Raw genomic sequence first — 144,179 nt, 5'->3', positions numbered from 1 at the left:
CGACAAACAACTAAAGGAAGTTCATGTTGTAGGCCAAGCCAAGCCAACTAGAGAGGACCAATTGATGCATACGTATGGGGGACTGATTAAACATGCAAGAAAGATTAGTGTGTGGGCTCATATGTTCACACCTAGGGTGCTCTTTGGGGTTGGTATATAAAGGTTGAGTGGTTATTTATACTCATGCCATTTTCTTCTTTGGAACGCTTGGTTGCTATTTTTGGGATCATCTTCTCCAAATGTACATGTTTAATGGAGTGCTTTGCATTGTTGGCATCCTTCCTCACATGTATCAAAACGTGGGATGGACGCACGATTATCCCATAAAGGCTATGGAAAAGGAATTCATAACCCCATATTACGCTAGTGTCTTGATATATCTCCTCGAGCCTGACATTTGTTTTTAGGGGAGGGAGGGGCAGTTGGAGTGCTTTGCATTGTTGGCATCCTTCCTCACATGTATCAAAACATGGGAGGGACGCGCGATTATCCCATAAAGGCTGTGGAAAAGGAATTCATACCCCATATTACGCTAGTGTCTTGATATCTCCTCGAGCCCGACATTTGTTTTTAGGGGAGGGAGGGGCAGTTGGAGATGGGAGCCAAACTGTGTTATGCCTAGTGCTTGTTGACATACGTGTGTGGTCATCATCCTCTTTTGCACATAACATCTTGCTCCAAAATTTTCTAAGTCGTCCCAAACCCAAATTCACCCTCATTCCATGATGTAAACCATAAAGCAAACTATGATTTACTAAGTAAACTATGCCCACTTAGTAAACTAGGAAGTAAACTATGATCGCTTAGTAAACTAGGAAGTAAACTATGATCGCTTAGTAAACTAGGAAGTAAACTATAATTGCTTTTAGTAACCTAGTTTATTCGGCCTAGTTAACTCAACCTAGTTTACTTTATTCGACGACCCAAAAAAGGCATCACGATTTTGATTAATGCCACTTGACAAGGGTCTTTAAGACCCCGTGGCACTTAGTCCTACGGCAAGCTCATGGGCCCATGCACAAACTCTGTTGTGCATGGTTTTGGTCCTAACACTCTCTTACCCTTAGATTGAAGGAGCGTATATTGGATGTTTCAATCCTTGTGTTAATGAGGGGAGGTGTGTGGCATCTCGAGTGCTTCTATAATCCCATAAAAGGAGGGGTGAATGGTGTCTGCACTCTATGAGGATTAGGATTGCACTCGGTTCCAGTTGAGTACGGTGTCTACAAAATCTTCTATGTTCCATAGCTATGGAGTCTCCTGCACATAGTATAACAGGGATGCTGACTGGCCACCATTAAGATCACTCTGGGTGAACTCTTGGATCACCTCCTCCTTTAGTCAATATTCATCTCCCATCATCTCATCCCATCACATGGGTCTTGCCTATTTTCATCTCACCATCCTTCCACGGTGATCTCCTCTCTCTATATCTCCATGTCTTGACTTTCATGGCCCCTTGACTGGCCACCATTAAGATCACTCTCGGTGAACTCTTGGATCACCTCCTCCTTTAGTCAATATTCGTCTCCCATCATCTCATCCCATCACATGGGTCTTGCCTATTTTCATCTCACCATCCTTCCACGGTGATCTCCTCTCTCTATATCTCCATGTCTTGACTTTCATGGCCCCTTGACGCTTCCTTGCATTCAAACGTGTGGACTCCAAACCTCCATGTCTTGACTTTCATGGCCCCTTGACGCTTCCTTGCATTCAAACGTGTGGACTCCAAACCTCCACAATCAAGCACAACAAGATCATTCTCTTCCGCCGAACCCAAGTTTCAGAGCAGTAGACTCTCTACTGATACGGGATTCCTCACATGATCCAGCCAAGAGGCGAGTTACCATTATCTGCAAGCTGCTGCGGATTTAGGTGATTTGTGATGGTTGTTTGAGAGCTCTGTCAACTTTATTCTTCTATGATCTAGTCCGCATTCCTACCCCTCTCCTCTTTAGAGTATTATTTGGCATCTTTTGGGTATCGTGGATTGATTGTATTGTTTAGATTTTTAGACAAAGACACTCACTAGGTCTTTCATTTTACCATTTGATGGAACCTAACCATCCTCTCCTTCATAACATGTGACACTTAGGCAACAAATGCATGACCTTACAAAGCTATATTAATGATTTAGTCTACGATTGAGATACCAAACATTACTAAAATAAGAACTAGTCAATCCCAAAGTCTTAATTTAGAAGCCCATGTTCATGTCCAATGAAAGATCTGAAACTACCATAGTAAGAAACCACCATGGTAACACTTGTAGAAGGTAGAGACCAACTTGTAGACCAACTTGTAGAAGGTAGAGACCAACTTGTAGACAACCCAAATGTCAAAATGGGCATTGATTAGAGATAAAAACCATGACGTTCAGACTTTTGTTAATGAATTTAATCCATTGGACTACTTTGGCTACCAATTTCTTCCATTGGACTACCAAGTTCTACATCCACTATTGGGTACTGATGGCGTTAGTGGGGATGTGATAGTATCTAGTCCATACTATGCATGATGGAGTAGATGCTTTATTGTCTTATGGATGACTACCATGAGGTTATAAATTGCACTTTCTTATAAGGTGAATTTGGGCATGTTCTTGGATTCATCTAGGTATATATATATATATTAATATAACTTTGACTCATGAGTTCACCACCTAGATTTATGATCATCGATAATCGTCACTCTTTAGATTCAAATAGATTTAACAACCATTTCAGTAATCAGCTCATTAGAGAACTTGTTACACACAAATATGGTTGGAGAAATGCATGAAACCCAACCCAATTGTTTCTAAAAGTTAATGATATCTCAACAATATCAAGAGAGTATCGTGTCAGACTTCAACAATAAAAATTATCTATCTCAAAAATTGGTGAAAGAAATTTTAGAGAGACAAAGAAATTGTACCAAGTCAAATTATGACTCACAAGTTGAGTTGACTCTTAAATATCTCTTCATTAAGCTTATGGATTCTTTAAAATATGACCATTAAGCTAGTGGATTATTTGTATAGATATGAGAAAAGTTAAGAGTCTCTCTATCTTAACACATCGTAATAGTTGTATGAGAGAGATGGAGAGAAATTTAAAAATATATGAGAAAAGTTAAGAATCTCTTTGTCTTAAGACCTTGTAATAGTTGTATGAAAGAGACATAGATTGATTTTTTTTAAAAATAACATTACTACATTTGGTCAATGACTCACACAATGGTGAGATTTTTAAGGACTAGATTATTGTGCACTAGAAGATTTTGTTGATCAACCACTATGTTAATGGAATCATGAATCAAAGTTCTAATTGAACATGAGAGCGTGTTTCACACCGTATATCAAATCTTCAAGCATGTGTGTCATGCACATTTGTGTAAATTTTAAAAATCAAGAACTCTCAGCATTGAGTGACACTTTGTGTTAAATTGTTTTCAAGCAATTACTTAAGGGTTTAGACCTAGCATTGAGAGAGTGGGATTGCTAAATGACTTAATTTATGGCCCAATACAAAGCAAGAAACTAAGTTTTAGCTAGGATTGAGACTAAGATTCACAATCATTACTCGTTTGTAGTCTTGTGTGGACATCTAGATTTGAACATTCTTATATGGTAAGCAAGCAGTGGATTAAGAATGGCTACACGCAAGTGGCTCTTGGGTTCAATAATCCCAACCTTTGTGAAAAGGGGTGGAGAATGCAATTAATTGCAACCACACAAATTACTGAACTATTTTAAATTTAAAATGTGTACCAAGGATCCAGAGGATACAATTAAGTTTGTTGTTTATGGAGCAAGTGGCTTAATCAATCGGAAAGGTATTTGAAAGTCTCTAAGTGAGAGGTTGCAAAGAGAATATTATTGCCCATGCATTATATAGGATAGTATATCAAATGAGCTCATTATCTAGGATATTATATCAAATGCGCTCATTAATATTATAGAAAGTCAAGTGTTGTAATGTTGGATGTGGAGCTTAGAGAACGGATGACCCTATCCAAACATGCCCTCCTCTTCTTTTTTTAGCTCGGCATAGGTGGTGTCATGGCCATGACATTTGGGTCTCCACTCCAACTTAGGTTTAGCATTTTATGGAGACTTGGGCTTAGGGGTTGAAGTGGTGGAGAGGGTGCCTTTTATTTGGAAACCTAGATTAGTAGGTTTGGCTATAAAAAGCTTCTTAGGAATCCACCAATGAGGCTCCTATTTGTAGTAGGACTTGGGTTGTGTGGGCTTGTACTGAGCTCACTTGGGCTTTGGTTGTTTGATGATAAGGCTCCTTGGTGGTTCGTGTGGCTGCCAGACGTTTGCCTTCGCATCATACTTTCCTTGGCTTGGCACCAACTTTTTAGCAGTAGGACTTGGGTTGTGTGGGCTTGTACTGAGCTCGCTTGGGGCTTTGGTTGTTAATAAGGCTCCTTGGTGGTTCTTGGCTGCTGTGAGACTTTTGCCTTGGCATCATACTTTCCTTGGCTTGGCACCCACTTTTCAGTGGTGGCCTCCTTGAGGAGTTGTTGAGGTTATTTCTTGGGCCTTTGTCTTTATTGATGAGGTTTATGGAGGGATTGATGAGTCAAGGGGTTTGTTTAGATTCATGGGTTACTTGATGTTTAGTGGTAATGTGTACCTTGCCAAATCATGTATCGTGGGAACTTCATTTATGAGCCACATAAGAAGCTTCTCGATGTGGGTGCACTAGCTCATCGCTTGAATGCCCACTCTATTGTCATGAGATTGTCACACTCTTGTTGTCCCACTGTCCATGTTAAAAGGGTGTGAAGCAAGAGCTAATTCCAACTTGATGGAGGCAAAGAGTTTCAAACACTCAATACACCCAACTTGATGGAGGCAAAGAGTTTCAAACACTCAATACACCCAAGCAAGCAAGAGGCGGGAAAGAAGGAAACTCATGCTGAGAGAGAACCAAAATCACTCTCATCTATACAAGTTTCCATTGAGCAAGCTATGGATGTAATAGAGTAGAGGGTGAGAGAGATAAGAGCTCACATTTTCAAGAAGAATGACTTGTTCTATTGCTTAATGCCAAAATGGCTTATATACAAGCGCCTACTTAGTTGGCCCCATGACTAAAAATAGTACATGGCAACTATTCTAGCCTATATACATGAAGTCATTGCCTATAGCCTAGATAGACTTTGGATAGAGGATGTATTAATCACAAGGGTACTTGAACACAATGAACTTGATGATGAATAAAGACTATCAAACTAGTCTATGTATAGTACCATGGACATAGGTTTGCTACATCGACCAACAGATGACTTGGACCAAAATGACCAACTAACTATATCATCCAAATGGGACCATATTAGACTACAACACTATCTTGTAGACTAGGATCATATTGTTGAGATATCGAGCTTATCTAGTGAGGTGGTGGACACTGATGATCCACTTGGGGGATAGGCCCCACACTTCACCCCACTGGCATGGTTGGTGAGATCATGAGTGATATGCGGCTAGTGGGATGACAGGCTGCGTGACAGCCATTCTAGAGACTGGCATAGTTATAGCGCCAGCTCATTTAGTTAGGTTCACACTATAGAGAACCCTAGTATGTATTTGGTTGAGTACCTTTTCATATTGTGTGTACTTTTATCTTTGTATATGGTGTGTTGAGTGTTGTGTGAAGAAGAAGATTTTCAGTGTCTCACCTTGTGTGTTCTCTTTTAGGGTTTTATGTGTGTGTGTGTGTGTGTGCTTGCAAGAGCTCAAGCTCTCTTCTCCCCTGTATCTTTTCATGGTATCAGAGCTTGGTTCATGCTAAGGGATGAGCTGCAAGAAAGAGAAGCACAGGAAGCGGTACGAGGGTAAGAGCTTCATCAACTCTTCCCTATTTGTGTTGGCGACTACACCCTTGTCGGGAGCTCTATGGGAGGCATCGGCAAACGATCTCTAATTGAGGAGCTTTCTTCGCAGGAGTAAAGCTATAGGGAAACTATATTGTCCTATCAAACCGGACAGAATTTTTCGTGCTGAAAACACGTTTTGGGCATGTTAGAACCTCCGTTTTTCAGAAAGCAGGTGATTTCGAGCACTGCAGGTAAGTTATCGATTCTATGCAAAACTCTGTTTTAAGAACTGCAGGAAGACAGATTGGTTGTGTAGACATTGTGGGTGCTGCAAGGAGGTCAACAGTTGCCATTGGTATGCACATTGAGGTCACTGGTTGTGACATTTGAGTGTAGTACAGTACCGCTGTAGAAAATACTGCAGTTTTTCTGTAGGACAAACCACTAGAGTGCTGTTTCTGGTAAATTTGTGTGTTTGGCAAGATGTCAAATGATGGCATAAACCAGATTGTTGCTGAGAAGCTTGACAAGAATAACTTCCACGCTTGGAGGTTCAGGTTGACAAATTTCCTAATGGGAAAGGGTTACTGGGACTACATAGAAGGTGAGCATGAAGAGGCACTAGAGATACTGGAGATCAATCTGACTGCTCTGCAGATGTGAAAGAGTTCAAGGATTGGAACCAAGGAGCCAGAAAAGTTATGTATTGGCTCTCTATCAGTATATAAGACACCATTATTGGGCACATACAAGATGCCAAGTCCCCCAAGGAGGCGTGGGACACCTTGGTAAAACTCTATGAAACGAATACCAAGGCACAAAAGATACAGTTGAAGAATGAACTTCATACTGTGGAGAAAAAGAGTATGTCTGTGAATGACTATGCATTGAAGATCAAGGGTATTGTGGAATCCCTTGCATCTATTGGCATTTCAGTAGATGATGATGATAAGGTGGAAGTCTGTCTACGTGGTCTCGGGCCACAATACAAGGCGTTCAAGACGTCTATTCAGACTCGGGAAAACATTCCCAATTTCATAGATTTGGTGTCTATGTTGATTATAGAAGAGAAGAGCTTGGGTGAAGACCACCGTGGACGCGACCAAGGAGGTGGTCGAACAGGTAATTAGAATTATGGCCAGCGCAGCAACAACAACAATAGTCCCAGAATTCATAACAACAACAACACGCAAGTGGAAGAGGCCAATTCAGAGGTAGGGGGAGTCAAAGAGGTAGTGGAAATTGGCAAAGGCAGTATAATGATACATGTGGATGCTTTTATTGTGGTAAGCCTGGACATGTGTAGGCAGATTGTTATAAGAAGCAAGCTGACATGCAAAATGGAAAATTGCAGCAAAACAACTATGCATCCTCAAGCAAAAACAATGAGGATAATGAAAGGTTGTTTGTTATGCAGCATGTTGTTAATGCCATGTCTGAAAATGTTGAAGCAGCACCTAAAGATGATGTATGGTACGTTGATTCAGTTGCTTCGAACCACATGACAAATCATGGGGAGTGGTTCAAGGAGATGAAAAAACCTTGAAAGACTAGGTTTTGTGGAAATAGGGGATGACACTGCTTATCCAATTGCCCATGTTGGAGATGTGCCATTGTCTATGCAGGATGGCAAAGTGAAGTACCTTACAGATGTACTTCATGTTTCGAACATAACAAAGAATGTGGTTTCAGTTGGCCAGATGATTGAGCAGGGTTTGCAGGTTCGGTTTAACCCTGATGGTTGTTATGTTGAAGACTTTAAAGACAAGTGCAGGTTGGTTGCAAAAGGCAACAGAGTGGGCAGAATGTTTACATTGAATGTAAACATGCCTGAAGTGAGTGCTGCGATGTTTGTAAATGGTTCAGGAATTGTTGCAGACACAGACATTTGGCATAAAAGAATTGGACATGTGAATGTGCAGAGAATGAAGTCTATGCAGACTAAAGGAATTGTGATAGGGCTGCCAAAGTTTAAAGTTGAAGGTATGCAAAAAATATGTGAAGCATACCAATTTGAAAAGCAAACAAAGCATGTATTTTCACGTGACAGAAATGTGAGCAGATGGTGTGCATTCAGATGTATGGGATCCTATGAAGACCATGTCTATGGGAGGCTACAGGTATTATGTGACATTTATTGATGATACACAAGGAAAGTGTGGGTATACTTCATGAAGGAGAAGGGTGAGGTGTTCACTCATTTTCAGAATTTCAGAGTTATGGTTGAAAAGCAAACAGGGAAATATGTAAAGTGCCTAAGGTCAGATGGAGGGGGGAGAGTACTTCTCTAATGAGTTCTCTGAATTTTTGAAGAAGAATGGTATTCGGAGACAGTTTACATGCAGATACACTCTTTAGAGGGAGGGGGAGAGTACTTCTCCAATGAGTTCTCTGAATTTTTAAAGAAGAATGGTATTTGGAGACAATTCACATGCAGATACACTCCGTAGCAAAATGGAGTTGCTAAAGTTGTCATTTTCTGTGACAACATTAGCAGTATACAGTTGGCTAGAAACCCAGTTTTTCATGCTCACACGAAGCATATAGAGGTCCACTACCATTTTGTCAGAGAGAAGGTTTTGGCAGGAGACGTTGACCTTGTTTATGTCAGTACACAGGATCAGGTCGCTGACATCTTCACTAAAGCATTGGGTGTACAGAGAAGCTCCGCAGATTCAGGGCTTCGCTTGGTGTACATGAGATGGAGTTGAGATCGAGGGGGAGTGTTGAGATATCGAGCTCATCTAGTGAGGCGGTGGACACTGATGACCCGCCTGGGGGATAGGCCCCACACTTCACCACTGGCGTGGTTAGTGAGATCATGGGTGATATGTGGCCAGTGGGATGACAGGCTGTGTGATAGCCATTCTAGAGACGGTGGACACTAATGACCCGCCTGGGGGATAGGCCCCACACTTCACCACTGTGAGATCATGGGTGATATGCAGCCAATGGGATGACAGGCTGTGTGACAGCCATTCTAGAGACTGGCATAGTTATAGCGCTAGCTCATTTAGTTGGGTTCACACTATAGAGAACCCTAGTATGTATTTGGTTGAGTACCTTTTCATATTGTGTGTACGCTTATCTTTGGATATGGTGTGTTGAGTGTTGTGTGAAGAAGAAGAAGATTTTCAGCTCTCACCTTGTGTGTTCTCTTTTAGGGTTTTGTGAGTGTGTGTGTGCTTGCAAGAGCTCAAGCTCTCTTCTCCCCTCCATCTTTTCACATATCACACAACAAGGTTTTGTTAGGGACATTGTAGCTCCCACAGCCATCTGAGACCATTTGGACCCTAAAAAATGGGCCATGTAGCCCGAGAATAGTGTGTCCTTCACTATTGCTGTCACATAGCCCAAACAATCATGAGAGTGCCAAGTAGCATAAATCCCACTTGGGAGAGCACCAAGTCTAGTCACCTCCTAGCCATTTGGCCACTATCTAGCCAGTGTCTAAACTGGGAACTCTCGAGTACTTGGACGCTCAACATAACGACTACTCCTTTTATAGAGTGGCTTACAAAATAGAGCACATCCATCACTAATAGTTGTCTTGACTTGTGTTGAGATGAGAGTTCTACGGAGTCAGTGAAGTATCTCTTGTTTAATGGGGTAGCCATCCTCCTTGACCAATCTCTCCATCTCGGTAAAAATTAGGAGGAGGTCCCCCACTTTCTCCGTCAGGTCTTAGCACGAACACCTCCTTCATCTTTGGTACTTATCATTACTTGTGTATTGATTAAACCCCTTAGATTGTTTAAGTGTACAAGTTATGTGGTGCAATGCAGAGAAGAAGACTAATACAAGAAATAATAAGACTCTATCAAAAGATATTGGCTAGAATTAGAGAAATTGGGTTAGAGGAGAAAGGAAACTTGATTAAAGACACTGTGAGACTGGAAGAAAGGAAACTTGATTAAAGACAGTGTGAGACTGGAAGAACCAACCAAGATGTGTAAAAATCACAATATGGAGAAGAGATACAATCAATGTTTAAACTTGTGTCAAGGCTTGACACAATTGTGAGACTAGAAGAACAAACCAAGCTATGTAGAAATCATAATCTGGAGAGGACATAAAAATCAATGTTTGAACTTGTTTCAAGGCTTGACTTGAAATGTAAGAACCTCCCCTTCTAATCTTATAATTATTCCCCTCTCTGAAATAAAAGAAAGATCCTGTTTTACCCTATATGGCCTAGAGAGAGAAAATGTTCTAGAGAGAGATTATTCAATTTTTAGATATTTTTGGATGAAAAAATATCTCTTCTTATTAAAATAAATTCCCCTGAAACAGAAGTTCAAAAAGATTTTCAGAAGGTGCATTAGAAATCAATTATAATATGTTCAAAAGGCCTTATCCTAAGGGTCCAGATTCTTGAAAAAATTTAGATTAAGGTTCTCAGGGGCCAATTAGATTTATCCAAATGTAGGGAGAAGATAAATTGAAGAAATAAAGAAAATCCCCCAAAAATGAGTAAATACTCACATAAGATAAAGAGTTGACTAAGGACAAGGATATTAGTTAAAAAAGAAGAGATATTTAGAGAAATGATGCATTTTTGACACCTGAGTGTGGGGGAATTCCCCTCATGAAGGAGGCGCCTATTTCACATGTGTGGTTGAGTTTTAAACTCACAAATAATGAGATATTTTCATCTCTCCTCTCTCCTGCTTCAACTAGATCCAAAAAGTAAGTTAAACTGACCTAAAATGGTCAAGAATTTACCAAACTGATCTGGAAAATTCTAGAACCAGTTTGCTAAAAACTGTGAATTTTCTAATAATTCATTAGTTTTTGACCTTTCCCTCTTCTAAAGAACTGGTGGCCACTCTTGTTGCAAACAAGAGTAGATCACTCAAACCATCAAGCCAAAGGAAAGCTCCCAAAATTTCATGTAAGTTAGAAATCCTACTTTTTCTTCTTCTTTTAATGGTTTTCTAAATTTTTTTTGTTATCTTTAAAATGATAATCTGATGCTAGGCCTTGCTGGAAATGCTTTCCCCCTCTCTCTTTCTTAAATTTGCCCCTTATTTATCCTAGTTAAGTAATCAAATTCTTTGAATTAAACTTTTCATATTGTTTCTCTTCTAAAAGTGAAATTGGATTAGTTTAGAATGCTTTAAATAAATTGGGGATAATTTTTAAGTAAATTAAGAATAGGAAAAATTGAAAAATGGTCAGCCATACAAAGGAGGTTATGGCAAAATTTTCTTAAATTTTGTGAAGTAAGTATTGCCTTTTATTATTCAAAAAGAGTAATCCCCATCGTTTGTGTATTCTAAAAGTTTTATTTTCATTCTAGGCATAGAAAAATGCATAGTAAAAATATTTTTATTATAAAAGTGTTATTTCCATTAAAATTAAATTCTATGCATAGAAAGATGCATATTGATTATTATTTTTTATTATAAAAGAGTGATTTTCATTAGATTTAAATTCTAAACATAGAAAGATGTATATTGGATAGTTTTTATCATTATAAAAGTGTTACTTTCAACAATTTTGATTTTTATGCATAAAATGATGCATAAGAGAATTTTTTTATTATAAAAGTGTTACTTTCATCAATATTGATTTTTATCCATAAAATGATGCATAAAGAATTTATTTTTATTTCAAAGAGGTATTCTCATCAATTTTGATTTTATGCATAGAAAGATGCATAAAAAATTTATTTTTATTTCAAAAGAGTTATTCTCACATCAATTTTGATTTTATGCATAGAAAGATGCATAAAGAATTTATTTTTATTTCAAAAGAGTTATTCTCATCAATTTTAATTTAATGCATAGAAAGATGCATAAAAGATTTATTTTTATTTCAAAGTGTTATTCTCCTAAAAATTAAATTTATGCATAATTAGATGCCTAAACGGATTTTTATAAAAGTGTTATTTTCCACTGAAGTTGTTCTTATGCATAAATAGATGTGTAAAGAATCTTTATATCAAAAATAAGAATTCTCTTACATTCTATAAATGGATGTATGTGAACAATAGAAGTGGATGTATGTGATAGAATGGATGTGGATGTGTTTATGTGAAAGGATGGATGTGGATGTATGTGAAGAATAGAAGTGGATGTATGTGATAGAATGGATGTGGATGTGTGTATGTGAAAGGATGGATGTGGATGGATGTGGATGTATGTGAGAAGAATAGATGTGGATGTATGTGAAGAATAGATGTGGATGTATGTGAAGAATAGAAGTGGATGTATGTGTAGAATGGATGTGGATGTGTGTATGTGAAAGGATGGATGTGGATGTATGTGAAGAATAGAAGTGGATGTATATGATAGAATGGATGTGGATGTGTGTATGTGAAAGGATGGATGTGAATGTATGTGAAGAATAGAAGTGGATGTATGTGAAGAATAGAAGTGGATGTATGTAAAAGAATAGATGTGGATGTATGTGAAGAATAGAAGTGGATGTATGTGAAAGAATGGATGTGGATGTATGTGAAGAATAGAAGTGGATGTATGTGAAAGAATGGATGTGGATGTATGTGAAAGGATAGATGTGGATGTGTATGTGATAAGTATGGATGTGGATGTATGTGAAAGGATAGATGTGGATGTGTATGTGATAAGTATAGATGTGGATGTATGTGAAAGGATAGATGTGGATGTGTATGTGATAAGTATGGATGTGGATGTATGTGAAAGGTAGATGTGGATGTAAATGTGATAGATATGAACGAGAATTGAGGTAATGAGATATGATATAAATTGGATAGATATGAATGATAAGGGATGTGAATGAATGATAAGGGATGTGAATGAATGTGATAGCATGTGAATCAGGATATAAACATGTGAATCGGGATGTGAATGAATGATTTAGGATGTGAATGAATGTGTTAGCATGTGAACCGGGATGTGAATGAATGATATAGGGTGTGAATGAATGTGATAGCATGTGAATTGGGATGTGAATGAACGATAAGGGACATAAATGAATGTGTTAGCTTGTGAATCGGGATGTGAATGAATGAGATGTTATGTGAAATGAATGTGATAAGATGCGATGTAAACTGGATAGATGTTAATGTATGTGAAGTGATGAGATATATGGGTAGATGCAAGTGGATGAGATCTGATGAGGATAAATGAGATGTGATGTGAAATGAATGTGATAAGATGCGATGTAAACTGGATAGATGTTAATGTATGTGAAGTGATGAGATATATGGGTTGATGCAAGTGGATGAGATCTGATGAGGATAAATGAGGAAGTAAGTGATGAGGAAGTAAGTGATGAGAAAGAAAAAGATGTGATTATATGAGAATGGGAATACTTATGAAATGAATGTGGATTGATGTGGATGATGTGAATGGACGTATGGATAATGTGGATTGATGTGTGGGTAATGTGGATTGATGTGGATGGATGTATGGATGATGTGGATTGATGTGGATGATGTGAATGGATGTGTGGATAATGTGGATTGATGTGGATGGATGTATGGATAATGTGGATTGATGTGGAGATGGATGTATGGAAGATATGGATGGATGTGTGGATAATGTGGATTGATGTGGATGGATGTATGGATGTGTGGATTGATGTATGGATGATGCGATTGGATGTGATTTGATGTGGGAATGATGTGATGTGATAGGGATCGATGAAGAAAATAAAATTGTGGTAAGATGAGAAAAGATCGGGACTAATGTAAAAGGATGTGGAGTAATGAGAAAAGACGAAAATATTGTTGGAACTGTATTTGTATGTGAAATTTGTTTTTAAATGACTATTTTATGTCAAGAATGCTAGGAAAGCATTTTGACCGTCTTGTGATTGAGATCGTGGAGACCTATCTGTTAAAGTTGCAACTGTTGAAACGGAGAGTCAATGGAGGACGTCTCGCGTAGCAAGGTCGGCTGAGGTCTTGACCAGCCTCGGTTTGATTTAAATGGTGAGCTTCCGGCATAGTGGATGAGGGACCAAGGAAGCGGCCTATGAGTGAAGCGCTAGGTGACCTACAAAGGATCCTAGAGGGTGCTGACCATACGGTGCTCGGGCTCTAGTACGTCGGGGAAGATATTGAAACAAGGAATAAGAGTTGTTTTCTAACCTCGGGCATGGATCTGGTTGATTGACCTTGCTGGTCCTCAACAACGGATGAGTCCATGGCTCTTTTATATGGATCTGGTGGTTGATCTTGCTGATCTTCAACATAGATTCCATCTAGATATTTTTATGTGATTATATTGTCGGGTACTATGAGCTAGAAACTATTGAAAAGGCCCCTGAGTGAATAGGTGGTGAGCGTTCTAGTTGCCAATGATGCCGTAGGTACACCGATGAAGGAATGAATTGGAAATTAGGATTCAACTGGATAATTAGAGGATTATGATCAGTAAAACTATGGTTTCATTAAATGATTGTTTTAAAGATTGTTGAATATGTGAAAAAGGTAAGTTCATATTGGGTGTGTAAGTGGTGTGACTAGTTTTATGTTTGCATGAATATCCAGCTAGGGGGCCTGGGAACTCTTTTCCCTGGTACCCAGGACAAAACCTAACCGAATTCCTAATTGGATTCCATCACTACAGTGGTTGGGCGGTTGGCTAACCCATGGGACTAGATGGGGTTAGGCTGGACTGATGGATCCGTTAAACGAGACACTCAATTTCTGTATAGTACGATAGATGAGGTAAATCCTGGATAAAAATTGTTCTATGGAAAAGAATCAGCGGCTGTGCCTCTCAATGATGAAGAAAAAAGTGTTGGTCTCTATGATCCAAGTACAATCTTTTCCCTGATCTGACCATGGGACTTACGGGTTCAGTCAGATCAGTTCAGTTAGTTCAGGCTTTTGACTACGTTAGAGAAAAGTTATCCTCGAGGAATCGCTCGTGCTTTCCGGTCAAGGGAAGTTTTTCTAGATTCGGATTTGGAAGAACATATGGATTAGTCTCTTGTCCGGATAGCCATGGGTGAGGCCCTGAGTGTGGGACCCTTCTCCATGTAAGAAGTGCTACTTCTGCTGCTAGCACCCCTGAATTCGTTGCGCGGTGGGGATAGGGATCTTACAGCAACAACTGGTATCAGAGCAAATTGGCTAATGAGGATCAACCGAGAAGCCAAAAATGTCAAAAATTTATGAAGAAGCAGTAAAGGGTTGTAATTGTGTGATAAAATTCATAAAAATTGATATTCAAACTGAAGTTCGTAAATTAGTAATTGGGTCTCTAGATGGAAGTACCGCAATTGTATGGAATCCCTAACTTGCTTGAGGCCTAGACATGATGGTATTTACCTTATAGTTCCAAGGACCGTGACTACTCGTATATACCGAGGGTATAACTGCAGCTCTTTACTGGCAGTATATACGAGTAAATCTAAGATCTTGAAATTATAAGCTAAAATGCTGTCCAGATGATGAATTCGAATGTGGTTGATATGATTTTAAAATTTTGGTTGAGAACTAATGAGTTGAATTGGATTCTGATTGGAAAATAATGATTCCTGAATTTTGATTGAAATGTATTAAACTGAGAAAAACCACAATGAGGATGAATGGGACGAGTCCCTATGATGATATTCGTATCTGGAATGATGTTAATGACTTTAGCAAATCACTATGAGATTAGTGGATTGTGCTCAGATTGCTGCCATTATCACTTGACCTAGTGGATCAAGTTAAGGGGTGTCAAATTAAAAATCTGTAAAATTGAAAATTTCCATGAAGGACTGTTCAGATAGAAATTTCCATGAAGGACTGTTCAGGTAGAAATTTCCATGAAGGACTGTTCAGATAGAAATTTTGGTCTAATGGACCATTATTGTGATAAGGGTTTGAATGTTATGATCTGAGTGAATTGTTATCTAATGATGAGTTTTATATAAGGGATCTTTATCCCAGGATTCTGTTGGGATCTCTAGACTATAAGGAACCCCAGAATCAGTTGGAAATGAATTATCCTCTAATGTTGCGAGATGAGGACATCTCACATTTTTTAAGTGATGTAGGATGTAAGATTCCTCCCTCCGGCTTTTGAGGTGTGCAGGTGTAAGAACCTCCCCTTCTGATCTTATAATTATTCCCCTGAAATAAAAGAAAGATCCTGTTTTATCTTATTTTGGCCTAGAGAGAGAAAATATTCTAGAGAGAGATTATTCAAATTTTAAATATTTTTGGATGGAAAAATATCTCTTCTTATTGAAATAAATTCCCCTGAAACAGAAGTTCAAAAAGATTTTCAGAAGGTGCATTAGAAATTAGTTATAATCTGTTCAAAAGGCCTTATTCTAAGGGTCCAGATTCTTGAAAAATTTTAGATCAAGGTTCTAAGGGGCCAATTAGATTAATCCAAATGTAGGGAGGAGATAAATTGAAGAAATAAAGAAAATCCTCCAAAAATGAGAAAATACTCACATAAGATGAAGAGTTTGACTAAGGACAAGGATATTAGTTAAAAAAGAAGAGATATTTAGAGAAACGGGGGGGATTCCCCTCATGAAGGAGGTGCCTATTTCACATGTGTGGTTGAGTTTTAAACTCACAAATAATGAGATATTTTAATCTCTCCTCTCTCCTGCTTCAACTAGATCCAAAAAGTAAGCTAAACTGACCTAAAAATGGTCAAGAATTCACCAAACTGATCTAGAAAATTCTAGAATCAGTTTGCTTGGTTAGAGGCTCACTTTTTCCTATAAATGAAGCCTCCCCCTTTGTAAATGGTTAATAGTGTTTTATGCACTGCTACTCTACTCCTCCCCACAGCCAAAAACTGTGAATTTCTTAATAATTCATTAGTTTTTGACCTTTCCCTCTTCTAGCTGGTGGCCACTCTTGTTGCAAACAAGAGTAGATCCCTCAAACCATCAAGCCAAAGGAAAGCTCCCAGAATTTCATGTAAGTTAGAAATCCTACTTTTTCTTATTCTTTTAATGGTTTTCTAAATTTTTTTTGTTATCTTTAAAATGATAATCTGATGCTAGGCCTTGCTGGAAAGGCTTTCCCCCTCTCTCATTCTTAAATTCAGCCCTTCTTTATCCTAGTTAAGTAATCAAATTGTTTCAATTAAACTTTTCATATTGTTTCTCTTTTAAAAGTGAAATTTGATTAGTTTAGAATGCTTTAAATAAATTGGGGATAATTTTTAAGTAAATTAAGAATAGGAAAAATTGAAAAATGGTCAGCCATACAAAGGAGGTTATGGCAAAATTTTCTTAAATTTTGTGAAGTAAGTATTACCTTTTATTATTCAAAAAGAGTAATCCCCATCGTTTGTGTATTCTAAAAGTGTTATTTTCATTCTAGGCATAGAAAAATGCATAGTAAAAATATTTTTATTATAAAAGTGTTATTTCCATTAAAATTAAATTCTATGCATAGAAAGATGCATATTGATTATTATTTTTTATTATAAAAGAGTGATTTTCATTAGATTTAAATTCTATACATAGAAAGATGTATATTGGATAATTTTTATCATTATAAAAGTGTTACTTTCAATAATATTGATTTTTATGCATAAAATGATGCATAAAAGAATTTTTTTAAATTATAAAAGTGTTACTTTCATCAGTATTGATTTTTATGCATAAAATGATGCATGAAGAATTTATTTTTATTTCAAAGAGGCATTCTCATCAATTTTGATTTTATGCATAGAAAGATGCATAAAGAGTTTATTTTTATTTCAAAAGAGTTATTCTCACATCAATTTTGATTTTATGCATAGAAAGATGAATAAAGAATTTATTTTTATTTCAAAAGAGTTATTCTCATCAATATTGATTTTATGCATAAGAAGATGCATAAAGAATTTATTTTTATTTCAAAGTGTTATTCTCCTAAAAATTGAATTTATGCATAATTAGATGCCTAAACGGATTTTTATAAAAGTGTTATTTCCCACTGAAGTTGTTCTTATGCATAAATAGATGTGTAAAAATCTTTATATCAAAAATAAGAATTCTCTTACATTCTATAAATGCATGTATGTGAAGAATAGAAGTGGATGTATGTGATAGAATGGATGTGGATGTGTTTATGTGAAAGGTTGCATGTGGATGTATGTGAAGAATAGAAGTGGATGTATGTGATACAATGGATGTGGATGGGTGTATGTGAAAGGATGGATGTGGATGTATGTGAGAAGAATAGAAGTGGATGTATGTGAAGAATAGAAGTGGATGTATGTGATAGAATGGATGTGGATGTGTGTATGTGAAAGGATGGATGTGGATGTATGTGAAGAATAGAAGTGGATGTATATGAAGAATAGAAGTGGATGTATGTGATAGAATGGATGTGGATGTGTGTATGTGAAAGGATGGATGTGGATGTATGTGAAGAATAGAAGTGGATGTATGTGAAGAATAGATGTGGATGTATGTGAAGAATAGAAGTGGATGTATGGAATAGATGTGGATGTATGTGAAGAATAGAAGTGGATGTATGGAAGAATAGATGTGGATGTATGTGAAGAATAGAAGTGGATGTATGTAAAAGAATGGATGTGGATGTATGTGAAGAATAGAAGTGGATGTATGTGAAAGAATGGATGTGGATGTATGTGAAAGGATAGATGTGGATGTGTATGTAATATGGATGTATGTGAAAGGATAGATGTGGATGTGTATGTGATAAGTATGGATGTGGATGTATGTGAAAGGATAGATGTGGATGTGTATGTGATAAGTATGGATGTGGATGTATGTGGGAGAATACATGTGGATGTAAATGTGATAGATATGAACGAGAATTGAGGTAGTGAGATGTGATGTAAATTGGATAGATATGAATGATAAGGGATGTGAATGAATGATAAGGGATGTGAACGAATATGATAGCATGTGAATCAGGATGTAAACATGTGAATTGAGATGTGAATGAATGATTTAGGATGCGAATGAATGTGTTAGCATGTGAATCGGGATGTGAATGAATGATATAGGATGTGAATGAATGTGATAGCATGTGAATCGGGATGTGACTGAACGATAAGGGACGTAAATGAATGTGTTAGCTTGTGAATCGGGATGTGAATGAATGAGATGTGATATGAAATGAATGTGATAAGATGTGATGTAAACTGGATAGATGTTAATGTATGTGAAGTGATGAGATATATGGGTAGATGCAAGTGGATGAGATTTGATGAGGATAAATGAGGAAGTAAGTGATGAGATAGAAAAAGATGTGATTAGATGAGAATGGAAATACTTATGAAATAAATGTGGATTGATGTGGATGATGTGAATGGATGTATGGATAATGTGGATTGATGTGTGGGTAATGTGGATTGATGTGGATGGATGTATGGATGACGTGGATTGATGTGGATGATGTGAATGGATCTGTGGATAATGTGGATTGATGTGGATGGATATATGGATAATGTGGATTGACGTGTGGATTGATGTGGAGATGGATGTATGAAAGATATGGATGGATGTGTGGATAATGTGGATTGATGTGGATGGATGTATGGATGATGTGGATTGATGTGGATAGATGTATGGATGATGTGGATTGATGTGGTTGATGTGGATGGATGTATGGATGATGTGGATTGATGTATGGATGATGGGATTGGATGTGATTTGATGTGGGAATGATGTGATGTGATAGGGATCAATGAAGAAAATAAAATTGTGGTAAGATGAGAAAAGATGGGGACTAATGTGAAAGGATGCGGAGTAATGAGAAAAGATGGAAATATTGTTGGAACTGTATTTGTATGTGAAATCTGTTTTTAAATGACTATTTTATGTCAAGAATGCTGGGAAAGCATTTTGACTGTCTTGTGATTGAGGTCGTGGTGGAGACCTATCTGTTAAAGTTACAATTGCTACGGAGAGTCAACGGAGGACGTCTTGCGTAGCAAGGTCAGTCGAGGTCTTGATTTAATTGGTGAGCTTCCAGTGGAAAGCATTTTGACTGTCTTGTGATTGAGGTCGTGGAGACCTATCTGTTAAAGTTACAATTGCTACGGAGAGTCAACGGAGGACGTCTTGTATAGCAAGATTGGTCGAGGTCTTGATTTAATTGGTGAGCTTCCGGTACAGTGGATGAGGGACCAAGGAAGCGGCCGATGAGTGAAGCGCTAGGTGACCTGCGATACCTAGATTCATTAGCTTTAGCCCTTGTGACTGCCAGGATATCTTGAACCTATGTTAGCATGTCGTCTGGCTATATCATGTTCCCGTTTGGCAGATTTTCTTTGAGTTACATTAATTCCGCTTGTCTTTTCTCATTATGTTTTTTCTTCATGGCACATTCTGCCTTGATGTGCCCAGGCTATTGGCAATAGTAGCATGTGAAGGTGGTAAATCCACTAGCATGTCCTTGGCTTCTCCTTCTTGAGTAATTTTTGTGGCCTCTGCTCCCATACCTTCCCATTCCCAGGGGTCTTCTTTCCGCTTCTTCCATGTTGTTCACCATGGGGGCTCTATTTTTTATGTTATACCTGCAATTCCATGTACTATGATTGTATATGTTACAAATGGTACATGTCGGTGGCACCGTGCATTCCTCCTTGAGGTGGCCTTTCTATTTTAATTGAGAGCAAAACACATTTTTGTAGAATTCTGAGCTTTTGCTCTTTCTCATTTCTTGCATCAGCAGCTTCACCTGCAGTACAAGTTCTCCGGGGCTCATTTTTGCCTTTGCAGATTTCTTCTTTTTGTCCTTTCTTTTCTTCACTGCTGCCATTGGGGTGTCTTGTCAGGTGTTGCTGCTCGAATCCTCCTTCTCAGTTTTGTGTCACTTTTCCTGGGCTTCCTCTTTTTCCTTCTATCTTGGCTTCTTTTTTCTACCATTTTTAGCTAGCTCAACCATTTCCTCAAACTCCTCTTTGGTTTCGGCCTGCTTTGTGCTGTGATTGCTGCGTGAATGTTTGGCTTAAGCCCTTGGATAAACTTATCTGCAACAATTTTTATCGAGGGTTGATTTTTTTCCGCCACTCTCTGTCTTAAGCTTAGCAGTTTTGTTGCACTGGCTTCCACATCCATGTCTTCTTAACGGAGTTCTCTTGTTTGATCAGAGAGTTGAGTTGTAAACTTTATCTTGCAGAATCTCCCTATAAAAGCAGTCATGACCTCTTCATAAGTCTAGAAATGGTTGTCTTAGTATCTTGATATCCACTTCATGGCTTTGTCTTTGAAGGTGTTCATGAAAGCATCTCTGTGGATTTCACTAAGCTTTGGCTCTTCCCATCCCAAATTCTGGCTACTTTCCAGTGTTGCTTAAACCTCCTTACATGCAAGTTTGCATCTTCCCCTTTTTCTCCTGAGAACACTGAGAAATTTTTGGCCAATGATGCTATGGCTCCCTTCAACCTTTTTCGGGGGTTTTGTTGTTGTGGTTGTTCTTCCAGATTTTGTTGCTCCACCCTTCTTGGGCTTCCTGGACCCAGATTGTGCCTAGCTTCTAGCTCTTGGCACTCCTTTTCTTGGTCCAAATTATTCTTGAACCCTAAGACTCCCTCTTGCTCGTGTGGTGTTATGGAAGTTTTTGCACTATCTTCCCGGTGCAAGGCACTCCCAGTTGCAAGCTTCCTAGAGGGCTTCTTGGAAGGCATCACTTTTCTCCATTATTAGGTTCACCATCATGCTGAAGGCATGCTTAACTTGTAGCCACCCGCCAGAGCTTTTGGATTCGAACACCAACTCTAGTGTGGTGGTCATGGGGACACACAGAACACTACTCAGTTTGGAACTTTTCACACTCATACTCTGTTCTCACACCACCACATAACTCTCTCTCTCTCTCGCTCGCTCTCTCTCTCTCTCTCTCTCTCTCTCTCTCTCTCTCTCTCTCTCTCTTGTACACAACATGTTTCTTAGGACAGAGTTACAACATTCCTATTTAACACATTGTAGCAATTACACAAAGATGAAGAGAGAAGCAACATTGTCCTTGTATTACTTCCAAAAATTGTACAGACTCACAACTGAGCAACTGCTTGACATAAAAGACTAAAGACATACTCTTCTACAATTTTTCGCTAGCGCATGCTCCTCTCCCTCTCGTGCTACTTGCCTTGCGCCGCCATCCTTTTCAGCTCGATCTTCTTAATCTTGGCAATGGTTACAGCCAACCATCTTCACACATGCAGTATTGAGGTGGTACTCATGACATGGAAGGTGGTTAGACGTAGCCACTTAGCTATTGGGTGCAACAACCGACCACTTACGTGGTTCTAGACCACCTAGTTGGCTCCGGAGGAGCAGCACGACAAACTAATGTAGTTATGTGCCCTGCAACAATGAGCCAATGCTAGGACATTGAGCTACCTATCTACCTAAGCACGGGGAGATTGATCATGCGACTAGTACAAAGCAGGTTAGTGCCTAAGTCTGTCCTAAATCTAGACAGTGATCCACATCTAGACAGGACTACACTCAACATAAGATTGAATGTTAAATAGACGGAGATATGTAGATTGACCAGAAGTAAGACAAAGACCAACCCATGTGTCATTCTTGCGCAATAACAATATAGTACAATGCCTTAGCAAGAGCTCTACTCATGAACTGCTCACTCAAATATCCTATCTTCCTATTCAGTATTGTTCCTCTCATTTGGGCCCAAGTAGACCTAACATGATTCTTGGACTATCCAAATGAAAATGCACTCCTTCCCTACAATCTTAGTCGGATAAACCAAGTCTTCCCTAAAAGTCAATATTAGATAAAGTGGAAAAAATCCCATTCCCATGAAAAAAGTGGGGGTATGGTAAACTCATCCAAAAGTCTGTCAAAACATATTCATGTGACATATCATTGGAAAGAGCTTGAAAAGTACAATCTAGATCTACTTTGTCCGACAAATTTGGAGTTTGCATGTTCAAGTTATGGCCAAAACAAATTTTTTAAATACATTCCCATTTTGAGGGATTTTTCCCATTTTATCTAATATTGACTTCTAACCCCTATATCCCCTTATCTGACTAATTTTCCTTTTTCCTTTGCAACTACATGAGTAACTACCCATTCCTCAAGAAGCTATTACAAGTTTGTTACAAATTAAGAAGGCTCGGTTTGTTGCACAATGGTCAGTTCGGGCGATGATCTAAGTGGCAGGGCCAAACGGGATGATTGGCCGCCCCCACAGTTGCCGTTATCAAAAAATTGTGTATTCGGATTGCCTTTGAGTCCAGATCCTCGAGTCCGGATGCCTTATGGCATGTTCTAGCCACCTTTGTGTGGTAATTTCTCTATTGTTGCTATGCCCCATGAGATGAACTTGATGGGGTGATCCTGGGCATATCTTGGCTCATAAGCTGTCTTCCTCTACTGCTTACCCAAGCATGCCCTATGTCCATCCTCTTGTTGGCTCATCGGAATTTCATATCAACGGGCCACGCCTCTTAATACCTTGCCCTTGCCCTCTTGATTGTGTCCACAACCATGCTTGCTTTTCTGTGAAGGCATGGGGCTCTGTTTGCTCTGGGGGGTGATTCCTTTGGCCTTCTTTTCCTGCCCCGACTCCATTTCCACCCATAAGGTGGTATGCCTTTAGGTTCTATCTTCAACACTCCCCTTCCCTTTTTTGCTTGGTGATTCTTTTGGCAAGGGGCATAAGCAGAGTTGCTCTTTGAATGAGCTGTTGCCTCGTGACCTAGATCCGTGAGTCATAAGATCCCACTACTTCTACGCACTGATCTGGATCCGGGGGAGGGGCTTCTTCCTTGTCCTGATGTTCTTGTATGAGAGCTTCTTTGGCCCTATCTCTCTATCTTAGGTGCTTCCAACTGGTTCATGAATTTTGTAATTTTGTCCTAGTTGGAAGGCCTTAGGGCACCTGCCTACTGAGCTGTCTGGATTACATTTTGCATATATAAATTTAAGAGTAGTCACTTTCCACACACCCATGCTCCTTCGGCCCATTTCTCCTTGGATTCTTTTTTGCCAGTCTTCTTTTGCTCCATTTTCCCTTTTTGCCCAGCCTTGGAAGTCTTATAGCATTTTGTCCTTTGCTCACACTTCCTCTGCATATACCCTTCTCATGGCATCTGTATGATCTTGTCTTTTCCTAAGGTCAGCGTGGGCTGCCGCACTTCCTCTGTGTGTATCCTTCTCATAGCATCCATCTGATCTTGTCTTTTCCTAAGGTCAATGTGGGTTATTGTCAAGGTGACATTCAACTCATTCACTATCACTTTTCCCCCTCTTCCTCTCACTCTTGTAGACGTAGCTACCTCTACCTCCTTTTTTAGGGCCTTTATTGTCTGTCCATCATGTTTCTATTATTCTTTGAATTTCTTCAAACGAGCACCTCCAACTCTTCAATCTAGACTTTTAGCGTGGCCTCATCGTTTTGCTTCTCCTTTAGTCGCTTTGTAGCTGCTGCCCATGTGTGTTCTTTCAGCTCTTCAATCAGGACTTTTAGCATGGCCTCATCGTTTTGCTTCTCCTTTAGTCTCTTTGTAGCTGCCCACATGTGTTCTTTCAGCTCTTCAATCAGGACTTTTAGCGTGGCCTCATCGTTTTGCTTCTCCTTTAGTCTCTTTGTAGTTGCCCACGTGTGTTCTTTCAGCTCTTCCTTGGGGATTAGGTCCATTGATGAACCTTTCCATAAAACAATTTCCTTGCCTTTTCCTTTTGACTGCGCGACTAGCTTCTTTCCGCCTCCCTTTAGGAGTGTGAACCTCCTTTTCCAAACCTCTAATTCATGCTGTAATTGCTCTCATTTTTCGTTTGTAGCTCTTTTTCTTTTGCTGGCGCCTTCCCCACTGTGGGCTGGCCTCCTTGCCCACTTGGCTTGGTGTAGCTTCCATGACTTTTGTTGGTTCTGGGCCTGTTAGCTGGCCTCCCTTCGGATTTTCGGATTCTCTCTCTAGATTTCCATCCTGTGAATGGTGGTGGGCACCATTTGTTTGCAGGAAGGTGTGGGGGCTTGCATTACCACTATCAATTTGGCTAGATATTCTCCCCACACCTCCTTTAGGTCCTCAATTGTGCACCCCTCCCATTGCTCCATCTTTTATGCCTGAAGCTCATAGACCTTTGAAAATTCTTCTGCATCGAGGATTGCCAACCTAGCTTCTACCATGACTAGCTTTATCTTGTCTTTTTTGGCCCTAGCTTGCACTTCCATTATAACCTTGAGGTGCTCCTCTCTGATCAAGGCAACTTGGCCCTCTATTATTGCTTGGCTTTCCGTGGCCCTATCCAAGTCAATTTGCAGTTACACATTCATTTGTTCTTTCTGGGCCATCTCCTCCTTCATCTTCTCCATTTCCATTTGAATCTCTCCCTTTTGGCCAGATCCTAGATTTGCCTTTTTGTCTAGGCAGCCCGCTTCCATGCTCCTCCTGTGTAGCTCTTCTTGTAAGGGTTCCTACACTGGCTCCTCACCATCTAGATGGTAGCATCCTTTTCCTTGATTACTGCTTGCAGCTTGGTCATTTCTTTCAACCCATCTATATGCATCATGTGGAGGTAGTTGAGAGCTCCCTACACCAAGTTTGTGTCAATGGAATCTAGAAAATTTACAGAATTGGTCACAAAGAGATTAGATTATACTTGTTTAAGTTGCAAGCTTGTGGTGGTTTTGTAGCCTCCTGCTGCTCTTTTGTGATAGGAATAACTTGCTAATGTCAGCCAAGTCCTCCTTAAGCTGCATGGTGCTGCCCTTTGCTTTTGTTGCCCCACTGGTACTTTCCTTGACTATCCTCCCCTTCTTGCGGTCTTCTTCTCTTTGAATTCAAAGGCTCTTTTCTTCCCTTACATCAACTTGGTCTTTTCTTTGTCCAGAGCTTGCCTATTCTTGGGGCCTTTCAGTTGTATCTTCTTGGGGCTTGCATCCTCCCAGTGAGTGACTTGCATCCTCCTTTTTTCCTTCATCTTCTTTGTGGCCTTCCTTCTTATCTTTTTCAGCTCCTGCTTGTGCCTTAAATAAGGCTGTCAGATAAGGGACATTTTTTGTTTTTGTGTTTGGGTGGTTGATTTTCCCTACCTGGTCCTTTAGATTGTGATACAGTACCTCTGCCCATGCCACCTTTGCTCTAGCTTCCATGGCCTTCACCATCTTGTAGGCCTTCCTTGACATGCAATATGGTTTATGGGTGAGATTAATCATCTCCACCACAAAACACATTTGCTTTTGTTGGTCTTCATATGCTGTGTCCGTGATCTTAAACTCCTTGGCCTTGCCTTCTAGCAAGCCAAACTCCTTAATCAGGTCTTTGTCTCATCGGTTGTCTTGATCTCGGCCTCCCCCTCAGCCATCAATTTTTGAATACTTCGGCAAGGTACAGAGGGTTGAACACTCTCTTCTCCCCTGCTGATGAGAGCGTGATGATATTCAACCTCTGTAAGTTGCTCCAAGTACTTTGCAGCCTTGAAGGTGTGTTGGAGCTCCTCCTAGGGTAGCTCCACAAATTCTTTAATCCCATCTTTTTCTAGCCCAGTAGGCATGCTTATCCGTATATAAGGTGGATGAGAGGTACTCGAATTCCACCATCCTTTTGGCTTGAAGGTGTGTTGGAGCTCCTCCTAGGGTAGCTCCACAAATTCTTTAATCCCATCTTTTTCTAGCCCAGTAGGCATGCCTATCCGTATATAAGGTGGATGAGAGGTACTCGAATTCCACCATCCTTTTGGCTTCAAGTGTGCTGGGGTTGAGGGACGGAAGGCGGGGGTGAAAGTAGAGTTTAGTAGTAGCAGAAGAGTTGAGAGCACATCATAGCAAGGATTTTTTGCACAAAAGTGACTTGCAAATTAGACCTTCGATGGAGAGGTATTTAGCTGTTGTCGTTATGCACACCCACCCTAGGTACAACCATAACTGCTCGACACCCCTGATTTTCCCAAATCCCTTTGAAAATCAGACCATGAGTGCCTGTTGCACTAGCGAGGTCATTTATGGCTAGACTGAGAATAGGCGATGGTGATACGACATGTTTCTCTTTCCATCCATGCACCCTTTTTTGGGGCGTCAACCTCAATTTTGGGGCGTCAACCTCAATTTTCCTGCCAACTCCACGCTACTGCTAGCTGGCTCTTTGTCCTTTGTGCACATTGTAATCATATTTACATATGTCATGCCTAATTTTGGATTTTATTCTTTTCTATTTTTATTTTCTCCTCGAGAATCCTATGCGGATTTTTGATCCTAAGTGGACTTGGCTTCTCCTTGTTGGACATTCACCTCGCTCCACTAGGCTTGAATTGTGCTTGTTGGACATTCTACGGATCTGGATCTAGACATACTTTTCCTTCTTGTTCTGGCATTCTTCCATAATAAGGCTTCAGCCTATACCCATTCACTAGTTTTCTTAGCCTTTCACCATCCAGACTTGCCAAGTCGAAGGTTCCTGTCTTCATTTTTTTTGGCAATTTTGAATAGGCTCGTCCATTTCATTTTCAATTTTCATGGGTGGGGTCTCATTCTTGATGAGAAAATCTAGATTGCATTTTCTTCTTCAAAGATCTTGCATTTCATATTCCTGTCCACTTGCAAATTTCTTATCTTCTGTACAATTTTGGCTGTCCATGCACTTTGTAGTCTCCTTTCATCCAACTTAAGGAGTTGCTCAATCATGTGCACCTCTAATTCTTTTAGAGAGAGTCTTTCTGCTATTGCTATCCTTAGGCTGTGTGTGAGGAACTCCACGGGCACTACTGCTTCCAATCTATACACCATGCTAAAAGGCGTAAGTCCTGTAGCCTTCTTGTAAGTTGTTTGAAATGTCCATAATGTTGAGTGCAGCTTTGTGTCCCAGTCGGTCCTGTTCTCATTCACTGTTTTGACTAGAATTCCTTTAGGATTTTATTGGTGGATCCTGCTTGCCCATTTACCCACAGGTAGTAGACTATTGACTTCTTATGTATTATCATATGTTGTTATGTCAGGTTCTTGATCAGTTCATTGAGGAAGTGGCTCCCTTGGTCGTCGCGCTCACGTTGACTATCTCAATTGGGAAAGGAAAAGAAGGAAGATAAAGTTGATAATACCATCAACTTGTGGACTGACAAACAATTACAATTGGATGAAAATATGCAGGTAATGCTTTTGTATTGATATTATCATTGGAATGTTATTTTCTTGTGAATCTGTATTTTCATAACCTTTTTTTTTGTTTTAGTTACTTATTGAAAAGGATGACTTCTTGCTTAGAGCATTTAGAAAAAGAGAAAGAGGACATGGAAGAGATGCAACTTTATTTCAATAAATTAACGAATTTTCAACTATAAAGCTTTTGGTCTATCACAAGTTGCTCAGCAATGATGGGGAAGCTACTATTCCTTTATTTAAAAGCTTATCTTGTTTCCTTGGAAGGAAGTGTAATCGTTTCCTTGGAAGGAAGTGTAATTCATACTAACTATGATAAAGTAATCCAGATAATAAGTGCTATGAATATTTTTGGCTATGATCTAGGTAAGCAATGCTTAATGGCAATATACTATCTCACTATTCTACCGATGCACTTGCATAAGAAATCCTTTAGAGCTTGATGATTTTAGCAAGAAATATGTGATAAGGTTTAGGGATGTAGCTTTGAAGCAAGAGACTTCGCAAATTGAAGGCAAAGAATCAAAGAAAATTCAAGAAGAGCCCATTGTTGAAAGTCCTAAAGAACATGTTCCGTTGAAGAAAAAGTGAACACCAACAAAAACAACAAGGCCGGCCCCTGCTCCATAGATTATGGAAAAAGATCTAGAAAAATACCATAATTGCATACTATGGCTGTAGAGACATCACCAAAAATGTTTTAGTTTTTTGTTTAAATACAAAACATGTCTTTGTAGACTCAAAAGGGTACTTTATATTAGGATCTATTGTACTTTCTACTCTTTATCTACCCAACAATGGTTTACAAACACTTTAGTTTGTCTCCACTTTACATGCTTTTGTACACCTATAGAAAAGTTCAATGTTTCTCTTCTCCACTGTTTTTAGAAATTATTAATGTTAATAATACTTATGAGCTTGCAACAATTCGTTTTTTGTTAAGTCGATGTAGGATGCTGTTGTAAAACCATTGAAAACTTCTTTTATATTGCCTTCTTTATTCCTCTGAAATGTTGTGTGTGCCAAAAGAATGCAGTGCGTACTGTATAATGGGACTTTTCCATGCCTTGCATTGTGACCAAATTGTAGGACATCCATACCTCTTTACAAATTAGGGTAGATAATTGTGAATTATATGCTTTAATAAAACAAAGGTTAAAACATTCATAATGTAATTGATATAATTTGGCTACGTTGATATTTTTACCATGTAATGTGTTATGCTCCAATTTGTCCAAGCCTCCTTCATGCTCTTTCCAAAAATATTCAGTTGTTCTTCAAATGCCTTATGATCAGTTTTGTTCCAAGATTGGTTTTTCATCATATAATATAAATAGATGATTAAGAGATTGCCATACTTTAGACTTTATATTCCTTGCAAGGCCATCAGCTTCATGATCTTTCACAGTATTATGCACTACCTTCCACAAGTCGTACTTGATTGTAGAGATATAATGTGTTCGTTTTTTAAGCTTTCTCTTAACCTGTGGCCTTGACAAAAACTAGCTTTTGCCTTAACACTGCCAATGGATGGTTTGATTGGAATTTCCTTACCATATGTTGACCTTTTCAAGTCTTTAGTAATTTTAACATCTCCACCATGAAGTCCAATATATGAAAGTACTTTCTCCAATGCCTTGATTGCCTGCTTTCTTTGCTTTTCTGGATGAAGTTTCTAAGAAAATCTAATGTACACGAATACAAGTGTTTTAATGATTTGATATAAAGCGTGCAATGTGCATATGTGTACATTAGATAAAGGGATGTCAAGCATAGGCTTGTACTTTGGTTTAACCTTATTTCTGTTGGGGGCTTTCTTCCACCACTTTTGGCTTAACTTTGATGCTAGCTTGTTATACAATATATGCATGGAGACTTTGAGTTACCTCCTTTGCTAATGTTGTATATACACTTTAGTGTTTTGAGGTCCTCGGCAAGATGCCATTCAACTTGAGAATTACATCTTCCTTCTACATGAAGCAGTTAACCTTGAACTTACTTTTTATGATACATGGTATTTTAGTTTGATGAAACACTCAATTTAGTGTCTCATAATCCTCTATCTTGACATGTAAACATATAAATGACATAAGTAGATCTTCAATAGTGGTTCTAATACAAATGACATAAGTAGATATATGTCTAAAAAATTTACTTACCTCAAATGATCCTAACCACCATATGTTTTTCTTCGATTGCACACTGAAATACTTTGGGTTATTTGCTGTCATGGATGGATCAAGTGCCCTATTCACCAATGTGATTGTCATACATTCCACCTTCTTTTCCTTTACTATCTCACATTTATCCAATTTTATCACAAACTTCAGAAGACCTCTACATTCTTCAAACATGATACCGTAAAATTTTACCATTCTTTTTTGAAGTTATAAGTCAAGGAAAATATCATTCCATGCATTGTACATTATACTATCTTTTTTATCTTTACAAGAACCTTCTTTTCCTTTACTATCTCACATTTATCCAATTTTATCACAAACTTAAGAAGACCTCTACATTCTTCAAACATGATACCGTAAAATTTTACCATTCTTTTTTGAAGTTATAAGTCAAGGAAAATATCATTCCATGCATTGTACATTATACTATCTTTTTTATCTTTACAAGAACCTTTGATATGGAAACGTTGTCTAATATACTCATCCACCTGTTAATTTAAGAGGATTCTTAGTCTTCATACTTCTGCAGGTGGTGTTGGTAGAAGCACACGTTTGATTCTTTGGTCTTGTAATTTTTTGGATACAGTTTTGAAAATAGAAGTATACCCTTTTCTTCTAGCACCGCTCTCATCTAATGGTTCCTGAATTGCATAAACATCAACTTTGTTGCTATCAACAAATTGCTACACAACATCCTTTTCACCTTTTTATACTTTTTCTCTTTAGTCATGTCTTTTGCAATAGTAGAAGTTACCAATCCTTTCATCTATTTGATTGGAAGGTTATTAGGATTCATGTTTTCTTTGTTTGGTTCCAATATGTTCTTGAAGAATAAATTGTGTTCTCAATATCTAAAAAAATAGTATCTTACTAATATATTACCCATTAAAAATTACATTTAATAATAATATTTTTTTAAAAATAATAATTCTTACCTTGCCTATCACACTCTATGCTTGCATCCATCACTGCCTACTTTCCATTCTACAAGATTGTGAACTTTCTTCTATCTTTGTCTTTTGCCTAATAGAGTTTATTTGCTTCTTTCTTTTTTAAGTTTCTCTTTTGTCTTTTGCAATTCCTCAGACGCACTTGCAAGTAGTTTCTCCAACTTTGAACACTTAACAATCTTTTTTGGTTTGTTTATTGCTTCTTGTTATTGATTTAAGTGTTTATACAAATGTGCAAAACTGTCAAGTGACTTGATATGTATCAAAGTAGACCTTTGTAACCATCTCCTACAAATCTTAAGAGTGATGTTGGATTGAAAAAAAATGGAGTGGAGTTTGTGATTGAGCATTCGGGGATAAATTGAGCCATCACACACCATAGATTAATATGGTGTAATCCTAATGTCGTCATGTTCTCTCTCTCCATAGCACCAATGCATGGATCTTTTCTCCTTTTCTAAATTGGAGAATAATCATCTTCAAGATCTATATGAATATGATAAAGCCTATTCCAATTTGAATGTTCACCTCCTTTCATTTTTTTGGTTGTTTGTTGATACAAACAAGACCTTTATCATACCAAATTCGGACTAATGGCATAAAACTTGTTTGTTACCCTCCAAAATTCAAAAATTTGATGAATTTAATGTTTGATATTAAATATAAAATACCTTTAGTATGGTGTGTATAATAGTTAGTGTTTGTTAATATGATGTGTAGTGTAGTTAGTGTCATATATTCCATCTTAAATGCACGAGGATCTAAATAGATTCAGCATTTCAATATGTGGGGATATTATAATGTTTCTTTTGGATCTTGTTCTTCACTTTTACATATTTTTGAGATTAAATAAATAGGAAAATGAAGAATTTCTTAAAGGAACCCAAAATGATCTCTGATTTTCCCTAATGCGTGGCATAATGTAGTCATGAAATAGAGAAATAAGTACCACACCACACATATGGGTAGAACAAGAAAGAAAAGTATTTTAAAAGAAAGAAGAATACCTAAAATGCGATAGTAAAAGACCAGAAAGTTTTTAAAAAAGTAGAAAATCCAAATCCCTTGAGCCATTTTGTTACCTCTCTTATACATCCAAGGATTCTTGTAAGATTCCTCCCCAACCCTGAATAATGTATAAGCTTTTACCTCAATCCCCTATAATCATCCCCTATTTCAGAATGCAAGAAAATATTATTTTTCCTTGTTTTGGCTTAGAGAGAGGAAATATTCTAGAGAGAGATAGTTCAAAATTGAGATATTTTTGGATATAAAATTTCTCCTAATATCTAAGATGAATTTCCCTACAACAGAAATTCAATATAAATTTTCCAATGTGCATTAGGAATTAATTGAATATGTGTATTAAAGGCCTTAGCCTAAGGGTCCACATTTTCAAAAAAATTTAGATTAAGATCATATCCCAAAAATGAGTAAATGCTCACATAAGATGAAGAGTTGACTGAGTACAAGGTTTATTAGTTAAAAATTAAGGTTTATTAGTAAAACAATGAGATATGTTTTGATAAAATGATGAATTTTTGACACCTTAGTAAGGAGGGAAAGCCACTTGAGGTAGGTGCCTTTCTTATCATCATTGTTTGGCTTTTTTAATTCAAAAAAAATCAAGATATTTCATCTCTCCTCTCTCCTGGTGCAAACTGGATCAAAAAGGGAGCCAAACTGATCCAAATCTTGTCCAGATTGGGTCAAACTGAAGCTGGAAGGCTCTAGAACCCAGTCGGACTTGGTTAGTGGCCTCCCTCACCTATAAATAGACCCTCATTCCTTTGTATTTTTATCTTTGAGCAATACCATGCAAGTATTATCTCTAAATTAGTATATTTCTATTATCCTCTAATTTACCTCTTCTCTTGGGAGCTTTGGAGCTTCTCTAATCTCCATCCTCTCTTGGAGATTACCCTCCCCCTCTTGGTGGCCAAGGACTTGCTTGGGGGCTTTACTTCTATAGCCAAAGAATCAAGCCATATTCAAAGGTAAACCTAATTTAATGGTTTTTTTTTCAATTCTCTCAATGATTTTCTTCTTCTCAAGCTCGAGAAGCTTTCAAATCAATGGTTTTTTCTTCAAATCAAGCTTTCCAGTGATTCAAAATGTTTAATTAGATTAAGGTTAATCTCTATGCTTAATTATAATATTTTTTTAAAAGAAAATCTCTCTTTTGGAAAGATTAGTCATACTTATGGCTAGATCCTTGGTAGAAGGATAATTCTTAATGATAATCTCTTTATCTTAATCCAAACTCTAGGCTTGACAAGCTAGAGAAAGAGATTCGTTATTTTTATGATTTTTAATCTAGAAAAAAGGATGATTAATTCTTTTAAACTTGTTTACGATATAGAAAAATCATATTAACTCATTCTAAATTGAAAGAGGGTTATGCTAACATTTTTAGAAATGAGGAATGGTTATTTTAGTTTAACTAGGAGAATTAATCATAATTATGCTTATAATTATATTATATTCGTATAATTTAAGTTTAGTCTAAAAGAGGAGTTTCTATCATATTTTCATTACAAGTATTCGTTTTAAAATAGAAAATTGAATATTCTCAGTAATTGCAGTAGTGAAGCTATGACAAATTTTCCTTAAAAAAATTATAAATCTTATTTTTATGCATAATTTTAATAAAGCAAAAAGAGGAATTCCTATCATATTCTAGGTTTAGATATTTTATGCAAAAAATGATTTTTATCATATTTATGGAAAATACATTTTTTTTGTATTTATGCATAATTATTTAATTAAGAGAAAAGAGAAATTTTTGATATATTTATTTTCATCCATAAAAACTTAGATGTAAAAAGAGGAATTTCCATGATATTCTAGATGCAAACATTTAAATGCCAAAAGGGAAATTTTTGGCATATTTCAAATTATGGATATTTTTATTTATTTAAAAGAGAAATTTTTATTTTATTTTAAGTAGAAAAATGCATAAATTAATTTAGATGTAAAAGAGAAGTTTTCACCATGATTTCATGTAGGAAATTATGGAATATTAATGTTGAAGATCAATTTGATGAAAAGAATATTTTAAGATATTTTTATACGAATAAATCAATGTATGCAGATTCACAAATGGAGTATTGAAAAAAGACTTATTTTTATAAAATCCCATTATTTTCGAATAGAACTATTTTTAAATCTATTGTGGTCAAGAATGAATTTTTATAAAATTGGATCTTCTCTTACAGTTGGAAGTCACCGTTAATCTATCTATTAATTAGAAGAAAAATCCTTAGGAATCAAAGTTAGAAGTAAACTGAATAATTTTTGGTTAGACCATGACAATGAGAATGGTGGGCCAGTAAAAAATAAATTGCCCATCTCTTGAATCTGAATCAAGCAAAACCTCGTGACCAATTCCAAATCTTCGTTTATGAAGAATAGACTACTGGCCGAATTAGAGAAGTTTTCGTAGACTCGATATCATCGAGAAATGAATTGGAAATTCATTGAAATTGATGGGTGGATTATGCTGACATGAGATTCGTGATTTTCATTAAGAAAGTCGGGTTTTCGAGAAAAAGGGTTTTGTGGAATCAAACTCAAAATGGGAAAATTCCTCCTTGCATAGAAACTCTATTTTTAAAAAGGATTGTTTTACGCGAGAATGTTGGAGGAAGCGTTTGGCTTATGTTTAACTAAGGAGAGATTCGTTAGATTGCGAGAGTCATCGAAGGATATCGCTCTGTCGAAGCCTACCGAGGTCTTAACTAGCCTCGGCATGGTTAAAATGGTGCGCTTTCGGTACGATGGTCGAGGACCGATGAAGCGGTCCTTGAGTAAAGTACTAGGACACCTAAGTAGGATGGTGCGCTTTCGGTACGATGGTCGAGGACCGACGAAGCGGTCCTTGAGTGAAGTGCTAGGACACCTAAGTAGGATCCTAGGGGGTTCTGACCAGGTGATGCACGGGCTCGCGGTTGCTAGGACACCCATGAATATGTCGAGGAAGATATGGACGGACTGGAAAGGAATTATTTATGTGAACTCGAATTTGATATTGGATCTCGTTTGTTGACTAGCTGGTCTTCAACAAAGAGTCTGGATGATATTTTTGCAAAACAATGGACTGGATATTTTGGAGGATTATGATTAGTAATACTATGGTTTCATTAAAAGATTGCTTTAAAGACAGCCGAATCTGTGAAAAAGGCAATTTCATATTGGGTGTGTAAGTGGTGTGATTACCTTGAATTTTGCTTGAACCGTCGGTAGGGGGCCTGGGAACTCTTTTCCTTGGCACTCGGGACAAAACATAACCAAATTTTTATATAAAGGGATACCACCAATACAGTGGTTGGAAACCCATGGGCAGGATTGATGGATTCTTGCGATACAGTCAGATACGCCAAGTTACGCTAGTTAGAATAAGTCCCTAGAAGATTCTTGTTATGTGGGAAAGAATCGGTGTGGCCGTGCCTCGCTTAAGGGGAAAAAAAGCAATGATTTCTATGAACCAAGTGCAAGTCTTTTCCTTGGTTTGACCATGTGACCTACTACAGGTTAGGTCGGATCAGATTGGATAGTTAAGGCCTTGACCCGTTAGATAAATCTCCCGCTAGATGATTTTCCTACTACGGGTTAGGTCGGATCAGATTGGATAGTTAAGGCCTTGATCCGTTAGATAAATCTCCCGCTAGATGATTTTCCTAGTGGAATTGCCTGTGCCTTCCGGGCAAGGAAAGTTTTTTTCGAGTTCGGTTTCGAAGGAATTGTCGGGCTAGTCTTTTGTGTGGATATTCATGGGCGAGGCCCTGAGTGGGAATCCCTGCCCTACGTGCGAGAGGCTACTGCTTCTGGTACCAGCGCCCCAGAGGAGGCCGCGCATGGGGGCGGGGGTCTCATAGTTGGTATTTGTAAGATCCCTGACCCCACCGCACAACGAATTCACGGATGCTAGCAGCGAAAGTAGCACTTCTTGTGTGGGGTAGGGTCCCACACTTGGGGCCTTGCCCAGGGATATCCGGACAAGAGACTTATCCATCGGTTCTTCCAAAATCGAACCCGGAAAAACTTCCCTTGCCCGGAAAGCACGAGCGATTCCTCTAGGATAAATTTTTCTCTAACATAGTCAAAAGCCTTAACTAATTGAACTGATCTTACCGAACCTGTGGTATCAAAATCAGATCAAGGAAAAGATTGCACTTGGATCATAGAGACCAATGCTTTTTTCCTCATTGAGAGAGGCACAGCTGTTGATTCTTTTCCATAGAATAATTTTTATCCGGGATTTACTTCATCTGTCATACCATAATAGAATTGAGTCTCATTTTAGGGATCCATCAGTCCCGCCTAACCCCATCCAGTCCCGTGGGTTAGCCAACCGCCCAACCACTGTAGTGATGGGATCCAATTAAGAATTTGGTTAGGTTTTGTCCCGGGTACTAGGGAAAAGAGTTCCCAGGCCCCGTAAGCCGGATATTCATGCAAACTTAAAACTAGTCACACCACTTACACACCCAATATGAAATTGCCTTTTTCACAGAATCAGCATCCTTCTAAAAACAATCTTTTAATGAAACCATTGTGTCACTGATCATAATCCTCAAAATCTCCGGTTGAATCCTTATTTCCAATTATTCCTTCATCGGTGTACCTATGGCATCATTGGCAACCAGAACGCTCACCTTCTAACAATTTGATTACACATCTAGGATAAAGAAAGGCTAAATTCAAGAATGAAGAGAGGGGAAAAGCCTTTCCAGCAGGCATAGTACCATTTTTCATTTTAAAGAAAACAAAAATTAGAAAACCATTAAATGGAATAAAGAAAAAGTAGGATTTCTAGCTTACATGAATTTTTGTGAGCTTTCCTTTGGCTTGATGGTTTGAGGGATCTACTCTTGTTTGCAACAAGAGTGGCCACCAATTCTTTTGAAGAGGAAATGGTCAAAACTAATGAATTATCAATAAATTCACTGTTTTTGGCTCTGGGGAGGAGTAGAGTAACAGTGCATAAAACACTATTAACCACTTACAAAGGGGGAGGCTTCATATATAGGAAAAAGTGAGCCTCTAACCAAGCAAACTGATTCTAGAATTTTTCAAATCAGTTTGGTCAATTTTTGACCATTTTTAGGTCAGTTTAGTTTACTTTTTTGGATCTAGTTGAAGTAGGAGAGAGGAGAGATGAAAATATCTCATTATTTGTGAGTTTAAAACTCAACCACACATGTGAAATGGGCGCCTCCTTCATGAGGGTATTCCCCCACACTAAGGTGTCAAAAATGCATCATTTCTTCTAAATATCTCTGCTTTTTTTTAAAACTAATAACCTTGTTCTTAGTCAACTCTTCATCTTATGTGAGTATTTACTCATTTTTGGGAGGATTTCCTTTTATTCTTCAATTTATCTCTTCCCTACATTTGGATTAATCTAATTGGTCCATAGGAACCTAAATTCAAAAATTTTAGAAAATCTGGACCCTTAGGCTAAGGTCCTTTTTACCTGATTTCAATTTATTCCAATTGCACATTGGAAATTTCTTTTTGAATATTTGTTTTAGGGGAAACCATTTTAGACACTAGGAGGATTTTTATATCAAAAAATATCTCAATTTTGAATAACCTCCCTCTAGACATTTTCTCTTTCTAGGCCAAAATAGGGGAAAACAGGATCTTTCTTTTATTTCAGAGAGGGGAATAATTATAAGATCAGAAGGGGAGGTTTTTACACCTGCACACCTCAAAAGCCGGAGGGAGGAATCTTACATCTTACCCCACTTAAAAAACGCGAGATGTCCTCATCTCGCAAAAATTAGAGGAGAGCTTTTTTCCTTAAGATCCAACTCATTCTGGGTTTCCTTATAGTCTAGTGAACCCAACAGAATCCTGGGATAAAGATCCCTTATATAAAACTCATCATCATCAGATAATAATTCACTTAGATCGTATCATTCAAATCCTTATCACAATAATGGTCCATTAGACCAAATTTTCTATCTGAACAGTCCTTCATGGAAATTTTTAATTATACAGATTTTTAATTTGACATCCCTTAACTTGATCCACTGGGTCAAGTGTAAACAGCAGCAATCTGCCAGCACAATCCACTAATTTCATATTGATTTGCTGAAGTCATTAATGTCATTCGAGCTACGAACATCATCACAGGGACTCGTCCCATTCATCCTCATTGTGGTTTTGCTTAGTTTAATACATTTCAACCAAAACCACCTTATCCACACATCAACCCACATTATCCATACATCCATCCACATCATCCACATCAATCCACATCATCCATACATCCATCCACATCAATCCACATTATCCACACATCCATCCACATCATCCATACATCTACTCACGTCAATCCACAATGTCAATCCACATTACCCACACATCAATCCACATTATCCATACATCTACTCACGTCAATCCACATTACCCTAACATGAATCCACATAATCCATACATCTATGCACATCATCCATATCAATCCACATTATCCACTCATCCATCCATATCAATCCACATTCATTTCATAAGTATTCCCATTCTCATCTAATCACATCTTTTTCTATCTCATCACTTATTTCCTCATTTATCCTCATCAGATCACATTTACTTGCATCTACCCACATACATCTCATCACTTATCTAATCACATTTACTTGCATCTACCCACATACATCTCATCACTTATCTAATCACATCTTTTTCTATCTCATCACTTATTTCCTCATTTATCCTCATCAGATCACATTTACTTGCATCTACCCATACATCTCATCACTTCACATACATTAACATCTATCCAGTTTACATCGCATCTTATCACATCACATCTCATTCATTCACATCCCGATTCACATGCTAACACATTCAGTCACGTCCACTCATCCATCCATATCAATCCATATTCATTTCATAAGTATTCCCATTCGCATCTAATCACATCTTTTTCTATCTCATCACTTATTTCCTCATTTATTCTCAATCAGATCACATTTACTTGCATCTACCCATACATCTCATCACTTCACATACATTAACATCTATCCAGTTTACATCGCATATTATCACATCACATCTCATTCATTCACATCCTGATTAACATGCTAACACATTCATTCACATCCCTTATCGTTTATTCACATCTCGATTCACATGTTATCACATTCATTCACATCCTATATCATTCATTTATATCCTGATTCACATGACATCACATCTCATCTATCACATTTATCTGATTCGCATCACATATCATCACATCTATTTACCTTTCATTCTTATCACTTCTATTCTCATCTCATCCATCCATCCATTCATTCCCATCTATCTAATTTGCATCACATATCATCACATCTATTTACCTCTCATTCTCATCACTTCTATTCTCATCACATCCATCCATCCATTCTTTCCCATCTATCTGATTCGCATCACATATCATCACATCTATTTACCTTTCATTCTCATCACTTCTATTCTCATCACATCCATCCATCCATTCATTCCCATCTATCTGATTTGCATCACCTATCACCACATCTATTTACCTCTCATTCTCATTCTCATCACATCCATCCATCCATTCATTCCCATCTATCTGATTTGCATCACATATTATCACATCTATTTACCTTTCATTCTCATCACTTCTATTCTCATCACATCCATCCATCCATTCATTCCTATCTATCTAATTTGCATCACATATCATCACATCTATTTACCTCTCATTCTCATCACTTCTATTCTCATCACATCCATCCATCCATCCATTCCCATCTATCTGATTTGCATCACATATCATCACATCTATTTACCTCTCATTCTCATCACTTCTATTCTCATCACATCCATCCATCCATTCTTTCCCATTTATCTGATTCGCGTCACATATCATCACATCTATTTACCTCTCATTCTCATCACTTCTATTCTCATCACATCATCCATCCATCCATTCATTCCCATCTATCTGATTCGCATCACATATCATCACATCTATTTACCTCTCATTCTTATCACTTCTATTCTCATCACATCCATCCATCCATTCTTTCCCATCTATTAAATTCGCGTCACATATCATCACATCTATTTACCTCTCATTCTCATCACTTCTATTCTCATCACATCTATTTACCTCTCATTCTCATCACTTCTATTCTCATCACATCCATCCACCCATTCATTGAGATTCATATCACATCTTATCACATCTATTTATAGAATGTAAGAGAATTCTTATTTTGATATAAAGATTCTTTACGCATCTATTTATGCATAAGAATAACTTCAGTGGGAAATAACACTTTTATAAAAATCCGTTTATGCATCTATTTATGCATAAATTTAATTTTTAAGGAGAATAACACTTTCAAAATAAAAATAAATCTTTTATGCATCTTTCTATGCATAAATTCAATTTTAATGAGAATAACTCTTTTGAAATAAAAATAAATTTCTTTATGCATCTTTCTATGCATAAAATCAAAATTGATGAGAATAACTCTTTTGAAATAAAAATAAATTTCTTTATGCATCTTTCTATGCATAAAATCAAAATTGATGAGAATAACTCTTTTGAAATAAAAATAAATTTCTTTATGCATCTTTCTAGCATAAAATCAAAATTTGATGAAAGTAATGCTTTTATAATAAAAAAATTCTTTTATGCATCTATTTATGCATAAATTCAATTTTAATGAAAGTAACACTTTTATAATAAAAAAATTCTTTTATAGATCTATTTATGCATAAAAAATAATTTTGATGAAAGTAACACTTTTATAATCAAAATATTCCCAATATGCATCCTTCTATGCATAGAAATTAATTCTACTGAAAATAACACTTTTATTATAAAAATATTTTCAATATGCATTTTTCTATGCATAGAATAAAAATAACACTTTTAGAATACACAAGCGGTGGGGATTACTCTTTTTGAATAATAAAAGATAAAACTTATTTCACAAAATTTAAGAAACTTTTACCATAACCTCCTTTGTATGGCTGACCATTTTTCAATTTTTTTTTTCATTCTCAAGTTACTTAGAAATTATCCCAAATGGTTTAAAGCATTCTAAACTAATCAAATTCCACTTTTTAAAGAGAAACAATATGAAAAGTTTAATTCTAACAATTTGATTTCACATCTAGGATAAAGAAAGGCTAAATTCAAGAATGAAGAGAGGGGGAAAGCCTTTCTAGCAACAAGGCATAGCACCATTTTTCATTTTAAAGAAAATAAAAATTAGAAAACCATTAAATGGAATAAAGAAAAAGTAGGATTTCTAGCTTACATGAATTTTTGTGAGCTTTCCTTTGGCTTGATGGTTTGAGGGATCTACTCTTGTTTGCAACAAGAGTGGCCACCAATTCTTTGGAAGAGGAAATGGTCAAAAACTAATGATTTATCAAATAAATTCACTGTTTTTGGCTCTGGGGAGGAGTAGAGTAACAGTGCATAAAACACTATTAACCATTTACAAAGGGGGAGGCTTCATATATAGGAAAAAGTGAGCCTCTAATGAAGCAAACTGGATCTAGAATTTTCCAGATCAGTTTGGTCAATTTTTGACCATTTTTATAGGTCAGTTTAGCTTACTTTTTTGAATCTAGTTGAAGTAAGAGAGAGGAGAGATGAAAATATCTTATTATTTGTGAGTTTAAAACTCAACCATACATGTGAAATAGGCGCCTCTTTCATGAGGGGGATTCCCCCACATTGAGGTGTCAAAAATGTATCATTTCTTCTAAATATCTCTTCTTTTTTTAACTAATAACCTTGTCCTTAGTCAACTCTTCATCTTATGTGAGTATTTACTCATTTTTGGGGGGATTTCCTTTTATTCTGTAATTTATCTTCTCCCTACATTTGGATTAATCTAATTGGTCCATAGAAACCTTAATTCAAAAATTTTACAAAATCTAGACCCTTATGCTAAGGTCCCTTTTACCTGATTTCAATTTATTCCAATTGCACATTGGAAATTTCTTTTTGAATATCTGTTTTAGGGGAAACCATTTTAGACACTAGGAGGATTTTTATATCCAAAAATATCTCAATTTTGAATTACCTCTCTCTAGATATTTTCTCTCTCTAGGCCAAAATAGGGAAAAACATGATCTTTCTTTTATTTCAGAGAGGGGATTAATTATAAGATCAGAAGGGGAGGTTTTTACACCTGCACACCTCAAAAGCCGGAGGGAGGAACCTTACATCATACCCCACTTAAAAAACGCGAGATGTCCTCATCTCACAAAATTAGAGGAGAACTTTTTTCCTTAAGATCCAATTGATTCTGGGGTTCCTTATAGTCTAGTGAACCCAACGGAATCCTGGGATAAAGATCCCTTATATAAAACTCATCATCAAATAATAATTCACTTAGATCGTATCATTCAAATCCTTATCACAATAATGGTCCATTAGATCGAATTTTCTATCTGAACAGTCCTTCATGGAAATTTTTAATTATATAGATTTTTAATTTGACATCCCTTAACTTGATCCACTGGGTCAAGTGTTAATAGCAGCAGCAATCTGCCAGCACAATCCACTAATCTTATATTGATTTGCTGAAGTCATTAACGTCATTCGAGCTACGAACATCATCACAGGGACTCGTCCCATTCATCCTCATTGTGGTTTTGCTTAGTTTAATACATTTCAACCAAAATTCATGAATCTTCATTTTTCAATCAGAATCCAAATCAACTCATCAGTTCTCAACCAGAATTTAAAATCATATCAACCACATTTGAATTCATCATCTGGATAGTAGTAATGCTTATAATTTCAAGTCTTAGATTTACTCGTATATACTGCCAGTAAAGAGCTGGAGTTATACTCTCGGTATATACAGATAGTCACGGTCCTTGGAACTATAAGGTAAATAATATCATGTCTAGGCCTCAAGCAAGTCAGGGATTCCATACAATTGCGGTACTTCCATCTGAAGACCTAATTACCAATTTATAAATTTCGGTTTGAATATCAATTCGTATGAAATTTTTCACACAATTATAACCTTTTATTGCTTCTTCATAAATTTTTTGAACATCATCACAGGGACTCGTCCCATTCATCCTCATTGTGGTTTTGCTTAGTTTAATACATTTCAACCAAAATTCATGAATCTTCATTTTTCAATTAGAATCCAAATCAACTCATCAGTTCTCAACCAGAATTTAAAATCATATCAACCACATTTGAATTCATCATCTGGATAGTATTAATGCTTATAATTTCAAGTCTTAGATTTACTCGTATATACTGCCAGTAAAGAGCTGCAGTTATACTCTCGGTATATACAGATAGTCACGGTCCTTGGAACTATAAGGTAAATAATATCATGTCTAGGCCTCAAGCAAGTCAGGGATTCCATACAATTGCGGTACTTCCATCTGAAGACCTAATTACCAATTTATAAATTTCGGTTTGAATATCAATTCGTATGAAATTTTTCACACAATTATAACCTTTTATTGCTTCTTCATAAATTTTTGATATTTTTGGCTTCTTGGTTGATCCTCACATTAGCCAATTTGCTCTGATACTAGCTGTAAGATCCCTGACTCCACCGCGCATCGAATTCAGGGGTGCTAGCAACGGAAGTAGCACTTCTTGTGTGGAGTAGGGTCCCACACTCGGGGCCTCGCCCATGGATATCTGGACAAGAGAGAAATCCATCAGTTCTTCCAAAACTGAACCGAAAAAACTTCCCTTGCTCGAAAAGCACGAGCGATTTCTCCTGGATAAATTTTTCTCTAACGTAGTCAAAAGCCGTAACTAATTGAACTGATCTTACCGAATCCGTAGTATCAAGGGAAAGATTACACTTAGATCATAGAGACCAATGCTTTTTTCCTCATTAAGAGACACAGCCATTGATTCTTTTCCATAGAATAATTTTTATCCGGGATTTACTTCATCTATCATACCATAACAGAATTGAGTCTCATTTTAGGGATCCATCAGTCTAGCCTAACCCCATCCAGTCCTATTGGTTAGCCAACCATCCAACCACTGTAGTGATGGGATCCACTTAAGAATTTGGTTAGGTTTTGTCCTGGGTACCAGGGAGGAAAAGAGTTCCCAGGCCCCCGTAGTAGCCGGATATTCATGCAAACTTAAAACTAGTCACACCACTTACACACCCAATATGAAATTGCCTTTTTCATAGAATCAGCATCTTCTAAAAACAATCTTTTAATGAAACCATTGTCTCACTGATCATAATCCTCACAAAATCTGCAATTGAATCCTTATTTCTGATTATTTCTTCATCGGTGTACCTATGCATCATTGGCAACCAGAACGCTCACCACTTGTCCACTCAGGGGCTTTTCGATAGTTCCAAGCTCATAGTAACCGGCAATATATTCACATATCAAAAATGGAATCTCCGTTGAAGATCAGCAAGATCAACTAATGGATCCATATAAAAGAGCCATGGACTCATCTGTTTGAGGACCAACAAGGTCAATCAACCAGATCCATTCCCGAATTCAGAAAACAACTCTTACTCCTTGTTCCAATATCTTCCCCGACGTACTTGTGGGTATCTTCGGTGACCCAGAGCCCAAGCACCGTATGGTCAACACCCTCTAGGATTCTTCGGAGGTCACCTAGCGCTTCACTCATAGGCCGCTTCCTTGGTCCCTCATCCACTGTACCGGAAGCTCACCATTTAAATCAAATCGAGGCTGGTCAAGACCTCGGCTGAACCTTGCTACGCGAGACGTCCTCCGTTGACTCTCTGCCGTCAGCAGTTGTTGCAACTTTAACAGATAGGTATCCACGACCTCATTCACAAGTTGGTCAAAATGCTTCCCCAGCATTCTTGACATAAAACAGTCATTTAAAAACAGATTTCACATACAAATACAGTTCCAACAATATTTTCATTTTTTCTCATCACTCCACGTCCTTTCACATTAGTCCCCAACTTTTCTCATTTTTTCACAAAATTTCTTTTTTCATCGATCCCTATCACATCACATCATTCCCACATCAAATCACATTCAATCGCATCATCCACACATCAATCCACATCATCCATACAATTTTTTTTTCATCGATCCCTACTACCACATCACATCATTCCCACATCAAATCACATCCAATCGCATCATCCACACATCAATCCACATCATCCATACATCCATCCACATCAATCCACATCAATCCACATTATTCACACATCTATCCACATCATCCATACATCCATTCACGTCAAACCACATTATCCACACATCAACCCACATCATCCATACATCCATCCACATCATCCACATCAATCCACATCATCCATACATCCATCCACGTCAATCCACATTATCCATACATCCATCCACATCAATCCACATTATCCACATCTATCCACATCATCCATACATCTACTCACGTCAATCCAGATTACCCACAATCAATTTTGATGAAAGTAACACTTTTATAATCAAAATATTCCCAATATGCATCCTTCTATGCATAGAAATTAACTCTAATTAAAAGAACACTTTTATTATAAAAATATTTCTAATATGCATTTTTCTATGCATAGAATAAAAATAACACTTTTAGAATACACAAGCGATGGGGATTACTGTTTTTGAATAATAAAAGATAAAACTTATTTCACAAAATTTAAGAAAATTTTACCATAACCTCCTTTGTATGGCTGACCATTTTTTATTTATTTTTTCATTCTCAAGTTACTTAGAAATTATCCCAAATGGTTTAAAGCATTCTAAACTAATCAAATTCCACTTTTTAAAGAGAAACAATATGAAAAGTTTAATTCTAACAATTTGATTACACATCTAGGATAAAGAAAGGCTGAATTCAAGAATGAAGAGAGGGGGAAAGCCTTTTCAACAAGGCATAGTAGCATTTTTCATTTTAAAGAAAACAAAAATTAGAAAAACATTAAATGGAATAAAGAAAAAGTAGGATTTCTAGCTTACATGAATTTTTGTGAGCTTTCCTTTGGCTTGATGGTTTGAGGGATCTACTCTTGTTTACAACAAGAGTGGCCACCAATTCTTTTGAAGAGGAAATGGTGAAAAACTAATGAATTATCAATAAATTCATTATTTTTGGCTCTGGGGAGGAGTAGTAACAATGCCTAAAACACTGTTAACTATTTACAAAGGGGAGGCTTCATATATAGGAAAAATGAGCCTCGAACCAAGCAAATTGATTCTAGAATTTTCCAGATCAGTTTGGTCAATTTTTGACCATTTTTAGGTCAGTTTAGCTTACTTTTTGGATCTAGTTGAAGCAGGAGGGAGGAGAGATGAAAATATCTCATTATTTGTGAGTTTAACTTAACCACAAATGTGAAATAGGCGCCTCCTTCATGAGGGGAATTCCCCCACACACTGAGGTGTCAAAAATGCATCATTTCTTTTAAATATCTCTTCTTTTTTTTAACTAATAACCTTGTCCTTAGTCAACTCTTCATCTTATGTGAGTATTTACTCATTTTTGGGGGAGATTTCCTTTTATTCTTCAATTTATCTCCTCCCCTAAATTTGGATTAATCTAATTGGTCCATAGAAACCTTAATTCAAAAATTTTAGAAAATCTGGACCCTTAGGCTAAGGTCCTTTTTACCTGATTTCAATTTTTTTCAATTGCACATTGGAAATTTCTTTTTGAATATCTGTTTTAGGGAAAACCATTTTAGACACTAGGAGGATTTTTATATCCAAAAATATCTCAAGTTTGAATTACCTCTCTCTAGACATTTTCTCTCTCTAAGCCAAAACAGGAAAAAACAAGATCTTTCTTTTATTTCAGAGAGGAGTTCCACCTCAGACTGCAGTAGCTAGAGCTGTCACAATAGCTGAGGAAGTGGAGGAAGAAAAAGGATTGATCTATGCCGCCATTGAGCATCAGGGGCAAAATCATCAATTCTCAGTCCTCCAGACTCCAGTAGAGTACAAGGGTAAGAAATTCAAGATTTTGATTGATTCAGGTAGTACACATTCTTTTTTGCGTAAGTTAGTCCTAAATCAAAAATCAGGGAAACCTATGCAAGTGGAATTAGCCACCAGTGGAAAGATTCTTTTCACACACCTTGAGACAGACTGTATTCAATTTAATCTAGATGGGAATATAAGAGATTGCCAGCTCAGAGTCCTATCCTTGGGAATTTATGATGGAATCCTTGGAATGGATTGGCTCCATAAGAATCAGGCTGACATTCACTGTCATAATGGAACCATTTCTTTTCTCGACTTGCATGGGAATTGAGTCCAAGGAACTGGAATTTTTGGATCCCCAGTTTTGCAATTAGTTAAAGCTTCTAAATTGCTGAAGGGATTCAGAAAGAGGCAAGCTATCTATATCGTTAAAATGAATCTAGTAGACAGAAAATGCAAGGCTACGGAACCAGAATGTCTAAGTGAGTACACCGATGTGTTCCCAGAAGAGCTGACTAAGATGCCTCTGACTCGTGAAGTAGATCATGAGATAGAGCTGACCCCTGGAGCTCAGCCAGTAGCCCATCGTGCATACAAAATGCCACTTCCAGAAGCCACAGAACTTAAGGAGTAGTTAATAGACAAACTGCTAGAGCAGGGATTCATAAGACCCAGTGTTTCACCTTGGGGTGCGCCCATTCTCTTTCCGAAAAAGAAAGATGGAATGTTAAGACTGTATATTGATTATAGAGGATTAAATCAGTTAACAATAAAAAATAAGTATCCTATCCCTAGGATCGATGAACTTCTGGATCGGTTGAGTAGAACCCAAATGTTCACAAAGATAGATCTTAAATCCGGGTATTACCAAATCAGAATCAAGGAACAAGATATCCCAAAGATAGCTTTCAATACTCGCTATGGGCATTATGAATTCACAATCATGTCATTCGGATTAACTAATGCCCTAGTGACATTTAATTACCTCATGCAAGATATTCTTAGAGAATACTTGGATAAATTTGTTCTTGTCTTCTTTGATGACATCCTGGTATACTCCAAGAATGCAGCTGATCATGAAGATCATGATGTGCGCAAAGTCCTGGAGATCCTAAGAAAGTACCAACTCTTTGCAAAGAAGAGCAAGTGCACTTTCTCTGTCGACCATGTAGAATACTTGGGATTCATAGTATCTAAAGACGGGATTTCTCCTGACCCCGTTAAAATCCAAGAAGTTGTGGAGTGGTCAGAGCCCAAAACAGTGAAAGAAGTCAGAGGATTCTTGGGACTAATTGGATAGTATAGAATCTTTATACCCAGGTATGCTCAAATAGCATCCCCCCCTTTGACTAACCTTCTCAAGAAGAGCACCCTATTTCAGTGGACTACTATGTGTCAGAGTGCTTTTGAGAGACAAGAGCAGAAAACAACTTTAGTAACCAACCCTGTCCTAAAATTGCCAAATTTTTCCTTACCCTTTTGTAAGATTCCTCCTCAACCTGAATAATGAATAAGCTTTACTTCAATCCCATGTAATCATTCCCTATTTCTGAATACAAAAAAATATTATTTTTGCTTGTTTTTGCCTAGAGAGATAAAAAATTATAGAGAGATAATTCAATATTGAAATATTTTTGGATAAACAAACTCTCCTAATATCAAAAATATGTTTACCTGAAACAAAAATTCAAAATAAAATTTCCAAGGTGCATTATGAATCAATTAAAAATGATTTAAAAGACTTAAGCCTAAGGGTCAAGATTTTTTGAAAATTTTAGATTATGGTCCAATTAAGATTAATCCAAGTGTTGAGATGAGATAAATTCAATGAATAAATGCTCACATAAGATGAGGAGTTAAGATGAGGAGTTGATTGAGTACAAGGTTTATTAGTTAAAAACTGTGAGATATTACTAAAAAAATGAGATATTTTGGTATAATGATACATTTTTGACACCTCGGTAAGAAGAGGGGGAGACTTTAAGGAGGTGCCTATTTCACACATGTGGATGAGTTTTTAATTTTAAAATATTAAGATATTTTTATCTCTCCTCTCTCTCCTGGATTAAACTGGATCAAAATGGGAGCTAAACTGGTCCAAATCTTGTCCAAATTCAGCTAAATTGAAGCTGGAAAATTCTACAACTTAGTTGGACTCAATTAGTGGCCTCCCTCACCTATAAATAGACCCTCATTCTTTTGTATTCTTATATGTGAACTAGGCCATGCCAGTATTACATTAAAATAAGCATATTTTCTATTATCCCCTAAAAATCCTCTACAATTTGAAGAGAGAGAGCTTCTCTCTCTTCAAATTGTAGAGGATTTTTAGGGGATAAGCATATTTTACATTAAAATAAGCATATTTTCTATTATCCCCTAAAAATCCTCTACAATTTGAAGAGAGAGAAGCTCTCTCTCTTCAAATTGTAGAGGATTTTTAGGGGATAATAGAAAATATGCTTATTTTAATGTAATACTGGCATGGCCTAGTTCACACATAAGAATACAAAAGAATGAGGGTCTATTTATAGGTGAGGGAGGCCACTAATTCAACCTTCTTTGGAGCTTTCCTCTCAACATACTAACCAATTGATTGTTTGGGGGCTTCTTCTAAGAGTAGAGAAGCAAGCAAATCAAAAGGTAAGATGTGATTTTATGGTTTTTTCTCTAATATTCTAAATGTTTTCACTTAACTCCTCTCAAGCTTGCAAAGTATTCAAATGAATGGTTTTTCAATGAAAATGAAGCTCTCTAATGAATTCTAGTGATTAATCACAAAAAGATTATCTTTATACTTAATTTAGGATGTTTTTGAAGTATCTCTCTCTCTCTCTCTCTCTCTCTCTCTCTCTCTCTCTCTCTCTCTCTCTCTCTCTCTCTCTCTCTCTCTCCCCCCCCCAAAGAATGGTCATTCCTATGACAAATTCTCTATTCAAATGATGCTTCTCATGGAGCAATTCTTAATTCTAAAATCAAACTTTTTGCTAGTTAAGCGAGAGGCTAAAGAAATGGCTTTTTAATGCTTTTATGTTACATAAATTATGATGAACTTATGATTTAGATCCATAAATTGGATTTAGATCTATTGATAGTTAATCTATCATAATTGTATTACTAAGTTTTATTCTTTTTAAAATTATTAAAAAATTATCAGTAATAGCAGCGGAGCTATGGCAAAATTTTTAGAAATTAATACATGTCATTTTTATGTATAATGTGAAAAGAGGACTTCCTACCATATTCTAGGATTAGTCATCCTATGCTAAAAAAATAATTCTCATCATATCCATGGAAAATTAATTTTTAATATTTATGCATAAATAATTCTCATCATATCCATGGAAAATTACATTTTAATGTTTATTGCATAAATAGTTAATTAGAGAAAAAGAATTTTTTTTAGTAATTTTACTTTTATGATAAAAAACGAATTCCCATGATGATGGAGGTCGATGTATTTTCAATGGAGAAAGAGAAAAATAGGAATATTAAAATAATGAATATTTTTATTTAAAATTAAAGAGAAATTTTAGATAAATTATTTTTATGCATGAATAAATTTAAATGATGAAAGAGAAATTTCTATCATATTTGGAATTCAATCATTTAAATGGAAAAAGTAGAGTTCTTGTCATATTCAAATTAATGGATACTGTTATTTAATTTTTAAGAGAAATTTTAGTTAAAATTTTTTTATGCATGAATAAATTTAAATGATGAAAGAGGAATTCCCATCATATTTGAAATTCAATCATTTAAATGAAAAAAGTGAAATTCTTGTCATATTCAAATTAATGGATACTGTTATTTAATTTTTAAGAGAAATTCTAGTTAAAATTATTTTATACATGAATAAATTTAAATGATGAAAGAGGAATTCCCATCATATTTGAAATTCAATCATTTAAATAAAAAAAGAGGAATTCTTCGTATATTTGGAATATTGAATATTTTTATTTAATTTAAAGAGAAATTTTAGATAGATTTATTTTATGATAAAAGAGAAATTCCCATGACATTTTGATTGCACTCATTAAATGAGAAAAAGAGGAATTTTAAGCTTATTTAAAAAAATAGATAATTATATTTAATTAAAAGAAGAATTTTTATGATATTCAAGTAGAGAAAGATTTGAATTAATTTTTAATGAGACAAAAGAGGAATTTTCACCATAATTCCACCTAAGGAATTAAGATTGAATGGTAGAAAGAATATCTTTAGACATTTATGTGGTTAAATTACTAAATTGGTATTTACCCAAAAATAGATTAAATGGAAGAAGAGTATTTTCATTAAAATCCAATATTCTCTAATAAAACCATTTCTTAATCTTTTATGGAAAAGAAAGAATCGAATTCACAAAGTTGGAATTTCCTTAACGATTAGAAGTTCAGTAGTTGTTTATGTGAGAAAATCCTAGTTAGAACTAAACCAAATGATTTTGGAACTTAGACTACGAGAGGGATGGACAGTAAACCTACTTGTCCATCTCTCGATCTGAATCAAGCAAAATCTTTGTGACCAATTCCAGTTCCTAAATACAAAGAACCCGTTGAATTAAACTAGTTTTCCTTTGACCAAAATCACCAAGAATCTAGTTGGACAATCAGTCAAATGATAGGTGGATTACCCTGATGAGAGATCAAGGATTCTCATTATGAAATTGGGAATTAAGGAAAAAGTGGTTTTGTGGAACCAATCTCAAACTGGGAATTTTACTTACATAGAACCTTTGTTTTTCATTTAAAGGACTGTTTTACACCAGAATGTTGGAGGAAGCATTTGGCATGTGTTTTACTAAGAGGAGGTTTGTTGCAACAGCTGGTGGGGAGTCATTGAGGGACGTCGCTTGCAGCAAAGCCTGCCGAGGTCTTGACCAGCCTCGGTACGGTTAAAATGGTGCGCTTCTAGTACGATGGGCGAGGATCAACGAAGCAATTCTTGAGTGAAGTGCTAGGACACCTAAGTAGGATCCTAGAGGGTTCTGACCAGGTGATGTACGGGTCGCGGTTGCTAGGACACCCATGCGTGCGCGAGGAAGATTCGGATAAACTAAAAAGAATGACTTTTGTGAATCAAAATTTGAAATGGGATCTCGTTGGTTGGCCAGCTGGTCTTCAACGGAGAGTCGAGAGGACAAATTTTGTAATACAATGGACTTAAAATTTTGGAGGATGATGATCAGTAATATTATGATTTTCATTGAAGGATTGTTTTAAAGACAATCAAATTTGTTATAAATGGCAATTTCATATTGGGTGTGTGTGGTATGCCTACTTTAAATTTTGCTTGGAAGCTAGCTAGGGGACCTGGGAACTCTTTTCCTCGGTACCCGGGCAGAACATAACCAAATCTTTATAAAGGAATCCCACCAATACTGTGGTCGGGTGGTTCGCAAACCCATGGGCTGGTTGGGGTTAGGTTGGATTGGGGGGTTCCAACGAAACAGGAATTGGGGGATTCCTGTGAAACAGTTAAGATATGATTAGTTACGTTAGTTAGATTAAGTCCTGAGAAGACCCTTGTTTTGTGGGAGTAAATCAGCGGCGGTTGTGCCTCGTTAAAGGAGAAAAAAAGCGGTGATTCTATGGACCAAGTGCAAGTCTCTTCTTTGATCTAACCATGTGACTTCAGGTTCGATCGGATCAGTTTAACTAGTTAAGACTTTGACTTGTTAGATTAATTCTCTCGTTCGAGGATTTCCCATGGTGGAATCGTCCATGCATTCCAGGTGAGGGAAGTTTTTACGGGCTTGGTTTCAGAGGAACCGCCGGGCTAGTCTCTTGTCCGAAAATCTGTGGGCGAGGCCCCAAGTGTGGATCCCTGCCTTGCGTGAGAGGCTAACATTGCTCCCACCGCCAACGCCCTCGAAGGGGTGGGGGTCGCATAGCTGGTATCAGAGCTTTATTGAAAGCATATAAGGAGAAATGAATTCTTATCAAAAATTTGTAGTAAAAACTCACAAAGAGCATTTACATATTGTTTTTTCATTCCTTAAGCTTCATTAATGAAGAATTTAGTTTTAAAGATGGAAGTTCCACACTTATCTGGTGTTCCCAACCTCACCCAGTCACAAGACATGATTGCGTCACCTTTGAGTATCTCATCTCTTCGGCTACAACTTGAACGAGCCGAGCCAGACTCACACGCCATTTCGAGGATCTATATTTCCATGACCCAGTGGAGAGACGACAGCACAAGTGGTTTGTAGGGTAGTATGTCCATGCCTATTGCGACCAACGTGCGATGCGGAGGTAGAATCTCTCATTAACCATGATTTTGATGAGGCTAAAAGTGATACATGGTGTTATTTTATATCACTCAATGCCTCGAAACTTCAAACTTTCCTACCAAATATACAGACTCCTTAGTTGCTTTATTCCTAAGGAGAAGATAGTAGCTCCCTTGGTGTGGTAGTAAGGGAACATTTGTATCAGTCTATAGCCTAGTATCGCCATCTCATGCATCTCCCGAGGAGATTTTGACTTCTGGAGCCGAGCTGCTCTATGTACATATTGCAACCTTTCAATAAATAAAGAAATGTTTTGTGGAAAAATTGCTTGTATAAGTGATTGTTTATTGACAAATTGATGAAGTAAAATCTGTTTTACCGGACATATGTCATAGATCTCCAACAATAAGATCATTTATCTTGTTTAGGAAATTATTTTTCGACCCTCTTAAGTCTTAGGATCTCGTGGATGATATCAAAATAAAATTTTAATAATATATCATATTTGGCAGAATCATGAGGCGAGGGAACCGTGGCCATCAGCTAGACCCTCTCACTGATGAAGAAGAGCTTGACCCCGACGTTCGTAAGGCTCTTCATAGAACTCAGCCAGGACCCTTCAAAGGTAAAGGGGAGAACTTGGGTGAAGCTGTAGAGAAATGGGTTGAAGCAATGGAAGAGTATTTTGATGTCACCGGCTACAATGAGAAGAGAAAAATGGCTCTTGTGAGGCTGAAATTGTGAAAACAGCCAAGGTGGCATGGAGAAACCACTGTGACACCAACCATCTGGATAGAAATACCCAATCCTAGAATGATCATAAAACCTATTTGAGGAAGAGATTTTGTCCCCTTGGGTTTTTAGAAACCAAAATGAATGAATTCTTAGAGCTAAACGAGGGGGAAAAAACCATTGAAGAATATCACCAGGCATTTTGTCCCCCTGGGTTTTTAGAAACCAAAATGAATGAATTCTTAGAGCTAAACGAGGGGAAAAAAACCATTGAAGAATATCACCAGGCATTTGCTCTTCTCCTCAAGTATTCACCACCTCTAGATAAACAGCAACTCATGGCCAGGTTTATTTGGGGAATGAACGAACCCTTAGACACATTGGTCTCAAGAATGCCAAGCTAGTGTCTATGGTAGAAGCTGTCAGAATGGCGAAGGACTTCGCCAAAGCCTTCATCGTCTCGTGAAAGTCCGCCAAAGCCAACTCCCTCATCCTTTAAGAGATTTCAGACACCAGGAAGTTCTTCCAACCTTCCGCCTCCAAAGAGACACCAAGGTCCCAACTAGAATCTGGAGACGGGAAACTTCAAGAATGAAGGAAGATCTTTCCCTCGAAGTTCTTTCTCAGGAACTCCGGCTCTCTCAAGAATGCAAAGGGAAGAGCTTTGAAGTGAGAACAGGTGCTTCGGATGTCATGGGTTTGGGCACCAACTCAAGGATTGCCCATCTCCTTTTGTGGGCTAAGGAAGCCAGGGTTCTAGAGTTTAGAGACAGACTCCTTCGTATCAGTCCCCAATCAGGGTCCCTGCGCCAAAATCAGGGCAACCCTAAAAGAGCGCCAGCTCAGTCCTGGCAGCCTCCATGCAAAGCAGTCTCTGAACTCCCTCCCAGAATTGGGGTAACGAAAGAGAGAGAGTTTCACCTCAGACTGTAGAGCAGCTAGAGTTGTCATTATAGCTGATGAAGTGGAGGAAGAAAAAGGATAGATCTATGCAGCAATAGAGCATCAGGGGAATAACCATCAATTTTCAGTCCTCCAGACTCCAGCAGAGTACCAAGGTAAGCAATTCAAGCTTTTGATTGATTCATGCACCACTCATTCTTTTATTTTCCCAGGATGTCTGCGTAAATTAGTCCTAAATAAAAAATTAGGGAAACCTATGCAAGTGGAATTGGCCAGTGGAAAGATTCTCTTCACACACCTTGAGACATACCTTATTCAGTTTAGCCTAGATGGGAACATGATAGAGTGCCAGTTCAGAGTCCTACCCTTGGGAATCTATGATGGAATCCTTGGAATGGATTGGCTCCAAAAGAATCAGGTTGACATTCATTGTCACAAAGGTACCATCTCTTTCCTTGACCTTCACGGGAATAAAGTTCAAGGAACTGGAATTTTTGGATCCCCAATGCTACAATTAGTCAAGGCGTCCAAATTATTGAAAGGGCTCAGAAAGAGGCAAGCTGTTTATGTTGTTAAGATGAATCCAGTAGACATAAAATGCAAGGCTAAAGAACCAGAATGGTTAAGTGAGTATGCAGATGATTTTCTTAAAGAGCTGACTGAGATGCCTCTGTCTCGCGAAGTAGATCATGAGATCGAGTTAACCCCCCCCGGAGCTCAGCCAGTGGCCCAGCGTGCATACAAAATGCCAGTCCTTGAAGCCATAGAACTTAAGGAGCAGTTAAGACAACTGTTAGAGCAGGGATTCATTAGACCTAGTATCTCACCTTGGGGTGTGCCCATTCTCTTTCAAAAGAAGAAAGATGGAACGTTAAGACTCTGTATTTACTACAGAGGATTGAATCAATTAACAATTGAAAATAAGTATCCTATCCCTAGGATTGATGAACTTCTGGATCGGTTAAGTGGGACCTAAATGTTCACAAAGAGAGATCTCAAATCCGGGTACTACCACATCAGAAATACTAGATCAGAATCAAGGATCATGACATCCCAAAGATAGCATTCAATACTTGCTATGGGCATTATGAGTTCACAGTCATGCCGTTTGGATTGACTAATGCCCCGACGATATTTAATCATCTTATATAAGATATTCTTAGAGAATACTTGGATGATTTTGTTCTTGTTTTCTTTGGTATACTCAAAGAATGCTGTAGATCATGAAGATCATGTGCGAAAGGTCATGGAAATCCTAAAGAAACACCAACTCTTTGCAAAAAAGAGCAAGTGTTCTTTCTCTGTTGACCAAGTGGAGTACTTGGGATTCATAGTATCAAAGGATGGGATTTCTCCTGACCCTGCAAAGATCCAAGCAGTGGTAGAATGGCCAGAACCCAAGATAGTAAAGGAAGTCAGAGGATTCCTAGGATTAACCGGATGGTATAAGATCTTTATACCTAGGTATGCTCAGATAGCATCCCCTTTAACTAACCTTCTCAAGAAGAGTACCCTTTTTCAGTGGACTGCAATGTGTTAGAGTGCCTTTGATAAACTGAAGACAGTCCTAGTAACCAACCCTATCCTTAAGTTGCCAGATTTTACCAAACCCTTTGAGGTAGTTACTGATGCCAGTGCGTTTGCCTTAGGTGGTGCTCTTATGTAGGAAGGTCATGCAGTGACCTATGAATCCAGAAAACTCAGAACACATGAGAGAAATTATGTCGTCTATGACTTGGAGTTACTCTCAGTACTTTATGCTCTGAAGTTGTGGAGACATTATCTTTTGGGACATAATTTCACCTTGATGACAGATCATCAAAATCTGAAGTGGATCTTCACCCAAAGGGATCTCAACATGCGTCAAAGGAGATGGATGCAGACCATGTAGGAATTTGATTTTGAAATTAAGTATCGACCAAGGAAAGAAAATGTGGTGGCAGATGCGCTTAGTAGAAAAGCCTCCTTGCTTGCAATTATAGTGGTGTCAAATCCATTGATTAGTGAAGCAAAGGAGAAAATCATGCAGGACAAATTCTTTGCCCCTATTGCTACCCTTCTGATGTAGGAAAGCAAGAATCCTCAAGAAATGAGTCGATTTCTTGGGTACAAATTGGATGAAGGATGCATGTATTATAATAATTGGCTATGTATCCCCAATGAAGAGGGAATAAAGGAAAGAATTTTGAGAGAAGCCCATGATAGCCTGACAGCTGGACAATTAGGGTTTATAAAAACCTATATGTCTGTGAAGAAAAGCTTCTTTTGGCCAGGACTAAAAAAGGATGTACTTGATCATGTGCGAAAATGATTAATGTGTCAGAGAGTCAAGGTAGAGAGAGTCAAGATGCCATGGAAACTGCAGCCTCTAGACATTCCACAGATGAAGTGGGAATGTATCAGTATGTACTTTGTCACTAGATTACCTTCAGTGCAATCAGGTTACAACTCCATTTTTGTGGTAGTTGATAGGCTAACCAAAGTTGCCCATCTGATTCTAGTGAAAGAAACATACACTACAGTGGATGTTGCTAGATTTTTCCTTAAAGAGATCTTCAGATTGCATGGCTTACCTAGGAGGATAGTAAGTGACAGAGATCCCAAATTCACATCGAAATTCTGGACTACATTCTTTGAAGTAATAGGAACTTTCTTGGATCTCAGCACAGCCTATCACCCCGAAACAGATGGCCGGACTGAAAGAGTGAACAGGGTAATAGAAGATATCCTTTGGTCATGCTGCGGTAGGGAACCCAAGAAGTGGTTAAGCCATTTACATCTGGTCAAATTTGCTTACAATGCTTCTTATCATTGAAGGATTGGGATGAGTCCTTTCAAAGCTTTGTATGGGCAAGATTGCCTTACACTATTGACTTGGTCTGACCCGTTAATTAGAGTTAAAATGTCCAGACAAATGCTTGATGACATGGACCAGCAAATGCAATTAATCCATAAAGATATAAAGGCAGCCTAAGATAGGCAAATGCAATATGTAGATAAAAAGAGGTCAGAGAGAGAGTTTGAAGAATGAGATATGGTCTTCATTCGAGTACGACCAAAGAGAAGTTCCTTATCTTTAGGGAAGTACAAGAAGCTCTCTCCCAGATACTATGGGCTGTATGCTATTATAAAGAAAGTGGGTGATCTAGCCTCAAACTTCTTTTGCCTCCCCATCTCAAGGTACATAATGTGTTCCATGTCAGTTTGCTTAAGAAGTATGTACCCAGCTCGAGTCACGTGCTTGAAATGAACAATTGATTTCTCCGACGACTCAAGGGTAGATGGTTCTCCAACCTAAAGAAATCCTTGATGTTCGAGAGAAGATTCTCAGGAGCAGAGTCCTTAGAGAATTTTTAGTAAAGTGGAAGTTCTTCCCTCTAGAGGACGCCACCTGGGAGAAAGAAGAAGAGCTGGTGAAAGATTACCCCCACTTTGCGAGATGAGAACATCTTGCATTTTTCAACAAGTGGGAGAGGATGTAAGATTCTCCTGAGCCTGAATAATGAATAAGCTTTCCTTCAATCCCCTGTAATCATTCCCTATTTCTGAATACAAGAAAATATTATTTTTCCTTGTTTTTTTCTAGAGAGATAAAAATTCTAGAGAGAGATAATTAAATATTGAGATATTTTTGGATAAACAAATTCTCCTAATATCAAAAATATGTTTCCCTGAAACAGAAATTCAAAATAAAATTTCCAAGGTGCATTAGGAATCAATTAAAAATGATTTAAAAGACCTTAGTCTAAGGGTCAAGATTCTCTAAAAATTTTGGATTATGGTCCAATTAAGGTTCCTATGGGCCAATAAGATTAATCCAAGTGTTGAGATGAGATAAATCCAATGAATAAAAGAAAATACCCAAAAATGAGTAAATGCTCACATCATAAGATGAAGAGTTGATTGAGTACAAGGTTTATTAGTTAAAAACTATGAGATATTACTAAAAAAATGAGATATTTTGGTATAACGATACATTTTTGACACCTTGGTAAGGAGAGGGGGAGACTTTAAGGGGGTGCCTATTTCACACATGTAGATGAGTTTTTAATTCTAAAATATTAAGAAATTTTTATCTCTCCTCTCTCCTCGATTAAACTGGGTCAAAATGGGAGTTAAATTGGTCCAAATCTTGTCCAAATTCAGCCAAACTAAAGTTGGAAAATTCTAGAACTTAGTTGGACTCAGTTAGTGGCCTCCCTTACCTATAAATAGACCCTCATTCTTTTGTATTCTCATATGTGAACTAGAACATGCCAGTATTACATTAAAATACCTATTATCCCCTAAAAATCCACTATAATTTGGAGAGATTGGAGCTTCTCTCTCTCTCTCTCTCTCTCTCTCTCTCTCTCTCTCTCTCTCTCTCTCTCTCTCTTCAACCTTCCTTGGAGCTTTCCTCTCAACATACTAACCAATTGATTGGTTGGGGGCTTCTTCTAAGAATAGAGAAGCAAGCAAATCAAGAGGTAAGATGTGATTTTATGGTTGTTTCTCTAATATTCTAAATGTTTTCACTTCTCAACCCCTCTCAAGCTTGAGAAGTATTCAAATGAATGATTTTTCAATGCAAATGAAGCTCTTTAATGATTTCTAATGATTAATCACAAAAGATTATCTTTATGCTTAATTTAGGATGTTTTTTGAGTATATCTCTCTCCCCCCCAAAGAATGGTCATTCCTATGACTAATTCTCTATTCAATTGATGCTTCATATGGAGCAATTCTTAATTCTAAAATCAAACTCTTTGCTAGTTAAGCGAGAGGCTTAAGAAATTGCTTTTTAATGCTTTTATGTTACATAAATTATGATGAACTTATGATTTAGATCCACAAATTGGATTTAGATCTATTGATAGTTAATCTATCATAATTGTATTACTAAGTTTTATTCTTTTTAAAATTATTAAAAATTATCAGTAATAGCAGCGGAGCTATGGCAAAATTTTTAGAAATTAATACATAAGTCATTTTTATGCATAATGTGAAAAGAGGACTTCCTACCATATTCTAGGATTAGTCATCCTATGCTAAAAAAATAATTCTCATTATATCCATGGAAAATTAATTTTTAATATTTATGCATAAATAGTTAATTAGAGAAAAAGAGAAAATTTTAGTAATTTTATTTTTATGATAAAAGAGGAATTCCCATAATAATGGAGATTCATGTATTTTCAATAGAGAAAGAAAAAAAAGAATATTGAAATAATGAATATTTTTATTTAAAACTAAAGAGAAATTTTAGATAAATTATTTTTATGCATGAATAAATTTAAATGATGAAAGAGAAATTCTCGTCATATTTGGAATTCAATCATTTAAATGAAAAAAGTGGAATTATTGTCATATTTAAATTAATGGATATTACTATTTAATTTTTAAGAGAAATTTTAATTAAAATTATTTATGCATGAATAAATTTAAATGATGAAAGAGGAATTCCCATCATATTTGGAATTCAATCATTTAAATGGAAAAAGAGAAATTCTTGGTATATTTAGAATATTGAATATTTTTATTTAATTTAAAGAGGAATTTTAGATAGATTTATTTTATGATAAAAGAGAAACTCCCATGACATTTGGATTGGACTCATTAAATGAGAAAAAGAGGAATTTTAAGCTTATTAAAAAAATGGATAATTCTATTTAATTAAAAGAAGAATTTTTATGATATTTAAGTAGAGAAAGATTTGAATTAATTTTTAATGGACAAAAGAGGAATTTTCACCATAATTCCACCAAGGGAATTAAGGTTGAGAAATTAAATGGTAGAAAGAATGTCTTTAGATATTTTATGTGGTTAAATCACCAAATTGATATTTACCAAAAATAGATTTAATGGAAGAAGAGTATTTTCATTAAAACCCAATATTCTCTAATAAAACCATTTCTTAATCTATTATGGGGAAAAGAAAGAATCAAATTCACAAAGTTTGAATTTTCTTACAATTAGAAGTTCAGTAGTTAGTTGTTTATCTGAGAAAATCCTTGTTAGAACTAAACCAAATGATTTTGGTTAGACTACGAGAGGGACGGACAGTAAACCTACTTGTCCATCTCTCGATCTGAAATCAAGCAAAAACTTCGTGAGTCTGATTCCCGTTCCTAAATACAAAGAATACACTACCGTTGAATTAAACTAGTTTTCCTTTGACCGAAATCACCAAGAATCTAGTTGGATAATCAGTCAAATGATGGGTTGATTACCTTGATGAGAGATCAACGGTTCTCATTATGAAATTGGGAATTAAGGAAAAAGGGGTTTTGTGGAACCAATCTCAAACTGGGAATTTTACTTGCATAGAACCTCTGTTTTTCATTTAAAAGACTGTTTTACGCCAGAATGCTAGAGGAAGCATTTGGCATGTGTTTTACTAAGAGGAGGTTTGTTGCAACAGCTAGTGGGGAGTCATCTCGAGGGACGTCGCTCGCGGCAAAGCCTGCCGAGGTCTTGACCAGCCTCGGTACGGTTAAAATGGTGCGCTTTCGGTATGATGGGCGAGGACCGACGAAGCGATCCCTGAGTGAAGTGCTAGGACACCTAAGTAGGATCCTAGAGGGTTTTGATGAGGTGATGTATGGGATCGCTGTTGCTAGGACACCCATGCATGCGTCGAGGATGGACTGAAAAGAATGACTTTTGTGAATCAAAATTTGAAATGGAATCTCGTTGGTTGGCCAGCTGCTCTTCAACGGAGAGTCCAGAAGAGGACACATTTTGTAGTACAATGGACTCAGAATTTTGGAGGATGATGATTAGTAATATTATGATTTTCATTGAAGGACTGTTTTAAAGATAGTTGAATCTATTATAAATGGCAATTTCATATCGGGTGTGTGGTATGCCTATTTTAAACTTTTCTTAAAAGCCGGCTAGGGGGCCTGGAAACTCTGTTCCTCGGTACCCGAGCAAAACATAACCAAATCTTTATAAAGGAATCCCACCAGTACATAAAGGAATCCCACTAGTACAGTAGTGGTCAGGTGGTTAGCTAACCCATGGGCTGGTTGGCTGGATTGGGAGATTTTGCAAAACAATTAAGATATGATTAGTTACATTAATTAGATTAAGTCCTGAGAAGACCCTTGTTTTGTGGGAGGGAATCAACGGCTGGGCCTCGTTAAAGGAAGAAAAAAGCGGTGATTCTATGGACCAAGTGCAAGTCTCTTCTTTGATTTGACCATGTGACTTCAGGTTTGGTCGGATTAGTTTAACTAGTTAAGAATTTGACTCGTTAGATCAATTCTCCCGTTTGAAGATTTCCCATGGTGGAATCGCCTATGCCTTCCGGGCAAGGGAAGTTTTTCCGAGCTCGGTTTTGGAGAAACCGCTGAGCTAGTCTCTTGTCCAGACATCCGTGGGGTGAGGCCCCGAGTGTGGATCCCTACCCCACGCGAGAGGCTGACGCTGCTCCCGCTACCAGCGCTCTCAGAGGGGGCACGCAGAGGGGGCGGGGGTCTCACATTTGAGGTAGTGACAGATGCCAGTGGTTTTGCCCTAGGTGGTGCACTTATGCAGGAAGGTCATGCAGTAGCCTATGAATCCAGAAAGCTCAAAATGCATGAGAGAAATTATGCCGTCCATGACTTTGAGTTACTCTCAATAGTTTATGTTGTGAAGTTGTGGAGACATTATCTCTTGGGAGGACAGAGATTCACCTTGATGATAGATCATCAAAGTCTGAAGTGGATCATCACCCAAAGGGATCTCAACATGTGTCAAAGAAGGTGGATGCAGACCTCGTAGGAATTTGACTTTGAGATAAAGTACGGCCAGGGAAAGAAAATATGGTAGTCGATGCGCTCAATAGGAAAGCCTACTTGCTTGCAATTACATTGGTGTCAAATCCATTGATCAGTGAAGCAAGAGAGAAAATCATGCAGGATAGATTCTTTACCCTCCCATTGCTACACTACTGATGCAGGAAAGCAAGACTCCTTAGGAAATGAGTCGAGTTCTTGGTGGGTACAAAATGGATGAAGGTTGCATGTATTTCAATAATTAGCTGTGCATTCCTAATGATGAGAAAAAAAAGGAAAAAATTTTGAGGGAAGCCCGATCATAGAGATCAACGCTTTTTTCCCCACCATCGAGAGGCACAGCTGTTGATTCCTTTTTCCATAGAACAATTACTATCCGGGATTTACTTCATCTAGTGTACTATAACAGAAATTGAGTCTCATTTTACGGATCCATCATTCCAGCCTAGCCCCATCCAGTCCCATGGGTTAGCCAACCGCCCAACCACTGTAGTGATGAGATCCAATTAAAAATTTGGTTAGGTTTTGTCTCGGGTACCAGGAAAAAGAGTTCCCAGGCCCCCTAACTGGATGTTCATGCAAACTTAAAGCTACTCACACCACTTACACACCCAATATGAAATTGCTTTCTTCACAGATTTAGCTATCTTTAAAACAATCATTTAATGAAGCCATAGTATCACTGATCACAATCCTCCAAAATATCCGGTTGAATCTTAATTTCTAATCGTTCCTTCATCGGAGTATCTATGGCATCATTGGCAACCAGAACGCTCACCACCTGTCCACTCAAGGGCCTTTTTGATAGTTCCTAGCTCATAGTATCCGGTAATATAATCACTTAAAAAAATTTCAAGATGGAATCTCCGTTGAAGATCAGCAAGATCAACCAACAGATCCATATAAAAGAGCCATGGACTCATCCGTTTTGAGGGACCAGCAAGGTCAATCAACCAGATCCATGCCCGATTTCAGAAAACACCTCTTACTCCTTGTTCCAATATCTTCCACGATGCACGTGTGGGTATCTTCGGTGACCCAGGTTAGCACCCTGTATAGTAGGATCCTTCGCAGGTCACCTAGCGCTTCACTCATAGGCCGCTTCCTTAGTCCCTCATCCACCGTACCGGAAGCTCACCATTAAATCAAACCGAGGCTGGTCAAGACCTCGACTGACCTTGCTATGTGAGACGTCCTCTGTTGATTCTCTCTCAGTTGTTGCAACTTTATCAGTTAGGTCTCCATGACCTTATTCACAAGACGGTCAAAATGCTTCCCTAGCATTCTTGATATAAAACAGTCATTTACAAACAAGTCACAAATACAGTTTCTATAATGAACTCTCGTCTTTCCACATTGTTCCACATCAATCCATATTACTTAATCCACGTCCAATTCATATGTGTACCCATTCTCATCCAATGACATCATTTTCCATCTCATCACATCAGATTCATTCACATCACATATCATCCATTCACATCCCATATCATCAATTCACATCCCATATCATTCATTCACATTCTGATTCACATGACATCACATCTCATTCATTCTCATCCCGATTCACATCACATTACATCTCATCCATTCATTCACATCGACATCACATCCTTTCACATACACATCCTCATTCATTCTTCCACATTCGTACTTCCACATACACATCAAGCTAAGGAGGATGATACTTAAACACAAACATGATGAATAAACTAAACTAATTAAGCTTTAGAATCAAGCACAATTAGGTTACAAGATTAAGACTTGTACTCATAAAGAGGCTTGAGAGCTTACATGATTGAAAAGGACCCCATTTATACGAGGAAAGTATAACAAGGCTTTGATAGCTCATGTGTGATAACTTTGACTAGGGGACTTGGAACTCTAGCATCACTCATTTCAACACCTCCTCTTGATGCTAGATTAGGTATAATTTTTAGGCTTTCACTCTTCCTCTCTCCTTCCTTATGCTACTTTTACACTATAGCTACTTTGGCTATGAATTCTAGCTTGAGTGCATCATATGGCCTAAAAGCATGATTACGTCACACTTTTTTGTAGGGACAAGAGGGAGGAAGAATACAATGGTTAGAGTCTCTAAAAGAATGTGTCTTCTTGTTAATCCTAGTTAGGATTAACAATTATGCTCCTCCATTTGAGGACATTAATAAGTATTATGCAAAGGCACTATAAAGGTTGTAACATTATGAGAGATTGGCCACCCAAGGCCTTAGTTAGTAAAGTTTGGGCACCCAAGTGTGAATAAGGGCCAATTGTATATAAGGTATTTTCTCATAATGAAGAGACACAATCCCCCTTTATGTTGTGAGAGTTCTTACTTTGTCTTGAGAGAGAGAGAGAGAGAGAGAGAGAGAGACAGAGAGAGACAGGGAGTGAGAGAGAGTACTCTAGCACATGTACCTTCTCTATACTTGTCTGCTTGCGTGCTTGTGTGGTGAAGTGAGAGAGAGAGATTGCCTTGTGTGGTGGTGTGAGCGACTCTATGGTGACAGCGTGGAGGTGAAGCAGCTTGGAGTATTGGAGCTTCTCAAGTGAGCTTGGAGACCTCAAGGGACACAATCTTAGAGCATTGATAAGTTTCCTATGATAGTTGTGTTCTATTTCTTTTTCCAAAGGTGAATGCATAGAGTTCCTTCTTGGAGGTGTGGTAGCCCATAACATTTTTGGTGCCGCTGCGCTGGGGAAACACCTTTGTTTCGTCCATCCTCTTTGAGTTTTAGCTCCCATAATTTCGAAAAGTTTCATCATTGCCTTTGTATTCTTATAGTGCATTGTGTATGGAATGAATGGATAAGGTTTGAGTGGAAGGGAAGGTTTGTGAGAAATTGGTCGTTTTGGTTGTGTGAGCGACTCTACGGTGATAGTGTGGAGGTGAAGCTTGGAGGGTTGGCATTTGTAAAGTGAGCCTGGAGACCTAAAGGGACACGAGCTTGGAGCATTGGTAAGTTCCCTCTATGACACTTGTGTTCTATTTCTTCTTCCAAAGGTGAATGCATAGAGTTCCTTCTTGGAGGTGTGGTATCCCATAACATTTTTGGCACCATTGCTAGGGATATCTCCTGTGAGGATTTTGAATTTCGATAAAATACACATTGAATATCCTACAATATTTCCTGAGGATATCCTAGAGCTATAAGAATTTATGAAGCTCAACAAACCCACCCACCAACCCCCTAGCTCTCGAGAGGGTAAAGAGGAGACACCATGCTCATCTAATCTTTCAACTTAGCTGGTGTTTTCATCTATAGCCAAGTAAATTACTAAATCCATAACCTAATATTTCTCCTACTGACAAATCTCTGGCAGATCATATTTTCTCACGTCTTCCTTCTCTTCCATTAGAATTTCCCACTAACACTCTCGCCCCTGAGGAGTTGTCGGCACCCCATCTATCTCCACCATGGCCAACTCAAGAAGTTAGTCAAGCTCTACCACACAAGATACTCTTGAGTCTTTTACTGATGATATTGTTCTTGAGTCATTTTCTGCTATAGAGTATAAAGGCTTGATCGGAGCAGGGAATCCTTTCCTATGTTCAAAGTGTTAATATAAATAACACCTTTTGAACCTACCCACCAGTGGATCTTGCCAGAGGCATATTCTAATGTTACTTCCACAAAGTAGCCATATGTACCATACCCTCTCCAAGCACCAAAGCTAGAATTAGAAGAATTATTGCCCTTGGCTAGAGAGGGCACCTTATGGTCAAATGTGGCACATCATACAAAGTTGGCTAACCTATACTTAGCAGATTTACTTAACACATTAGAATTGTTACATTCATGATCAGCTATTGCTTTCATAGGTGGAGAAAGGCGAATCCAACCCATACACAAGGGGGACATGTAACCATTGTCACAGATGATGCCAACCCCAAACTTGAAGATTTTGGTATACAGCCAGCATCATGGTAGGAGTACCTGACTATTCTAGAATATAGTCATCTAAGTATATGTGTGCCCCACCCACACAGAGAGTGGACCCTTTGTATATGCCAATGAAAAGAAGATGGACACCATTGGAATTACATGAGGCCAAGCAAAGAGATTCACATGTCTACTATAGCTTTCCTTTATTCTTGCCAGCAACATTTTCAAATATAGGATAGCAAAAAGGAAGTAATTGCTGACTTGAATACATGCATGGCGTCAAATCCTAGACCCTGCTATTGTAGCCAGTGTCCGATTTCATAAGTTAAGTGTGGTCTTGATTGATCAACCTAAAGAGAGGTATGATGGATCTGATGCCGATCGATTATAAGACAGGCTGTCACACACAGCCTGTCATCCCACTGGTTGCATATCACCCATGATCTCACAAACCATGCCAGTGGTGTAAGTGTGGAGCCTATCCCCCACGCAGGTCATCAGTGTTGTCCACCGCCTCACTAGATGAGCTTGATATCTCAACACTCCCCCTTGAGCTCAACTCCATCTCATGTACACCAAGCAAAGCCCTGAATCTACGGAGCTTCTCGGTACCCAATGCTTTGGTGAAGATGTCAGCGACCTGATCCTGTGTGCTCACATAAACAAGGTTAACGTCTCTTGCCAAAATTTTCTCTCTGACAAAATGGTAGTGGACCTCTATATGCTTTGTGCGAGCATGAAAAACTGGGTTCCTGGCCAACTATATACTGCTAATGTTGTCACAAAAAATGACAACTTGTCTATCCACCAGTGATAGACCCAAATCTGCAAGTAGCTTTCTCAACCAAGCTACCTCACATGCTGACATAGCAGCACCTCTGTACTCGGCCTCCATACTGGATAGAGCAACCGTAGGCTGTTTCTTGCTGCTCCAAGTCATAGCAACCTCCCCAAAGAAAACATGAAGCCACTAGTAGATCTTCTATCTGAGATACTACCAGCCCAATCAACATCTGTGTACCCATGTACACATATCTCTATCCCAGTTTCATAAAATAGTCCACAATACAAAGTAGACCTTATTGAGAGAACGTGGTGCTTATGCTAGATCAAGATAAGTGGAGGAGAGAGACCCACAAAATACAAGAACACATCTTGTTTATTAAGTTGCTTATGAATACAACTTGGCCTTAGCTCACACACAAATGCCTTCTAGCTTTGCCTTTAAATAGGTGAGCTAGTGGACCATAAGTCCATTCACACACACCCTTCTCCTACCCTTTTACATGACCTTAGTCTTTTAATACCCCCCTCAATACCAACTCTGAAAAAATTGGAATAGGTGGTATTGGACATAGGTTGCCTTTATAACATTAGGCGTACAAGGTTAGGAGTATAGGTGTTGTTACATTGAGATTTAAAACATTAGGCGTACAAGGTTAGGAGTATAGGTGCCTTTATAACATTAGGCGTACAAGGTTAGGAGTATAGGTGTTGTCACATTGAGATTTAAAACAATTTCTCAGTGGAGTTAGAGGCTGATGCAAAGTTAGCCTTTGACTCTTTGTTTTAGGACATTTATAAGTGATATGTCCTGTTTGTTTACACTTGTTACATTTCATCTTGTTGGGATATTTAATCCAACAATTTCTTGCCAAATGACCCACCTTTTTGCAATGGACACACCTTACCTTGCTCACTTGATGTGATAAAGCTTGTTCGATATTCAATGGAGTCCATGCATTTGAAGATTCAGCTCCTCCCTTTGGCCTCTTTTCTTCATCAAGACAAGATTGAATGACTCCTTCAAGGGTGGGGATTAGGTACGTTCTTTAGGGTGGTGACTAAGGTGGGGTACACCTTCTTCAAATGCTTTTAACAAAACAGCCACTGCATCATCTTCATCCATTCTCGCATTCATTGATGCAAGCTGAGCTATAAGACTCTTCAAATGAGAGATAAAGGCTCCAATGCCCTCTCCCTCTTTGAGCTCCAAGCTGAAAAATTCAATTTTAAGTAAGATCTTGGAATTCTTACCACGAGCTCCATAGAGCTTGTCGAGCTCATCCCATTTCTCCTTTGCGGGGCGGTCGAAAGCTGGTCCATATGATGAATAAGAGCCTCATCAAGATGAAGCATGATGATGGCTTGTTCCCTCTCATCATCTTCAATATCTTCAGCCTTAGTTCGATCAATACCTTAGTGCTAGAGATGAATGGCCAAAAACCTTTGGACATCATCTTGTACTTGACAAGAACTTGCCAAGTGTGGAAGCCCTCTCTTGAGAACTTCTTAATTTGGGTGTTTTCCTTTGACATTGGGTATTGAAGGGAGATTACAAGAGTGTAATGGGCTGATTTATGAAGAAGAAAATTAGAAAATTTGTGATGTTTTGGCTTAAGTAGAAAAAGAATGGCTTATGAGAGTGCAACAACCCTTAATCAAGCCAAGGATGTTACATAAAAAAGAGATTAAGTTGATGAAGCTTAAGTTGATGAAGCTTATGGTTTAGCACTTAGGGTTTGTGCCTAACCACTAATTCTGATGGAGATGAGCTTCATTAGTGTCAAAGAACACTTTCTTTGGTGATTAAGATCACCATTAGTGTTTAGCAATACTATTAGTGCTTAAGAGTACATTTTTAGCATCTAATGACACTTGCATTGGTGATTAGATTCACCATTAGTGTTTAAGAACACTCTTAGTGTTTAGAAACACTCCGTAATGTCGAGAGTTTCCCCTTTGCTGATGGCCACACCCACCAATAGTGTTTAGCAACACTTTTAAAGGTAATAAGCACACTTGGGAATGTTGAACACTTTGATGAGGCTTGATGAAGTTTGATGAATGAGACTTATGAACACCTCATGGTGTATGCCAACAACTTCAAAGGATCTAGAGAAAAAGCACTTTCAAGAAGCACTTAAGTGATTAAGGTTAATTAAGCCAAGATTAGTGAGAAAAACCACTATTGTGAAGCTCTTATTGAAGCTTCCATGGCTTCCTCACAAGGAGACCCTGGTCTTTTGCATCTTACGTGCACATCAAGCAGCCATTGAGGCTCATCTCTGTGCTATAGAACCTTGAGGCTTAGGGCTTCAAAAGCCCCAAGCTTGTGTGGGTTTAGCTTACTTACAGGCTACGAATGGATGTACAAAATCCAGCACTACAGAAATTGTGCACCGGCCTATTCAGAACGTAATGATACGGCCACAGGAGAAGAGAAACCCTACAATTGACTGTACGAAACTAAACGCCCGGGGTATGCTTCATCTTCCTAGTTGGAATCAAGCCAAGATATATTGCCTCCACAAGCAGCTGGAAGGCTTCCACTGGCTTGAGGTTCATCTCCACAAGTAGTGAGTTATGGATAACCTAGTCTACACCACACAAAATGTGACCTAATCTACGCAAGCTCTAGATACCATGTTGAGAGAACGTGGTGCTTACGCTAGATCAAGATAAGTGGAGGAGAGAGACCCACAAAATACAAGAACACATCTTGTTTATTATAAATACAACTTGGCCTTAGCTCACACACAAATGCCTTTTAGCTTTGCCTTTAAATAGGTGAGCTAGTGGACCATACACACAAATGCCTTTTAGCTTTGCCTTTAAATAGGTGAGCTAGTGGACCATACACACACACACCCTTCTCCTACCCTTTTACATGACCTGAGTCTTTTAATAGAACTCACATACCTTAGTATGCGTCTCAATGCATCCAAATGTGGCTTCCAAGGAACCTGCATAAACTGACTCATCAACCCAACAGCATAGCTCAAATCTGGCCTGGTGATCGTCATGTAGATCAAGCTTCCTACTATGCGCCAATACATAGTAGGATCCTCCAAAATCTCTCTTGAATCTGCACTCAACTTGCCATTCTGATCCAATGGCACTGAGATAGGCTTACAGCCTGTCATACCATACTTGGACAACATGTCCAAGCCATACTGTCTCTGCAGTAATCCAATACCATGTGGTGACCTAATCACCTCAATGCCTAAGAAATATCTGAGCTCCCCCAGATCCTTCATCTCAAACTTCTGTCTAAGCAAGATCTTTACATTAAAGATCTCTGCATCATGGTCCCCCTCGTAATGATTAGGTCATCTACATAGATGACAGCAAGCACAACCCCTCTATCACTGTGTCTCACATACAATGAGAAATCTGCATTGGCTACATGAAAGCCAGTAGTAGTGACAAGATATTCAGAAATCTTGTCAGACCATGCTCGGGGTGACTCACATCCTCATAACCAGGTGGTTGAAACATATACACCTCTTCCTACAAATCCCCATGCAAGAATGCATTCTTTACATGTAAAAACCATTGCTTTGACATAGCCACTGCTATCACAACTCTCCCTGTTGCCATCTTGGCAACTGGGTTGAAAGTTTCCTCATAATCAATGCCATATGTCTGCGCATATCCTTTGGCTACCAATCTAGCCTTCTACCTGCTTATGCTTCCATCATTGTTATGTTTTACTTTGTACACCCACTTGCATCCAATGGCTTTCTTGCCCCTTTAAGCAATTGCACTAAATCCCAAGTCTCATGTCCATATAGTGCATCCATCTCCTCATCCACAGCTTTCTCCCAACATGCATTTCCAACAACCTCATCAATGCATGTGGGCTCTACAACCTGTACAACTTTTGCCATGTATGCATAGTGATGTGCCACATAACCATCATAGGTAAACCTCTGCACAGGATTCTTCACTCTCCCAGATCTTCGCAGCTTTTCATTCATGGTTTCCATAGCCTTCTTTACACCAGGTGTTCTCATAGCTGGTATCCCAAGATCCTCATCAAGGCTCATCTCTAAGCCACTCTCCATCAACATGAGAATGTCGTGCAGAAATGTTAGGCATACTAAAGGGGCTCAACCTCTTGCTCTTTACCTTTATGTGATGTACTAATCACATTTGCAGGATTAGTATTATGATGCAGCCTATCACTCCATGGTCTATCAACAACTGAACCACTAGATGAGGACTCTCTTGGTCCACTCAAAGACTATGATTGCTGACTTGCATTCTCTGCAACCACATTTCCACTCACATCAGTCCCAACAGCTTCTTTTTTAGCAGCATACCAACTGCTTATCTCATCAACAACAATATCCCTGCTTACCCTCAACTTACGTGTAGCAGGGTTATAACACTTGTATCTCTTTTGCTCAAGGGAATATCCAATAAATAGACATTTTCCAGCTTTTGGATCTAGCTTAGTTAACTCATCTGGCACATGTATATGCAATGCATCCAAAGACTTTTAGATGAGACAAATCAGGTTTTCTGCCAATAAACCTCTCCTCTAGAGTTACATCATGTATGGCTGTAGTTGGAGTCCTGTTCATGATGTAAATTGCTGTAGAAAGAGCCTCGACCAAATAGCTATGCGGCATATTCTTCTCTTCCATCAATGCTCGCGCAATCTTAGCAATGTGCCTGTTTTTTCGCTCAGCAACTCCATTTTGCTGCGGAGTGTATCTGCATGTCAACTGTCTCCAAATACCATTCTTCAAAAATTCAGAGAACTCATTACTCATCACTGGAGAAGTACTCTCCCCCTCCATCTGACCTTAGGCACATTACATATTTCCATGTTTGCTTTTCAACCATAACTCTGAAATTCTGAAAATGAGTGAACACCTCACCCTTCTCCTTCATGAAGTATACCCACACTTTCCTTGTGTTAGACATGGTCTTCGTAGGACCCATACATCTGAATGCACAACATCTAGTGCATTTCTGCTCACATTTCTGTCACGTGGAAATACATGCTTTGTTTGCTTTCCAAATTGGCATGCTTCACATATTTTCTATGTACCTTCAACTTTAAACTTTGGTAGTCCTGTCACAATTCCTTTAGTCTGCATAGACTTCATTCTCTGCACATTCACATGTCTAATTCTTTTATGCCAAATTTCTATGTGTCTGCAACAATTTGTGAACCATTTGCAAACATCGCAGCACTCACTTCAGGCATGTTTACATTCAGTGTAAACATTCTGCCCACTCTGTTGCCTTTTGCAACCAACCTGCACTTGTCTTTAAAGTCTTCAACATAACAACCATCCGGGTTAAACCAAACCTGTAAACCCTGCTCAATCATCTGGAAAACTGAAACCAAATTCTTTGTTATGTTCAAAACATGAAGTACATCTGCAAGGTACTTCACTTTGCCATCCTGCATAGACAATGGCACATCTCCAACATGGGCAATTGGATGAGCAGTGTCATCCCTTGTTTCCACAAAACCTCGTCTTTCAAGGTTTTTCATCTCCTTGAACCACTCCCCATGAACTTGTCATGTGGTTCGAAGCACCTGAATCAACGTACCATACATCAGCTTTATGTGCTGCTTCAACATTTTCAGACATGGCATTAACGACATGCTGCGTAACAAATAACCTTTCATTATCCTCATTGTTTCTGCTCAAGGATGCATAGTTGTTTTGCTGCAATTTCCCATTGTAAGATCCCTGTTCCCACCGAGCAACAGATTCGGGATACTAGCAGCGGAAGTAGCACTTCTCGCGCGGGACAGGGGTCCCACATTCGGGGCCTCGCCCACGGATATCCGGATAAGAGACTAATCCATCGGTTGTTCCAAAACCGAACCCGAAAAAACTTCTTTTACCGGAAAGCACGGGCGATTCCACCAGGATAACTTTTTACTCTAACGTAGTCAAGATCATTTCTGATCGAGCTGATCAAATTACATCTATAAGATACTTGGTCAGGTCAAGGAAGAACTTGCACTTGGATCATTGGGATCAACGCTTTTTTCCCCATTCAAGAGGCACAGCCGTTGATTCCTATCCATAGAACAGTTACTGTCCGGGATTTATTTTATCTATCGTAAAAACAAAAGTTTGAGTCTCGAATTATGGATCCATCAGTCCAGCCTAACCCCATCCAGTCCCATGGGTTAGCCAACCGCCCAACCACTGTAGTGATGGGATCCAATTAAGAATTTGGTTAGGTTTTGTCCCGGGTACCAAGGAAAAGAGTTCCAAGGCCCCCTAGCCGGATGTTCATGCAAAATAAAACTAGTCACACCACTCACACACCCAATATGAAATTGCCTTTTCACAGATTCAACCAGTTTAAAACAATCCTTTAATAAAACCATAGTATCATTGATCACCATCTTCCAATTTATCCAGTTGATTCTTAATTTTCCCATCATTCCTTCATCAGAGTATCTATGGCATCATTGGTAACTAGGACGCTCACCACCTGTCCAGGGGCCATTTCCTAATCCCTAGCCCATAATACTCGGCAATATAATCACTTATCAAGATGGACTCTCGTTGAAGATCAGCAAGATCAACCAACAGATCCATATAAAGAGCCATGGACTCATCCATTGAAGACCAGCAAGGTCAATCAACCAGATCCATGCCCGATTTCAGAAAACAACTCCTACTCTTGTTCCAATATCTTCCTCGACGCACGCATGGGTATCCTAGGCGACCTAGAGCCCGAGCACCGTATGGTCAGCACCCTCTAGGATCCTTCGCAGGTGACCTAGCGCTTCACTCATAGGCCGCTTCCTTGGCCCCTCATCCACCGTACCGGAAGCTCACCATTTTAATCGCACCGAGGCTGGTCAAGACCTCGGCCGACCTTGCTACGCGAGACGTCCTTCATTGACTCTCCGTCAGCAGTTGCAACTTTATCAGTTAGGTCTCCACTGTAACGTACCCATCCTCACTAATAAAGAAATGTCCATGTAATTATGAGTTTTTATGGTATAAATATCAATAATTTTATTATTTGAGTCATTTCCACTTAGAATCTTCAAATTCTGAGCCCAAATTTGGAATCTGCGCGCGATTTTACCCTAATATAAGATTTTACAGCATCCAAAACGGACACCGGATCAAGCCTATACGCTAATTTCAATCATTTTAGTTATAAAACGGCGACCTTTAAACCTTAATAAATGCACGACCGCACATCCGTTTGACGAACGGTCTGAACCCCTGCGACCAGGAGAACCTCCCGGACAAAAAAAATTTTCGCCCCCCGGGGCGGTCCGGCACCCAAATCGAGGCGGGCGTCCCAAATTTGGGTACCCCGCCCCAAAATTTGGTCCGTACACACTTACTAGAGCGCCCGTACAATGGCCGCCCAAGAACCAAAGGACGGCCGCCCACTGTTTGGTCCACGCGTACCCTTGGGCGGACACCCAGACCGGATAAGGTACATGCGTACCACTCCTTTCCCAGACAACCGGCACCGTACCTTTCCTGTAGACCCTGCAGGCCACTGATCCATAGACTTTGAAGGTACACCGTCCTTTCGTCCCTGCTTTGCGCAGCGCCCGCACCCTCACCCCTCAGCTATATAAACCCCCGGGGTGCTCCTCAGTCGGCACGCACTTCTGTGTAGCGTATGCCCTGTTGTGCCGCCGTCCGTACCGCCATCTGTCCCTGCGTAGCGTACTTGCTGCAAGTACAGCCGCCCTTGCAGCCACCCCTCTCACACCCCCTCATTTGGCTCTTTTCAGATAAGCCAATTTTCCTCCATCCTCCTCTTGCCATGGACCAGTGTCCTTAACTCTTCTCCCCCCCCCCCCCCCCCCGTGTGAATAGACTTACAGAGAGGCTTGCAGCCACCCCTCCCAGCCCTCTCCACGTTTTTGCCTTTGGGCTTAAGGACATCTCACAATCCCCCCCCCCATTTGCGTAGACTTTAGTAAGGGATTTTTGGCTCAAGCGAGGGTTCGTGCGCCATTTTCTTTTGCTCGTACGGTGAGCAAACGAGCTCGGAATTCAGATCCGACTGAAGCGTTTCGATCGCAGCAGCGAGCTCTACAAGGCGACACCTAAGATGGCCTCATCCCGGAGACGGCAAAATATTGCCTCAAGAGGCGCACGTAACAACGAGATGGAGGGAGATGCGCCCATTGCGGCTCCAGTCCGCCCTTTTCAAGCCCCTCAAGGAAACGGTGGCCAGGTTAGCTTGGTTAATTTTCAAAAGAAGAGATTTTTTCTTAAATTAGTATTAATGAATGGTATCTTTTCCTCTTAAAACGACGACATAAAAATTATATGAAATTATAAATTATGTGATGTTGATTTCGATAAATTGCATAGAAAATTGCTATCTTCATGAATTGTGAATGCTATACTTAGAAAATTGCTATCTTCATGAATTGTGAATGCTATACTTAGAAAATTGCATTGAAGTTGTTATCTTTTGGAATTCAAGATTTTTTTTTTGGCTTCAACGCTAACTCCGTTCCGTGCTTGTGTAGCCGGGCGGCGTCGTTAGCAAAGCCCGGTAATGGTCCAAGGTATCCCTCATACCTTTGGAAGAATAAGGATCGCCGATTGAGGCGAGAGATTATGAGGCTGCCTAGTTCTAAGGGCCCAGGCTAGTGCGGTAAATAAGCCCACCCTAGTGTGCAGACATCCCTCTGAGGGGCGGGAGGATCGAGCGATGGAGCCTGAGAGGGCGACAGGCCGGCTTGAGTCCTAGCCAGCGGCCGACGATGAGGTGTATGGTCCCGTAGGGTTTTGCCCAGCATGTAGAGGCTGGAAGGCCGAATTCTAGATCATCGGCAGAATAAGAATAAGAGAGCCGGATTGGCTTGTATGGAAATGGATTCATGTATAAACTTTTTATATAATTGCATCTTGTCTTTGGTATGATTGTATTGTGTGAGAAGGCTGTTATAACGAACCTTGTGAAGAAGGGCCCTAATTAAGGAATATGCTTATTTATGTCAAACAGTGTGGTAGTATTAATTAGAAAACAAATTGATGCGTGAGTAGGGTGGAAAGTGGGAGGATGGAATGCCCTGACGGCACCATTCTACGGATGGGTGGACCCGATTAGTCGGGTAGCTTTCCAATAGATTAAGTGAAAGCCCTACGTTAGATAGTTAGGTTCTTGGGCAACTCTATTCAAGAAGACTAGGCCAGCGGCTGTGCCTTGCATAAGATGAGGAAAAAAGCGTTGTCTCTAGAAATCAAGTCTAGTAGTTGCCCAATTTTGATCAATTGCCCTATGGGTGGTTTGATGTTTAGAAAATCACGCTCCCCCTGCGGGATAGAGCTAGGTCATACCTATGAATCGTATCCTTGAATCTCTACAGGGTCAAGGTGTCGATGAATAGGAAATTTTTCCCAAGATAAGACTTAGCGGACTATCTTAAGTGTTTCTCCCATTCTAAAAGGGAGGAACCTTACAATTGGTATCAGAGCAAGTTTGACTCCTAGGAATTGCAGTTTAAGGATTGTTTTGTAATAAATGTTTTACCTAACATAATGCTAATTAGTAAAGACATCCTACTAAAACAAATAAGATTGAATTGATGTTTGAATGATTGTAGGAAGAGGAAGATGCCTACTCCAAATTTCTAGTTTTCCAATGCATCTTCGAGACTGCTAGTCACTCCTCGAATTTCGAGTTTCGCGACACCATGGTGCAGATATTAGAGAAGATATCCCTCCCTCATTTCTCTCGTATTCAGAGAGGATGGGGCAGAGATTTCTGGAGTCGTGGGCCGAGATACTTCTTCATCCGAGCAGATCAGACTGGGAACCTCACCACCGACCTTAAGCGGATTCGTTGGATTGAGAAGCTGAAGATGGTCCGCTTATTTTGGTTCGTCGGTACCCCCAGGGACGACACCTCGGTGATTATAGATGGGGTTCGCATACCTCAGGACCGTTGGGTGTATGACAAAGTGATGCAGGTCTTACCTGCTGATAGAGTAGCAGTGTTAGGACCCACCCCAATCCAGAGTTTACCACCCTTACCATCAGTTTTTAGAGTCTTAGAAACTATAGCGGAACCCCCATATTTCACATATGTGGACCGCTCTACCCTTATGTCACAGTGAAGCCTAGGAATTTCCCTTGATGTCAAATAAGACTAATTATATTAGTCTCAGATCTTTGTAATAAAACTTGTCCTTGTAAATATTTGGAAATAAAATAATTTCAATGGTTTTGCTCTCCAAAAATTAAGCGTTGTGCAAATATGAATCTTGTAATCTTAAAAATTGTTTTTACGATGATGGCCAGGATGACCACCCTCCACTTCCCAATGCGCTTTATACCGATACCCAGGAGAAGAAGCTCCTGCTCAAGCAAATGCAACCTCCCTCCTTTAAAGGAGAAGGTTCAAAGGTTGAGAAGGATGCTGAAGTCTGGATTGAGGCGATGGACGATTATTTCTCTGCTGCCGGTACTGGAGTAGCAAATCAGTCTATGCTCGCACGATTTCGCCTCACTGGAGATGCTAAACTCTGGTGGAAACAGTGGTGCCGTGACAAGGAAGTCACCAAGCATTCTCAAACGTGGGAAGACATAAAGCAAGCAGTAAAGGAAAGATATCTTCCTCCATCCCATGAGTCCATAAAGATGAATGAGTTTTTTAGTCTTAGACAGTGCACCTTAACTCTTGAGGACTACTATTCCAAATTTATTACCCTTCGGAAGTATGCCCCAGCTATGACTACTTCCCAGCAAGTGGCTCGTTTCTGCCAAGGGCTAAATGAACCCCTAGATTCCCGCCTTGAAGCAATGAGGCCAACCACTTTACAGGATGCTCTCATACGAGCAAAGCCCCTTGTGAAAGAAATGAAGGCTAACAAACCGAAGAATCAAAAGAGATCTTACCCTGAGGCAAACCTTAGAGATCAACCCTACAAGAAACCTCAACAGAATTTTCCCTACTACAACAGAGGGCGACAAGGCAACTCTTTTGCCCCCCGCTCGTATGCTGCTTCTTCTAGAGAAGGCCCTCTGTGTTTTGAGTGCAATGAGCCGGGACACTTTAGAGCCAACTGTCCCAAGATGGCAACATCATTCCCCCAAGGTAACAGAGGAAATCAAGGCCATGGAACCCCTACCCACCAAGGTGCAAGAGGCAGTGGTCGTGGCAGAGGCCGCGGAGGAACAGTTGCTAGAACTGCCTGTGTTATAAGTGAAGAACCAACCTTGGAAGAGGCTGAAGAAGAGCGCGCCACCGTCCATGCGGCAGTAGAACACCAAGGTCCGAATAAACAATTTGGTGTAATCCAAACCCCCGCCACTCATCACGGTAAGCCATTTCAGCTTTTGATTGATTGTGGCAGTACCCATTCATTCCTTTCTCCTAGGTGCTTGCAAAAATTAAACTTGAGTCAAAAATCAGCTAGAAAAATGATTGTAGAGTTAGCCAGTGGGAAAGAAGTAGTATCTCGCCACTCTATAGGAAACCTTGATTTTGAGCTGGGTAATGAGCAAACTCATGGTCACTTTAGAGTCTTGCCATTAGGAATTTATGATGGAATCCTTGGGATGGATTGGTTAATTGCAAACAAAGCTAGCATTCATTGTAACCAGGGGAGTATCACTTTTGAAAATGAGCATGGCCAAGTAATATCTGTTCAGGGAATCACAGGAAAACCTAAGTCTAGAGTAGTCAAGGCAAAACATCTTCTCAAGGGGACACGTAAGGGTCAGCAAGTTTTCTTAGTCAAACTCAACAAAGTCTTTGAACCTAGTATGGAGACAGAACCCTCTTGGCTCCAAGAATTCTCTGACATCTTCCCTGACGAGCTTACAGGGCTACCGCCTCCTCGAGAAGTCGACCATGAAATCGAGGTGATCCCTGGAGCTCAACCCGTCTCAAAAACTCCCTATAAAATGTCCCTTCCTGAAGCCATTGAACTTAAGGAGCAACTTTCCCAACTCATTGAACAAGGATTTGTACGCCCCAGTAGCTCTCCGTGGGGAGCACCAGTTCTTTTCCAAAAAAAGAAGGACGGGACTCTCCGCCTCTGCATAGATTATCGAGGGCTAAATCAAGTCACTGTCAAGAATAAGTATCCTATCCCTCGCATCGATGAACTTCTTGACAGGCTTCATGGGGCCAAAGTCTTCTCAAAAATAGATTTGAGGTCTGGTTACTATCAGATCAAAGTCAAGGAAGCAGATATACCCAAAACAGCCTTCAATACCCGTTATGGCCACTATGAGTTTACTGTAATGTCATTCGGGTTAACCAATGCTCCTGCAACCTTCAACCGCCTAATGCAAGATATATTCCGCCCGTACTTGGATGAGTTTGTGCTTGTTTTCTTTGATGACATCCTAATCTACTCCAAATCAATGGAAGAGCATGAGGAGCATGTGCTTAGAGTTCTACAATTGCTGCGCAGACACAAACTCTATGCCAAGAAGAGCAAATGTACCTTCTTTACTCATCAAATTGAGTATCTTGGATTCATCGTCTCCAAAGACGGCATCTCAGTAGACCCCGCCAAGGTCAAGGATATTCTAGAATGGCCACCCCCTAAATCAGTTCGTGAAGTTCGTGGATTCTTGGGAATCACGGGTTGGTATAGGATTTTTATCAAAGATTATGCCTTGGTAGCTGCACCCTTGACAGATCTTCTTAAGAAGGATTGCAAAATAGTGTGGCTGCCAATCCATCAAAACAGCTTTGATCAGCTGAAAGTCATTATTACTTCTGCCCCAGTCTTAAAGCTTCCTGATTTCTCCAAGGAATTTGAAGTGGTTATCGATGCTAGTAGCCTAGCACTTGGTGGTGTCTTAGGCCAAGAAGGAAGACCAGTCGCTTATACTTCCCGCAAGCTGAAGCAATATGAAGCAAACTATGCCACCCATGATTTGGAACTCTTAGCAGTTGTTCATTGCCTCAAATTATGGAGACATTATCTCTTGGGAGGCAAATTCCAGCTTGTAACTGACCACAAAAGTCTAAAGTGGATCTTCACCCAGCCTAACCTCAACATGCGGCAAAGGAGATGGATTGAAATTCTACAAGAATATGATTTCGACATCAAATTCCGCCCTGGGAAAGATAATGTGGTAGCTGATGCACTTAGCCGCAAATCTTTCTTGAATGCAATTTCAATGCCAAATAATCCCATACTGGTCAAGGTGGAAGAAGTCTCATCTCATGACCCAGATTATCAGAGGATGATAAAGTTAGTAGAAGAAGGGGGACATTCAGAGAAAGAGAAGAATCTAATCAAGGGATACTCCACTCATGAAGGAAGCCTCTACTTCAATCACAGGCTATGTATCCCTAAGGACCCTGCTTTAAAGAAACTAATCCTCCATGAAGCTCATGATAGCCCTGCTGCAGGACACCCAGGTTATGCAAAAAAATTAAATGCAGTAAGAAGGAGCTTTCATTGGGCGGGCTTGAAAAATGATGTGCTTCGGTACTTGAAACAATGTCTCTCATGCCAAAGGATCAAGGCTGAAAGGGTCAAGATGCCTGGAAAGCTTCAACCCTTAGATATTCCCCAAATGAAGTGGGAGTGCATTAGTATGGATTTTGTCACAAGTCTCCCCACTGTTCAAGGAGGATATGACTCCATTCTAGTAGTAGTGGACTTACTTACCAAAGTAGCTCACCTTATACCAGCAAAGAAGACCTTCAAAGCCTCTGATGTTGCTCGTATATTCATCAAGGAAGTCTTCAAACTTCATGGTCTCCCAAAAAGGATAGTAAGTGATCGGGATTCTGACTTCACTTCAAAATTCTGGCAGTCTTTATTTCAAGCTCTGGGGACTCAACTTTGCTTTAGCACAGCTTATCACCCAGAGACCGATGGCCAGACTGAAAGAGTCAATCAAGTAATTGAAGACATTCTCAGAGCATACTGTGGACGGGAACCCAGAAGGTGGATTCAATACCTTCCTCTGGTAGAATTTGCCTATAATGCGTCTTATCATCAAAGCATAGGAATGTCACCATTCAAAGCACTCTATGGGCAAGAATGCTTGTCTTCGCTAAATTTCTCTGATCCGACCATAAGAGTTGAGGCATCCAGGAAAATGCTCGAAGAGATGGAGGAACAAACCAAAGCTATCCAAAGGGATATTAAAGCTGCCCAAGATCGACAAAAGCATTATGCTGACAACAAGAGGTCTGAAAGGATCTTCAAGGAAGGAGACAAAGTTCTTCTACGAGTGCGCCCCAAACGAAGTTCTCTATCACTTGGGAAATATAAGAAGCTCAGCCCTAGGTATTGTGGTCCTTATACAGTTATCAAGTGTCTAGGTAAAAGTGCCTATAAACTCCAACTTCCAGCCCATATCAAAGTCCATAATGTATTTCATGTAAGTTTGTTAAAGCCTTATGTCCCTAGTCTCGATCATATTCTTGATGATGAACAAGTTGTAATCCCTACTCAAGGAGTCCTTGAATTACAGCCCAATAGCATCATAGATTCTAGGGAAAGGCAACTCCGAAATAGAACTCTTGTAGAACATCTAGTTCAGTGGAAAGATTACCCTGAAGAGGATGCAACTTGGGAAGATGAAGCTACACTCTTAAAGGATTATCCCCAATTCATGACGAGATGAGGACATCTCGATTTCTTTAAGGGGGGAAGGATGTAACGTACCCATCCTCACTAATAAAGAAATGTCCATGTAATTATGAGTTTTTATGGTATAAATATCAATAATTTTATTATTTGAGTCATTTCCACTTAGAATCTTCAAATTCTGAGCCCAAATTTGGAATCTGCGAGCGATTTTACCCTAATATAAGATTTTACAGCATCCAAAACGGACACCGGATCAAGCCTATACGCTAATTTCAATCATTTTAGTTATAAAACGGCGACCTTTAAACCTTAATAAATGCACGACCACACATCCGTTTGACGAACGGTCTGAACCCCTGCGACCAGGAGAACCTCCCGGACAAAAAAAATTTTCGCCCCCCGGGGCGGTCCGGCACGCAAATCGAGGCAGGCGTCCCAAATTTGGGTACCCCGCCCCAAAATTTGGTCCGTACACACTTACTACAGCGCCCGTACAATGGCCGCCCAAGAACCAAAGGACGGCCGCCCACTGTTTGGTCCACGTGTACCCTTGGACGGACACCCAGACCGGATAAGGTACATGCGTACCACTCCTTTCCCAGACAACCAGCACCGTACCTTTCCCGTAGACCCATGCAGGCCACTGATCCATAGACTTTGAAGGTACACCGTCCTTTCGTCCCTGCTTTGCGCAGCGCCCGCACCCTCACCCCTCAGCTATATAAACCCCCGGGGTGCTCCTCAGTCGGCACGCACTTCTGTGTAGCGTATGCCCTGTTGTGCCGCCGTCCGTACCGCCGTCCGTCCCTGCGTAGCGTACTTGCTGCAAGTACAGCCGCCCTTGCAGCCACCCCTCTCACACCCCCTCATTTGGCTCTTTTCAGATAAGCCAATTTTCCTCCATCCTCCTCTTGCCATGGACCAGTGTCCTTAACTCTTCTCCCCCCCCCCCCCCCCCGTGTGAATAGACTTACAGAGAGGCTTGCAGCCACCCCTCCCAGCCCTCTCCACGTTTTTGCCTTTGGGCTTAAGGACATCTCACAATTCTCCCCCCCCCCCCCCCCATTTGCGTAGACTTTAGTAAGGGATTTTTGGCTCAAGCGAGGGTTCGTGCGCCATTTTCTTTTGCTCGTACGGTGAGCAAACGAGCTCGGAATTCAGATCCGACTGAAGCGTTTCGATCGCAGCAGCGAGCTCTACAAGGCGACACCTAAGATGGCCTCATCCCGGAGACGGCAAAATATTACCTCAAGAGGCGCACGTAACAACGAGATGGAGGGAGATGCGCCCATTGCGGCTCCATTCCGCCCTTTTCAAGCCCCTCAAGGAAACGGTGGCCAGGTTAGCTTGGTTAATTTTCAAAAGAAGAGATTTTTTCTTAAATTAGTATTAATGAATGGTATCTTTTCCTCTTAAAACGACGACATAAAAATTATATGAAATTATAAATTATGTGATGTTGATTTCGATAAATTGCATAGAAAATTGCTATCTTCATGAATTGTGAATGCTATACTTAGAAAATTGCTATCTTCATGAATTGTGAATGCTATACTTAGAAAATTGCATTGAAGTTGTTATCTTTTGGAATTCAAGATTTTTTTTTTGGCTTCAACGCTAACTCCGTTCCGTGCTTGTGTAGCCGGGCGGCGTCGTTAGCAAAGCCTGGTAATGGTCCAAGGTATCCCTCATACCTTTGGAAGAATAAGGATCGCCGATTGAGGCGAGAGATTATGAGGCTGCCTAGTTCTGAGGGCCCAGGCTAGTGCGGTAAATAAGCCCACCCTAGTGTGCAGACATCCCTCTGAGGGGCGGGAGGATCGAGCGATGGAGCCTGAGAGGGCGACAGGCCGGCTTGAGTCCTCGCCAGCGGCCAACGATGAGGTGTATGGTCCCGTAGGGTTTTGCCCAGCATGTAGAGGCTGGAAGGCCGAATTCTAGATCATCGGCAGAATAAGAATAAGAGAGCCGGATTGGCTTGTATGGAAATGGATTCATGTATAAACTTTTTATATAATTGCATCTTGTCTTTGGTATGATTGTATTGTGTGAGAAGGCTGTTATAACGAACCTTGTGAAGAAGGGCCCTAATTAAGGAATATGCTTATTTATGTCAAACAGTGTGGTAGTATTAATTAGAAAACAAATTGATGCGTGAGTAGGGTGGAAAGTGGGAGGATGGAATGCCCTGACGGCACCATTCTACGGATGGGTGGACCCGATTAGTCGGGTAGCTTTCCAATAGATTAAGTGAAAGCCCTACGTTAGATAGTTAGGTTCTTGGGCAACTCTATTCAAGAAGACTAGGCCAGCGGCTGTGCCTTACATAAGATGAGGAAAAAAGCGTTGTCTCTAGAAATCAAGTCTAGTAGTTGCCCAATTTTGATCAATTGCCCTATGGGTGGTTTGATGTTTAGAAAATCACGCTCTCCCTGCGGGATAGAGCTAGGTCATACCTATGAATCGTATCCTTGAATCTCTACAGGGTCAAGGTGTCGATGAATAGGAAATTTTTCCCAAGATAAGACTTAGCGGACTATCTTAAGTGTTTCTCCCATTCTAAAAGGGAGGAACCTTACATCCACGACCTTAATCACAAGATGGTCAAAATGCTCCCCTAGCATTGTTGACATAAAACAGTCATTTACAAACAGCATTTACAAACAGTTTACAATACAGTTTCTATTTTAACTTTCATTTTTCCACATTATCCCTCATCAATCTACATTACTTATTCCATATTCCATTTATATGTATACTCATCCAATCACATCATTTTCCATCTCATCACTTCAGATTCCTTCACATCATTTTTCATCTCATCACTTCAGATTCCTTCACATCACATATCATATATTCACATCCATACATATATCCACATCCACATCCACATTCACATCCATACATCTATTTTCACATCTACATCTATTTTCATATCATATATTCACATCCATACATATATCCACATCCACATCCACATTCACATCCATACATCTATTTTCATATCATATATTCACATCCATACATATATCCACATCCACATCCACATTCACATCCATACATCCACATCTACATCCATACATCTATTTTCACATCCACATCTACATGCACATTCATGCATCCACATCCATACATCCGCATCTACATGCGCATTCACATCCATACATCCACATCTATATGCGTACATTCACATCTACATGTATACATCCACATCTCTATGCATACATCCACATCCACATTCACATTCACCTCCATACATCTACATCTACATGCATACATCCACCTCCACATTCACACCCACCTCTATACATCTACATCTATATGTATATATCCATATCTCCATGCATACATCCACCTCCACATTCACACTCACATCCATACATCTACATCTACATGCATCCATCCACATCTCCCTTTACATCCTCATCTATACATCTACTTCTATATGCATACATCCATATCTCCATGCATACATCCACCTCCACATTCACACTCACATCCATACATCTACATCTACATGTATACATCCACCTCCACATTCACATCCACATCTATACATCTACATCTACATGCATACATCCACCTCCACATCCACATCTACATCTATACATCTACATCTACATGCATCCATCCACATCTCCATTTACATCCTCATCTATACATCTACATGCATAATAAAATTCTTTTAATTAATCTAGGATGATAGTTCCTAGAATATGGTAGGAAGTCCTCTTTTTATGCTTTGACTGAAATTATTTTATGCGGAATTTCTCTAAAAATTTTGCCATAGCTCCGCTACTATGACTGATAAATCTCAATTTTTTCTAAGGGATAAGGCTTATCATTAAAGAAATAATTAGAATGGTCTCTAATTGGATCATCAATCCATAATGGATTGAATCATCGATATACATAAACTAAAAGCATAGAAAAAAGCCATTAATTTGGCCTCAAGCATAGCTTAATCTTGGATTAAGGAAAAGCCTTATGAAAAGCTTCATTTGGATTGAAAAGGGTCATGAGTATGACCATTTCTTAAGTGAGAGAGAGAAAAACCATTAGAATTAAATATAAATAGAATTTTATGTAATTCTTTACTATCATTAATTAATTAACTTCAATAGCATTTCAAAAACCATATCAATTAAGCTTCTCAAGCTTGAGAGGGGTTGAGAAGAGAGAATCATTGAGAAATTATAGAAAAGATCAAAATTCACTATACTTATCTTATAATTTGCTTGATTCTTTGTTCACGGTAGAGGCCCCCAACCAATCAATTGGTTTAGTATGTTGATGGAGCCACCAATGGGGATTTAAGAAAGAGAGAAGTGTCAAAAACTAGTGAATTATTAAAGAATTCACAGTTCTTGGCCTAGGTGGAGTAGAGTAACAATGCATAAGACTCTATATTTTTTTCAACAAGGGAAGGCTTCTATTTATAGGAAAGATTGAGCTCCTAACCAAACAAACTGATTCTAGAATTTTCCAAGTCAGTTTGGTTGAATTTGGACTAGATTTGGACCTAGTTTGGTTACTTTTTGATTCGATTTGGTTCCATTTTGATTTGGTTTGGTTCAAGAGAGATGAGAGATAAAAATATCACATTATTTTTGAGTTTAAAACTCATTCAAGCATGTGAAATATGTACCTCCTTTAAAGAACTCCCCTTCCTTACATATGTGTCAAAATTTTATTGCTCATAGTTTTTTTACTAGTAAACCTTGTACATTTTCAACTCTTCATCTTATGTGAAATATGCACCTTCTTTAAAGAACTCCCCTTCCTTACATATGTGTCAAAATTTTATTGCTCATAGTTTTTTACTAATAAACCTTGTACATTTTCAACTCTTCATCTTATGTGAGCATTTACTCATTTTTGGGTATCTTCTTTTACAAATTGGATTTATCTCCTCCCTACACATGGATTGATGCTATTGGCCCATAGGAACCTTAATTGGACCATAATCCAAAAATTTCTAAAAATCTAGACCCTTAGACTAAGGTTCTTTATACCCATTTCCAATTAATTCCAATTGCACATTGGAAATTTCTTTTTGAATTTCTGTTTCTGGGGAACTTATTTTAATAAGATGAGTTATTTTTCTATCCAAAAATATTCATAATCTGAATATTCTCTTTCTAGAATAATTTTCTCTCTCTAGGCTAAAACAGTTAGAAACAAGGTCTTTATATTTCTGAAGAGGGATTGATTACAGGGGAAGATACTAGACATCAAAAAAGGGGTTGGGGGAGGAATCTTACATTCTACCCCACTTAAAAAATGCGAGATGTCCTCATCTCGCAAACTGGGATAATTTCGCAAGATGCACGAATATGAGACTTAGAGAAAAATTTTAATCAAGATTAACCACCAAGAAAAGTCTTAAAGAAAGCAAGATAAGAGCAAGATTTAAACTTTATTCATTCTCGGAACTTATACAGTAAAGATAGAAGAACTCTTTACACTTCCATAAGCCCGTCCATCATATGGTCACAAAAGCAGCACTCACAAGCTGCGCACATATAAGGTAACTCATCTATGGGAATGATTCTGTTGGTTATTGCCGTGCCTATCTCAGTGGTATGAGGTTTCCTAACAAAAGGACCTCTGAGAGGCAAGCCAAAAACGGGGTAAAGGCATATCTTCTCATGAGGAAGAAAACACGCCAGTAAGAAGACCCGCTCAGAAAACCCAAGATGCCTTGATCTCATGACGCAGTAGTATCGGGGACCCAAACCCAAAGCTTCAATAACCATGGCTAAGCGGACATTGTTACGAAAGTGCTGCTGACCCCAGGGTGTTACCCTAGTTATGTTTTGATAGGTCCGCCATTTGGTCTGAGCTACAGAAGTTCCTAGGTGAGGAAAAAGTGAGCGCTCATACTGTTCTATAAAGTCTTTCTTCACAGACTCTCTTGCGTCTTGAAGGTGAGAAATCATCAGGGATAAAACTAATTCCTGTTGCCAAGCCATGAAGGAGATTAAGAAAGAAGGGAGATCGATGGAAGTAAGATTATTATGAGCGACAAGTAAAAGTTACGACTTAGAAGGAGCTAGCGTAACCTAGAAGCCAACGGTAACTTGCCACTGAAGTTTTACCGTCTTTCCATGATTTGTGTTTGACACATTTTTCTATAGAAGGCATTAAGAATTTTGAGATGAGGAGATAAAAGAAGCTTGTAGGCTAAGTCACCTACTTTCATTGAATTCAGATATAAGGGTCACAATATCTGGGGGATAACTTCTTATACTCCCCAAGAGATAAAGAACTTCTTTTGGGCCGTACTCGAATGAAAATCAAAACCTTGGTATCCAAAACACCGATTCTCACTTCTGAATTCATTGTTCTAAATCCTTAATTTAGGTGGGACTCCTGAGAAGTATTCTAGGGAAAGGGTCTTCCTTTTTTAAATAGAAACTTTCTTTTATTTTAGAGAGGGAATAATTATAAGATCAGAAAGGGAGATTCTTACTCTTGTATACCTCGAAGGCTGGGGAGAAATCTTACATTCTACCCCACTTAAAAAGTGCGAGATGTCCTCATCTCGCAAGGTAGAGGACAACTCTTTCTCTTAAGATCCAATTTTATTCTGGGGTTCCTTATATTCTGGTCAACCCAACAGAATACTGGGATAAATATCCCTTATATAGAACTCATAATTAAATAACAATTCATTCAAATCTTATCATTCATATCTTTAACATGATAATGGTCCATTAGACCAAAAAATTTCCTTCTGAACATTTCTTCACAGGAATTTCAGTTAAGCTAGTCCTCAATTTGTTATCCCTTAACTTGATCTACCGGTCAAGTGTTAACAGTAACAATTTGACAGCACAACCCACTAATCTCATAGTGATTTGCTGAAATCATTATCATCATTCTAGTTATAAATATCATCACAGGGACTCGTCCCATTCCTCCTCATTGTGGTTTCGTTCTAATTATTATATTGCAACTAAATTTCAGAAATCATCATTTTTCAATCAGAATTTTTAATCAGAATCCAAATCAATTCATCAATTCTCAAACAGAATTAAAAATCATATCAACCTCATTCGAAATCATTATCTAGATAGCATTAATGCTTATAATTTCAAGTCTTAGATTTACTCGTATATACTGTCAGTAAAGAGCTGCAGTATACTCTCGGTATATACGGGTAGTCACGGCCCTTGGAATTATAAGGTAAATACTATCATGTCTAGGCCTCAAGCAAGTCAGGGTTCTATATAATTGCGGTACTTCCATTTGAAGACCCAATTACCAAATTACGACTTTCAGTTTGAATATCAAATTGTATGAATTATATCACACAATTATAACCTTTTTGTGTTTCTTGATAAATTTTTGACATATTTGTCTTCTGAGTTGATCTTTATTAACCAAATGCTCTGATACCAACTGTAAGATCCCTGTTCCCACCGAGCAACAGATTCGGGATAGTAGCACTTCTCGCGCGGGACAGGGGTCCCACATTCGGGGCCTCGCCTACCATGGATATCCGGATAAGAGACTAATCCGTCGGTTGTTCCAAAACCAAACCCGGAAAAACTTCTTTTTACCGGAAAGCACGGGCGATTCCACCAGGATAACTTTTTACTCTAACGTAGTCAAGATCATTTCTGATCGAGCTGATCCAATTACATCTATAAGATACTTGGTCAGGTCAAGGAAGAACTTGCACTTGGATCATTGGGATCAATGCTTTTTTCCCCATTCAAGAGGCACAGTCGTTGATTCCTATCCATAGAACAGTTACTGTCCGGGATTTATTTTATTTATCGTAAAAACAAAAGTTTGAGTCTCGAATTACGGATCCATCAGTCCAGCCTAACCCCATCCAGTCCCATGGGTTAGCCAACCGCCCAACCATTGTAGTGATGGGATCCAATTAAGAATTTGGTTAGGTTTTGTCCCGAGTACCAAGGAAAAGAGTTCCAAGGCCCCCTAGCCGGATGTTCATGCAAAATAAAACTAGTCACACCACTCACACACCCAATATGAAATTGCCTTTTCACAGATTCAACCAGTTTAAAACAATCCTTTAATAAAACCATAGTATCACTGATCACCATCTTTCAATTTATCCAGTTGATTCTTAATTTTCCCATCATTCCTTCATCAGAGTATCTATGGCATCATTGGTAACTAGGACGCTCACCACCTGTCCACTCAGGGGCTGTTTCCTAATCCCTAGCCCATAGTACAAATTGGATTTATCTCCTCCCTACACATGAATTGATGCTATTGGCCCATAGGAACCTTAATTGGACCATAATCCAAAAATTTCTGAAAATCTAGACCCTTAGACTAAGGTTCTTTATACCCATTTCCAATTAATTCCAATTGCACATTGGAAAATTTTTTTTGAATTTCTGTTTCAGGGGAACTTATTTTAATAAGATGAGTTATTTTTCTATCCAAAAATATTCATAATCTGAATATTCTCTTTCTAGAATAATTTTCTCTCTCTAGGCTAAAACAGTTAGAAACAAGGTCTTTATATTTCTGAAGAGGGATTGATTACAGGGGAAGATACTAGACATCAAAAAAGGGGTTGGGGGAGGAATCTTACATTCTACCCCACTTAAAAAATGCGAGATGTTCTCATCTCGCAAACTGGGATAATTTCGCAAGATGCACGAATATGAGACTTAGAGAAAAATTTTAATCAAGATTAACCACCAAGAAAAGTCTTAAAGAAAGCAAGATTTAAACTTTATTCATTCTCGGAACTTATACAGTAAAGATAGAAGAACTCTTTACACTTCCATAAGCCCGTCCATCATATGGTCACAAAAGCAGCACTCACAAGCTGCGCACATATAAGGTAACTCATCTATGGGAATGATTCTGTTGGTTATTGCCGTGCCTATCTCAGTGGTATGAGGTGTTCTAACAAAAGGACCTCTGAGAGGCAAGCCAAAAACGGGGTAAAGGCATATCTTCTCATGAGGAAGAAAACACGCCAGTAAGAAGACCCGCTCAGAAAACCCAAGATGCCTTGATCTCATGACGCAGTAGTATCGGGGACCCAAACCCAAAGCTTCAATAACCATGGCTAAGCGGAAATTGTTACGAAAGTGCTGCTGACCCCAGGGTGTTACCCTAGTTATGTTTTGATAGGTCCGCCATTTGGTCTGAGCTACAGAAGTTCCTAGGTGAGGAAAAAGTGAGCGCTCATACTGTTCTATAAAGTCTTTCTTCACAGACTCTCTTGCGTCTTGAAGGTGAGAAATCATCAGGGATAAAACTAATTCCTGTTGCCAAGCCATGAAGGAGATTAAGAAAGAAGGGAGATCGATGGAAGTAAGATTATTGTGAGCGACAAGTAAAAGTTACGGCTTATATAAAGGAAGGAGCTAGCGTAACCTAGAAGCCAACGGTAACTTGCCACTGAAGTTTTACCGTCTTTCCATGATTTGTGTTTGACACATTTTTCTATAGAAGGCATTAAGAATTTTAAGATGAGGAGATAAAAGAAGCTTGTAGGCTAAGTCACCTTCTTTCATTGAATTCAGATATAAGGGTCACAATATCTGGGGGATAACTTCTTATACTCCCCAAGAGATAAAGAACTTCTTTTGGGCCGTACTCGAATGAAAACCAAAACCTTGGTATCCAAAACACCGATTCTCACTTCTGAATTCATTGTTCTAAATCCTTAAAACAGGTGGGACTCCTGAGAAGTATTCTAGGGAAAGGGTCTTCCTTTTTTAAGCAGAAACTTTCTTTTATTTTAGAGAGGAAATAATTATAAGATCAGAAAGGGAGATTCTTACTCTTGTATACCTCGAAGGCTGGGGAGAAATCTTACATTCTACCCCACTTAAAAAGTGCGAGATGTCCTCATCTCGCAAGGTAGAGGACAACGAGAGGACAACTCTTTCTCTTAAGATCCAATTTTATTCTGGGGTTCCTTATATTCTGGTCAACCCAACAGAATACTGGGATAAATATCCCTTATATAGAACTCATAATTAAATAACAATTCATTCAAATCTTATCATTCATATCTTTAACATGATAATGGTCCATTAGACCAAAAAATTTCCTTCTGAACATTTCTTCACGGGAATTTCAGTTAAGCTAGTCCTCAATTTGTTATCCCTTAACTTGATCTACCGGTCAAGTGTTAACAGTAACAATTTGACAGCACAACCCACTAATCTCATAGTGATTTGCTGAAATCATTATCATCATTCTAGTTATAAATATCATCACAGGGACTCGTCCCATTCCTCCTCATTGTGGTTTCGTTCTAATTATTATATTGCAACTAAATTTCAAAAATCATCATTTTTCAATCAGAATTTTCAATCAGAATCCAAATCAATTCATCAATTCTCAAACAGAATTAAAAATCATATCAACCACATTCGAAATCATTATCTGGATAGCATTAATGCTTATAATTTCAAGTCTTAGATTTACTTGTATATACTGTCAGTAAAGAGCTGCAGTATACTCTCGGTATATACGGGTAGTCACGGCCCTTGGAATTATAAGGTAAATACTATCATGTCTAGGCCTCAAGCAAGTCAGGGTTCTATATAATTGCGGTACTTCCATTTGAAGACCCAATTACCAAATTACGACTTTCAGTTTAAATATCAAATTGTATGAATTATATCACACAATTATAACCTTTTTGTGTTTCTTGATAAATTTTTGACATATTTGTCTTCTGAGTTGATCTTTATTAACCAAATGCTCTGATACCAACTGTAAGATCCCTGTTCCCACCGAGCAACAGATTCGGGATACTAGCAGCGGAAGTAGCACTTCTCGCGCGGGACAGGGGTCCCACATTCGGGGCCTCGCCCACCCCACGGATATCCGGATAAGAGACTAATCCGTCAGTTGTTCCAAAACCGAACCCGGAAAAACTTCTTTTACCGGAAAGCACGGGCGATTCCACTAGGATAACTTTCTACTCTAACGTAGTCAAGATCATTTCTGATCGAGCTGATCCAATTACATCTATAAGATACTTGGTCACGTCAAGGAAGAACTTGCACTTGGATCATTGGGATCAATGCTTTTTTCCCCATTCAAGAGGCACAGCCGTTGATTCCTATCCATAGAACAGTTACTGTCCGGGATTTATTTTATTTATCGTAAAAACAAAAGTTTGAGTCTCGAATTACGGATCCATCAGTCCAGCCTAACCCCATCCAGTCCCATGGGTTAGCCAACCGCCCAACCACTGTAGTGATGGGATCCAATTAAGAATTTGGTTAGGTTTTCTCCCGGGTACCAAGGAAAAGAGTTCCAAGGCCCCCTAGCCGGATGTTCATGCAAAATAAAACTAGTCACACCACTCACACACCCAATATGAAATTGCCTTTTCACAGATTCAACCAGTTTAAAACAATCCTTTAATAAAACCATAGTATCACTGATCACCATCTTTCAATTTATCCAGTTGATTCTTAATTTTCCCATCATTCCTTCATCAGAGTATCTATGGCATCATTGGTAACTAGGACGCTCACCACCTGTCCACCCAGGGGCCGTTTCCTAATCCCTAGCCCATAATACTCGGCAATATAATCACTTATCAAGATGGACTCTCGTTGAAGATCAGCAAGATCAACCAACAGATCCATATAAAGAGCCATGGACTCATCCATTGAAGACCAGCAAGGTCAATCAACCAGATCCATGCCCGATTTCAGAAAACAACTCCTACTCTTGTTCCAATATCTTCCTCGACGCACGCGTGGGTATCCTAGGCGACCCAGAGCCCGAGCACCGTATGGTCAGCACCCTCTAGGATCCTTTGCAGGTGACCTAGCGCTTCACTCATAGGCCGCTTCCTTGGCCCCTCATCCACCGTACCGGAAGCTCACCATTTTAATCGCACCGAGGCTGGTCAAGACCTCGGCCGACCTTGCTACGCGAGACGTCCTTCATTGACTCTCCGTCAGCAGTTGCAACTTTATCAGTTAGGTCTCCACGACCTTAATCACAAGATGATCAGAATGCTCCCCCACCCAGCATTGTTGACATAAAACAGTCATTTACAAATAGCATTTACAAACAGTTTACAATACAGTTTCTATTTTAACTTTCATTTTTCCACATTATCCCTCATCAATCTACATTACCTATTCCATATTCCATTTATATGTATACTCATCCCATCACATCATTTTCCATCTCATCACTTCAGATTCCTTCACATCACATATATTCACATCCATATATATATCCACATCCACATCCACATTCACATCCATACATCCACATCTACATCCATACATCTATTTTCACATCCACATCTACATGCACATTCATGCATCCACATCCATACATCCGCATCTACATGCACATTCACATCCATACATCCACATCTATATGCATACATTCACATCTACATGTATACATCCACATCTCTATGCATACATCCACATCCACATTCACATTCACCTCCATACATCTACATCCACATCCACATTCACATTCACCTCCATACATCTACATCTACATGCATACATCCACCTCCACATTCACACCCACCTCTATACATCTACATCTACATGTATACATCCATATCTCCATGTATACATCCACCTCCACATTCACACTCACATCCATACATCTACATCTACATGCATCCATCCACATCTCCCTTTACATCCTCATCTATACATCTACTTCTATATGCATACATCCACCTCCACATTCACACTCACATCCATACATCTACATCTACATGTATACATCCACCTCCACATTCACATCCACATCTATACATCTACATCTACATGCATACATCCACCTCCACATCCACATCTACATCTATACATCTACATCTACATGCATCCATCCACATCTCCATTTACATCCTCATCTATACATCTACATGCATAATAAAATTCTTTTAATTAATCTAGGATGATAGTTCCTAGAATATGGTAGGAAGTCCTCTTTTTATGCTTTGACTGAAATTATTTTATGCGTAATTTCTCTAAAAATTTTGCCATAGCTCCGCTATTATGACTGATAAATCTCAATTTTTTCTAAGGGATAAGGCTTATCATTAAGGAAATAATTAGAATGGTCTCTAATTGGATCATCAATCCATAATGGATTGAATCATCGATATACATAAACTAAAAGCATAGAAAAAAGCCATTAATTTGGCCTCAAGCATAGCTTAATCTTGGATTAAGGAAAAGCCTTATGAAAAGCTTCATTTGGATTGAAAAGGGTCATGAGTATGACCATTTCTTAAGTGAGAGAGAGAAAAACCATTAGAATTAAATATAAATAGAATTTTATGTAATTCTTTACTATCATTAATTAATTAACTTCAATAGCATTTCAAAAACCATATCAATTAAGCTTCTCAAGCTTGAGAGGGGTTGAGAAGAGAGAATCATTGAGAAATTATAGAAAAGATCAAAATTCACTATACTTATCTTATAATTTGCTTGATTCTTTGTTCACGGTAGAGGCCCCCAACCAATCAATTGGTTTAGTATGTTGATGGAGCCACCAATGGGGATTTAAGAAAGAGAGAAGTGTCAAAAACTAGTGAATTATTAAAGAATTCACAGTTCTTGGCCTAGGTGGAGTAGAGTAACAATGCATAAGACTCTATATTTTTTTCAACAAGGGAAGGCTTCTATTTATAGGAAAAATTGAGCTCCTAACCAAACAAACTGATTCTAGAATTTTCCAAGTCAGTTTGGTTGAATTTGGACTAGATTTGGACCTAGTTTGGTTACTTTTTGATTCGATTTGGTTCCATTTTGATTTGGTTTGGTTCAAGAGAGATGAGAGATAAAAATATCACATTATTTTTGAGTTTAAAACTCATTCAAGCATGTGAAATATGTACCTCCTTTAAAGAACTCCCCTTCCTTACATATGTGTCAAAATTTTATTGCTCATAGTTTTTTTACTAGTAAACCTTGTACATTTTCAACTCTTCATCTTATGTGAAATATGCACCTTCTTTAAAGAACTCCCCTTCCTTACATATGTGTCAAAATTTTATTGCTCATAGTTTTTTACTAATAAACCTTGTACATTTTCAACTCTTCATCTTATGTGAGCATTTACTCATTTTTGGGTATCTTCTTTTACAAATTGGATTTATCTCCTCCCTACACATGGATTGATGCTATTGGCCCATAGGAACCTTAATTGGACCATAATCCAAAAATTTCTAAAAATCTAGACCCTTAGACTAAGGTTCTTTAGACCCATTTCCAATTAATTCCAATTGCACATTGGAAATTTCTTTTTGAATTTCTGTTTCAGGGGAACTTATTTTAATAAGATGAGTTATTTTTCTATCCAAAAATATTCATAATCTGAATATTCTCTTTCTAGAATAATTTTCTCTCTCTAGGCTAAAACAGTTAGAAACAAGGTCTTTATATTTCTGAAGAGGGATTGATTACAGGGGAAGATACTAGACATCAAAAAAGGGGTTGGGGGAGGAATCTTACATTCTACCCCACTTAAAAAATGCGAGATGTCCTCATCTCGCAAACTGGGATAATTTCGCAAGATGCACAAATATGAGACTTAGAGAAAAATTTTAATCAAGATTAACCACCAAGAAAAGTCTTAAAGAAAGCAAGATTTAAACTTTATTCATTCTCGGAACTTATACAGTAAAGATAGAAGAACTCTTTACACTTCCATAAGCCCGTCCATCATATGGTCACAAAAGCAGCACTCACAAGCTGCGCACGTATAAGGTAACTCATCTATGGGAATGATTCTGTTGGTTATTGCCGTGCCTATCGCAGTGGTATGAGGTGTTCTAACAAAAGGACCTCTGAGAGGCAAGCCAAAAACGGGGTAAAGGCATATCTTCTCATGAGGAAGAAAACACGCCAGTAAGAAGACCCGCTCAGAAAACCCAAGATGCCTTGATCTCATGACGCAGTAGTATCGGGGACCCAAACCCAAAGCTTCAATAACCATGGCTAAGTGGACATTGTTACGAAAGTGCTGCTGACCCCAGGGTGTTACCCTAGTTATGTTTTGATAGGTCCGCCATTTGGTCTGAGCTACAGAAGTTCCTAGGTGAGGAAAAAGTGAGCGCTCATACTGTTCTATAAAGTCTTTCTTCACAGACTCTCTTGCATCTTGAAGGTGAGAAATCATCAGGGATAAAACTAATTCCTATTGCCAAGCCATGAAGGAGATTAAGAAAGAAGGGAGATCGATGGAAGTAAGATTATTGTGAGCAACAAGTAAAAGTTACGACTTATATAAAGGAAGGAGCTAGCGTAACCTAGAAGCCAACGGTAACTTGCCACTGAAGTTTTACCGTCTTTCCATGATTTGTGTTTGACACATTTTTCTATAGAAGGCATTAAGAATTTTGAGATGAGGAGATAAAAGAAGCTTGTAGGCTAAGTCACCTACTTTCATTGAATTCAGATATAAGGGTCACAATATCTGGGGGATAACTTCTTATATTCCCTAAGAGATAAAGAACTTCTTTTGGGCCGTACTCGAATGAAAACCAAAACCTTGGTATCCAAAACACCGATATAAGGGTCACAATTCAGATATAAGGGTCATTGAATTCAGATATAAGGGTCATTGAATTCAGATATAAGGGTCACAATATCTGGGGGATAACTTCTTATACTCCCCAAGAGATAAAGAACTTCTTTTGGGCCGTACTCGAATGAAAACCAAAACCTTGGTATCCAAAACACCGATTCTCACTTCTGAATTCATTGTTCTAAATCCTTAAAACAGGTGGGACTCCTGAGAAGTATTCTAGGGAAAGGGTCTTCCTTTTTTAAGCAGAAACTTTCTTTTATTTTAGAGAGGGAATAATTATAAGATCAGAAAGGGAGATTCTTACTCTTGTATACCTCGAAGGCTGGGGAGAAATCTTACATTCTACCCCACTTAAAAAGTGCGAGATGTCCTCATCTCGCAAGGTAGAGGACAACTCTTTCTCTTAAGATCCAATTTTATTCTGGGGTTCCTTATATTCTGGTCAACCCAACAGAATACTGGGATAAATATCCCTTATATAGAACTCATAATTAAATAACAATTCATTCAAATCTTATCATTCATATCTTTAACATGATAATGGTCCATTAGACCAAAAAATTTCCTTCTGAACATTTCTTCACAGGAATTTCAGTTAAGCTAGTCCTCAATTTGTTATCCCTTAACTTGATCTACCGGTCAAGTGTTAACAGTAACAATTTGACAGCACAACCCACTAATCTCATAGTGATTTGCTGAAATCATTATCATCATTCTAGTTATAAATATCATCACAGGGACTCGTCCCATTCCTCCTCATTGTGGTTTCGTTCTAATTATTATATTGCAACTAAATTTCAGTCAGAATTTTCAATCAGAATCCAAATCAATTCATCAATTCTCAAACAGAATTAAAAATCATATCAACCACATTCGAAATCATTATCTGGATAGCATTAATGCTTATAATTTCAAGTCTTAGATTTACTCGTATATACTGTCAGTAAAGAGCTGCAGTATACTCTCGGTATATACGGGTAGTCACGGCCCTTGGAATTATAAGGTAAATACTATCATGTCTAGGCCTCAAGCAAGTCAGGGTTCTATATAATTGCGGTACTTCCATTTGAAGACCCGATTACCAAATTACGACTTTCAGTTTGAATATCAAATTGTATGAATTATATCACACAATTATAACCTTTTTGTGTTTCTTGATAAATTTTTGACATATTTGTCTTCTGAGTTGATCTTTATTAACCAAATGCTCTGATACCAACTGTAAGATCCCTGTTCCCACCGAGCAACAGATTCGGGATACTAGCAGCGGAAGTAGCACTTCTCGCGCGGGACAGGGGTCCCACATTCGGGGCCTCACCCATCGATATCCGGATAAGAGACTAATCCGTCGGTTGTTCCAAAATCAAACCCGAAAAAACTTCTTTTACCGAAAAGCACGGGCGATTCCACCAGGGTAACTTTTTACTCTAACGTAGTCAAGATCATTTCTGATCGAGCTGATCCAATTACATCTATAAGATACTTGGTCACGTCAAGGAAGAACTTGCACTTGGATCATTGGGATCAACGCTTTTTTTCCCATTCAAGAGGCACAGCCGTTGATTCCTATCCATAGAACAGTTACTGTCCGGGATTTATTTTATTTATCGTAAAAACAAAAGTTTGAGTCTCGAATTACGGATCCATCAGTCCAGCCTAACCCCATCCAGTCCCATGGGTTAGCCAACCGCCCAACCACTGTAGTGATGGGATCCAATTAAGAATTTGGTTAGGTTTTTTCCCGGGTACCAAGGAAAAGAGTTCCAAGGCCCCCTAGCCGGATGTTCATGCAAAATAAAACTAGTCACACCACTCACACACCCAATATGAAATTGCCTTTTCACAGATTCAACCAGTTTAAAACAATCCTTTAATAAAACCATAGTATCACTGATCACCATCTTCCAATTTATCCAGTTGATTCTTAATTTTTCCATCATTCCTTCATCAGAGTATCTATGGCATCATTGGTAACTAGAACGCTCACCACCTGTCCACTCAGGGGCCGTTTCCTAATCCCTAGCCCATAATACTCGGCAATATAATCACTTATCAAGATGGACTCTCGTTGAAGATCAGCAAGATCAACCAACAGATCCATATAAAGAGCCATGGACTCATCCATTGAAGACCAGCAAGGTCAATCAACCAGATCCATGCCCGATTTCAGAAAACAACTCCTACTCTTGTTCCAATATCTTCCTCGACGCACGCGTGGGTATCCTAGGCGACCCAGAGCCCGAGCACCGCGTATGGTCAGCACCCTCTAGGATCCTTTGCAGATGACCTAGCGCTTCACTCATAGGCCGCTTCCTTGGCCCCTCATCCACCATACCGGAAGCTCACCATTTTAATCGCACCGAGGCTGGTCAAGACCTCGGCCAACCTTGCTACGCGAGACGTCCTTCATTGACTCTCCATCAGCAGTTGCAACTTTATCAGTTAGGTCTCCACGACCTTAATCACAAGATGGTCAAAATGCTCCCCCAGCATTGTTGACATAAAACAGTCATTTATAAATAGCATTTACAAACAGTTTACAATACAGTTTCTATTTTAACTTTCATTTTTCCACATTATCCCTCATCAATCTACATTACTTATTCCATATTCCATTTATATGTATACTCATCCCATCACACCATTTTCCATCTCATCACTTCAAATTCCTTCACATCACATATCATATATTCACATCCATACATATATCCACATCCACATCCACATTCACATCCATACATCCACATCTACATCCATACATCGATTTTCACATCCACATCTACATGCACATTCATGCATCCACATCCATACATCCGCATCTACATGCACATTCACATCCATACATCCACATCTATATGCGTACATTCACATCTACATGTATACATCCACATCTCTATGCATACATCCACATCCACATTCACATTCACCTCCATACATCTACATCTACATGCATACATCCACCTCCACATTCACACCCACCTCTATACATCTACATCTACAAGTATACATCCATATCTCCATGCATACATCCACCTCCACATTCACACTCACATCCATACATCTACATCTACATGCATCCATCCACATCTCCCTTTACATCCTCATCTATACATCTACTTCTATATGCATACATCCATATCTCCATGCATACATCCACCTCCACATTCACACTCACATCCATACATCTACATCTACATGTATACATCCACCTCCACATTCACATCCACATCTATACATCTACATCTACATGCATACATCCACCTCCACATCCACATCTACATCTATACATCTACATCTACATGCATCCATCCACATCTCCATTTACATCCTCATCTATACATCTACATGCATAATAAAATTCTTTTAATTAATCTAGGATGATAGTTCCTAGAATATGGTAGGAAGTCCTCTTTTTATGCTTTCACTGAAATTATTTTATGCGTAATTTCTCTAAAAATTTTGCCATAGCTCCGCTACTATGACTGATAAATCTCAATTTTTTCTAAGGGATAAGGCTTATCATTAAGGAAATAATTAGAATGGTCTCTAATTGGATCATCAATCCATAATGGATTGAATCATCGATATACATAAACTAAAAGCATAGAAAAAAGCCATTAATTTGGCCTCAAGCATAGCTTAATCTTGGATTAAGGAAAAGCCTTATGAAAAGCTTCATTTGGATTGAAAAGGGTCATGAGTATGACCATTTCTTAAGTGAGAGAGAGAAAAACCATTAGAATTAAATATAAATAGAATTTTATGTAATTCTTTACTATCATTAATTAATTAACTTCAATAGCATTTCAAAAACCATATCAATTAAGCTTCTCAAGCTTTAGAGGGGTTGAGAAAAGAGAATCATTGAGAAATTATAGAAAAGATCAAAATTCACTATACTTATCTTATAATTTGCTTGATTCTTTGTTCACGGTAGAGGCCCCCAACCAATCAATTGGTTTAGTATGTTGATGGAGCCACCAATGGGGATTTAAGAAAGAGAGAAGTGTCAAAAACTAGTGAATTATTAAAGAATTCACAGTTCTTGGCCTAGGTGGAGTAGAGTAACAATGCATAAGACTCTTTATTTTTTTCAACAAGGGAAGGCTTCTATTTATAGGAAAAATTGAGCTCCTAACCAAACAAACTGATTCTAGAATTTTCCAAGTCAGTTTGGTTGAATTTGGACTAGATTTGGACCTAGTTTGGTTACTTTTTGATTCGATTTGGTTCCATTTTGATTTGGTTTGATTCAAGAGAGATGAGAGATAAAAATATCACATTATTTTTGAGTTTAAAAGTCATTCAAGCATGTGAAATATGTACCTCCTTTAAAGAACTCCCCTTCCTTACATATGTGTCAAAATTTTATTGTTCATAGTTTTTTTACTAGTAAACCTTGTACATTTTCAACTCTTCATCTTATGTGAAATATGCACCTTCTTTAAAGAACTCCCCTTCCCTTACATATGTGTCAAAATTTTATTGCTCATAGTTTTTTACTAATAAACCTTGTACATTTTCAACTCTTCATCTTATGTGAGCAATTACTCATTTTTGGGTATCTTCTTTTACAAATTGGATTTATCTCCTCCCTACACATGGATTGATGCTATTGGCCCATAGGAACCTTAATTGGACCATAATCCAAAAATTTCTGAAAATCTAGACCCTTAGACTAAGGTTCTTTAGACCCATTTCCAATTAATTCCAATTGCACATTGGAAATTTCTTTTTGAATTTCTGTTTCAGGGGAACTTATTTTAATAAGATGAGTTATTTTTCTATCTAAAAATATTCATAATCTGAATATTCTCTTTCTAGAATAATTTTCTCTCTCTAGGCTAAAATAGTTAGACACAAGGTCTTTATATTTATGAAGAGGGATTGATTACAGGGGAAGATACTTGACATCAAAAAAGGGGTTGGGGGAGGAATCTTACATTCTACCCCACTTAAAAAATGCGAGATGTTCTCATCTCGCAAACTGGGATAATTTCGCAAGATGCATGAATATGAGACTTAGAGAAAAATTTTAATCAAGATTAACCACCAAGAAAAGTCTTAAAGAAAGCAAGATAAGAACAAGATTTAAACTTTATTCATTCTCGGAACTTATACAGTAAAGATAGAAGAACTCTTTACACTTCCATAAGCCCGTCCATCATATGGTCACAAAAGCAGCACTCACAAGCTGCGCACGTATAAGGTAACTCATCTATGGGAATGATTCTGTTGGTTATTGCCGTGCCTATCTCAGTGGTATGAGGTGTTCTAACAAAAAGACCTCTGAGAGGCAAGCCAAAAACGGGGTAAAGGCATATCTTCTCATGAGGAAGAAAACACGCCAGTAAGAAGACCCGCTCAGAAAACCCAAGATGCCTTGATCTCATGACGCAGTAGTATCGGGGACCCAAACCCAAAGCTTCAATAACCATGGCTAAGCGGACATTGTTACGAAAGTGCTGCTGACCCCAGGGTGTTACCCTAGTTATGTTTTGATAGGTCCGCCATTTGGTCTGAGCTACAGAAGTTCCTAGGTGAGGAAAAAGTGAGCGCTCATACTGTTCTATAAAGTCTTTCTTCACAGACTCTCTTGCGTCTTGAAGGTGAGAAATCATCAGGGATAAAACTAATTCCTGTTGCCAAGCCATGAAGGAGATTAAGAAAGAAGGGAGATCGATGGAAGTAAGATTATTGTGAGCGACAAGTAAAAGTTACGACTTATATAAAGGAAGGAGCTAGCGTAACCTAGAAGCCAATGGTAACTTGCCAGTGAAGTTTTACCGTCTTTCCATGATTTGTGTTTGATACATTTTTCTATAGAAGGCATTAAGAATTTTGAGATGAGGAGATAAAAGAAGCTTATAGGCTAAGTCACCTACTTTCATTGAATTCAGATATAAGGGTCACAATATCTGGGGGATAACTTCTTATACTCCCCAAGAGATAAAGAACTTCTTTTGGACCGTACTCGAATGAAAACCAAAACCTTGGTATCCAAAACACCGATTCTCACTTCTGAATTCATTGTTCTAAATCCTTAAAATAGGTGGGACTCCTGAGAAGTATTCTAGGGAAAGGGTCTTCCTTTTTTAAACAGAAACTTTCTTTTATTTTAGAGAGGGAATAATTATAAGATCAGAAAGGGAGATTCTTACTCTTATATACCTTGAAGGCTGGGGAGAAATCTTACACCCATTTTGCATATCAGCCTGCTTCTTATAACAATCTGCTTGCACATGTCCACGCTTACCATAATAAAAGCATCCATGTGTATCATTATACTGCCTTTGCCAATTTCCATGACCTCTTTGACTCCCCCTGCCTCTGATTGGCCTCTACCACCTGCATGTTGTTGTTGTTATGAATTCTGGGACTATTTTTGTTTCTATTGCTCTGTTGGCCATAATTTTGATTACCTGTTCGGCCACCTCCTTGGCCGTGTCCATGGCCTCCTTCACCTCATCCTCTTTCTGAACTTGTGTAGAAGGCCTATTGCTCTGAACTATTTTTGTTTTGTGAAGACTGTTGGTCTTCACCCAAGCTCTTCTCTTCTATAATTAACATAGACACCAAATCTGTGAAATTGGGAATGTTTTCTCCCGAGTCTGAATAGACATCTTGAATGCCTTATATTGTGGCCCAAGACCACGTAGATAGACTTCCATCTTATCATCATCATCTACTGAAATGCCAATAGATGCAAGGGATTCCACAACACCCTTGATCTTCAATGCATTGTCATTCACAGACATACTCTTTTTCTCCACAGTATGAAGTTCATTCTTCAACTGTATCTTTCGTGCCTTGGTATTTGTTTCATAGAGCTTTACCAAGGTGTCCCATGCCTCCTTGGTGGACTTGGCATCCTGTATGTGCCCAATCATGGTGTCATGTATGTGCCCAATCATGGTGTCATGTATACTCATAGAGAGCAAATACATAACTTTTCTGGCTACTACTTGGTTCCAAGTCTTTCACATCTATAGCAATCGGATTGATCTTCGGTATCTCCGGTGTCTCTTCATGCTCACCTTCTATGTAGTCCCACAGTAACCCTTTCCCATCAGGAAATTCGTCAACCTAAACCTCCAAGCATGGAAGTTGTTCTTATCAAGCTTCTCAGCAATAATCTGGTTTATGCCATCATTTGACATTTTGCTAGACACACAAATTTACTAGAAACAACACTCTGGTTTCGTCCTGCACAAACTGCTGTATTTTCTGCAGCGATACTGTACTACACTCAAATGTCACAAACCAATGACCTCAATGTGCATACATACACCTAATGGCAAATGTTGACCTCCTTGCAGCACACACAGTGTCTGCACAACCTATCTATCTTCTTGCAGTTCTTAAAACAGAGTTTTGCAGAGAATCGATGACTTACCTGCAGTGCTCGAAATCACTTGCTTTCCCGTAGTGCTCGAAATTGCCTGCTTTCCCAAAAAACAAAGGTCCTAACACACCTGAAACACGATAGGACATGATAGTTGCCCTATAGCTTTACTCTCACGAAGAAATCTCCTCAATCAAAGATCGTTTGCCAGTGCCTCCCATAGAGCTCCCGACAAGGGTGTAGTCACCAACACAAATAGGGAAGAGTAGATGAAGCTTCTACCCTCGTACCGCTTCCTGTGCTTCTCGTGCTTACAGCTCAGTCCCTTAGCATGAACCAGACTCTGATACCATGAAAAGATGTAGGGGAGAAGAGAGCTTGAGCTCTTGCAAGCACACACACACTCACAAAACCCTAAAAGAGAACACACAAAGTGAGAGGCATCAAATCTTCTTCTCCTTTACACAACAGTCAACACACCATATACAAAGATAGGTACTCAACCAAATACATACTAGGGTTCTCTATAGTGTATATCCAACAATGAAGAGTTGACTAAGGACAAGGTTAATAGTTAAAAAAGAGAGATATTTAGAAGAAATGATACATTTTTGACACCTCAATATGGGGGAATTTCCCTCATGAAGGAGGCACCTATTTCACATGTGTGGGAGAGTTTTAAACTCCCGAATAATGAGGTATTTTTATCTCTCCTCTCTCCTGTTTTAACTAGATCCAAAAAGTGGACTAAACTGACCCAAAAATGGTCAAAAATTGACCAAACTGATCTGGAAAATTCTAGAATCAGTTGGCTTTGTTAAGCTCGCTTTTTCTAATAAACAAAAGCCTTCCCCTTTGTTGAAGCTCAATAGTGTTTTTGCATTGTTACCCTAATGATTTTTATGCATAAATGGATGTTTAAAAGAAATTCTTTTATATTAAAAGAGTGATTTTCATCATAAATGATTTGTATGCATAAAAGATTTTTTATTAAAAGTGTAATTTTCATCATAAATGATTTTTATGCATAAAAGAAATTCTTTTATATTAAAAGAGTGATTTTCATCATAAATGATTTTTATGATGATAAAAGTGTCACTTTCATCAGAATTGGATTTTATGCATAATTAGATGCATATAGAATTTTTATAATTAAATAAGGGTTCTCTTTAATCCTTTATTAATTTCTGTAAAAATTAGAAAAAATGAATAAGTAGATAATATGTGAGAGGAAATTCTACCGATGATGGGAATGAGAAAATTCAAATAAACTATTGAAGTCGGAGATCGAGATAAATGATTATTTTATTCCTCCTAGGAATTCATGTTTAGTTTAGAAATTTGTAAGCAAATATTCAATGGACGAAATTTAGAAAAAGAGAAATTGAAATATTACCTTTCGAGAAAGATAGTTTGGGAAGAACCTTTCCAGACTCAAACTCTGATTCAGACTTTTGACCAAGACCTAATTCCTTTGTCAGTTTTGATCCATGACAATGTGCCCAGTTCAGGAAAAATGCACTCAAATCACCCACCAAATCTGAAACTAAGTTGAGACCTTTGATTTTGATCTGAGAATCAAGATTACAAAATTCAAGAAATTCTGCTTGGGAATCCAGACCTGTGATCTAGAAGTATTGGGATACGGAAGTAAGATATAACCATTGTATTCAAAAACAAAATCAAAACTGAAAGCTTGCATAGAAACCCTGTTTTCTTAAAGGATTGTCTTACGCCAGAATGCTAGAGGGAGCATTTGGCATATGTGTTTATCTAAGGAAAGTTTGGTTACAACAGCTAGCGGGGGAGTGTTCAAGGGACAACTCACGCGACAAAAACCTACCCAGGTCTTGACCAGCCTGGTATGGTGAAAAATGGTGTGCTTTCGGTACGATGGGCGAGGGCCGACGAAGCGGTCCCTGAGAGAAGTACCAGGACACCTAAGGAGGATCCTGGAGGGTTTTGACCAGGCGATGCACGGGCTCACGGTGCTTAAGATATATATAAATGTTGATGAAATGATTATTATAATCTATTACTGGATTTTGTTGTTGACCAGCTGGTCCCAAACAGAGAGTCCAGAGTGGTACTCTTTTTGTGAAACAAGGGATTGAATGGAAATTTTGAGTTATGAAATCTATGACCATATTTGTTTTGTCAATGGATTATTTTTATATTAAAGTTTTAAAGAGGAGTGTGTGCGTAACTGTTTTCTAAAGCTAAAGCTATGAAGATTGATCAAAACATACTGAAGGTGGTTCAAAGATTGTACAAGACATCATAAATATGAGGGATAAAAATTGGATCAAAGATTGTACAAGACATCATAAATATGAGGGATAAAAATTGGTATATGTAGAAAATTGATATGAGATTAACACAAGAAGACACTAATTATGATTAGACATGAACAAAACTTACATAATCACTTGTACCTTATTTAGAGACTCCTCTACCCTATTTTTAGTTGCATGAGTTGCATGAACAACATGCACCAACCATTTGTAGGCTTTACAAACCAACCACTAACCACTAGCCTATCAATCACATATTAAATTGGACTAAGGAGTTGGGATTACATTTATCCAACAATCCCCCCTTAAGACCAACTTCTTACAAAACATGAATCAAGTCTAACAAAAGCCTATCAATCACATATTAAATTGGACTAAGGAGTTGGGATTACATTTATCCAACAATCCCCCCTTAAGACCAACTTCTTACAAAACATGAATCAAGTCTAACAAACCTCCTTGACACAATAAGAGTCCCCCCTTAACAACAACATAGGGTAGTGTACTCTCCTCTACAACTTGTCAAGTTGGAACAACATAAGTCTTGACTCAACCACATACATGACATAATCTAAAAAGCATACTCATCATCTACATCTTTTATACTGAGACTAGAACAAAGATTTGTTTCTTCTTGTTGGTTGACTTCTTCAACCACATGTGCCTTTGCTAGCTTTTGATCTTTTTGGTAGCACTTTGAGGATGGATGATTCGTCTTTCCACAATACCCACAAGGATGTTTGGAGAAACAATCCTTAGTAAGATGATTTGTACGACCACAAATAGTACACTTCTTCTTTGCCGATGTCGTAGTAACAGTACATGCATCACATCCTTTGTAATCTTCTTGTCTTCTTCCTGCAAAGAATTTATGATACTTTCCAAAGAAGGGACTGGCTCCTTCGTACCGTCACAATTTGTCTAAAGCTTGAAGGTAAGCTTTTAAGCAAGATAGCAATAGCATCTTCTTCAGGAACAGGAGATTTAACATAAACCAATTGTGTCATTAAGCTCTTCAATCTGTTAATCAAAGCTGCTAAATTTTCATTACTTTCCATGGTTAGATCAAAGAGTTGCATCTTCAAACTGATCTTAGAATGCTTTGCCTTTGCACCAAAAGTTTTTCTGATCTAAGACTAGCTTACACAAGCATCCAGGGAAAATGAATGAATGAGAACTGCCTAAATCAATCAAAAGCTTAAAAGGTTTACCTTGATACTCTGCCGGAGTATGGATGACTAAGAACTGATGGTTAGGCCCTTGGTTTTCAATTGCAGCATAGATCTACCCTCTTTCGTCTTCTACTACATCTGAAATTGTGATTGCTCTAGCTACTGCAGTCAAAGGCGAAACTCTTTCTCTTTGGTTGCCCTAGTTCTGGGAAGGAGTTCTAAGGTTACTCTGGACAGAGGTAGATGGCTGAGCTGGAGTTCTTCTGGGGTTTCTGTGGCTTGGGCGAGACGGACCCTAATTAGATTGGTATGAAGGGGTTGGTCTCTGAACTCAGGGTCCTTGACTTCCTTGTCCCCTTGACATGGCAGGAGTTGGTTGGGCAGTCTTTCAACTGGTGACCAAAACCTTGGCATCCAAAACATCGGTTTTCACTTCTGAGCTCATCCCTCTGATTTCTTGAAAGATGGGGCTCTTGAGAGAAAGTATTTTGGGGGAAGGGTCTTCCTTCACTTCAGAATCTTCCTGCATCATGATTCTGATTCGGGCCTTGCTGCCTCTTCGGGGATGGAAAGTTTGACGTACTTCCCTGGGTTTGGAATCTTTTAAAGTTAGAGTGTGCAAGCATCGGCGGGACCTTTACTACAAAGGCTTTGGTAAAATCCTTTGCCATTCTTACAGCTTCAACCATGGACACTGGCTTGGCATTTTTGACCTGTGTGTCCAAGGGTTCGTTCATTCCTCGAATGAACCTGGCCATGAGTTGTTCTTCATCTAGAGGTGGTGAATATTTGAGTAGAAGAGCAAAGGCTTGATGATATTCCTCGATGGTTTTGCTCCCATGCTTTAGCTCTAAGAATTTGTTCATTTTGATTTCCAAAAATCCAGGGGGACAAAATCTCTTTCTCAAATAGGTTTTTAGGTTGTTCCAGGACTGAGTACTTCTGTCCAGATCGTTGGTGTCACAGTGGTTTCTCCATGCTACCCTGGTTGTTTCCACTATTTTCAGCCTGGCGCAAGAGCCATTTTGCTCCGCTCATTGTAGCCTGTGACGTCAAAATATTCTTCCATGGCTTCCACCCATTTCTCCGCAGCTCCGCCTAGGTTCTCTCCTTCTCCTTTGAAGGGTCCTGGTGGCTGAGTCCTATGAAGAGCCTTGCGAACATTAGGTCAAGCTCGTCATCTTCAGAGAGAGGGTCTGGCTGACGGCGGCCACGGTTTCCTCGTCTCATGATTTTGCCAAAAATTTATATATTATTGAATTTTTATTTTGATATCATCCACGAGATCCTAAGACTTATGAGGTTCGAAAAACAATTTCTTAAACAAGACAATGATCTTATTAGATCTATGGCATATGTCCAATAACAGATTTTTCTTTATCAGATCGTCCATAAACAATCACTTATACAACAGGGAATTTTTCTCCGAAAAACATTTCTTTATTTATATAAAAGTTGCAATATGTACATAGAGTAGCTCAGCTCGAGAATTCAAAATCTCCTCGGGAGATGCATAAGAAGATGGTACTAGAGGCCATAGCCATGCCCTGATACAAACGTTCACGTATTGACAAGGGAGCTATTATTTTCTCCTTAGGAATAAAACAACTAAGGAGTCTGTAGACTTGGTATAAAAGTCTGAAATTTCGAGGCGTCGAATGATATAGATTGACGCATGCACCATTTTCAGCTTTAACAGAATCATTGCCAATGAGAGGTTTTTTTGCCACAGCATTGCACGGTGGTCGCAAGAGGCGTGGATATACTGCCCTGCAAACCACTTATGCTGTTGTCTCTCCATTGGGTTAGGAAAATATAAATCCTCGAAATGGCATCTGAGTCTTGCTCGGCTTGTTCGAGTTGAAGCGGAAGAAATGAGATGCTTAAAGGTGAACACAGTCATATCTTGAGAATGGGTGAGGTCGGGAATACCAGATAAATAGGGAACTTCCATCTATAAAAACAATTTCTTTGATTAAAAATTCTTCATTAAAGAAGCTTACGGAATGAAAATACACTATGAAAAATGCTTTTTCGGAGTTTTTATTATCAATTCCTGATAAGAATTTGTTTATCCTTATTAGCTTTCAACAAAGCTCTTATACCAACTGTGAGGTCCCTTTACCCCCTCCGCACACCGGACTCCCGGTGGTGGCTGACAGAAGCGGAAGCAGTCCCCTCATGCGCGGGGCAGGGTTTCTCACTCAGGGCCTCGCCCACGAATGTCTGGGCATGAGACTAGGCTGGTGTCACTCCGAAAACCAAAACCGGGAAAATTTCCCATGCCTGGAAAGCGAGGACAATTCCACCTTTTTGAATTTTCCTAACGATTTTTTCTAACAAGATCAAAACCTAAACTATCCTTCACCTGAATAAACTAGATATAAGGAAACTATCGCTGATATAATTTGATCATCTGAGCAGTTCAACGCTTTTTTCCTAATCAAGATCAGGCACAGCCGTTGATCCACTCAATTGAGAAATTTATCAGGAATTAACTAACTACTCAAATCCTAGTGTAATCCCAAGATCTTTCAGTTTGATTATTAAAACTCCACCACCCTACCACTGGAATCGGTAGAACCAAACAAGTACTCACCCACCCATAATTGAATGCCTTTCTCAACTTTAGCTTTAGAAAACAGTTACGCACACACTTCTCTTTAAAACTTTAATATAAAAATAATCCATTGACAAAACACATATGGTCTCACAGATTTCATAACTCAAAATTTTCATTCAGTCCCTTGTTTCACAAAAAGAGTACCACTCTGGACTCTCCGTTGGGACGAGCTGGTCAGCAACGAGATCCAGTAATAGATTACAATAATCATTTCGTCAACATTCATATATATCTTCCATGACATATGCATGGGTGTCATAAGCACCGCGAGCCTGTACTTCACTCAGGGACCGCTTCATCGGCCCTCGCCCATCGTACCGGAAGCACACCATTTTTCACCATACCTAGGCTGGTCAAGACCTGGGCAGTTTTTTGTCGCGTGAGCTGTCCCTTGAACACTCCCCGCCAGCTGTTGCAACCGAAGTTCAAATCACTCTTTTGATATAAAAGAATTTGTTTTATGCATCAATTTATTCATAAAAATCATTTATGATGAAAATCACACTTTTAATAAAAAAATCTTTTATGCATATATTTATGCATACAAATCATTTATGATGAAAATCACTCTTTTAATATAAAAGAATTTCTTTTATGCATAAAAATAATTTATGATAAAAATCACACTTTTAATATAAAAAATCTTTTATGCATATATTTATGCATATAAATCATTTATGATAAAAATCACTCTTTTAATATAAAAGAATTTCTTTTATGCATCCATTTATGCATAAAAATCATTTATGATGAAAATCACACTTTTAATATAAAAAAATCTATTATGCATACAAATCATTTATAATGAAAATAACACTTTTATAATAAAAATTTTTCAATATGCTTCCTTCTATGCATAGAATTTAATTTTAAGAAAAGTAACACTTTTTTTAATAAAATATTTTTAGTATGCATTTTTCTATACCTAGGATGAAAAATAACACTTTAAGAATACATATACGATGGGAATTACTCTTTTTGAATTAAAAAAAAGTAAAACTTATTTTACACAATTTTAGAAAATTTTGCCATAACCTCCTTTGTATGGCTGACCATTTTTTAATTTTTAACTCTCTAAAATTAATTAGAATTTCACCAAGAGAGAGTATTTAAATCATTCTAATGTAAACATTTTCTACTTATTTAAGAGAAACATTATGAAAAAATTTGATTTTATCCATTAATCATTCATCTAGGATAAAGAATGGTTGGATTTACTAATTAAGAGAGGGAAATGCCTTTTTTCAATGAGGCATAACATTATATTCATATTAGAGAAGAGAAAAATCATAAAAAACCATAAAATAAATTAGAAAAGAGAAGAATCTCCAACTTACAAGGAGAATTTGAAAGCTTTTCTTTGACTTGATGGTTTGAGGGATCTACTCTTGTTTGAAACAAGAGTGGCCACCAATCTTTAGAAGAGGGAAGGTCAAAAACTAATGAATTATGAGTAAATTCACAGTTTTTGGCAAAAACACTATTGAGCTTCAACAAAGGGAAAGGCTTCTATTTATAGAAAAAAGTGAGCTTCTAACCAAGCCAACTGATTCTAGAATTTTCCAGATGAGTTTGGTCACATATGTGAAATAGGCGCCTCCTTCATGAGGGAAATTCCCCCATATTGAGGTGTCAAAAATGCATCATTTCTTCTAAATATCTCTCTTTTTTAACTATTAACCTTGTCCTTAGTCAACTCTTCATCTTATGTGAGTATTTATTCATTTTTGGGGGATTTTCCTTTTATTCTTCCATTTATCTCCTCCCTACATTTGGATGAATCTTATTGGTCCATAGGAACCTTAATTTAAAATTTTTAAAAAATCTTAACCCCTAGGATAAGGCCTCTTGAACAGATTATACTTGATTTCTAATGCACCTTCTTAAAATCTTTTTGAACTTCTATTTCGGGGAAACTTATTTTAATAAGAAGATATATTTTTCCATCCAAAAATATTTAAAAACTGAATTACCACTCTCTAGAAGATTTTCTCTCTCTAGGGCAAAACTGGTAGAAACAAGATCTTTTATATTTCTAAAGAGGGATTTGATTACAGGGGAAGATGCTAGACATCTTGAGAGGCTGGGGAGAATCTTACAAGGCGGGTCATCAGTGTCCACCGCCTCACTAGATGAGCTCGATATCTCAACATCAATCACGCCTCACTAGATGAGCTCGATATCTCAACATCAATCACGTCGTAACTTCTATTGTCATCATGAGTTCGACAACCAGGTCTTTAGGCCTCGGTGACAGGTTCTGAGGACAGAACCTACATCAGGTAGGGGGGATGTTAATCTCAACTAGGATTAACAATTATGCTCCTCAATTTGAGGACATTAATAAGTGTCATGAAAAGGCACTATAAAAGTTGTAACATTATGAAAGATTGGCCACCCAAGGCCTTAGCTAGTAAGTTTTGGCGTCCAAGTGTGAATAAGAGCCAATTGTATATAAGGTATTTTCTCATAATGAAGAGACACATTCCCCCTTTTTGCTATGAGAGTTCTTGCTTTTTCTTTTTGAGAGAGAGAGAGAGAGACAGAGACAGAGAGAGAGAGAGAGACAGAGAGAGAGAGAGAGAGAGAGAGAGAGAGTACTCTAGCACATGTGCCTCCTCTATACTTGTATGTTTGCATGCTTGTGTGGTGAAGTGAGAGAGAGAGAGATTGCCTTGTGTGGTGGTGTGAGCGACTCTACGGTGACAGTGTGGAGGTGAAGCTTGGAGGATTGGAGCTTCTCAAGTGAGCTTGGAGACCTCAAGGGACACAAGCTCGGAGCATTAGTATGTTTCCTACTATGACTGTTGTGTTCTATTTCTTCTTCAAAAGGTGAATGCATAGAGTTTCTTCTTGGAGGTGTGGTAGCCCATTACATTTTTGGCACCGTTGGCTGAGAAGACACCTTTGTTTCTTCCATCCTCTTTGAGTTTTAGCTCCCATTGCAAAAGTTTCATCATTTCCTTTGCATTCTGGTAGTGCATTATGTATGGAATGAATGGATAAGGTTTGAGTGGAAGGAAAGGTTTGTGAGAAATTGGTCATTTTGGTTGTGTGAGTGACTCTACGGTGACAGCGTGGAGGTGAAGCTTGGAGGATTGGAGTTTCTAAAGTGAGCTTGGAGACCTCAAGGGACACAAGCTCAGAGCATGGTTGCAAGAGTACCGACTATTCTAGAATATAGTCATCAGTATATGTGTGCCGTGCCCACACAGAGAGTGGACCCTTTGTGTATGCCAATGAAAAGAAGATGGACACCATTGGAATTCCATGAGGCCAAGCAAAGAGATTCACATGTCTGCTATAACTTTCCTTTATTCTTGCCAAATATAGGACAACAAAGGAAGCAATTGCTGACTTGGATACATGAATGATGGCGTTGAATCCCAGACCCTGGTATTGTAGCCAGTGTTTGATTTTTGAAGTTGATCGTGGTTCTAATTGATCAACCTAAAGAGAGGTATGATGGATTTGATGCCAATCAACTATAATTCGACATGAATCAAGGCCCTACCTTGAGTCATGCTGTTATATTATCATCGCCTAAGGTATTTACCAGCATATACGCATGTCACATTTGAAGACATGGTAGACATTGGGTTATGCAGATCACACTCTACATTCAAAAGAACCTTGAAAAAGCTTTAGTTAGTAGCCGCCGTAACTTCTATTGTCTCATGAGTTTGACGACCAGGTCTTTAGGCCTCGCGGGGTGATAGGTTCTGAGGACAGAACCTACATCAGGTAGGGGGATGTTAATCTTAACGATTATGCTCCTCAATTTGAGGACATTAATACATGTCATGAAAAGGCACTATAAAGGTTGTAACATTATGAGAGATTGGCCACCCAAGGCCTTAGTTAATAAGTTTTGGGCACCCAAGTGTGAATAAGGGCCAATTGTATATAAGGTATTTTCTCATAAATAATGAAGAGACATAATCTCCCTTTGTGCTATGAGAGTTCTTGCTTTGTCTTGAGAGAGAGAGTGTGTGAGAGAGTAGCACATGTGCCTTCTCTATACTTGTATGCTTCCATGCTTGTGTGGTGGTGAAGTGAGAGAGGAGATTGCCTTGTGTAGTGGTGGTGTGAGAGACTCTACGTTGACAGCATGAAGGTGAAGCTTGGAGGATTGGCGCTTCTCAAATGAGCTTGGAGTGGTGGTGAGAGAGAGGGAGATTGCCTTGTGTAGTGGTGTGAGAGACTCTACATTGACAGCATGAAGGTGAAGCTTGGAGGATTGGCACTTCTCAAATGAGCTTGGAGACCTCAAGGGACACAAGCTTAGAGCATTGGTGGTAAGTTCCCTATGATAGTTGTGTTCTGTTGCTTCTTCCAAAGGTGAATGCATAGAGTTCCTTCTTGGAGGTGTGGTAGCCCATAACACTTCTGTTAGAGCGTCTTTGACCTTGCTGTAGTTTGCTTGCTTCTTTTTGTGATAGTAGTCTTCTTCTAGGTGACCATTTTTTTAAACAGTAAATCGCAAAAACAAGCTTTGGTTTATCTTTGTTGTGACATTCATTCTTTGTGTAACGAATGTTTTGCTCATATAACATACCCATCTTCACTAATAAAGAAATGTCCATGTAATAGATAAATTTATGAGTTTTAATGATATAAAAATCAATGATTTTATTATTTGAGTTATTTTTACTTAGAATCTTCAAATTCTGAGCCCAAATTTGGAATCTATGTGCGATTTTACCCTAATATAGGATTTTATAGCATCCAAAACGAACACTGGATTAAGCTTATACTTAAATTTCAGTCATTTTTAGCTAAAAAGCGACGACCTTTAAACCTTAATAAATGCACGACCGGGCGTCCGATTGATGAACGGTCTGAACCCAATGACCAAGAGAACCTCTTGAATAAAAAAAAATCACCCTCCAGGGCGGTTCGACACGCAAATCGAGGTCGGTACCCCAAATTTGGGGACCTTGTCCCAAAATTTGGACCATACACACTTACCAGGGTGCCCGTACGATGGTCGCACAAGAACCAAAGGACGATCGCCCATTGTGTGGTCCACACATACCGCTACGTGGACACCCATGCTTCCCCTGACCAGATAAGGTACGTGCGTACCACTCCTTTCCCTGTTAACCGCCGACACCATACCTTTCCCCTAGACCCATGCAGGCCACTGATCTACAGCCTTTACTGGTACACTGTCCTTTCGTCCTTACTTTGCGTAGCGCCCGTACTTGTACCCCACAATTATATAAACCCATGGGCAACACGCATTTTTGCATAGCCTATGCTCTGTTGTGCCGCCGTCTGTCCCTGTGCAGTGTACTTGTTGTGGTACAGCCACCCCTCTCACACCCCCTCATTTGCCCCTTTTCAGATAAGGCAATTTTCCTCTATCCTCCTCTTGCTACTGGGAGAAGAAGCTCTTGCTCAAGCAAATGCAACTTCCCTCCTTTAAAGGAGAAGGTTCAAAGATTGAGAAGGATGCTGAAGTTTGGATTGAAGCGATGGATGATTATTTGTCTGCCGCCGGTATTGGAGTAGCAAATCAGTTTATGCTTGCACGGCTTCGCCTCATCGTCGGAGATGCTAAACTCTGGTGGAAATAGTGGTGTCATGATAAGGGAGTCACTGAGTATTCTCAAACGTGGGAAGACATCAAGCAGGTTGTGAAGGAAAGATATCTTCCCCCATCCCATGAATCCATAAAGATGAATGTGTTTTTTAGTCTTAGGCAGTGCAGCTTAACTGTTGAGGACTACTATTCCAAATTTATCACTCTTCGGAAGTATGCCCCAGCTATGACTACTTCCGAGCAAGTGGCTCGTTTTTGCCAAGGGTTAAATGAACCCTTAGATTCCCGCCTTGAAGCAATGAGGCCAAGCACATTATAGAATGCTCTCATACGAGCAAAGTCCCTTGTGAAAGAAATAGGGACTGACAAACCTAAGCATCAAAAGAGATCTTACCCTGAGGCAAATCCTAAAGATCAACCCTACAAGAAACCCAACAAAATTTCCCCTACTACAATGGAGGGCGACAAGGCAACTCTTTTGTTCCCCGCTCGTATGCTGCTTCTTCCAGAGAAGGCCCTCTGTGTTTTGAGTGCAATGAGTCGGGACACTTTAGGGCCAACTGTCCCAAGATGGCAACATCATTTCCCCAAGGTGGCAGAGGAAATCAAGGTCATGGAACCCCTATCCACCAAGGTGCAAGAGGCAGTGGACGTGGCAGAGGCCGCGGAGGAGCAGTTGCTAGGACCGCCTATATTATAAGTGAAGAACCAACCTTGGAAATGGCTGAAGAAGAGCGCGCCACCGTCCATGCAGCAGTAGAACACCAAGGTCTGAATAAACAATTTGGTGTAATCCAAACCCTAGCCACTCATCACGGTAAGCCATTTCAGCTTTTGATTGATTGTGGCTGTACCCATTCATTTCTTTCTCCTAGGTGTTTGCAAAAATTAAACTTGGGTCCAAAAACAGCTAGAAGAATGACTGTAGAGTTAGCTAGTGGGAAAGAAGTAGTATCTTGCCACTCTATAGGAAACCTTGATTTTGAGCTGGGTAATGAGCAAACTCATGGCCACTTTAGAGTCTTGCCATTAGGAATTTATGATGGAATCCTTGGGATGGATTGGTTAATTGCAAACAAAGCTGCATTCATTGTACAAGGGGAGTATCACTTTTGAAAACGAGCATGGCCAAGTAATATCCGTTCAAGGGATAACAGGAAAACCTAAATCTAGGGTAGTCAAGGCAAAACATCTTCTCAAGGGAACACATAAGGGTCAGCAAGTTTTCTTAGTCAAGCTCAACAAAGCCATTGAACCTAGTAAGGAGAAAGAACCCTCTTGGCTCCAAGAATTCTCTGACATCTTCCTTGATGAGCTTACAGGGCTGCCGCCTCCTCGAGAAGTCGATCATGAAATCGAGGTGATCCCTGGGGCTCAACTCGTCTCAAAAACGCCCTATAAAATTTCCCTTCCTGAAGCCATTGAACTTAAAGAGCAACTTTCCCAACTCATTGAGCAAGGATTCGTATGCCGCCCCAGTAGCTCTCCTTGGGGGGCACCTGTTCTTTTCCAAAAAAAGAAGGACGAAGCTCTCCGCCTCTGCATAGATTATCAAGGACTAAATCAAGTCACTGTCAAGAATAAGTATCTTATCCCTCGCATCGACGAACTTGACAGGCTTCATGGGGCCAAAGTCTTCTCAAAAATAGATTTGAGGTCTGGTTACTATCAAATCAAAGTCAAGGAAGCAGATATACCCAAGACAGCCTTCAATACCCGTTATGGCCACTATGAGTTTACTGTAATGTCATTCGGGTCAACCAATGCTCCTGCAATCTTCAACCGCCTAATGCAAGATATATTCCATCCTTACTTGGATGAATTTGTGCTTGTTTTCTTTGATGACATCTTAATCTACTCCAAAGAGTTCTACAATTGTTGCGCAGACACAAACTCTATGCCAAGAAGAGCAAATGTACCTTCTTTACTCATCGAATTGAGTATCTTGGGTTCATCGTCTCCAAAGATGGCATTTCAGTAGACCCCACCAAGGTCAAAGATATTTTGGAGTGGCCATCCCCTAAATCAGTTCGTGAAGTTCGTGGGTTTTTGGGAATCACGGGATGGTATAGGATTTTTATCAAAGATTGTGCCTTGGTAGCTGCACCTTTGACGGATCTTCTTAAGAAGGATTGCAAAATAGTGTGGCTGCCAATCCATCAAAATAGTTTTGATCAGCTCAAGGTCATTATTACTTCTACCCCAGCCCTGAAACTTCTTGATTTCACCAAGGAATTTGAAGTGGTTTTACTGATGCGAGTAGTCTACTAGCACTTGGTGGTGTCTTAGGCCAAGAAGGAAGAACGGTCACTTATACTTCCCGCAAGTTGAAGCAAATTATGCCACCCATGATTTGGAGATCTTAGCAGTTTTTCATTGCCTCACATAATGGGTGGCATCTTCAAAAGGATAGAACTTCCATTTGACCAATAATTCTCTCATAATTTTGTTCCTGAGAACCTTCTCTCGAACATTAAGGATTTCTTCAGGTTGGAGTTCCATCTGCCCTTGGGTTGAAGAAGTTAAGATTTCATCAAAAGCACATGATTTGAGCTTGGTATATACTTTTTAAGTAGGCTGACATGAAATACATTATGTACTCTGAGATGAGGAGGCAAGAGAAGCTCGTAGGCTAAGTCACCTACTTTCTTTGTAATCAGATATGGCCCACAATACCTGGGGGGGATAACTTCCCAAGAGATAGAGAACTTCTTTTGGGGGCGTATTCGAATGAAGACCATATCTGCTTCTTTGATTTTTTTGTTTGTCCTTTTCTTATCTGCATACTACTTCTGTCTATCCTGGGTAGCTTTTATATCTTTGTGAATTGACTGCACCTGCTGCTCCACGTCGTCAAGCATCTATGTGGACATCTCAACCCTAATCAATGGGTCATACCAAGTTAACGGAGTTAAGCAATCTTGTCCATACAGAGCTTTGAAAGGACTCATCCTCCGATACTTCGGTGATAAGAAGCATTGTAGGCAAACTCGACTAGGTGCAGATAGCTTAGCCTCTTCTTGGGTTCCCTACCACAGCATGACTGAAGTAAATCTTTGATTACTTGGTTTACCCTTTCTGTTTGACCGTCGGTCTCGGGGTGGTAAGTTGTGCTGAGATCCAAGAAAGTTCCAACTGCTTCAAAAAATGCAGTCCAAAATCTTGACGTGAATTTGGGATCTCGATCACTTACTATTCTTCTAGGTAGGCCATGCAATCTGAAGATTTCTTTGAGGAACACTCTTGCCACATCCACTGCAGTGTAGGTTTCTTTTACTAGAATCAGATGGGCAACTTTGGTTAGTCCTCCATCAACTACGATGAAGATGGAGTTGTAACCTAATTGCACTGAAGGTAATCTAGTAATAAAATCCATACTGATACATTCCCACTTCATCTTGGGGGATGTCTAATGGATGTAACTTCCCAGGCATTTTTACTCTCTTGGCTTTGACTTTCTGACTTGTTAGACATTGACGTACATGATTAAGTACATCCTTTTTTAGACCAGGCCAAAAAAAGTTTTTCTTCATAGACATGTAGGTCTTGATGAAACCTGGATGTCCTGCAATAAGGCTGTCATGGTGGGCTTCATTCAAAATTTGGCCTTTAGTTCCCTCATCATTGGGAATACATAGCTTGCTATTATAATACAAAGTTCCATCATCCCAGGGTGTACCCTTGGACTTGGTTCAACTCCTGTGGAGTTTTGCTTTCCTGCATAAGTAGCAATAGGGCCAAAGAATCTATCCTACATGATCATCTCTCTTGCTTCATTAATCAAAGGATTTGATAAGTAGGGTAGCAATAGGGCCAAAAAATCTATCCTGCATGATCATCTCTCTTGCTTCATTAATCAAAGGATTTGACACTACGGTAATTGCAAGCAAGGAGGCTTTTCTGTTGAGGGCATCTGCTGCCACATTTGGTCCAATCTTTCAAATCTCTGTGTGGGTCCTTATTATCGACAGTTGGCCGACCATGGATAGCTGCAAAATCTGTAGCTGTCCTACAAAATGTTCTCTGCAATGACTTAGCAATGGGAAGCCTCTTCTTGTGAGACGAGCTTGAGATGACTTAGTAGGCTTAGGCATATTCTAAAAAAGAGGTATCCCCTTCTAAGTAATCCTTGTAGTGCCTCTCTCTCTAGCTTAAAAAATAGGGTGCATGTAGGAGAAATGGCCTGAAATGTTTAGAAGGATCTTGGAAGGAAGCATGCAGGGAAGGAAAAGCTTACCTCTACCAGTGAACAACAAAGCATGCAGAACTGAGTGGCACCCTACTCCAATCATGACATTTTACAAAGGTTCCGAGCGCCCACATCTTCAAATGAATGCCCCATCACTTTTTCCTAAACTAGAAAGGATTTTTTAGAATGTATCCTATAGTCTAGAAAAATGGCCTTTGTAAAAAAAGCAAATTTTATCAACCTTTTATAAGGAAAAATAAAACCTTCAAAAGGTGCTGGATTTCCATGCTTGAAAGCCAAAATAGCATGACACCTTCCCATGCTTTGACCCACCATTAAAACTTTGAACATTAAATTTGGCTTTAGGAGAGGATTCCATACTTTGATGAAGCCTTCATACACTGTAGCAACAGATCTGCAGTAGCAGAGTATGACTCAAAGAACAATTTTAGGAGAGGACTCCATACTTTGATGAAGCCTTCATACTCTGCAGAGCAGCAGCAGCAGACAATGACGTGGCCTATGCCGGTAACTCCTTAGGGGGCAAGAGTGTTAGTGGGAAATTCTAATGGAAGAGAAGAAAGACGTGAGAAATTATGATCTGCCTGAGATGTATCAGTAGGAGGAATATTAGGGTACGGATTTAGTAATTTACTTGCTCTATAGATGAAAACACCGAATAAGTTGGAAGATTCGTTGAGCTTGGTGTCTCCTCTTTACCCTCTCCAAAACTAGGGGGTGGGTGGGTGGATTTGTTGAGCTTCATAAATTCTTGTAGCTCCAAGATATCCTCAGGAGATATTGTAGGATATTCAATGTGTATTTTATCAAAATTATAGAGTACTGTAGTCAGCATGGCTTCTAGATGTTTGTGTATATTGCGATAAAGTTTAAGAATGCCAAAAGGACGATAGAGTGTAGACTCACAAAGATTTAAAGGTTGATGGGTATTATACACTTCTAACGACCCATGACTGATGATCCATTGGTAACTACGAGCTACAACCTCGTAATTGGCCAGTGTATCAAGAATATCATCTGGTACAAATAGGTCTAATTTGTCAACACTATTGTCCAGGATGTCTGATTTTTGCAACACCCAACACCAACTACAAAGGTTGAGCATAATAGGGTGTAATGGATAGAAGAAAACATCCTTTGGATCAGTAAGTACTAGGTCCCCCCCCCAAAAAATCCCCATGATAATAGTAGGGACTCTATATTTTGTTTAATTAGTGTTAAATCTCCTAGGTTTAAGTCATCAAATACATTGATTTCATAATAGTAGGGACTCTATATTTTGTTTAATTAGTGTGAAATCTCCTAGGCTTAAGTCATCAGATACATTGATTTCATATTGTAGTAAAGAGAATGTTAGCGTAGACAAAAAGAGAGTCAAAGTTTGAGGAGGGGCTCGAGGAGTTACTGACAACGAACCTATCTCTGAGGCTCGCTCAAGAAGTAGACATAACTTGTTGGTAGGATCTTATCTTTCACTGAGTTCCCGGATTGCTAGTTGGCGCTCCAATTCTTGTATCCAAATATCCTTGGTTGTTAGAAGATCTAAGATGGTTGTTTCTTGTACCATTCTTGCTGCATCTAATTCTTCAAAGCGTCTTGTGGCAACTTCCCATGCTCGTCTAGCCATAGTTTCCATTTCTTGATCTCTACAATCTTTTGAAGCCTAAAATCTTGACTATCTTGGAGCTGATGGATAATCTGTAACATTTCTTGTTTGTGGGTGTCCCCCATAATCTTTTGCATCCCCAAGGATTTGGCCGTTGATGGTCTCATTCAATGCCCGTACGTTTTTTGCATTGGCTTTATTTATTTGTTCCCTTTTTGTTTGAAGTTGGAGCACTTTGTGATCAGCATCCTTAAGAGCGGCGGATATTGATGTCAAGTTGTTTTGTAATTCCTCTTCCTTAGCTTGGAATGTATTTTGGAACTCCTAAAGCTGTTGAGCTTGGATGCTGGCTTGTTCCTTATTTTTGGCATGCTCCAGTTGTGCCTTTAAGTCTTTATTTTCCTTAGTTCTTTGTACCAATGTCTAGGTGAGAATGAGATTATTGCCTTCGAGTGTTTGATACCTTGCTTCTTGCTCTTCATCAGCCTTTAAGATTTTTAAGATTACATCTCGGTAGGTTGCTTCTGCTACTGTTAAATGCTCTTGGAGCATCTGAACTTGGTTATAGTGGCATCCTGGACCTGCTTCCATAGTGTTGTATTTCTATCTTGAAGCATGTGCGTGGTCAAAAGATGGCATCACCACACCCTCTTCTCTTGTCCCTTTATTTGTTTTTGAAGGTATTTGTAACAATGGACTTTAGGTGGGATTTTGGCACCCATATTGTTGTATTGCCTTGGTAATAGCCTTGTGTCACTAGCAAATCCCTTCGAATCCATTGCTTATAAGTGCGCCTTGTGAATTGCGGCTTCATTTGGAATACTGTCGGGCTAACATTTGAAGGCCATCTTTGTCTCCCTTTATAATTTAAACTTTTTTCCTTGATTCTTTAATTATTTCTTTTGCATCACTGTATATCTGTTTTCAAAGTTGAATTGCGGCTTCGTTTGGAATACTGTCGGGCTAACATTTGAAGGCCATCTTTGTCTCCCTTTATAATTTAAACTTTTTTCCTTGATTCTTTAATTATTTCTTTTGCATCACTGTATATCTGTTTTCAAAGTTGATTCTTAGGCACCCACTACTGTGAGTACCTGGTGTTTTTGGTTGTTTTTTGCATATGGATTGTGGGGTTGATGTTTTCTCTGGTTTGTGGGTTGCTTTTACCACTATTCGTGTTTCCATACCGTCAATCATAGCCTACTTCCCGTTACTTATTGGGCTTCATAAGGGCAAAGTAATGACATTGTTGTCCTCATCCAGTTATGCAGCCCTCTTTTCCCATTGGATATTATAATTACTGGTGCAAATCCAAGTACTACAACAAAATGAGGGTCTAGCAGCAAAAATAGCAACATTTTTATAACTAGAAGGATAGGTAGATATCGGGCCATTTTTGCTCTGCTAGAAACACTATTATTTTTGCTGCACAACAATGGGTTCACTGCTCAGCAGTGATATTTCGCTATCCCATAGTGAAATGTCACTGCTATAAGCAATGATATTTCGCTGCTGAGCACAGCGAAAGATCTGCACAATAAAAAAGAGTTGGGACAGACTGGGGAGTCTACACAGGACTCTCCAGTCTGCCCCAGCTCTTTTTTTATATTAAAACATAATCACAATTTCATATTTATAACACAAACACAAATATAAGAAACACATACATTGTGGAGAATGCAATTGAGCCCAAAAAGTTATTATATTTCATAAATTGTTGGACCTTTGGCCATATATACATAAAGTTTTTATAATGAAGAGGTGTCTAACTGCAATCCTCATTGGATTTTGAGTGATCACCATCATCGTCTTCCTCATCCTCTTCACTTGCTTCACACTGATAATTAGGATTCTCCTCTTCATCTTCCACTTCATCCTACATAAATGCCCTTAAGCGCAAGGTAAGCAAGAGCATTAAAATACAATTAGACGTAGAAAAGAGAATGGTTTAGGCTCACTTACCTCATCTTCTTGAGTCCCCAAAACAAACTCATCCAAGCATACGCCTCGCGTACGCATCCACGCCCACAATTACGGACAGGGAAAATCTATACCCATAGTCATACTCCTCCTTTGTTGGGTCATGCCCAACAACCTCCCTCTATAAAAAACAATTAAGAAAATATATAGTTATTTCAAGAAAACAATATAGTACAAAAGAAAATAAAAGAAGAGAAGAAATGATTACTTATGAAATGAGCAAGAAAGGAGGATTTTCCGCCAGAGCTAAAGTGTGCGAAGCCCCTTGCTTCCTTACTTGGGAAGCACTCACCACCGCTTGTTATTGAAAAGCACCTGGGTGCTTTCTCACGAAGCTGCGTGCGTGCCTCCACTCCTTGGCCGTACACACGCTAGGCTTCTTCAAGTTATTCTGTGCTGCTCTCTTGATATTTTCTCTCCTATTAGAGAGCAAAAGCTTGATCCACCTCTTCATCCACTCCTCGGAGAAACAAAGATCCAAAATGTGGCACAAGGAACTCTAACTTAAGCACATCGATAACGTATATCTTAGAGAGAGTTCATCTTGTGCTTTCCACATTTTGAAGGATTTCATGATGTAAGATTCCTCCCCCAACCCCTTTTTGATGTCTAGTATATTCCCCTGTAATCAATTCCTTTTCTGAAATATAAGAGATCTTGTTTGTGACTGTTTTAATCTAGAGAGAGAAAATATTCTAGAGAGAGAATATTCAGATTTTGAATATTTCTGGATAGAAAAATATCTCTTATAATTCAGATGAGTTCCCCTGAAACAGAAATTTAAAAAGAATTTTCCAATGTGCAATTGGAATTAATTGGAAATAGGTATAAAGAACCTTAGCCTAAGGGTCTAGATTTTCATAAATCTTTAGACTATGGTCCAATTAAGGTTCCTATGGGCCAATAGCATCAATCCATGTGTAGGGAGGAGATAAATCCAAATTGTAAAAAGAAAATACCCAAAAATGAGTAAATGCTCACATGAGGTGAAGAGTTGAAAATGTACAAGGTTTATTAGTAAAAAACTATATTAAAAATATGAGATATTTTGGGAATAATGATTTTATTATGACACATATGTAAGGAAGGGGAGTCCCTTAAATGCTCACATAAGATAAAGAGTTGAAAATGTACAAGGTTTATTAGTAAAAAACTATGAGCAATATTAAAATGATTCCATTATGACACATATGTAAGGAAGGAGAGTTCTTTAAAGGAGGTGCATATTTCACATAAGATGAAGAGTTGAAAATGTACAAGGTTTATTAATAAAAAACTATGAGCAATATTAAAAATATGAGATATTTTGGGAATAATGATTTTATTATGACACATATGTAAGGAAGGGGAGTCCCTTAAATGCTCACATAAGATGAAGAGTTGAAAATGTACAAGGCTTATTAGTAAAAAACTATGAGCAATATTAAAATAATTTCATTATGACACATATGTAAGGAAGGGGAGTTCTTTAAAGGAGGTGCATATTTCACATGCTTGAATGAGTTTTAAACTCATAAAAATTGAGATATTTCATCTCTCCTCTCTCCTCATTCAAGTCTAGTTCCAAAAAGTTAGCTTAACTGACCTAAAAATGGTCAAATATTGACCAAACTGACTTGGAAAATTCTAGAATCAGTTTGTTTGGTTAGGAGCTCAAATTTTCCTATAAATAGAAGCCTCCCCTTGTTGAAAAAGATATAGAGTCTTATGCCTTGTTACTCTACTCCACCTAAGCCAAAATAGATAGTGTCTTATGCTTTGTTACTCTACTCCACCTAAGCCAAAATATATAGTGTCTTATGCTTTGTTACTCTACTCTACCTAAGCCAAAATATAGAGTCTTATGCCTTGTTACTCTACTCCACCTAAGCCAAAAAAATATAGTGTCTTATGCATTGTTACTCTACTCCACCTAAGCCAAAATATAGAGTGTCTTATGCATTGTTACTCTACTCTACCTAAGCCAAGAACTGTGAATTCTTTAATAATTCACTAGTTTTTGATACTTCTCTCTTTCTTCAATCCCCATTGGTGGCTCCATCAACATACTAAACCAATTGATTGGTTGGGGGCCTCTACCGTGAATAAAGAATCAAGCAAATTATAAGGTAAGTATATTGAATTTTGATCTTTTCTATAATTACTCAATGATTCTCTCTTCTCAACCCCTCTCAAGTTTGAGAAGTTTAATTGGTATGGTTTTTTTTAAATGCTATTGAAGTTAATTGGTGAATAGTAGTGAAGAGTTACATAATTTAATAAATGCTATAGAAGTTAATTTTCATTTATGTTTAAATTCTAATGGTTTTTATGTAATTTCTCTCTCTCACTCAAGAAATGGTCATACTCATGACTCATTCTCAATCCAAATGAAGCTTTTCATAAAGCTTTTCCTTAATCCAAGATTAAGCTATGCTTGAGGCCAAATTAATGGCTTTTTGCTATGCTTTTAGTTTATGCACATTGATGATTCAATCCATTATGGATTGATGACCCAATTAGAGACCATTCTAATTATTTCCTTAATGATAAGCTTTATCCCTTAGAAAAGAATTGAGATTTATCAGTCATAGTAGCGGAGCTATGGCAAAATTTTTATAGAAATTACGCATAAAATAAATTCATTCAAAGCATAAAAAGAGGACTTCCTACCATATTCTAGGAACTATCATCCTAGATTAATTAAAAGAATTTTATTATGCATGGAGATGTGGATGTTTGCATGTAGATGTAGATGTATGGATGTGAGTGTGAATGTGGAGGTGGATGTATGCATGGAGATGTGGATGTATGCATGTAGAAGTAGATGTATAGATGAGGATGTAAATAGAGTTGTGGATGGATGCATGTAGATGTAGATGTATAGATGTGGATGTGAATGGAGATGTAGATGTAGGCATGTAGATGTAGATGTATAGATGTGGATGTGGATGTATGCATGTAGATGTAGATGTATAGATATGGATGTGGATGTGGAGGTGGATGTATGCATGTAGATGTAGATGTGGATGTGGATGTGGAGATGGATGTATGCATGTAGATGTAGATGTATAGATGTGGATGTGAATGTGGAGGTGGATGTATGCATGTAGATGTAGATGTATGAGGAGAATGTGAATGTGGATGTGGATGTGGATGTATGCATAGAGATGTGGATGTATGCATGTAGATGAGAATGTACGCATATAGATGTAGATGTATGGATGTGAATGTGCATGTAGATGTGGATGTATGGATGTGGATGCATGAATGTGCATGTAGATGTGGATGTGAAAATAGATGTATGGATGTAGATGTGGATGTGTGGATGTGAATGTGGATGTGGATGTGGAGATGTGAATATATGTATGAATGTGAATATACGATATGTGATGTGAAGGAATATGAAGTGTTAAGATGGAAAATGGTGTGAGGGGATGAGTATACATATAAATGGAATATGGAATAAGTAATGTGGATTGATGAGGGATAATGTGGAAAAATGAAAGTAAAAATAGAAACTGTATTGTAAACTGTTTGTAAATGCTGTTTGTAAATGACTGTTTTATGTCAAGATTGCTGGGGGAGCATTGTGACTATCTTGTGATTAAGGTCGTGAGAACTAATTGATAATGTTGCAACTGCTGACGGAGAGTCAATGAAGGACGTCTCGCGTAGCAAGGTTGGCCGAGGTCTTGACCAGCCTCGGTGCGATTAAAATGGTGAGCTTCCGGTACGGTGGATGAGGGGCCAAGGAAGCGGCCTATGAGTGAAGCGCTAGGTCACCTGCGAAGGATCCTAGAGGGTGCTGACCATACGGTGCTCGGGCTCTGGGTCGCCTAGGATACCCACGCGTGCGTCGAGGAAGATATTGGAACAGAGTTGGAGTTGTTTTCTGAAATCGAGCATGGATCTGGTTGATTGACCTTGCTGGTCTTCAATGGATGAGTCCATGGCTCCTTATATGGATCCGTTGGTTGATCTTGCTGATCTTCAACGAGAGTCCATCTTGATAAGTGATTATATTGCCGAGTATTAAGGGCTAGGAACTAAGAAACGGCCCCTGAGTGGACAGGTGGTGAGCGTCCTAGTTGCTAATGATGCCATAGATACTCTGATGAAGGAATGATGGAAAAATTAAGAATCAACTGGATAAGTTGGAAGATGGTGATCAGTGATACCATGGTTTTATTAAAGGATTGTTTTAAACTGGTTGAATCTGTGAAAAGGCAATTTCATATTGGGTGTGTGAGTGGTGTGACTAAGTTTATTTTGCATGAACATCCGGCTAGGGGGCCTTGGAACTCTTTTCCTTGGTACCCGGGACAAAACCTAACCAAATTTTTAATTGGATCCCATCACTACAGTGGTTGGGCGGTTGGCTAACCCATGGGATTGGATGGGGTTAGGCTGGACTGATGGATCCGTAAAACGAGACTCAAACTTTTGTTTTTACGATAGAAAAAAAAATAAATCCCGGACAGTAACTGTTCTATGGATAGGAATCAACGGCTGTGCCTCTTGAATGGGGAAAAAAGCGTTGATCCCAATGATCCAAGTGCAAGTTTCTTCCTTGAACTGACTAAGTATCTTATAGATGTAATTGGATCATCTCGATCAGAAATGATCTTGACTACGTTAGAGTAAAAAGTTATCCTGGTGGAATCGCCCGTGCTTTTCGGTTAAGGAAGTTTTTCCGGGTTCGGTTTTGGAACAACCGACGGATTAGTCTCTTATCCGGATATCCGTGGGCGAGGCCCCGAGTGTGGGACCCCTGTCCCGCGCGAGAAGCGCTACTTCCGCTGCCAGTACCCCGAATACGTTGCTCGGTGGGAACAGGGATCTTACACATGAACTCTAGGTTTGTAAGTACATGCATACGGTTCATGACTTGCTTTCCTCGTGCATTCATCACATGAGGGCACCATTCACATCCATGTTTTATGGTAGGAGACATGGATTGAATGGTGGAATGGGTCTCCTGGGGACTGGCTCTCATAATGTGTAGATGAAGAGCCCCCTTGTTGGGGAGACACATCGGGAGACCTAGTGCTACTTTTGCCAAAGAAAAAGAAGCCTGCTTCCCCCCGCTAGCACGCATACTACCCCCCAGACTCCCTACTATGTTGTTGTCATGGTGGTCAAGACAGACGGGATGGAGCGGGGGTGGGTCTAGTGGAGGAAGGTGGTGTAGGCTCATCACAACCATATCATGATGGTCTTGCACCACTCGACCCTGCTCTTATCAACAGTGTGGTCTGCCTCGACTGAGCAAGTGGGGGGCAGATTGTCCCCACGGCATCGAGGCCAAGTGGGGTAGTTTGCCCCCACTATAACCACCTACTCATTGTGGATAACCACTCCTAACTTGACATAAGCAGCATTTTAGATTTCATATAACAATGACCCATATCTCTTGACCTAAACCATAGCGTATGTATAGTCTAAACCATATGCTATGCATAGCCTATACGTATGCTATGCATAGCCTATGAATACGCTATGCATCGCCTATATGTACCCTAAATCGAAACATAAGTTCATTAGTTCATAAGCACTATATATAAACTTTATGCATAGCCTATGCATAAGCCCTATGCATAGGGCTTATGCATAGGCTATGCACATAAAGCACTATATATAAGCTTTATGCATAGTCTATGCATAAGCCCTATGCATAGGCTATGCATAGCATATTCATATGCTATGCATAGCCTATGGCATATGACATAGCGTATGCATAGGCTATGCATAGCGTATACATATGCTATGAATAGCCTATGCATATGCTGCTATGCATACGGTCTATACATAAGCCCTATATATAGCCTATGCATACGCTATGCATAACATATACATAGCCTATGCATATGTTATGCATAGCCTATACATAACATCGTATGCATACCCTATGCATACTCTTTGCATAACATATGCATACCCTATGCATAACGTATGCATAGCCTATGCATAGGGGCCATAGGCTCTTGACCTAAACCTAATCCCTAACACCCAAGGGTGCAAAAACACAAAGAGAAGAAGCATAAACAAAGAGGGCTTACCTCTACTAGCCGAATCTGTATGAACCGCTACGTGGACTGAGCCCTTGGTGGTTGTTTTGCTTGAATAGACCTACAAAAAATTATCATAATAAATCAAAACATTAATTCATTAGTTCATTAGCACTATGCATAAGCCCTATGCATAGCCTATACATACGCTATGCATATGACATATGCATAGCCTATGCATATGGCCTACGCTGCTATGCAAATGGCCTATGCGTAATGTATGTATAGCCTATGCATATGGCTATGCATAAGCCCTATTTCCATAAGGCCCATGCATAAGCCCTATTGCAATAGCCTAAGCATAAGCCCTATGCATGAGCCCTATGCATAAGCTCTATGCTTAGCCTATGCATAAGCCCTATTGCATAAGGATATTGTAATAAGCCTATGCATAGGGCTATGCATAAGCCCTATGCATAGCCTTATTGCAATAGCTATGCATATCCTATGCATAAGGCTATGCATAAGGCCTATTCATAATCCCTATGCATAGCCCTATTGCAATAGCCTATGCATAAACCTATTGCATAGGGCTTATATAAGCCCTATTGCAAAAGACCTATGCATAAAGCCTATTTGCCTATTGACTTAACCCTAATCCCCGGCACTCAAGAGTGCAAAAACCTAAGCAAAAATGAATAAAGAGGGCTTACCATATGAGAGGCTATGCCCAAAACCTTGCTCACTTGAATAAACCTACAAAAAAAACATAATAAATAAAAAAGTGTCCTTATTAACACATAATACTAAGAAAGAAGAACAAGAGAAAAAAGAGGTCATGAGTACCCTAAACCCTACTCTTAATACATAAGTGAATGGAAAAATTAGTTTATGTTAAGCCTAAACCCTAGCTCTATGCATAGAATGCTTAATAGAAAGCTTTGATGGGAGAGCTCTCCATTAAAGCTCTCTATTCGAGCTCTATGAGTTAGGCTAGGGTTAGGGCAAGGGAGAGGAAAGAGAGGGAAAGGGAGAGAGGGGAAGGGAGAAAAGCTCACATAAAGCTATGTCCAAGCTTTCATGGCCATGAAAGCTTGGAAGAAGACAAAGATTGAACAAAGCCATGAAAGTTTGAAGAAAGAAATAAAGGTCTTACCTTGGAGAGGGAGACTTGGCTGATGCAAAACCCTTGAGAGAAGAGGTGTGGTGGGAGGAATACTCAGGCTGCAGGCACAGGCTGTGTATATGTATGATAGGGGAAGTAGGTAGGTATTGACCCCCGTCTCGGCCACTATATAGGCTAGAGTCACAATTCGTAGATCACTGCTCATGAGCAGCAAAATTTCGCTACTAGCTACATTAGTGAGTAGTGGATTTTCGTGTGCAGCAAAAAAACGTTGTTGTGGTTGTAGTGAAACCCTATGTAATTTTCTGTTTGCAATATTGGATGCTGTTGTGTGTTTTGTATGAACCCTAAATCAATTTTGGCCAGGTTAAAGATGTGTAACAGTGATCATCAAGGGCCAAAAGTTGGATCTGAGGCATGGTTGAGAGAAAAAATTTGATGTGTGTGTGTGATCGATGCAAGGGCTAGTATATACGACAACGTCGTAATTGGTCCCTCAGAACCTTAATCCAAAATTTTCAGAAAATCTGGATCCTTAGGTAAGGTCTTTTGAGCAGATTATAATTTATTTCTAATGTACTTTAGGAAATTCTTTTTAAACTTCTGTTTCGAGAAAATTAAGTTTAATAAGAAATGATATTTTTTCATCCAAAGATCCAAAGATATCTAAAAATTGAGTTATCTCTCTCTAGAATATTTTCTCTCTCTAGGCCAAAATAGGTAGAAACAATATCTTTTATTATTCTGAAAAGGGGATTGATTACAGGGGAAGAAATTGGGCATCTTGAAGGGTTGGGGAGGAATCTTACAAGAGATAAGCCTTATATTTGAAGCCCATGATGGGCCTCATGGTCCTCAACTTACCAACCTATATATAAACACACCATGCTTAGCATATATATCCATGTAGAAGCTCCTAAAGCAGTTACATTTCTTTTAATAAAGCACCAAACTTGGCATAAATATACATCTAGCATTTCAACCCAATATAATGTTGACAATCTTAACACATGTGAACAAAGCTTTAAAACAATCTTCAGGCAACTGGATTCTCTCTCCTTGGAAGTCTATACTCCTCTCCTCCATCTAGCAAAATATATTTAAGATAAAAATATTAGCTAGTGCAAGATATAATTTTTGGAAAAAAAAGAAAAAAATGATAAAACCTTACAAAATTCATTTGGTGGATCAATATTTGAGATGAACGCCGTTTGAATAGGCTTGTAGACAGTAAATAGAAAAATTATGTATTGTCCAGTGCTATGTACCGAAAATCTAACTTATCATGCTTTTCATAGTCTCCAAACATTACATGTACATAAAGTTAATCCGTGATCTTTCACAATCTTAAATTGTAAATTCTAAGAAGCCCAAAGCTCTCGTTGTAAGTGTCTTGATAGTACAAACCTAACAATAATATGGGTTCTAAAAAATAAAAATATTTCCTGTTGCAAAAAGAATGTATCAATAATAATATAAATTTATCAAATAAAAAGCAAAAGCTAAATAAAAAACAAGTTTCTATATACATCGTAAAACACCAGTGCTTTCTAATAGTTCGATAATTAGAGATGATGTTGCTTGTCCTTTTCAAAATGGAGAGTCTACAATTAAGCCATGAATATTAAATAGATTATGAAAAACAATAATACATATATTATAGCAACCATTTTTTAAAAAAAAGCCTTCAATATCTAGTCCATCACCACCATAAACAAATGAAAATGATCTCCTTGCCACATCCACCCTAAGCAATATACCCCTGATATCAAATATAACACTCACTTCACTAATCATTTATATAAGACTTTAAGGTCTCTCTCTCTCTCTCTCTCTCTCTCTCTCTCTCTCTATATATATATATATATATATATATATATATATATATGTTCATTATTTTGTGTCAAGCAAGAAAAATAAATAATGCCACTGTACACAAAAGCAAACTTGACCAATGATAGGGTACTCCCTTTTCTAGATCTACATGGTGGCTTTAGCTCAATGCAAGTAGATTTATACACATGAACGCTGTCCTCAGTAACAAGTCTCCACGTGGAAGCAAAAGTCTGATATGACTCAGGTAAAGCATCAAGAACAGTCTGCACAAGAGAATGATCAGGAATATAATCACCTGCAGAAATCAACTGTTCCTTGAGATCTTTAATCTCAGCAAGAAAAACATTCGTGTCATCATCTTCCTGCATAATCTTTGATTCTAGCTCTTTACGACGCAGGTGAGAGATTTTTACCTCGTTACGACCTGCATACAAACCAGCTAGAATATCCCAAGCCTGTTTTGCTGTTTTAGCTGAACGAATATGTGGGGTGATGTTACGTTTGACAGAAAATGTAATCAAGGCACGAGCTTGCGCATCTTTACCATCCCAAAAAACGAGCTTGTTCAGTAGTGGGTAAAACAGCAGCAACAGTACTGCTAGAACCTGCAGCATCCTCAACAGATCCTACATCCACAGAACCTGGACGTACATCCATACCCTACACAATGTTCCACACTCCTTTTGCAACCAAAACATGCTGCATCATGTATGCCCAAAGTGGGTAGTTGCTGTCTCCATCCAGTTTGTCATCAGCAAACAACATGTGAAATACATCATTGTTGTTATCAGCCATGGCCACTGACTGAAACTGATGCAAAAGCTACCTGTAATGAAGCAAAGACTGAACAGAAAACAACTCGTGCTATGTAGCACGGTCCACAATAGAATACGTATGCCTGTTTTGCAGAAAATTGCACTGTCAAAATTTCTGCACAAAATGACGAAAACACCTGTGCAGAACTTGAAATGCAAAAACAGAGCCCGAAACGACCTTAGGTGTAATTTTTGAGAACGCGAAACCCTATGGACTTATTTTCAGAGTATAGGGACTTGCAAGCGCTCGTAAAAGCTCATCTCAATCGGAGAACGTGAGTCGGAGGATGCCGACAGCGTAGCCCTGGGAGCCGATGTCTGCTCTGATACCAATTGTTGGAATTAGGATTGCAGGAAAGCACACAAAGCTTGGAGAAGAAGAAGCAAGAATACACACAACACAAAGTGTATTAGATTGTGTCAATGTACAAAAGATAAGTTAGCCCTAGAATGATGGGCGTATATACAAGCCGGGGAAAAAAACCTCTTAAAGAGGAAAAAAGTACCCCGGCGGTCCTAAGTGTGTTCACACACATCACTGCCTATATATATGGCAACAAATAGATGTGATGAGATGTGTGATGTGAATCAGATAGATGTGAATGAAGGGATAGATAGATGTGATCTGAATAGAGGTGATGAGATGTGAGGTGAATAGATGTGATGTGAATCAGATAGATGTGCATGAATGGATGGATGGATATGATGTGAATAGGGGTGAAGAGATGTGATGTCATGTGAATCAGGATGTAAATGAATGATATGGGATGTGAGTGGGATGTGAATGTATATAAAAGAATGTGATGTGGATGTGTATGCGAAGGAATGTGATGTGATGTGATGTAAGATTCCTCCCCCAAACCCCTTTTTTGATGTCTAGTATCTTCCCCTGTAATCAATCACTCTTCAGAAATATAAAGACCTTGTTTCTAACTGTTTTAACCTAGAGAGAGAAAATATTCTAGAGAGAGAATATTCAGATTTTGAATAATTTTGGATAGAAAAATATCTCATATAATTAAGATGAATTCTCCTGAAACAGAAATTCAAAAAGAATTTTCAAATGTGCAATTGGAATTAATTGGAAATAGGTATAAAGAACCTTAGTCTAAGGGTCTAGATTTTCAGAAATCTTTAGACTATGGTCCAATTAAGGTTCCTATGGGCCAATAGCATCAATACATGTGTAGGGAGGAGATAAATCCAATTTGTAAAAAGAAGATACCCAAAAATGAGTAAATGCTCACATAAGGTGAAGAGTTGAAAATGTACAAGGTTTATTAGTAAAAAACTACGAGCAATATTAAAAATATGAGATATTTTGGGTATCCAAAAAGGAGTAAATGCTCACATAAGATGAAGAGTTGAAAATGTACAAGGTTTATTAGTTTAAAAAACACATATGTAAGGAAGGGGAGTTCTTTAAAGGAGGTGCATATTTCACATAAGATGAAGAGTTGAAAATGTACAAGGTTTATTAATAAAAAAAACTATGACACATATGTAAGGAAGGAGAGTTCTTTAAAGGAGGTGCATATTTAAACTCATAAAAATTGAGATATTTCATCTCTCCTCTCTCCTCATTCAAGTCTAGTTCCAAAAAGTTAGCTTAACTGACCTAAAAATGGTCAAAAAGTGACCAAACTGACTTGGAAAATTCTAGAATCAGTTTGTTTGGTTAGGAGCTCAAATTTTCCTATAAATAGAAGCCTCCCCTTGTTGAAAAAAATATAGTGTCTTATGCTTTGTTACTCTACTCCACCTAAGCCAAAATATATAGTGTCTTATGCTTTGTTACTCTACTCCACCTAAGCCAAAATATAGAGTGTCTTATGCATTGTTACTCTACTCTACCTAAGCCAAGAACTGTGAATTCTTTAATAATTCACTAGTTTTTGATACTTCCCTCTTTCTTCAATCCCCATTGGTGGCTCCATCAACATACTTAACCAATTGATTGGTTGGAGGCCTCTACCGTGAACAAAGAATCAAGCAATTTGTAAGGTAATTAGTGAATATTGATTTTTTCTATAATTTCTCAATGTTTCTCTCTTCTCAACCCCTCTCAAGCTTGAGAAGCTTAATTGGGATGGTTTTTTAAATGCTACTGAAGTTAATTGGTGAATAGTAGTGAAGAGTTACATAATTTAATAAATGCTATTGAAGTTAATTTCCATTTATGTTTAAATTCTAATCGTTTTTATGTAATTTCTCTCTCTCACTCAAGAAATGGTCATACTCATGACCCATTCTCAATCCAAATGAAGCTTTTCATAAAGATTTTCCTTAATCCAAGATTAAGCTATGCTTGAGGGCAAATTAATGGCTTTTTTCTATGCTTTTAGTTTATGCATATTGATGATTCAATCCATTATGGATTGATGATCCAATTAGAGACCATTCTAATTATTTCCTTAATGATAAGCTTTACCCCTTAGAAAAATTGAGATTTATCAGTCATAGCAGCGGAGCTATGGCAAAATTTTTATAAAAATTACGCATAAAATAATTTCATTCAAAGCATAAAAAGAGGACTTCCTACCATATTCTAGGAACTATCATCCTAGATTAATTAAAAGAATTTTATTATGCATGGAGATGTGGATGTATGCATGTAGATGTAGATGTATGGATGTGAGTGTGAATGTGGAGGTGGATGTATGCATGGAGATGTGGATGTATGCATGTAGAAGTAGATGTATAGATGAGGATGTGGATGTATGCATGTAGATGTAGATATATAAATGTAGATGTGGATGTGAATGGAAATGGGGATGTATGCATGTAGATGTAGATGTATAGATGTGGATGTGGATGTATGCATGTAGATGTAGATGTATAGATGTGGATGTATGCATGTAGATGTAGATGTATAGATGTGGATGTGGATGTATGCATGTAGATGTAGATGTATAGATGTGGATGTGGATGTGGAGGTGGATGTATGCATGTAGATGTAGATGTGGATGTGGATGTGGATGTGGAGGTGGATGTATGCATGTAGATGTAGATGTATAGATGTAGATGTAAATGTGGAGGTGGATGTATGCATGTAGATGTAGATGTATGGAGGAGAATGTGAATGTGGATGTGGATGTATACATAGAGATGTGGATGTATGCATGTAGATGTAGATGTATAGATGTAGATGTGAATGTGGAGGTGGATGTATGCATGTAGATATAGATGTATGGAGGAGAATGTGAATGTGGATGTGGATGTATACATAGAGATGTGGATGTATGCATGTAGATGTGAATGTACGCATATAGATGTGGATGTATGGATGTGAATGTGCATGTAGATGTGGATGTATGGATGTGGATGCATGAATGTACATGTAGATGTGGATGTGAAAATAGATGTATGGATGTAGATGTGGATGTATGGATGTGAATGTGGATGTGGATGTGGATGTGGATATATGTATGAATGTGGATGTGGATGTGGATGTATGGATGTGGATGTGGATGTGGATGTATGGATGTGAATATATGATATGTGATGTGAAGGAATCTGAAGTGATGAGATGGAAAATGATGTGATGGGATGAGTACACATATAACTGGAATGTGGGATAAGCAATGTGGATTGATGAGGGATAATGTGGAAAAACGAGAGTTAATATAGAAACTATATTTTGTGACTGTTTGTAAATGCTGTTTGTAAATGACTGTTTTATGTCAAGATTGCTGGGAAAGCATTGTGACCATCTTGTGATTAAGGTCGTGAAGACCTAACTGATAAAGTTGCAACTGCTGACGGAGAGTCAATGAAGGACGTCTCGCGTAGCAAGGTCGGCTGAGGTCTTGACCAGCCTCGGTGCGATTAAAATGGTGAGCTTCCGGTACGGTGGATGAGGGGCCAAGGAAGCGGCCTATGAGTGAAGCGCTAGGTCACCTGCGAAGGATCCTAGAGGGTGCTGACCATACGGTGCTCGGGCTCTGGGTCGCCTAGGATACCCACGCGTGCGTCGAGGAAGATATTGGAACAGAGTTGGAGTTGTTTTCTGAAATCGGGCATGGATCTGGTTGATTGACCTTGCTGGTCTTCAATGGATGAGTCCATGGCTCTTTATATGGATCTGTTGGTTGATCTTGCTGATCTTCAACGAGAGTCCATCTTGATAAGTGATTATATTGCCGAGTATTATGGGCTAGGGATTAGGAAACGGCCCCTGAGTGGACAGGTGGTGAGCGTCCTAGTTACCAATGATACCATAGATACTCTGATGAAGGAATGATGGGAAAATTGAGAATCAACTGGATAAATTGGAAGATGGTGATTAGTGATACTATGGTTTTATTAAAGGATTGTTTTAAACTGGTTGAATCTGTGAAAAGGCAACTTCATATTGGGTGTGTGAGTGGTGTGACTAGTTTTATTTTGCATGAACATCCGGCTAGGGGGCCTTGGAAATCTTTTCCTTGGTACCCGGGACAAAACCTAACCAAATTCTTAATTGGATCCCATCACTACAGTGGTTGGGTGGTTGACTAACCCATGGGATTGGATGGGGTTAGGCTGGACTGATGGATCCGTAAATCGAGACTCAAACTTTTGTTTTTACGATAGATAAAATAAATCCCGGATAGTAACTGTTCTATGGATAGGAATCAACGGCTGTGCCTCTTGAATGGGAAAAAAAGCATTGATCCCAATGATCCAAGTGCAAGTTTCTCCCTTGATCTGACCAAGTATCTTATAGATGTAATTGGATCAGCTCGATCAGAAATGATCTTGACTACGTTAGAGTAAAAAGTTATCCTGGTGGAATCGCCCGTGCTTTCCGGTAAAGGAAGTTTCTCCGGGTTCGGTTTTGGAACAACCGACGGATTAGTCTCTTATCCGGATATCCATGAGTGAGGCCCCGAATGTGGGACCCCTGTCCCGCGCGAGAAGTGCTACTTCCGCTGCCAGTATCCTGAATCCGTTGCTCGGTGGGAACAGGGATCTTACAGTTGGTATCAGAGCCTTTGGTTAATAAAGATCAACTGAGAAGACAAATATATCAAAAATTTATCAAGAAACACAAAAAGGTTATAATTGTGTGATATAATTCATACAATTTGATATTCAAACTGAAAGTCGTAATTTGGTAATTGGGTCTTCAAATGGAAGTTTCGCAAATTATATAGAACCCTGACTTGCTTGAGGCTTAGACATGATGGTATTTACCTTATAATTCCAAAGGGCCGTGACTACCCGTATATACCGAGAGTATACTGCAGCTCTTTACTGACAGTATATACGAGTAAATCTAAGATTTGAAATTATAAGCGTTAATGCTATCTAGATGATGATTTCGAATGTGATTGATATGATTTTTAATTCTATTTGAGAATGGATGAATTGATTTGGATTCTGATTGAAAATTCTGATTGAAAAATGATGATTTTTAAAAAATTAGTTGAAATATAATGAAACCATAATGAGGGGGAATGGGACGAGTCCCTGTGAGGATATTCATAACTAGAATGATGATAATGAATTTAGCAAATCACTATGAGATTAGTGGGTTGTGCTGTCAGATTCCTACTGTTAATACTTGATCGGTAGATCAAGTTAAGGGATGTCAAATTGAGGACTAGCTTAACTAAAATTCTCGTGAAGGAATGTTCAGAAGGAAATTTTTCGGTCTAATGGACCATTATCATGTTAAAGATATGAATGATAAGATCTGAATGAATTGTTATTTAATTATGGGTTCTATATAAGGGATATTTATCCCAGTATTCTGTTGGGTTGACCAGAATATAAGGAACCCCAGAATAAAATTGGATCTTAAGAAAAAGAGTTGTCCTCTACCTTGCGAGATGAGGACATCTCGCACTTTTTAAGTGGGGTAGGATGTAAGATTCCTCCCCAGCCTTCGAGGTATACAAGAGTAAGAATCTCCCTTTCTGATCTTATAATTATTCCCTCTCTAAAATAAAAGAAAGTTTCTGTTTAAAAAAGGAAGACCCTTTTTCCTAGAATACTTCTCAGGAGTCACGCCTATTTTAAGGATTCAGAACAATGAGTTCAGAAGTGAAAATCGGTGTTTTGGATACCAAGGTTTTGGTTTTCATTCGAGTACGGCCCAAAAGAAGTTCTTTATCTCTTGGGGAGTATAAGAAGTTATCCCCCAGATATTGTGATCCTTATATCTGAATTCAATGAAAGTAGGTGACTTAGCCTACAAGTTTCTTTTATCTCCTCATCTCAAAATTCTTAATGCCTTCTATAGAAAAATGTGTCAAACTCAAATCATAGAAAGACGGTAAAACTTCAGTGGCAAGTTACCGTTGGCTTCTAGGTTACGCTAGCTCCTTCCTTTATATAAGTCGTAACTTTTACTTGTCGCTCACAGTAATCTTACTCCCATCAATCTCCTTTCTTTCTTAATCTCCTTTATGGCTTGGCAACAAGAACTAGTTTTATCCATGATGATTTCTCACCTTCAAGACGCAAGAGAGTCTGTGAAGAAAGACTTTATAGAACAGTATGAGCGCTCACTTTTTCCTCACCTAGAAACTTATGTAGCGCAGACCAAATGGCGGACCTATCAAAACATAACTAGGGTAACACCCTGGGGTCAGCAACACTTTCGTAACAATGTCCTCTTGGCCATGGTTATCGAAGCCTTGGGTTTGGGTCCCCGATACTACTGTGTCATGAGATCAAGGGATCTTGGGTTTTCTGAGCGGGTCTTCTTACTGGCGTGTTTTCTTCCTCATGAGAAGATATGCGTTTACCCCGTTTTTGGCTTGCCTCTCAGAGGTCCTTTTGTTGGATCACCTCATTCCACTGAGATAGGTGCGGCAATAACCAGCAGAATCATTCCCATAGATGAGTTACCCTATACTTGTGCAGTTTGTGAGGACTGCTTTTGTGACCATATGATGGACGGGCTTATGGAAGTGTAAAGAGTTCTTCTATCTTTACTGTATAAGTTCCGAGAATGAATAAAGTTTAAATCTTGTTCTTATCTTGCCCTCTTTAAGACTTTTCTTGGTGATTAATCGTGATTAAAATTTTTCTCTAAGTCTCATATTCGTGCATCTTGCGAAATTATCCCAAGTTGCGAGATGAGGACATCTCGCGTTTTTTAAGTGGGGTAGAATGTAAGATTCCTCTCCCAACCCCCTTTTTTGATGTCTAGTATCTTCCCCTATAATCAATCACTCTTCAGAAATATAAAGACCTTGTTTCTACATGTTTTAACCTAGAGAGAGAAAACATTCTAGAGAGAGAATATTCAGATTTTGAATAATTTTGGATAGAAAAATATCTCATATAATTAAGATGAATTTCCCTGAAACAGAAATTCAAAAAGAATTTTCAAATGTGCAATTGGAATTAATTGGAAATAGGTATAAAGAACCTTAGTCTAAGGGTCTAGATTTTCAGAAATCTTTAGACTATGGTCCAATTAAGGTTCCTATGGGCCAATAGCATCAATACATGTGTAGGGAGGAGATAAATCCAATTTGTAAAAAGAAGATACCCAAAAATGAGTAAATGCTCACATAAGGTGAAGAGTTGAAAATGTACAAGGTTTATTAGTAAAAAACTATGAGCAATATTAAAAATATGAGATATTTTGGGTATCCAAAAAGGAGTAAATGCTCACATAAGATGAAGAGTTGAAAATGCACAAGGTTTATTAGTTTAAAAAACGCATCTGTAAGGAAGGGGAGTTCTTTAAAGGAGGTGCATATTTCATATAAGATGAAGAGTTGAAAATGTACAAGGTTTATTAATAAAAAAAACTATGACACATATGTAAGGAAGGAGAGTTCTTTAAAGGAGGTGCATATTTCACATGCTTGAATGAGTTTTAAACTCATAAAAATTGAGATATTTCATCTCTCCTCTCTCCTCATTCAAGTCTAGTTCCAAAAAGATAGCTTAACTGACCTAAAAATGGTCAAAAAGTGACCAAACTGACTTGGAAAATTCTAGAATCAGTTTGTTTGGTTAGGAGCTCAAATTTTCCTATAAATAGAAGCCTCCCCTTGTTGAAAAAAATATAGTGTCTTATGCTTTGTTACTCTACTCCACCTAAGCCAAAATATATAGTGTCTTATGCTTTGTTACTCTACTCCACCTAAGCCAAAATATATAGTGTCTTATGCTTTGTTACTCTACTCCACCTAAGCCAAAATATAGAGTGTCTTATGCATTGTTACTCTACTCTACCTAAGCCAAGAACTGTGAATTCTTTAATAATTCACTAGTTTTTGATACTTCCCTCTTTCTTCAATCCCCATTGGTGGCTCCATCAACATACTTAACCAATTGATTGGTTGGGGGCCTCTACCGTGAACAAAGAATCAAGCAATTTGTAAGGTAATTAGTGAATATTGATTTTTTCTATAATTTCTCAATGTTTCTCTCTTCTCAACCCCTCTCAAGCTTGAGAAGCTTAATTGGTATGGTTTTTTAAATGCTATTGAAGTTAATTGGTGAATAGTAGTGAAGAGTTACATAATTTAATAAATGCTATTGAAGTTAATTTCCATTTATGTTTAAATTCTAATGGTTTTTATGTAATTTCTCTCTCTCACTCAAGAAATGGTCATACTCATGACCCATTCTCAATCCAAATGAAGCTTTTCATAAAGATTTTTCTTAATCCAAGATTAAGCTATGCTTGAGGACAAATTAATGGCTTTTTTCTATGCTTTTAGTTTATGCATATTGATGATTCAATCCATTATGGATTGATGATCCAATTAGAGACCATTCTAATTATTTCCTTAATGATAAGCTTTACCCCTTAGAAAAATTGAGATTTATCAGTCATCATAGCAACGGAGCTATGGTAAAATTTTTATAAAAATTACGCATAAAATAATTTCATTCAAAGCATAAAAAGAGGACATCCTACCATATTCTAGGAACTATCATCCTAGATTAATTAAAAGAATTTTATTATGCATGGAGATGTGGATGTATGCATGTAGATGTAGATGTATGGATGTGAGTGTGAATGTGGAGGTGGATGTATGCATGGAGATGTGGATGTATGCATGTAGAAGTAGATGTATAGATGAGGATGTGGATGTATGCATGTAGATGTAGATATATAAATGTAGATGTGGATGTGAATGGAAATGGGGATGTATGCATGTAGATGTAGATGTATAGATGTGGATGTGGATGTATGCATGTAGATGTAGATGTATAGATGTGGATGTGGATGTATGCATGTAGATGTAGATGTATAGATGTGGATGTATGCATGTAGATGTAGATGTATAGATGTGGATGTGGATGTGGAGGTGGATGTATGCATGTAGATGTAGATGTGGATGTGGATGTGGAGGTGGAGGTGGATGTATGCATGTAGATGTAGATGTATGGATGTAGATGTGAATGTGGAGGTGGATGTATGCATGTAGATGTAGATGTATGGAGGAGAATGTGAATGTGGATGTGGATGTATACATAGAGATGTGGATGTATGCATGTAGATGTAGATGTATAGATGTAGATGTGAATGTGGAGGTGGATGTATGCATGTAGATGTAGATGTATGGAGGAGAATGTGAATGTGGATGTGGATGTATACATAGAGATGTGGATGTATGCATGTAGATGTGAATGTATGCATATAGATGTGGATGTATGGATGTGAATGTGCATGTAGATGTGGATGTATGGATGTGGATGCATGAATGTACATGTAGATGTGGATGTGAAAATAGATGTATGGATGTAGATGTGGATGTATGGATGTGAATGTGAATGTGGATGTGGATGTGGATATATGTATGAATGTGGATGTGGATGTGGATGTATGGATGTGGATGTGGATGTGGATGTATGGATGTGAATATATGATATGTGATGTGAAGGAATCTGAAGTGATGAGATGAAAAATGATGTGAAGGAATGATATGTGATGTGAAGGAATCTGAAGTGCTACTTCCGCTGCCAGTATCCTGAATCCGTTGCTCGGTGGGAACAGGGATCTTACATGTGACATGAATATATGTGGATGTGAAGTGATAAATATGAATGTATGAATAGATGTGGGTAGTCGTACAGGTGAACGATTGGATGGATATGTATGAATAAGATATAGTGTAGACATAATTGATGTGATATAATGTGGATAGAATGTATAGAATGTATGTGATGGGATGGTTATGAGAATGTATGTGATGGTATGAATGAACGAATGTGATGGTTATGAATGAATGAGATGTGATGGGTGTAAATGGATGTGATGTAATTGAATATGATGGGTGTAAATAGATGTGATGTAATTGATGTGCTGTCATGTGAATTGTGATGTGAATGATTATGATGTGATGAGAAAGGAAATACAGATGAAATAAATGAGAATTGATAATGGAACAATGTGGAAAGACGAGAG

Source organism: Cibotium barometz, chromosome 16 (genome assembly GCF_041138505.1).
Source record: "Cibotium barometz isolate CiBa-2024 chromosome 16, ASM4113850v1, whole genome shotgun sequence".
Classification (NCBI taxonomy): domain Eukaryota; kingdom Viridiplantae; phylum Streptophyta; class Polypodiopsida; order Cyatheales; family Cibotiaceae; genus Cibotium; species Cibotium barometz.
This window is presented reverse-complemented; position numbering follows the sequence as displayed.